Below are 144,179 nucleotides of genomic sequence, written 5' to 3' on the forward strand. Positions count from 1 at the left end.
CTAAAAGGCAACAAAGCAGGGTTAAAATATGTGCAGATGAATAGACTATCTTATTACGACAATCTATTATTATTAATTAATTACATATTTTTAGATATCTCTAACCTAGCTCCAGAGCAACAGAATGTTGTTCAGGTTATAGCATCGGTAGTGAAAACTTAATAGGTCATCAAGAAAATAGTCCAATATATGGGTGGGGGTGTGCACAAGATAGCAGGAATCTAGGAAATACCAGGGTGTTGTTGGAAGAGTCAGGTCTTCAGTTTTTTTCCTAAATTGAAGGAGACTTGGTGCAGACTGGATTGCTACAGGAATGAGTACCACGGGGCTTGAGGGGAGCAAAGGAAGGACAGTTTACTAGTTTTCTCTTTGCAAGCCAGTCCAGTTTCCAATCAGGTAGATGGTCTTGCTGCAAGATGACCGTTTGCCACCTGATGTTGTTAGTTTGGACATCAGGTAGGCTGACATACCAGCTCTGGTACCAGTGGTGGTTGCCTTATAAGTGAGGAAAATGGATTTGAACCAGATCCTCCCTGGGATGGGGAGCCAGTGTAATTTTTACAATTTGCAAGTAAGGTGGTCAATGTATGTGTAGCCATTGATGGAGTTATCTGAACCGTGGTGGGCCATGGTATCGGGACCCGGTGAGGAGCTGCTAATCTTTGAGTTACCCCCATTAATATGCAAGATCACTAGGGCCTGCACCACTGCTAGGAAGTCCTTGGAAAGAAGGATGGGTTTGGTCTTGCGGAGAAGACAATCTAAACACCAAGGGCCCTATTCTTGAAAACCTAGGCATTGCAATGAGATGCACACCCCCTCAAAAATCCAGCTCACATTTGCACATCCCATTGTGATGTGGCAAGTCATAAATAAATGCACATGGAATCATAAATATGCACAAATGAAATACACCTGTTGTGATGAAAAAGTGTGAACAATGTCTACAGATCATACAGAGCCCTCAAACTGCTACAAAACAGGATATATTCCAATCATAAAGGTACAGCAGCAGATATCCCTCTTTACTTTACCTAAAGAACGTCTTCTACACTTATGTCTTCTACATTCACTTAATCAGAAATTTACTTCTGCATGCATGTACTTCTTCTGACCATTACTTTGCCTTCATCTTCACATTGTCAATGGGGCAATGGATATGGTAAGGTTAGCTGTAAATTAAGAAGTTGGTGTCAAAGGGGGTAGGAGTAAGAATGTGTGTGAGAAAATAAATAGGGTCACAGGGGTACATCCCCTGAAATGATGAAGTGAAAGACAGAAGAAGTAAAGGTATGAAGAGGTAAATGGGACAACGTGAATGTATGGGGAAGTGAATGCAGAAGAGGTAAAGACATACATCCCAAAAAGTACAGTTCAGAGATATACCCATTCACCTTTTGTGGTAGTGTGGGCTGAAGGAAGGCTTTACTCTATAGAGGAGTAAGAATGTGACTCAGTAGCACCCCAAACAGCAATGTACAAAGGGAATGTCAAATCAAGGCTTCTACGCTTCTACACACACACACATAATAAAACCCTTGAAATTCAAGGAACAAACTATAGTTGCCAGGAGGTTAAGGTGAGCAATACATTGTAACAAAACCTTTGAAATTCAAGAAACACACTTTAGTTGCAGGGAAGTTAAGGTGAAAAACCCAACGCAAGAAAACCCCTGAAATTAAGCTAAAGCCACCTTAACTTTGTACCCCCTGTTGCGCAGCCTATGACCACAATGTTGAAATCACAGGTCACATCACTAATTACATATGGTATGAGAACACTGATGACATAACACATCACACCACTAATGACAACAGTGGTGACAAAACAAATTACATTGAAGAAACACATCGTGGGATCAATCCCCATTTGTAATAAGTATCTAAAGGTATCTGAACCATTGAATTTACAACTTTTTGAATCATGAAATACACACCAAATTGGGATATTTTCTCCTCAAGCAAGGAGAAGCAGAACCAGAATATCTGACACATATGGACTGAGATATCACAAGCAGTAACTACTGATTTGAACACAGATGTACATTTCTGTTAAGTGAACAGGACTGGAACAATACAATTAGATCTGAAGACAGTGCAAGGATAATAAGAGAACTATCACGTAGCTCAAGTTTTAATGGGATAAGCTTGCAGCTCAAGCTCTTAACAGGGAAACCAATGTACAGATGAAGTTGCTTTGAGGACGACCGAAGGTCGAAACACGTGTCGGCTGTGATCGATACCACAATTAAAAATACTCTCATAGACATTATATTGAGGAAATGCATCTCTTTTTCTTGGGACACAGTCATGTGTATGAATGTCAAGTGTCATAGGGTAATTTGTCAGCATTAGCCCTTTTTACTTTAATTATTAAATTTGTGTTACCTTTGGTGATAAAATAAATGTGCGCATCTGTATCTAATTGTGTATATATAATGATAATGATGTGTTATTTATATAGCGCCTTAATTCAAAGCGCTTTACAGAGCACATATTTACATACAATATCACCCAACCGAAATTGGTACTCATTTATCGACCTCGGAAGGATAAAAGACTGAGTTGGCCTTGCCGGGATTAAAACCTGCGACCTGCAGATCACACTCAGATCGCAGCAGCGAGCGCTCAACCCGCTGAGCTATATTACCGGCCATATGGTTTGGTGATCCTAGATAGTTTCATGTAGATATTTTTAGTTATTGTTTGGGCCTCATTAACAAGCCTGACGGTAATCGAGCCTGAAATTCCAGCAGGTTAACGCCGGACTCGTATTACCATTCCGCCTCTGTGATTCCCGGAATTACCAGGGCATTACGACCCCGGTGACCTGGGAATTCTGGAGGCGGAATTCAGTAAATCCCCATTCCCATTGATTCCCATAGGACTCAATGGGAATGGGGAAGTGGAAACACCGGCACCATCTCGTGATGGCGCCGGTGTTTCCACGTCCGCCTGCAGGCGGGTGGTGTTAAACCCGCCAGGTCAGACCTGGCGGGAATGACACCTCTGCCTGCAGGACTCGAGATCACCCGGTATGGAAACAATGGTGGCGGCGGGTTTAACGCCACCGTTATTTCCATACCGGGTGACTCCTAATGAGGCCCTTTGTCTTTTTTTCTTTGATGCTCGGTTCAGTAGTTCTTGTTTGCTTTGATGATGTATTATTGATTTTTAAGTATTATAATTGAAATGTTGATTTATTTTTCTAGATTTGCCTCTTCAGATTTACACATTTTAAAACTCTACCAGACCATTAGCCATGTCCTTCGGATTGAATGTTTTGAGAACTCACAATGTTTTTAGGCAATGCACAGTGAGAATACATTATTTGCCATGGAGAACACACTTTTGTTAAGCAGCGTGCTCCAAGCAGTATACCCCTTTCCGGCATCATTCATTGTCTTTTTAAGAGGATTTTTTCAGAGTTTTTTTAGGAGCTTCCTGGTCTTCCATCTCTGTGTGACCTTTTTCTATTATTTAAATCATGGTGTTTTGTGTCTTGCATGTTCTTCATGTGTGTGCTTTCCTTGCTAAGAATTAAGAACAAACCTTTCAGAAAGGCAGTTAAATTCTTGCTGATTTGCGTGTGTATTCATTGATATAATATTTATGCATTTCTGTTGGTGTTTTGTTTCCACATTAGGTTAACACTGTAGAATATTTCATTCAAAAGGGTGTTTGCTGGCATGGGCATTTGATGAATTTATGAAACTATTTCTTTACTTGTGTCATATGTGTAACAGGTCTTCAATTGATAATGGTTTGTTGGTTAAATTATTCTATTGGCACATATGATTGTACTCTAATGGAGTGGGGGCTTACAATATGTGAGATTGCAATTTGTGTTTTTAATTTAAGTGCAATAAATTGCAAGTTGTTATTATCGGATTCTATTAAATATGTTGTCAGCATCACTGTTTATGAAGTCTTGCATGTCCAAGATTGGACGGCACTCATACATTTAACATGAACATAGGGCTGTTTCATATTGTATGTATGTTGATTGGATAGGTCAGGTTTAACATCTTTTTCTTCTTTTGCTTTGTAAATGTTATCAGCGTATGTGTACATGAAATGTGATGTTCTTTTAGGTGATGTTCATGAAGATTGGAAAGCACAATGCACTTTATTTGGTTGTGCATATTTGCACTGGAACTGTGTTGTTCATCATGATTATGTACTATGATGCAGCAGGCACGTTACTTAGGCAATATTGAAGTTTAGCTCCATCAGGCTTATGAGGTTTTCATATTGGAATGCATTTAGCATGTTACCGTTTTAGTTTGTGCTTTAATTTTGATAATGGTAATCAGTATAACTTTGTACTGGTTTGCACTATGCACCTTATTCAATTTACAGGATCTTTCATATTTATGTATGGATGTATGCAGCTATCTTGATTTTGCACAGTTATGCACATTGCACTTTGTCATAAGGCAATTGAGAATTCCAGACTTTTTCTGTGATCATTTGTTTTCTTTCACATCGTTAGGTTTGACCATGCAATGTTGCAGTGTGATTGTAATATATTTACATCCATAGCCAGTATTATGAATACGTGTACATATAATTAGGTGGCAAAAGAGCACTTTGTATTTCACCTGAAGAACTTAAAGCTGCACATTTTGCTCATTTACTTTTTGAGAGATCACACTTATTTGCTACATTTCTGCAGGCATTTGCCAACTATTAGCAATTGTGCGTCTCACCTTACCCCAACATTGTTCTCTTACACATACTCAATATAACTGCCTATGGTCTTTTATAACTTAACTATGTGTGCAACATATGCATTTCATTGCAATTGAAAACCAGCACAGAAATGGCCGACATACGGAGGACCTAACATATCAAATTTGCTCCTGGAAATTTGACTGCTATTGAAAGCAACAAAGTATTATGGCTCAGGGTAGGAAACCATAGAGTGGTTGCCATGATTTAAAGAATGACCCTTGTTTTGTGCTATTGTATGTGAGCTAGCAGCCGGACTGTGAAACACGTTGTACTGCGTTTTTACCCTTTTTCACTTGTGACCTTAATACAAACTCGTTTATATAGGAAAAACACAATTAGTGCAAAGCACATCGCAAATGCACTCCTCCACCACACTATTGCAAAGTAACAAAAGGAAATCCTTTTGGCAGCATACAATCCTTTATTGTGGATACCTCAGCAGGGACATACAAAGCCAATTACGCATTTTTCAACAGCTATTTGCTTGATCACATCAAATCAAATGAACAATGTGGAACAAGTCTTTATGCATACAAATTAACTCTATGGTCACACTGGCTAGAAGTTGCATAAGCCTTTCTCTATGTTGTTTACAGTGGCGATTGCCACTCGGAGCATGCAAAAGGTGTCGAAAATATTGGTATGTCCAGGAAAATTATTTGGTTACTGGCCTGAACCTGGGAAAATCCCTAGGTACCTGACTCGGCTCAGATCTGTTCATTACATTGTCAAAGAAACATGCATGTAGACAAACCTAAAGTGCTTAGTGCTTTGTCTGTCACGTGAACCATGTTATGGGCCTGAACCCGGAATTACTCAGGCACCTGAATTGGCTCAGATCTGTTTAATACATTATACATTATCATTGAAGAATTTGTGTAGACAAACCTAAACTGCTCAGTGCTTTTCCTGTCACATGAAACATGAACAAATGAATAAAAACTGGATTTGTCATTGGTGAACATAACACAGATCTATGGAAATCCATAAAAAAACAACTCAAAGGTCAATTCAAATTTAATTACACTTCATCAAAAGAAGGAAAAAACTATTGTGCTCACTTAAGCATAGCTCATTAAGTGCAATTCATATTCCCTGAATGAGACCTAAAAGTGCATAGTGCATTAAAGGGACAAGTGCATCTGGGAGGCCAGACAATAAAAAGTGCAAAAATGCAGAATAAACAAAGCACACATGAATGAAAAAGAATTAATCATTAACAAATCCCAGATTTAGTAATCTGGTCGGCAAATTACAAAATGTGCAACATTTCACAATCTTCATAATCAGTGCCTTCTCATATTCCTTAAAAATGTGGTACATATATTTGTATGACCTGTTGGCCTCCAACATCAGTGTTACTACACACTGTGTTTGCAACATTAAGCAGACATGCTGCTCTCTCACATAGCCAAGACTCTCACCAATTGATGCTGGTGAGTCAACATTGAACAAATAACAAAGAACAGTGAATATAACAAATTTAACAATTGACCTCAAACCTTTGACAGTGAACTGGAAAAATTTGAGACCCAGGAGGAGGACCTACGGACAAGAGTCCTCAATCAACTACACACTATTAAAAAAAGATCTTGCAAAAAGGTGTACAAATCTTCATCTATATTATGAACAGATGGAAATTGTATTTCAAAGTTAAGTATGGTCTTAGTTTCTAACTGAGACAAAGTCAATTCTTGATTCCACAATATGGTTGCAATGCCAAAGAATTTGAAGCCAGTCAAGTCTTGTTGGTGTTTCTCTTTAAAATGTTTTGCCATGGGGTATGATGGATCATTGTTTTTGATGGCTCATACATGCTGTAATATGCGTGATTTCAATTTGCAGACCTTGCTTCCCACATGCCACTTTGACGTGCACACATTAGTACATAGACAACAAAATCGGTTATACATGAAATGCTGTTCCTAATTTGGACTGACCGTTTTAATATCAGATGTTCAAAAGAGGTGCTGTTGTGTGCAAACTTGCATACCTTACAGTTGGTGCATTTGAGAAAGCCATTGACTTTGCCAGTGAGCCATTGCCCCTTATGTTATATGGGCTCCTTCGTCATGAAACTTTTCACTAAGAGCTCTTTGACTGAGAAAGGTACTAGGCTTAATGGCCAGAGTAGGACCCACATTCTTATGTAGCTGCAGCACATGCCAATGGCGGATGATAATGGTCCCGATGTTCTTTGATGCTGTATCATAAGTGATAATAAGTCTAGAATCCTCCAGATCTAATTTCTTTCTAGATGGAGATTCAACATTGGTCAAAACGTTCTCTCTAGGCATGTCTCGGACTTTGGCAAAAGCACGCTCAATCACCTGTTTGGGGTAACCCTGATTTCTGAAGCCCTGTGCAGTGACTCTACTTTGCTCATCAGAATAAGACAAAGTGGAACAATTCCTTCTCAATCTGAGGAATTCCCTGTAGGGTATGCTCCATATTAGGCTCTTCCTGGTGATTGCTGGTGGCATACAAAGGAGTGTTGGAACCAGTGGGTTTCCTGTACAAATTGGTTTCAATTTTCCCCAATTTCTGTTCCACAAGCACATGAAAGAATATTACTTCTTGATGACTGGGATCCAGTAAATCTTAGATTCAGCATATTTTGATTCAGGACCTTCACTAAAAACAAACCATTCTTTTTCTGTACCATTTAAAATTATGAATACATTGTCTATGAACCTGAGCCACAACACTATCTTGTCAGTGAATTGCACATTACCCTCACACCACACAGTGAACTTCTCAAACCATCCCATTGTCAGATTGGCATAAGATTGCACAAATGTTGAACCCATGGCAGTTCCCTGTACTTGTCTATAGAACTGGCCATCAAATAAAAAAACATTGTTTGTAAGGCATAATTCAATCATACCTAAAATCATCTCTGTATGCTTGAGATAATTGATTGACCTTGTGTTTAAATACTACTGGCATGCTTTGAAGCCTATACTATACTGTATCAATGTATTGAGTGAGACAATATCCATGGTGGCAAACAAATATTCACTCTCCCATGGAATTTCAATAATTCTCCCCAGAATATCTTTGGAATCTCTCAAAAATGAGGGAATTGTGGAGACAAATGGCAGTAACACCTCATCAATAAATTTGGACATATTTTCATATAAAGAACCCACTAAGGTGACAATTGGTCTCCCTGGTGATCTGTTAGCATTATTATGGATTTCCGAAGAAAATGAACAGTGGGTATGACCGAACGTTTCGTGAATAGGAACTTAAATGAATCTTCATCTAGGAGTCCTGCTGTTTTCCATTGAGTCAGGAAAGTCTCTAAATTGGTCTCCATTCCCGCCAGTGGATTCTCTCTCAAAACCTCATATTTAAATTAAACAGGAAAAACTATACTAAACCCGACCCCTGTGGAAAGAATAGAGAAACTGAAACAGAAAGAAAATGCATCACTCTGGGCAAGAATACAGAAGTGAAGGGTGATTCAAAAAACACAAGGTTCTTTAAAAAGTATGTCTTTAGGTGAAAAAGGTGCACTAGTTACCTAAACAGTCTTTTAGCCCTAAAATGGACCATGGCGGCAGTTATGGGTCAGTAAGTTCTTGGCAGTTCACCGGCATCGAAGCGGCCTTAAATCAGTGGTGTGAGCGGATTGAGCTCAGTTCGAGTACGGTGGATCATTTTGGCCCAAGAAGCAAATGGGTCTGATGCAGTTCCTCAGAGGGATTCGAAGGGGATTTTTGGTGATGCAGGTTCGAGTGCCTATCTGAATCTGCTAAAGGTCAAGCGATTTGCTTATTTGGTAACTGCTGGCCAATGTCAATGTGTGACCATCCAGAGGTTCAAGATGAATGTTGGCAATGGTTGGAGGCAGTGAGCCTGTTGCTCCAGTGTGCAGCTTGGCGAGGTGGCAGTTTGAGATTGAACTGGGCCGAGTCTTTCAGTAAAGGCTGGGTTGAGTCAAGGTGTGACACTCCAGAGGTTTGAGCCAGTCAGATAACAGGCTCAGCAAGGACATAGTCCGCTGTCGAGCTGGTTTAAGATAGCAAGCACAGCAATTCAAATGTTCAATAAAGTGCCAAAGGCATTACCAACAGGTCTTGGAGTTCGAGATGAGGTGAACCTGGTTTGAAGGCAATTCCCCCAGTTCAATGCGATAAAAATCAGGGATATGTGCTGTCTTGGATCTAAGGATGCTGTAAGTCCCACTCTGGGGTTTCAGGTTCAGTCCTTGTTCTTGTGCTCCGAGCAAGGGAGGGTGGCCCACACAGTCAGGAGATTTTCCCATAATGATGAGATACTTGGCAGCAGTGGGGCTGGCAGAGATGCAGGTCTTCTTCCAGCAGCAAGAGTCACTTCAAAGTGTGAGTAGGAAACAGAGCTCACCTCAGCCCTTTGACATTCAGCCTTCACTTCACTGGTGGAGGGCTCTGGAAAGTCACCTCTCCCAGCCAAGATCCAATGGATTCTTTTCAGGTGTGTATTCCAAAGTGAATCTAAGAAGGAATGGGAGACCCATCATCTAAAGGCAAGAGTCTACAGTTGATTGGACCTAAGCACCCCTGCTTTCAGGGTCCAATCCATGCCTTTGGAACAAGTGGATTCTGCCTTCTAACATCATAGCCAAAGTGCATTGTGCTGCAGGAAGTGTAGGGGACATGATGGAAATATAGAGGCAGCCAGAGGGAAACAAAATGGTGGAGACTTCATCCAGCTGTAAAGATCTTCCTCTGTCTGCACTAACCCTGTCCCTGTCTCTTACCAATAGAATGAAAGACTGTTTGGTATGCAACACCCCGGTGTGAGGCTTTTCCTTTTATGAATGTTTATACCATTTGGTTCCTGTTCCCAGGACAGCTTCCTGTGGATTGTCTGTCTCTCTGGATGGTGGTAGCTGCCCTCACAAAGGAACAAAGAGGCAACCCCTAAGGTTAATCCTATCACAGCCAAGCTGGGCTCACAGGGCTGACACATGTGTGATATCAAACTGTTGTGGCTTGGATAATTATGAGAGATGCTGGCTACCATACCTTGAAGGTATGGTTTATATTTACAGTTTACTGTGCCAGCAGGAAAACATACTCAACATTGTGTGATTTTTGAGACAGCGAAGCATGCCTTAAATGCAGCCCCTGCACTTATGGTCGGACTAGCCAATACGGCAATAGGGCAATGCCTGAATTTCAAGCCACACATCTTAGCGTGGGCCAGTTCTTTTTTATCAAAGTGGGCCAGTTTCTTGAGTTGGTTGACTGTGCCGCTAGTAGTTTTGATAGTGTTACTCAACAAAGTTTTTTTTTTTTAATTCTCAAAGTGTGTCAGATATTACCAAAACATTCTCATGGTTACTACTGAAGTAGTCAGTCCCAAAAGGAACTAATTGCCACTTGCAACTTTGGGTCACTTTTTCCATTGGTGACTGAGCTGATTTCATGCTCCGGTTAAACCCTGTCTGCACTGCAGAGACTTGGCTGTCACTGTACCTGTCAAATGGGCACCTGTGTCCTCTGAACCTGCTCTGTGGCACAGTTAGAGTAGGTGCTGCAGATTAGGCTACTGATGCAGCAGGGCACAGGTGCACACTATGTTTTTGTCATGGAGCTTATGAAAGGGAATCTGATTTGTGGATTACCTTTTCAGAGATGGAATTACCCATATAATTGTATTAATTTAATAAAATGTAAAGGAAACAGGCCTTCTACACCCTCGCCAGATAGATATCCATCACACATGTGACGTCACATCAGACCAACAGAATTGGAAGTGGAGGTTTGGACTCACCAAGACAGACACAGGTAAGTGCACACCTGTTCACACATTGCAATTTTAACAGCAACATGCATGCATCACATCAATGACGCCACATAGAATTTCAAGGTTGAGAGACATGACAACACTTATGGAGAAAAGGCAAAGGACGCGCTTTGACATCAGGGTGATGAAAGCAGTGTCAGTGTGTTATTGCTGATACCAAGAAGGGAATGCCTCAGTGACATGTCTAGATGAAATTGATGCTTGCATTCCAACTCTTGCAATTATATGTATATGCCTATGTACAAAGTAATATGTACTGGACTAGTCACTACCACAGAGGTCTCTCAGTGTCAAGGTATGTCCACTGCTTTCCAATCTGTGTTGCCAACACTACTATCCAAATAGGGTTCTAAAGAGAAAAGGAGAAGCTAAGGGACTTTATCTGTAACCTTTACAGTCCCCTGCCTCCTTGCACTTACACAGAGCAATGCTGCCCTGATTGCACTTCCCCCTCCCTCTCCCTGGCACTTCCCCCTCTCCCCTCCCCTGCACCTTGTGTTGTCACACTTGCACGATCTTAACGACACAAGGCCTAGTAAGATTGTTTGTTTTGTCCTCCCTCTGTCTTTCCTCCCTTGTCTTGTCACGCCTAGAAACACTTGTGTACAGGTGTGTTATAAATGACATATCATATTATATCATAAGGGTAAAGTAGAATAGCAAATGCGCATCATTTACAGGCAGAATTTCAATTCATAGACATCCAGGTGTTGGACAGAAGAGAAGATGGGAGAATGCATGTCTGTTGTTGACGGCATGTAGACTTAACTGTACAGAAAGAATCTATAGGCTCTGTGTTTAGTAGCAGAACATATCAACCCAATAAGCAGGTCATTTTGTTGTTCTTGTTGTGTGACACATGATTGGTTTACTCGTCACTTAAACTGCATACCACCATCTCATGTGTGGCTCCAACAGTTTCAGAACCATATCCACCTGTGCACCTGGATGATGACTTATATGAGGACAAGCACATCTGAAGGGCAATGAAGATGAGGCAGGTGCTGCTGATGAGATGATATTTGCAGTTGACATTGACAAAGTTGGCTTTTTTCCACAAGAACATCATTGATTTGGCATGCCTAATTACAGGACAGATTCTAACAACTACCATTGTGATAACAGACATTCCTTCCTGTACAGATGGTACACCTCAGAGGAGACCTTCCCTGGCATAGCAACACCAACTAGAGCTGACCTAGGAGGAAGAGATACAGTTACACCAGGTAGACATAAGGTGGACCCTGATCAAAACTTGGGTTACACTGGGAGAGGAACTACTTGATGTCTAGCAGGAAACTACAGTTCACACAGAGAGTAATGGTATGTTAGATGCAGTAGTAGAAGTGTACCAAAAAAAGTAGTGGAACTGTGCCTCGGCGGGGGCAGAGTAGGCAGGAATTGAGCAATACACAAAAAAAAATGTCAAGCGTTGCAGCCATGCTTGTTGACAGCAAATTAACTTGAAACAGATTTCAGTTTAGCTGTAACTACTATCTGATGGTAAAGTGGTGAAGTGTGCTTTAACTTCACAATGAACAGTTCCAGAATGGAGAAAATGGTTGCAAAAGCAGTGAAAAATAGAAAGTAGTAGGACGCTGCTCCCGACCGTTCCCACTCACTTCAACCACTGGTTAGACATCACAGTATCTTATAGATGGTACACCATACAAAAGCCATGGTGATTTGCAACCATATTGCAGCTGCCCATGACCCTTATGCAGCAGTCTTGGATGCACCATCAAGTCATTGCAGGGTTTCGTCGGATGTGGAACCTCAAGACGGCAATTAATGTGCACTACATGTACCAATGTAACAACCCTATGTCCTTGGCACATAACAGTCAAAGGATGAGAGAACTAGGAACTGCCCATTATATGGTTAGCCAAGATTCAGTGTTTTGCAGACTTATTGCAATGTTTATCATTGATGTACAGTTCAGTGTTCATTGTTAAGTGTTTTGCTATGGATGCGTTTGTAGGTTGGTTTTGTCTGTGGTTGCAGAATTGCATTGTATTTTATTATTGCCAGGATCAATTTCTGGGGCACCAGTGGTCCAGGGATGAATATCGGTTTCTAAACCATCAATCAGCCCCACACCGTTAGTACACCAGAAGGGACCTGAACAGATTGGAAACACAGCAAATTATAAACCTCCTTTTCCAATTTTTGTAAGGTGGACAGAATGGAAGGCTTATCTCTGGAAAGGTCGTGGATCATTGGTTAGTTGCAACACAGCAAAAATACAGTTATTACCTAATGATAAAAAGGACGGTCCAGTCAAGGTTGTATAAAAATATCTACTTTATTATTATCACAACAGACAGTTCTAGCACACTACACAGTACAACCCAACCTGTAAAGGAATGCAGAGGACAGACAGTTTCAAGAAGAAAAGGGGATGCACTCTGGATACTGATAGGAGGGTAATCGGGAAAGTATTTAATATAAATTGTTCAACGATACTTGGTTTCAGCACAAAGGGAGCAATGGGTTGTAAAATGTCACTACAGGACCAGGGGGACAGAACCACAATGTACCTTTTGCTTGTAGAAGTTCTTTGTGCTCGACAGGGTCAAGTCAGATTCAGGGTTCTTTGCAGCTTCTGCGACAGAGTACAAAACAGGAGACAGTTACGGGTATCAGGCAGCAGGCAGCAGGCAGTTCAGAAAGCAAGACTGGATGGACGGCTCAGGGTCAGGAACCATTGTCTCAGTTCTCTGTAGAGAAGGAGCCAAGTACCCCCAACTCAAGCACCGCTCCCATGTTGACTATATGTTGGGAACCAGAGTGTGAAATATGTGCAGTGCCAGTGAAGATACCAATACCAAAGGAGTAACCGGGAAGCAAGGTTCCCATTGAGAAAACCATACCTGCATACATGACAATATGATAGCCATTTGAATGAAATCCCGGAAGAAGTGGGAAAAGTGAGTAAAAGGGAAGATTGGTGACGTCACATGAAGCAGGGCTGACACACCCAGAAGAGATGAAGAGGCAAGAGAACATAAACATTCTATAGGTGTTAAGAAAGTGTCGAAGATAAGCAACATTTTGAAATAGAGATGAAGATGTTTACGCTACAGAAACAATGAAGATATCAAGTCCTTCTATACATGTACAGATGCAAGAAACTCAAGCAGACAAAGTATTCTTAAGGCTATGAATGAACTATTGACAATTCTAATACGCATTTTAGCAGAGCTGGACTGAGAGAAATAAAGGCTTTTCCAGTGTGTCACAGTTGAAAAGCAATTGAATTTCAGAGGTGAATCAAAGAAAGGCGAGGCTGGACCAGCACCAAAAAGCCAAGGCCGCTCTGGGCCTGAATGATCAGACAGTGGTTACAAGTGTGTGAAAGAACACATTCCCGTTCAGAAGACGGCATGAAAACAATGAAGACGTCACAGGTTCATTAAATAAGAGCATTTTAAATGCAGCAGAACTCTAAAACATGGTTTGCAGTCATGTTGATGATTGAAAATAGATAATCATGACATGCTACGCCAGCTTCAGGAGACAGAGTATGCTATATTCCTTCTTATTCTCAGGTACGAAAAACAAACTCAAGGACAATCTTCAAAGGGCTAATTGACTGGCAGACAGCAGAGTGATGATGAATAGTAGGCTAATTGGTGGGAAGCTATGGTCAAGACCAACCCAAAAGCACATGGATGCCGACCTGCGTGCTGCTGGTGTATGTGGAAAAATACTGACGGATACAAGGGTGCCAACCAATTATAGAGGGCCACGTAGTAAAGGGCCCTGTAGCTTGTGTAACCTAATGGGACATCACGTATTTGTAGACGTTTGCAGTGACCTGCACTAGAGGGGGCTTAGTTTCCCCACTTGATGTTAGAGACCCAATCACTTTCCCAACCAGTATGGAACGTATAAGATGTTCTTCTAATCCTATCCCTTTCTCAAATAGGTTTTTGTAGTTTACTACGTAGGATGACGTTAGTAGTGACAGGTTTTTACTATTTAAACTGCTTTTTTATGAAACTTCCTGGGCGAGAAGATAAAGGGAATTGTCAATGTTCATTGTAACTCCCTGTTTTAGACAATTGAAAATAAAACTGATGTGATTTTCCAACTTCCTGAGTTAGTTTGATTATTGATGTTTGAGTATCTTCTGCATCCCCATCCATCTCAATGTATTGCTACCTCGTCTTAAAGGGCTGGGTCGGTAACCCCAGTTCAGCTAGTTGGTGTGTCTGAAGCAATGGCTGAGGAATCTTGCACGGCATGAGCGATTGTGGTGTAACAACAGTCAGCAGTGCAGTCGGTTGCAACTCGAGGGGCTCGACTGGCTCGAAAATATCCTTTAAGGCGGACATTGGTTGATGCTTGTTGATGCACTCCTCCTAGCTTCTTCACTGGTCTTGTGTCGTCCTTTAAAGCGGATGCCGCCAAAAATGAGGAGAGTGTTGCAGGCAACAGCCGTGTCCTTGGTTTAGTTCAGAGACTCTCTGGCACTTTCCACCTAGGAAACTTGCTTGCAGAGCCTAGCAGGAAACACTGTGTGCTGGCTGGGTACTCATTCTGGAGCTGCTGGGGGGGTTCTCTCGAATCAGTATCTCCCTCTGTTCCCTGTGAAATATTTAGGGGAGGGATCTTGCTTCCCTCTTTGGAAATCCTGGCCTTCCTTCACTGGCAGAAGCTTTAAGGCATATTGTATCTTCAGCCAGGGTCCAAATGAGATATTCTTGTTACTCCTTGCAACGTCTTCAGATGATCTCCCCAAAAGAGGGGCTCAGTCCTCTTTTAAATCCAAATGGGCCACAGTGATTGGTGCAGGCTAAGGGTACCTTAATGAACCAATCCTGGGTCCCCACCAACAATCTCCTGTATGCATGTCATAACCAGAATGCTTTGCAACAGAAAAGGTAGAGGGGAGTAAACATGTAATGGTAAATCCCACCCATCTTTCTGTCTGTTGTGGATCAAAGGCTCCCTCAAGCTAATTGAGCTCTCTGTGGTTCCTGATTAAAGCAGCTGGTCCCCTTTGAAGCTGCAGCGAGAACAGACTTTCTTTCTCTATCAATACACATACTCGTACCTTCTGAATGGGGTCCGTCTGTGGGGTTGCCTACTGTAAACACATAGTCCCAGACATCACAGGTCACTGCCCTTGATACCAAGAGGCGGGAGCTTGCTTCAGGTTTGCACACTACATATCAAAGGTTTTTGGGGTGTTTCTGTCTTTTGTTTAGCCTCTGCTGGCAGGCCCCATGTGGGCCTGTTTAAAGTATGCTCTATTAGTATGTTAATTATGTTAATTGTTGACACCATCTGCAGTGCTTACACAAAAGGACAGAGAGGATCCATGGAGCCTTTGATAGCTAATTAGGATGGCCATGAAGGAGGAAGGTGTTGACATGCCTGCTTTCTGATATTCATTGTGTACTTCACCCGTCAGATCCCAACTAAATATGACAGGGAGGACTGTGCCTGTAGGATGGTTCCAGTGAGAGTACACAGGTCTATGTCTATGTCGTGCGGTAAGCATAGGGAAATGTGTGTAGATTAGCCCACACATTTTTCCAGAGGCTGATCTACCATCTTTCAATTTCATATAAAATTTCAAATAAGCCCAGGTGAGCCCGCACCCACCGTGAGTATGGTCGAAGTCCTAAAATGTCCCCCCAACTTCAACATGGGAACCACCACCCTACTGAGGTAGCATGCATCGAAGCATCGGGTGCGGAGTCCCTCAAGGCTCATGCTCCTCTCTCAGAAGAATTCAGCATAGCCTTCACCAACTATGCCGACGACAGACACATTTTCATTCCCCTAACAGGTAACTATGACCAAGACCTCAAAACCCACCAAGACATATACACCCACATCCAGGTCTAAACATGGAAAAAACTGAAATACTACTGGTATGCCCCACATAATCCCTAAAAAGACTTGACAACACCTATAGCTCCTTCACCATCGAAGACACAGTCATCACAACCTCGGTGAAAACCCTAGGCGTCTATCGAGACTCCACCTTGTCTATGGATAGACAAGTCAGTGCCATCTCATCTGCAGCAGCTCTCACCTCTAAAATAATAAACGCAGTGAAACCCTACCTGTCACAAAAGAACCACCTCAACATTGCCAGGGCTTCAGTAGGTGCAAAACTAGACTACTGCAATATCCTACTCCTTGGCACGTCTACACACAACATCAATCGACTACAAATAGCACAAAACAATGCCCCCAGATTGGCACTCAGCATTACCAGGAGAGAGCACATCACCCAGGCAAGAAGGGACGCCCACTGGCTCCCAGTCAAAGAGCGTATAACATTTAAAGCTCTCACAATCACACACAGATGCCTCCCCCAAACCGCACCAGCGTACCTAGTAGAAAGAATACACCAAGCGCCAACCCACAGTCCTAAACGTCACAAATACCCGCGCCAACTCTCGGTCCCAGTATTTAACAGAGTCAAAGCTGGCGGAACCAGCTTTGAAGTCCTTGCACCTAAAGCATGGAACTCCCTACCGCCTAGTCAAAGAAGCGAACAATTCCTCTCTACTTTCAGAAAAACCTTGAAAACAAAGTTGTTCAACTAAATTCTATATTACTCTGCATTGCTTTCAATATTGTTTCACTGTAACCACGGAACACCTTCTCCACAATGTTATATAATCCTGCCTGTTACCATTGCTTTTAATATGTACCAAGCTTAATATTCTTTAACAGCGCCACGATGCCTCAGGGACGCTGGGTGCTTGATAAATCCAAATAAATAAATAAATAAATAAATAAATCATCAAGGCGCATGTACCGGCTGAGGCCATCTGATTTCGATACTGGGAGCCTGGCTTGTGCTGGATGTCCATATCTAATCCCTGTAGGGATATTGCCCAATGCAAAAGCGCAGGGTTTTCCCCTTGCATGTTCATTAACCATTGAAGAGGACAGTGGTCTGTCTGAATCGTAAAGTGTGACCATAAGATGTAGGGTTTCAGCTTCTTTATGGCCCGCATAACCACATAAACCTCTTTTTCAACAACAGCCCAGTTCCTATTCCTTTATGTCAATCGCCTGCTGATGTAGGTGACAGGTTGCTCTACCCCTTGAGATTTCAGCTGCGCTAACACTGCTCCAATCCCAAAATCACAGGTATCTGTTTGGATACTGAATTCCTGCCATAGTCTGACACTTTTAGAACCGGGGCCCTGCAAAATCCATCCTTTAAATCCTGAGTGGAGGTTTTACAGGCGGGGGTCCAAGTTACCTTGTTTAGCATTTTCTTGGAAGTTATATATATTCAAGGGCATGGCAATTGTCCCATACCCCTTGATGAATTACTGCTAGTACCCGGCAAGATATAGAAGGGCTTTCACCCACATCTGTGTCGTGGGGATGTCCCAATCCTTAACAGCCTGTACCTTTGCTTTGAGAGTTTGTTTCTCACCTCCACCAACCAGGTGGCCTAGGTAAGTCATGGTGCCCTCCGCTATCTGGCACTTCATGGCCTTGATAGTCAGACCTGCATTCTGCAGCACTTGAAGCACTTCTTTCAGGTGGGATAAGTGACCCTCCCATGTGTGGCTGAAAACAGCAATGTCGTCTAAATAGGTGACACTGAAGTTTTCCAGCCCAGAGAAAACCTGTTTGACCATCTGTTGAAAATTGGCTGGGGCATTCTTCAATCCAGAGGACATCACAGTGAACTAATAATGTCCTTCTGGGTTTGAGAATACTGACCTCTCTCTCGCTCCATCTGTCAAGGTGACCTGCCAGTACCCTGCTGTGAGGTCAAAGGTACTTATGTACTTAGCAGCGTAGAGCTTGTCAATGAGCTGATTTGCCCGAGGAATGAGGTGAGCATCTGTCTTCATGACAAAATTGAGTCATGTGTAGTTCACACAATAGAAAACTTCAGTCTTCCCACCACTGGTCTTTTTAGGGACCAGTACCACTGGGCTAGCCCAGGGGCTGTGTTATGGCTCTATCAATCCTAGGAACAACATCTTGGAAACGTCCTCCTTGTTGGAGTGCCTGACCATATCGGACATCCGTTGAATCCTATTCTTCACCGGCTTACTGTCTCCAGTGTCCACATCATGGGTGCACCAATATGCGTGAAATGGAATCAGCTAAATAAGACTGGCAAACTGTCCCAGTAACCAGCGACAGTCCATCAGTTGCTGTTCTGAAAGGTCAGTTGCAAGGTTGACACCTTCAACTGACCCGTCTTTGGCTTCAGTGTGTAGGAGGTCTGGGAGGGGATCGGTCTCCTCCTCAGTCTCTCCGTCAATCACTAATGCTGTGACCAAGTCCTCCCAGGTATAATGGGATTTTAGCCAGTTGACATGAAAGTCCCTGCACATCTGTTAGGTCCTTTCACGTCAATGAGATAATTCACCTCACTGACTTTTTCCAGCACAGGGTTGGCCTGCAGAATTGACTGTCACTGTGGCCTTCTGGTTGTGTCAGTGCTTCATCAGCTCCTGACTGGCCTTTAGGTTTCACATTGACTGTTCCATGTACTTTGCCATTTTAGACCAAAGGCCAAGTACATAGTCCACCACACCTTGTGTAGGGGATGAGGGGTTTCCCTCCCAGTCCTCTTTCACTAGGCTGAGGGGACTTTGTGCAGGGTGTCCAAACAGAAGCTCAAAGGGGCTAAACTCTACTACGCTCTATGGCACCTCCCTGTAGGCAAACAGAAGGCATGGCAGGAGAATAACCCATTTCCTCCTCTGGTGCTCTTCCAAGCCACCTATCATTCCTTTCAGGGCCTTGTTAAACCGCTCAACAAGCCCATTTGTTTTGTGGATGTAGAGAAATGGTAGGTGACTCCAAACTCTTCTCACATAGCCCTCGTATATGCTGATATGAAGTTTGATCCCCTGCCAGAAACAAATTCCTTGGGGAAACCAATAATCCAATATGGGAGAATATCCCAATAAGATCCTTCGCAACCAAATGGGCTTTGATGTTCCTCAGAGAGAACACCCCAGGGTACCTTGTGGCCTGGTCTACCACCACCAAGATGTGTCTGATTCCTGAGCTGGATTGAGGATCCACAGGACCCACAATGTTCATGTCTATTCTCTCAAAAAACTGCCCAAACACTAGTAGTGGAATTACGGTTGTCTTTGAGGCACCACCTGACTTGCCAGGAGCTTGGAAAGTCGGGCAGGACTGGACACATTCCTTAACATTTACGCCGAACTGTGGACAACAAAAGTTGCTCAGACAACCAGTCCAATGTCTCAGTCACTCCCAGGTGAACCGCTAAATGATTTTGATGTGCCAAATCCAAAAGGAACTTTCTGTGACACTGGGAAATCACCAACCTTCTGGTGTGCTCACCCTCATAGTCTTTTGGCTCACTGTATGGGAGTCCATCCCCCAGTACATTTTGAACATTCCAGGGGCCTCAGCCTTAGCCTGCTCCTCCACCTGCTTGCGCCATATTGGGTTACTCTTTCTGGCCTGTGAAGAAGTCAGTCTGATCTGGACCCCCAGCTGGAGCAAACGTATCCAGCTTGGGCACACCCTTCAGATCTGAGCCCACCTGGTCCTCCACCTCAGGGTCCTGCGATGCACCAGGCAATTCTGAAGTCACTGAGGCCCCTGTTACCAAAGTAGGTTCCTCAGTGGCTACTGTCCCTTCTTCCACAGGAGTAGGCGCCTTCCCCTTTCTGAGATGCATTGTGTACTCCATCTGTCAGATCCCAGCTAAATATGACAGGGAGGACTGTGACTGTAGGCTGTGTCTACTCAGAGTACACAGGTCTATGTGTATGTCGTGCGGTGAGCATAGGAAAATGTGTGAGGATTAGCACCACACATTTTCCAAAGGTTGATCTACCATCATTCAACTTCATATATAATTTCAAAAAAGCCCAGTTGAGCGCACAACCACCGTGTGGATGGTGGAATTCCTCACACATTCACTAGAATTTTTAAATTTGTCTAAATAACTGCCTGGAAATGTTGCCTGATACTTACACTAAGGTCATCAGATAAAATAGTATGCACCACAGTGGAATGAGTTTTTGTTGCTAATATCCGTTTTCTGTTTTCTGGGGTTTTTATCTGCCTATTGCAGCTATACTTTAGTTCTGCTCTTTATCAGACATGGATGTGGTTATATGTTTTGCTTCCTCTGATAATGTTTTAGCTTGTTTTTGACCAAGAGCTGGCACAGAGTCTGAGGTGCTGGGAGAGATGGAGGACCTCGGGAGGATGGTTGATGGTCGCAGTGTCAGCAATTTGATTTTATCAGATCTTTTGGCAGCATTTGAACCGGTCCTCCTAGGTCATCACAGATCAAGCTCTGAAATGGAATACCTCAAATCTTGCAGGATGAGCCCAGAAGAGTGTACTCTCATCATTTGAGTCCAGCTCCCGGCACTCACATGCAATGTACCACAGAGTCTGAATTCACTTGAAGAAGAGGGCAGTGTGGTAAGGGGAGTGTACTGTCAGGGGCTGGCTGGGTTAGTGTCAAAGGTGAGAGGGCTGGTGTGTGGTGTCTGAACTTGAGGGAGCTGGCTGGGGGAAGTGTTGGAGGTGAGAGCAGTGTGGGTAGGGGATTGTACTGTCAGGGGGCTGCCTGGGGATAGTGTCAGAGGAGAGAGCAGGGTGATAAGGGGATTGTACTGCCAGGGGGCTACCTGGGGTGAGTGCTGGGGATGAGGGCAGTGTGGGGAGGGGAGTGTACTGTCAGGGGGCTGCCTGGGGGTAGTGTTGGAGATGAGGGCAGTGTAGGGAGGGGAGTGTACTGTGAGGGGACTGCCTGGGGTAGTGTCGGAGATGAGGGTAGTGTGGGGAGGCAAGTGTATTGTTAGGGGGCTGGCTGGGGTAGTGTGGGAGGTGAGGGGGGCAGGTGGATGGTGTCTGGATTTGAGGGGGCTCCCTGGGGCGAGTACCAGAGGTAAGGGCAGTGTGGGGAAGGGAGTATACTTTCAGGGGGATGCCTGGGGTAGTGTCAGAGGTGAGGGCAGTGTGGGCAGGGGTTTCTACTGTCAGGGGACTGCCTGGGGGAGTGTCAGCAGTGAGGGCAGTGTGTGAAGGAGGTGTACTGTCACGGGCTGGCTGTGGTAGTGTCTGAGGTGAGGGGTTCTGGTGGGTGGTGTCTGGACTTGAGGGGGCTGCCTGGGGGGAGTGTCAGATGTGAGGGCTGTGTGGGGAGTGGAGTGTACTTTCAGGCATGGGGTTAGTGTCGGAGATGAGAGCAGTGTGTGAATGGGAGTGTACTGTCAGCGGGCTGCCTGGGGGTAGTGTTGGAGATGAGGGCAGTGTGGGGAGGGGATGTACTGTCAGAGGGCTGGCTGGGGTAGTGTATGAGTTGAGGGGGGCTGGTGAGTGGTCACCGGACTTGAGGGGGCTGGCTGGGGTAGTGTCAGAGATGAGGGGGGCTGGTGGGTGGTGTTTGGACTGGAGGGGCTGTCTGGGGGGAGTGTCGGAGATGATGGCAGTGTGGGGAGGAGAGTGCACTGTCAGGGAGCTGCCTGGGGCAAGTGTTGGAGATGAGGCCGGTGTGGGGTGGGGAGTGTACTGTCAGGGGCTGCCTGGGGGTAGTGTTGGAGATGAGCACAGTGTGGGGAGGAACGTGTAATGTCAGGGGGCTAGCTGGCATAGTGTCGGAGGTGAGGTGGCTGGTGAGTGGTGTTTGGACTTAAGGGAGCTGCCTGGGGGGAGTGTTGGAGGTGAGGGCAGTGTGGGGAGGGGAGTGTTCTGTCAGGTAGCTGCCTGGGGGTAGTGTCGGAGGAGAGAGCAGTCTGCTAAGGGGTGTGTACTGTAAGGGGGCTGCCTGGGGGAGTGTCGGAGATGAGGGCATTGTGGGGAGGGGAGTGCACTGTCAGGGGCTGCCTGGGGGTAGTGTTGGAGATGAGGGCAGTGTAGGCAGGGGATTGCACTGTCAGGGGGCTTCCTGGGGTGAGTGTCAGGGATGAGGACAGTGTGGAGAGGGGAGTGTACTGTCAGAGGGCTGCCTGAGGTTACTGTCAGAGATGAGGGCAGTGTGGGGAGGGGAGAGTACTGCCAGGGGGCTGACTGGGGTAGTGGCAGAGGTGAAGGGGGCTGGTGAGTGGTATCTGGACTTGGGGAGCTGGCTGGGGTAGTGTCAGAGGTGAGGGACACTGGTGGATGGTGTCTGGACCGAAGTGGGCTGCCTGGGGGGAGTGTCCAAGGTAAGGGTAGTGTCATCGAGGGGGGAGTGTACTTTCAGGGGGATGCCTGAGGTTACTGTCAGAGATGAGGGCAGTGTGGGGAGGGGTGTGTACTGTCAGGGGGCTGACTAGGATAGTGGCAGAGGTGAGGGCAGTGTGGGGAGGGGCATGCACTGTCAGGGGCCTGCCTATCAGGAGTGTCAGCGGTGAGGGCAGTGTGTGAAGGGGAGTGTACTGTCAGGGGGCTGCCTGGGGGAGTGTCGGAGGTGAGGGCAGTGTGGGCAGGGGAGTGTACTGTCACAGGGCTGCCTCAGTGGAGTGTTGGAGAGGAGGGCAGTGTGGGGAGGGGAATGCACTGTCAATGGCCGGCTTGGGGGTAGTGTTGGAGATGAGGGCAGTGCGGGGTGGGGAGTGTACTGTTAGGCACTGATTGGAGTATTGTCTGAGGGGCGGGGGTCTGGTGGGCGGTGTCTGGACTTGAGGGGGCTGCCTGGGGGAGTGTCAGAGTTGAGAGCTGTGTGGGGAGGGGAGTGTACTTTCAGGGGGCTGCCTGGGGGTAGTGTCGGAGGTGAGGCCAGTGTGGGGAGGGGTGTGTATTGTCAGGTGTCTGCCTGGGGGGAGTGTCTGCAGTGAGGGCAGTGTGGAGAGGGGAGTGTAGTGTAAGGGGTCTGCCTGGGGTAGTGTTGGAGTTGAGGGCAGTGTGGAGAGGGGAGAGTACCCTCAGGGGCCTGGCTGGGGAAGTGTTGGAGGTGAGGGGGGCTGGTGGGTGATTTCTGGACATGAGGCGGCTGCCTGGGGGGAGTGTCAGTGATGAGGGCAGTGTGGAGAGGTAAGTAAACTGTCAGGGGGCTGCCTGGGGGTAGTGTTGGAGATGAGGGCAGTGTGGGGAGGGGATGTACAGTCAGGGGGTTGGCTGGGGTAGTGTCGGAGGTGAGGGGGGCTGGTGGGTGATGTCTGGACTTGAGAGGGCTGGCTGGGGTAGTGTCAGAGATGAGGGGGGCTGGAGGGTGTTGTCTGGACTTGAGGGGCTGCCTGGGTTGAGTGTCTGAAATTATGGCAGTGTGGGGATGGGAGAGTACTGTCAGGGAGCTACCTGGGGGTAGTGTCAGTGATGAGGGCAGTGTGGAGAGGTAAGTAAACTGTCAGGGTGCTGCCTGGGGGTAGTGTTGGAGATGAAGGCAGTGTGGGGAGGGGATGTACAGTCAGGGGGTTGGCTGGGGTAGTGTCTGAGGAGAGGGGGGCTGGTGGGTGGTGTCTGGACTTGAGAGGGCTGGCTGGGGTAGTGTCAGAGATGAGGGGGGCTGGTGGGTGGTGTCTGGACTTGAGGGGCTGTCTGGGGGGAGTGTCGGAGATGATGGCAGTGTGGGGAGGAGAGTGCACTGTCAGGGAGCTGCCTGGGGCAAGTGTTGGAGATGAGGGCGGTGTGGGGTTGGGGAGTGTACTGTCAGGGGCTGCATGGGGGGTAGTGTCAGAGATGATTGCAGTGTGGGGAGGGGAATGTACTGTCAGTGGGCTGGCTTGGGTAGTGTCAGAGGTGAGGGGCGCTGGTGCATGTTGTCTGAACTTGAGGGGGCTGGCTGGGGTAGTGTTGGAGGTGAGGGCAGTGTGGGGGAGGGGAGTGTACTGTCTGGGGGCTGCCTGGGGTTAGTGTCGCAGAAGAGGGCAGTGTGGTAAGGGGAGTGTACTGTCAGGGACTGTCTGGGGTAGTGTCAGAGGTTAGAGGGCTGGTGGGTGGTGTCAGGACTTGAGGGAGCTGCCTGGAGAGAGTGTTGGAGGTGAGGGTAGTGTGGGGAGGGGATTATACTGTCAGGGAGAGACATGGGGGAGTGTCGGAGATGAGCGCAGTTTGGGTAGGGGAGTGCACTTTCAGGGGGCTGCCTAGGGGTAGTGATGGAAATGAGGGCAGTGAGGGGAGTGTACTATCATGGGGCTACCTGGGTGTAGTGTCAGAGATGTGGGCAGTGTTTGGGAGGAGAATGTACTGTCAGGTTGATGCCTGGGGTAGTGTTAAATTAGGGCAGTGTGGGAAGGTGATTATACAGCCAGGGAGCTGGCTGGGTAGTGTCAGGGCTGAGGGGGATTGGTGGGTGGTGTCTGGACTTGAGTGGGTTGGCTGGGGTAGTGTTGGAGATGAGAGAGGCTAGTGGGTGGTGTCTGGACTTGAGTGGCTGCCTGGGGGGAGTGTCCGAGATGATGGCAGTGTGGGGAGGGGAGCGTACTGTCGGTGGGCTGCCTGGGAGTAGTGTCGGAGATGAGGGTGGTGTGGGGTGGGGAGTGTACTGTCAGGGGCTGCCCGGGGATAGTTTTGGAGATGAGGGCAATGTGTGGAGGGGAGTGTACTGTCAGGTGGCTGCCTGGAGCTAGTGTCAGAGAAGAGGGCAGTTTGGTAAGGGATTGTACACTCAGGGGGCTGCCTGGGGGGAGTGTCGAAAATGAGGGCAGTGTGGGGAGGGGAGTGTACTGTCATGGGGCTGCCTGGGGGTAGTGTCGGAGATGAGGGCTGTGTGGAGAGGGGAGTGTATTGTCAGGGGGCTGGCTTGGGTAGTATCAGAGGTGAGGGGGGCTGGTGGGTGCTTTCTCGACTTGATGGTGTTGGCTGGGGAAGTGTTGGAGGTGAGGGGGCTAGAGGGTGGTGTCTGGAGTTGCGTGGCCTCCCTAGGGGGAGTGTCAGAGGTGAGCACAGTGTGTAGAGGAGAGTGTACTGTCAGGTGGCTGCCTGTGGGTAGTGTCGGAAATGAGGGCAGTGTGGGGAGGGAAGAGTACTGTCAGGGGCCTGGCTGGGCTGGTGTCGGAGGTGAGGGGGGCTGTTGGGTGTTGGTTGGACTTGAGGGGGTTGGCTGGGATAGTGTCAGTGGTGAGGGGATTGTGGGTGGCGTCTGGACTTGAGGAGGCTGCCTGGGGCAAGTTTCGGATGAGAGGGCATTGTGGGGAGGTGAGTGTACTGTCAGTGGACTTGGGTAGTGTCAGAGGTGAGGGAGCTGGTGGGTGGTGTCTGGACTTGAGAGGTCTGCCTTGGGTGAGTGTCGGAGGTTAGGGGGTTGATTGGTGGTGTCTGTACTTGAGGGGGTTGATATGCAGTAGGGGTATATGCCGGCAGATTGGGTGTCTAGGGTGTCAGGTGATTGACACGCAGTTTTGCAAGGGTGTCGCCTTGATTTACAAGGGAGACTGTGCATTTTCGTGGGGGGACAGCCTAGACTTACGAGGAAGCTCTCGCATTTTCACAGGGGGTTCTGCATTGACTTACGTGGAAGGCTGCATGTTTTCGCAGGAGTGCTGCCTCGACTTACGTGGAAGGCTGCTCGTTTTCACAGCGGTACAGCCTCGACTTACAAGGGAGCTCTCGCGTTTTTGCAGGGGTGCTGCTTTGACTTGTGAGGATCGCTGTGCGCTTTCGCAGGGGTGCAACCTCGACTTACGAGATAGCTCTCATGTTTTTGCAGGGGTGCTGCATGGTGAATCAGGGGTGGAAACAGAGGTTTGTGCTTAGGTTGGGATATGGATTGGTTTTTGGTTTGTGAGGGGGCATGGTAGGGCGTTCCTCGCGCAGCTCATTTGGAATTGCGGGTCAGCTAGAAATGTGCATTTGGATCCATAAATACGCGGTGGGCACAGATATATTTATGTGCGCAGGCTCATGCAGGATTAATGCACTCTTTTCCATGAATCAGGCCCTTAGAGAACTTGACATTGACATGTACAATCTCTTGGGACAGAGAATTATCATTAGAGATGGGCTTCCGTTTCATCGTGGACATTGGGAAAAATACTAAGGCGAGAATAATGAGTAATGTCAAACGGTACATTTAATTTTCGTTATAATCAATGGAAGGACGCAAACTAGTGGAATGGAGTATGTAAGGTCAGGAAACATCACAATCAATTCATATCAAGTTTTTAATAACATAACATCATAAAACAATACCACATGTTTGAACTGGATATCTCAGCCTCTTTGATGAGTAACAATTACCCTAGAGATGGATGGGGATGGATATTTAATTCATACATCAATAATTAAAATGACTCAGGTAGTTTGGCAAAAGGAAGGCTGCTTTAATGTCAATTATCTAAAACAGGGAGTACAACGAACATCAGCACTCGTTCAAACCTCTTACTCAACGATTCTTACAAAAAACTGAGGTTATAGTCAGAAAACTCGTCATCAGTGACGTTTTGACCTGCGTCACTACCAACGTCATTCTCTGTGGCAAACTACAAAAACCTATTGTAGAAAGTGATGGGATCTAAATGAATATCTAAGTATACGTTCCATATCAGTATGGGACAGTTAATGAAAGTGATAGGGTACTTAACATCAGGTGGGACAACTAAGCCCTCCCCTCAAAATGGCCACTATGACCGTCACTAAATACACAAAGTCCCATTGGCTGCACAAACTATAGGACCGTTAATTACACGGTCCTCTACAATTGGTTGGCTTCTAACCCACGTCAGAAACCTTTCCACCTATGTCTAGCAGCATGCAGGCTGAACATCCAGGTGCTGGTGAGCTTGTCTTAACACTAGCTTCCCACTAATTAGCATATCAGTCCATCATCACCTCAATGGTCTAGTGTCAATAAGGGCTTTGAAGCTCGGCCTTGAGTTTGTAATGTGCTCTGAGAAATGTAAGGAGTGTGGGCACAGTCTGCCCTCGTGCCTAGGTGTGACCACCTCGATCATCCAACTTCATTCTTCCACGTGACTGGAGACCATGGAATCGAGATTTTTGGTGTATTTAATACTATGTTTTAATACATCTCTGACGTCTTCCTTGTTATGTTGATGCCTTCTGAATAGGAGTTTCTGTTCTTTCACACAATTTGTATCCAATGTCAGTTCACTCCAGTTTGATAAGATTTTGGCTTCTTTGGTTTATCCAACACTTCTGCTGAGATTGATTTCGTAATTCAATTCTGCTTTTTTAACTGAGACACACAGAAATGAGGCCTTTGTATTACTGTCCAGCACTGTTATAATGCGTAGTGGAAATATCCATCCTTTACTTGTTCATATGCATATATATATATTGGCGCTTGCGGCAATCTATTCACTATAAAGCTAGCCTCATGATTACTTCATCTGCTTGTGTTTCTCTTGCATCTGTACATGTGTAAACTAGCTTGATAACTTCATTTATTTCTGTGGCATAAGCTTCTTCACCTTGATCCCAAGATGTCACCTATCCTTGATACTTTCTTGATGCCTTATAGAATATCTGCATTCTCTGGTCTCTGCATCTCTTCTGTAGACGTCAACTTGATTCTGTGTGACGTCACCATTCATACTTGCGGTTTATCTGCTCTGCTTCTTCAGGAATCTCATTTAAATGGCCATCACATTTTCTTGTATGCAGGTTAAGTTTTCTCAATGGGTAACTTACCTCCCAGATTCTCTTAGGTATTGGTACTTTCACTGGTACTACACAGAGTCCATACTCTGCGTCTGTTTAACTGCTCTGCGTATGTTTCATACTCTGGTTTCCAACAGACTCGTAATATGGGCGGGACGGGTGAGGTAGGGGTACTTGGCTCCTCCTCTACACTACCCCCTCTGGGTGATTCATCGAACACTCTATCATCATCCTTCACATCCAGTCATCCTCTTCTGAAAAAGAGCTTCTTAGGGACCCATATCTTTATGACTCCCTACAGGCATCCAGCTGATTTAACATGCTCAACATTGTTGGATGTCATAAGACTAAATTGTCTACTTGGACTGCAGTAAATCCATCTTCCCGCATACTTTTTATGGTTCTTTGGATACAGGTGCATGAATACTGGCCTTCACAAAGTCTCTGATTTCTTCATCTGTTAGATCTCTAGCCTTCGACCCTGATGCAACATCGATCATGATCTTCATTCCAATGGCTTTCTTTGATGTCTTCTTACACTGTGAGATTATTATCTTGATCACACAAAATCCAAGCAATATCATCACAACCAGTGCTCCAAGAAACTTGAACATGTCTTCCATCCATTGTGGAACCCAAGAGAAGAGCAATCCAAAACAGCTATCATCAGCAATGTCTTCCACTTCGTCTATCATCTGGCCATGGAGTTTTGTCAGCATGTCTATGGCCTCTGTTAAGGTTCCATTCTCAACATCATGAGAAGGTATAAATGTGCAACGTGATTCTCCAATTTTTGCACAAACACCTCCATCCATTGCTGTAACCACTTGTTGTTTGCTCCAACCTGGATTCTCGGCATGAAAATCAATGTGAACACTGAAGAAGTCTGGCTGAACAGTCTGTGCTCATATGGGATAGAGTCAAAAGCTTCTATTGATTTGGCTGAGAAATAGTTCTCTCTCTTTTCATTTTCTTTTTCAGCTCTACAGGTCTCTTCTTCCTCAGGTGAGCATCTGCTTTTGGAGAACTATCGAGATTCAGATCACTCTTTGGAATCACCAATGCTGGAACATGGACATTCACCAATGTGCATATTCTTTCCCAGTCTTAGGTAGCTTCATGTATGCCTTGGATCCACAAGCCCAATAATGATCCATATTTACTGCTGTTCCAATTTTCATTCCTGGTGCTTCAAATATTCAACCACATTTCTGGTATCTCCCATTTTTCTTGTGCCATTGTTTCTGAAACAGAGTTTTGCACTTTCCAAAGTCACTATCTGCAAGGGCCTCCTTTGTCTTCGACCCATGTCAGTAGTCTAGCAAGTTTCAACCATAGAGGTTTACACAACATTGGATGGTAGTGACCCATTATTACCCAGTGTCTTCAGATCACCGCCCCTTATTCCCAGCCATCTGTTAATAGGGCAGTTCCCCAAATCTGCACCTGGCCTCTGTTCTTCCATTTATGAATGTCTTCTTCAGACTTCCCTGGAACTTGCAGGTTTTTATTTACTTCCCATCTTATTCCAGCTCCCTTTACTCAAGGCTTCTTGTATCTGATCACATGATTTTTCGTATGGGCTCTGTTTCTTGTCTTTGTGTCTTGGATATAGTCATTTTCAACTGGATCTGACCATTCAATTCCCCACTTGAGGTAGGCTGTTCGACCCATGAACTAGCCTCTTGTACTACAGAATGCTAGATGCAATATGCAATGTACAGTCAGGACATCTATTTCAATAGCTATGAAGATTTTCTACTTCCCCAAGCTGTATGGCTGGAGTGCACATACAAAACATTCTTCCTTTGAAGTTCTTCTTCCTTTGAAGATCTTCTTCCAACTTCCTTCATATGTTGATACCATAGGTTATTTCCCAAGTGAGCTGTGCTGTCCAGGTAATCATTTCATTCATAATTATCTTCCTGGGTGCTTCTTTTAGGCCTCATTCTTTTCATGTGAGCTTCTATGATCATATCATGAAGTGTACCAGCATAGCCTCTTCCAGCTGGCCCAATTATAGGACTACCTATCAGTGCTCCCTGTGTAGGAAAAGTTTTAGCAGGTTTAATTTGTTCAGCACATCCTTTAGGCATAAAAATGTCTCGCAAAATCTCCATGTGTGACTGTCTTTTAGGGATCATCTTTGGGTCATTTATCACAGGAACAGGTGTATTTACATGCATTATTTGCATGGGCTCACCATCTAACAACCTTTTTTCCTGTCTATCTTGCCAAGCCTGCCTTTTATGTCCTAACAGAGTTTATAAGACACTTTTTATATGTGAATGATTGTTAATGGCATCCATCTCAAAATCAGGCAATTTGTCATCTTTCTTTGGGACAGGAATGACTACATTCCTACTACTGTTCAACCGTCTCCGTGAAAACCTAGGTATCACTGATCAGGCTCTGGCCTGGTTGACTTTTTCCTCTCAGATCGACTGTCCCTCGTCCAACTTGGGTCCTTTCATCTATCTTCCTCTCTACCTGTGGTGTTCCCAGGGGTCTAACCTCTCGCCCTGGCTTTTCAACTAATACCTGGCAACTTTCGCCCACTGCATTGCCACTTTCTGCTCAAATTTCCATTGCTACGCTGATGACACTCAACTCATTTTCAGGCTGCACTCTGCAACCTTATCTCCCTCTCACATCTCTGATCGTCTAACTGCCATTCAATGATCTTTGTCTGAATGCCAGCAAGACGGAGATCCTCCTCATCGGCACACCTTCACCATCCTTTCTCCTCACTACATGGCTGACCTCCGTTGGCCCTCCTCCTACCCCCACCTGCGAGGCTAAGAACCTCAGGGTCACCTTTGACTCCACCCTTTCCTTCTCCGTCCACATCTCTGAGGTCTCTAAAAAGCCAAATTTCCGACTGCACCTCCTCAGGAGTACTCTGCCTTTACTCTCCTTCCCCCAGAAGATCATGGTATCACAAGCTCTTGTTCTCTCTAGGTTGGACTATTGTAACAGCCACTTTCTAAATCTACCTTCCTCTACTTTTTGCCCTATGCAAATAATCCAGAACAGGACTGCAAGGCTTGTCCTTGGCCTCAAGCCCTGGAATCGTATCTTTCTAGCTCTGAAATCTCTCAATTGGTTCCCAGTGGATGCAAGGATTAAATTCAAAAGCCTCTGAATTGTCCAAAAGGCTTTCTGGAGCATGGGTCCAAAATACCTTCAGCTATCCCTCAGGAAATACCTTCCCACTTGAGCTATTCGCTCCTCTACCTCCAACTCCCCCAGGGTCAGTTGTTTTTCAAAGAAACAAGCTGGGGGTAGATCTCTGTCTTCAGCTGGGGCCTCCCTCTGGAACAGCCTCCCTGCCACTCTAAAGCTTGAGGAGAACCATCCCCGGTTCCAGAAGCACATCAAGACCTTTTTTCTTCTGCCTTCACTCCCCCTCTCCCCTGCTGATCTGTTCTCTCTTGGCACTGTGCACCTGACCACACTCTGTCCTCTGGGCCCAGGTACCTGCTCACCCCGCCACCCTCCCGCCAAGGCCTCTGGGCCACCCTTTGCACTGGGGTCTGGATCTGTACCCATACAGTCCCCCCCCTTTTTCTTCCTGCACTTTTCAGACCTACCCTGTCTGCTGCCTTAAACCTAGCACTTGCAAATTGCTGGCTGCACTACCACTGTTTGTTGCCTTTATTAATTATTTATTGTTATTTATCTGTTTCTCCTCTGCTTTGCACTTTCCACTTCTCCCCCCTTCCATGCACTTTTCCCCTCCCCCTCTCCCATGCACTTGCACGTTCTCAATGTCACTGGGCCTAGTGAGATTGCTGTTTTGTTCTCCCCCGTTCCCCTCCCTTGCCTTGTTGCGCTCTGAAACACTTGTGTACGAGTGCAATAGAAATAAAATATCAACATCAATAGGGTCTGGGCTGCCTAGTAGTTGCCACTTTAAATTTCCCTTCTGCTCAGGAACATGCACAGGAGTCTTAGCTCCATTTGCACCAATGTAGTAAGATGGGCATACTGTCAGTGAAAGCAGTATGATTATGAACACAACGCCAGCATAAATAACACAGAGATATGTTACCTTACAACATCTACTTCGTGGAAATCGTGGACGTTACTCTGTATTCATCATTATTATGTTACTGCTGACACTACCCATCTTTATTGCATAAGGAAGGAACAACTCTAACTTTAATGCTGCAACATAATGTACTGCTTCTGGAATCTGCTCTCTCGACTTTAGCAATTTGTCCTTTATCAGCTATCCACTTACTGGATGACAAGAACAAACTCTCTCTGTATCCTTGGAACCAGTCTTTCATCAGACGAAATGTGGATGCCTCTACAGTATGAAGAAAAATGATTTTAGTAAATCTAGACAAGTTCAATGACATACAGCAGTTCCCAGTTGATTCCTGAAATCTGCTTCAGCCCGACGACATGATGAATTTCTTTCAGCATGAAACAAGAGTCTTTCTTTTTCAGCAACCTCTCAATCTGTCCTTCGAAGGAATGTTTTACACTAACCTCAGAGTTCGCTCGGAATATATGCTCACTTGGATTATAATACCTTCCAAGACTGCACTCAAGTGTGCAGTGTTTATAGGATCCCTTAGAAAGGTGAGCACATCTATGCGTCTTCCAACAAGATGTGGGTACTCTTCAATTAGATGAAAGAACACCACACTAACTAATCTATGAGCGTCATCAGTTGATAGGGGCATGTGTGCTCTCCCCACTGTAGTCGGGTAACTGCAAATGGTGTTCAGAAATAACTATAAGCAACCTTCTAATAACTGGGCCATTGTTAGGATCTTGCAAGAAATTAGGAATGCGATTAGTTCTCCCCACCAGCGAAGGCAATCCACACAATACAAACTCAAAATAAGCAAGAATCATCCGAGAAAGGTCATCATTGGGTAACACCTTAGGTAAATCCAAACAGGAACTCAGTGTGAAATGAATCAGGGTACTGCACCCTTTTCCAATTGTTGCAACCATGATCAGAATCTGGCATAATTCTTTTCTTATCAAGGCTTAAGCATGCCTCAGCCCAAAGTTTTTAACAATCTTCTCTGTGGCTTAAGAACAAAGATTTTTTCCTCAACCCTGTAATGACTGCACAGAGTATTCGAAACAAGCCACAGTCCAATTAACTCTTTCACTTTAGTCGACAGCTTTGGCGTCATTCTTCCTCGTCATAGACCTTGTCTGCACGTGCTGTGGTTCTTCCCCGATGCTTGCACTTGCTCCCAGTAGTGGTGCGGGCAGAGGGGTTTCTCCAGCAAAGATTTTGACGTGACCAAGGAAAGTCCGTGCACGCCTGCCCTGCACTTTGACAGCAGACAGTGTGACGTCTTCCATAATGACGGTCCATTGCAGCAGGGTTCATCCCACTTCTTCCTTGTGTGGTTGCGGATTAGGACCGCATCTCCGGGGAATAGTTGGAGAATACAAAGCTCTTTAGAGCTTGTTGAAGCATCTCCTTCTGTGTTCTGTACTGCCCTACATACTTGTCGCTGTAGCTGACCTGGAATGACAGAGATACTTCAAATCGTACAATTCAAATAGTCATGCAATTGCATTCCTTGCAAATCTGCAGTTGGCTGAACATCACTTCTAGCTCTGGATAAAGGCAATAGGAGTGTCCTCATTTGTCTTCATGTCGTGGGGGGTGAGATGTGTCAGAACCCCGTTGGTTCCTTAATGCATATAATGCCAGTGGTAGGCAATGCAACCACCCTTTCTTCAAGGTAAGCTTCAATTCGGCTAATCTTTCTTTAAGCAAACTGTTGAGCCTCTCAAATATCCTATTTCCTTGTGGATTATAAGCCAAAGACAATGTGTGCTTTATACCAAGCAACAAGCTGATCTGGTCAAATGGTTGATTCACAAAAGGTGGGCCATTATCTGACCTCACTACTTCACATACTCCCCATCTAGGAAATTCTTCCCGCACTAAGAATTTTGCTGCACAGGTGGAATCTGGGTGTGTACAGGGACCTGCTTCAAATCACCTTGAAAATGGAAACACCACTGCAATCAGGTATCTATATCTATTACATACTTCTATCATGTCGACATAGTCAATATGCAAATGCTGAAAAGGTCTCGGAATAACTCTCATTAACTGTGCGCAGTGTATGCCCAGCCGTGAATTTTTGGCACAGAAGACAATTCACTACATAAAATGCAACATGCTCTAATAGATTTGGTACAAACCAATCCTCAGCAATAGTTGTAGTGAGATTCTCCCTAGTACAGTGCGCTGGGTGGTGTAGCTGTTCCAGCACCACCCTTAATAAGGCTACAGGCATCACCATTTTACCAGTGCTGTCTTGTCGAAACAATGCTTCAGAGGGGTTTAAATTAAAGAACACCCTCTTCTCATCCACAAATTCTTTTCCTATTGAGATGCATCCCCCTGGGCCTCTACCAACCACATTTTTGACAGGTTATTAAAACATTCAGATACAGTCATCATAAAAACCATTTTTTCATTCATATTGGGAGTCTCAACATTCATCATCTCTTTATCTGTAATTGCCACGCGCTTGGCCTCAACATCTGCTGCTTGATTTCCACATGAGATAAAATCTGCCCCTTTAGTATGGGCTGTGTATTTAATGACTGCAATGCCTACTGGTAGTTGTAGTGCCTTAATAAGCATGTCGAGTAAGGCGGCGTGTTGCACTGGAGTGCCATCCGCTCCGAGGGAGCCCCTCCTTTTACAACGTGCTAACCCTGCATGCACCGTTGATGTCACATAGGCAGAGTCACTGTACACTGTTACATCCTGGTCTGCGTGATTCTTGAGCACGAGTATCAATGCCAATAATTCTGCAGCCTGTGCTGAATAATGAGATGGCAATCGAGTACTTATAAGCACCCGAAATTCCTCCTTTATACTTCTGTCTATGATTTTGACCGATCCTTGAAGAACCGTCAATGAAAACAATCGCTCCTCCTGCTAATACGTTCTCTTTTATTCTAGGGATTTCATCATAGAACTCTTCATAGTTTACACAATCGTGTACAGGGTCTCCTTCTGTCATTGGCTCAGCTACAAACATGGCAGGAATCACTATTTTACTTCAGACTATTTTAATCGCTGGATTCGATATGACTACCTCATAGGCAGAAGCCCTTTGAGATGTCAATGTGCCCTTTGGTTTCTCCAAAATAGCAAATAATGCGTGCTCTAGAGCATCTAGAGCAATGTCATAGAGCATCCCATCACTATGCTTGCAGCCTTCTCTATGGCGAACGCGGCAGCAGCTGAAGACTGTTCACAAGGAAAGTGACCTCTCATTACTGGGTCTAGGAATCCACTGTAATATGCAAGGGGCTTGTACCCCAACGTTTTTCTCTGCATGAGTACTGCTGTCATTACAGTGACATCTTTATGCGAGAACAAAAATAATTCCTCAGTTATAGTTAGGAATCCCTAAAACTGGAGCTGTGCAAATTGCTTTTTTCAATTCGTCAAACCCTCCGTCCATTTCCTCAGTCCACACAATTTTTTCCTGCGTTGCCTGTGCTTTCTTTAGAGCCTGAAATAAAGGCCTTATATATGAGCTCTAGTTGAAGACCCATGCTCTGACATAGTTACACAAACCAATAAATCTCTGCATGTGTTTTATCGTGTGGGGCTTTGCAGTTTTCAAAATAGCCTCAGCTCTTTCAGGGCTAACATTCTTTCCTTCATGTGAAATCAATTGGCCTATGTACAGCACTTTTTGTTGACAATATTCTAACTTTTCTTTGTCAACTTTATAGCCTTTATCAGCAAGTATAATCATCAGCTGAACAGAATCACATCTGTACTCTTCCTCTGAGGTGCTGCAAACTAAACTGTCATCTATGTGTTGCAGCACAACGCTTTCTGAATCAAAATTTCTTTAATCCATCTGAAGGACTCTATTGAAAATAGATGGAGGCTCACAATACCCTTGTGGTAAATGAGTACTTTTCAGACTTGTTTGTCTAAAGGTAAATGACGCCAGATCCTGCGAGTCTTTGTGGAATGGGATTGAGAAAAACACGTTTTTTAAGTCAATCACCATGAAATATCATGCTTCAGCAGGTATATTACATAGGATTGTAGCTGGGTTAGGAACTAGATGGAACTCGGCCTCTAAAATTGAGTTTATCGGGTGAAGATCTTGAATTAAACGCCACAACCCCCCCTAGATTTTTTGATACGGTACACTGCAGTATTACACAGTGACTCTGATATCACTAAAATGCCCTGATCCATCATGGTGGAAATGGTCTTAAAAATACCTTTGTCTGCCTTTCGAGACATGGGATACTGTCGTGCTCGAGGTAAAATTGCTCCTGGTTTCAATTTAATCTTCACTTCTCCAACCCCCTTCTGTAGGCCTACATCACAGAGGCAGGTGGTCCATAATGAAGCTGGCACTTTCACCATGTCTTTCTCGTTATTGTCTAAGGGGGCCTTTGCCTCTGGTTCTAGATTAATTGGCGTCTTTTGTAGATTTTCTGTTGCTGTTTTTTCCTCCATCGTCTGCAAAGCCTTGTCCTCTCCATAACCGTCTTTATCTGATTTTTGTATCGCTTATGTGCTTTGATCATTGTGACCCATTTGGAGGTAGCTTTTTAGGCCCTTATCCTCTTGGAGTATTGTTTTCTGTAAAACAGCCAAATTTAGTTGGCTCTATGACTCCATTTTTAGAGATGTTTCCAATAGAATTTGATCAGAGATTTCTGAGCTAGTTGATACTTTACTGGGTGACAGTTTTTCATGACTTTTAGGAGAACCGTTTTTTTTATTGAAATAAAAACGGTGTCTCCTGAAGTTGTCTCCAAAAACCAAACTAGGAGGAATCCATTCTGGTTCTCCCAGGACGCACAAGGTAGCATTTTATTAGTTTGCTAATAAATTAATTTAGCACAAGTATACAATTTAGAGGAGCCAACTGACGCAGTAACGGAACAGAGCTCTCTGACCAGGCACTGCGCCTGTAGAGAGGGGAATTGTAGAGACTCCCATTTGGTTCCAATAAGGGACAGAAACATCCAGGAAATGAGTTTGAAAATGAACGTGATGCATCCAGCAGTGACACGGAAGAAAAGGCAGGTGGATCTCCACTCGGATTAACCACTTCTTACAGAGTCCTTACCGATTTGGTGACCCCAGCGGAACTTCCGAAAGTAATCAGGCCAACCACTCCTACAACAGATTCAAGTGCACCCCCGAAGAGGAAGAGTGCTTTAGAAAATAACTCTAGCTATGACATGATAACAATTATTACCCGGGGTAAAAAACTCAATATGAATTCATGTCGCCTTTTGACGACAGGGGCAATTACTTGCAAAAGCATCCACGATGGTCCACAGAGAAGTCTACTTGTGCCCAGGGTCCGGCAGGGGGATAACCAAATAGACAAAGTTCAAGTAACATGTGGGTCCAAAAGCAAACTAATAAAATGCCACCTTGTGTGTCCGGGCAGAACCACAAGTGGATTCCTCCTAGTTTGGCTTTTGGAGATAACTTCAGGGGACACACCGTTTTTATTTCAACAATAAATGGTTGCAACCTAAAATTCATGAAATCTTGGATCAAATTCTATTGGAAACATCTCTAAAAATGGAGTCAGAGAGCCAACTAAATTTGGCTGTTTTACAGAAAATAATACTCCAAGAGGATAAGGGCCTAAAAAGCTACCTCCAAATGGATAAGAACGATCAAAGCACACAAACGATACAAAAATCAGATGAAGTCGGCGATGGCGAGGACAAGCCTTCGCAGACGATGGAGGAAAAAACAGCAACAGAAAATCTACAAAAGACGCCAATTAATCTAGAACCAAAGGCAAAGGCCCCCATAGACAATAACGAGAAAGACGTTCATACAGTGGCTACACTAACGGCGATATTAACTCCATTTAATAAACTCTATGAGACCATGGATGGAACCTAAAAGGATCATACTAATCTTTTAGCTATGGTACATAGTAAGATGGTCTTCATAGAAGGCTTTGTTACTGCGATCGAAAGAAATCTGGAGAATAGTTCAGCGGGAGTGACACAACTCCTACATGACATCCTCGACCCACTGATCAAAGAAAAAGTGTTACAAAGGCATTCTCGTGTCTCTATGGGAATAGGAGTTTGTTTATTAGACAGGGCCAGTCTATTGGACCCCTTCGAGATAAGAACAAAAATTTGCAGTCTAGTGAAAGAGCATGTTTGGATCCGGCCAAAAAGAATCAACAAACAAGTACAGAAGGTTTACCCTCATAGTTGGAGGACTCCACAAGTAGGCAGGAGCCTCCCAGTGTAACACCAGTATTAATGGAATTGTCAGGCCTATCAGGGGGCGCAGGAAATGGCCAGGATACCCTGGAAACTGTATCAGAAATTCATGATTCGAACGATAAGTTGGACCTTGGCTTGAAAAAAACTGGTGTCCCGTGAATTGAAGAAGCCCGGGCATCCTCATCACTGCCAGAAGACATCTGAAATGAAGCAGAGGCAATTAGAACGTTTGATGTCGAAGCTTCAAATTGAAAGATATGTAAAATCTTTACAAAAAAAGAAATCGACAAGGCCCAGGTAAACAAGAGAACAGGAAGCGCAATTGATCTGGTAGAGGCTCCTAAACAAAATAAGAAGCTCTGTAAAAAGAGAACAACAATGAATCCTAAAAATTTGCCATGAATAAAAACTGCCAATTCAAACAGCACCCGATCTTTTATTAAACATATTTAGGTGCCAGCAGTGAGAATCGGCTGCCCTACGAAATCAAAAATTGAAAAATTGTTAGTAAATAAAGAACTTCACAATAAAGTCCCAACTACCACATTGGCCGAGGTGCCAAGGGAACCTACAAGTGTAATAGACCTGATGGACCTATTGACATACAGTATTTCGCAGGAGGAAAGTTCCTCACTGGATGAGAGTATCATGATCAATGCCTCAACAACAGAAGACTCTGGGGATGAAACATCGGAGAAAGATGAGGATATCCCTAAAATACATTTGAGAGCACCAGATAAAAATAAAGAGATTACTAGATCTAGAAATAAACTGCAAGCTACAAACCCAAATCTCTCACATATTAAGGTTGGGGGCAGGGAAAAGGTGATGAGGATTCCCCCTGTCGCAAATCTTACAAGAAAATCCAGAGAAAATCGAGCAAGACGATCACCCTCAATAGACGGGGGAAGGAATGCAGAAGAGAAGAATGTTGCTGAAGCTGTTCCAAAGATAAATTTGAATCTATTACTTCCAACTAAAACCAAATCAACATATGAGCAAGAAAATAACATGTTGGTAAATGACAGCTTAAAACTCTCCTTGGAACGCACGCTATCTAATGACAATGGTTTGGTGCTCAATAGGGCAAACGTGATTAGATTGTTGCATCACGTCCTGACACTCTGTTTGGTCTCATCACAAGAGTTCTCAATTAAAGAGTTCTCTGACAATCAACAAACGGATAAGGTGACAATTCACCTACTATCTAAGCTAGCAAAACATCGCCTATTGGAAGAGGCTCATCACTTGCAAGCCTTGGTATTCGATATACAAGAAGAGAAATTAAGAATAGTCCAGAAAAAAGGCAACTCATCAAAGGAGGGGCAGTGTCACAATCTAGTCGAGAGTCAAGTGTATACTAAAGTTCAACAAGTATTGACAAAAGATGGAAAAAGTAGTAAGAACAATACTCAAAAAAGCCTCAAACTGAAAACACAGAACTGGCATTCATAAGCTGGAGTACCAGAGGCTCGTTACACTTATTCTCTGACATTGAAAGGCAGCTTGAGGAAGCTGATATTATTTTCCTCCAAGAGGTCTGGCTCCACGAGGCCCCATTGATAGAGGGCTATTGGGTTACGCTAAACCCGGCTATCAAAAACCAGGCGGGTAGACCCAAAAGTGGTCTATTTACTGCAGTGAAGAATAGTTTAGGATGGTCCTTGCTGTATACCAGTTCACCTACACCATTTATCTATTTGGCAGCAATGAAAACCTCAAACCAGTAAAGTGGGAACACTTATTGTGGTAAACATTCATTGGAATCCGGTTGACAAGAGACATAGCAATATGGTAGACGATATAGCATCGCTAATAGATTAAGAGCAGCTAAAGTGGAATGACCCTTTAATAATATGAGGGGGCGATTTGAATTTCACTTGTATGGATAAGAACAACAAGCCTATTCTCGAAGAAGGACAATTTACAAATAACACAGAAAAGAAAGGAATTACCTGGAGGAAAATGCTTCAGGCAAGAGACTGCTTAATTTTTTACGGAATCTTGAAAGGAGATATCCCGGCTAAGCCTACATGGAGGGGTGCATCCAGTGAACATCTGTTGGATTACATTTGTGTTTCTTCAAATATGTCTTCCTTATTAAAAACATTGGAGGTATGTGTCACTCGCAGTAGAGACCATAACCAATTAAAATGAACGTGCCACGTACTTGATTCGGTAATACTACAGAAGAATGTGCAGAAGATCCAAATAAATCCAGGGAGAAACAGATTAGTAATCCGTACTAACAAATTGCCGGAATTGACTCAACAATTATCTAAGGCAATTAATAACTTGCAGGATACAGAAGGACAGGTTAGAGTTAACTACCTTCCACTGTTCCAAGTATTTGGCATCAATCAACAAAGAAACTATGTAAAACCACAGATTTGCCACAGACACACCTACGATAAAGTGATAATAACAAAGAAAAAACAGCTCAAGAAGAACATCAAACCATGGAAACGTGTTAACAAGGGAGAGGCCTCTAAAGAAATATACAAATTAAAGCAAAAAAGCAAAAAATATCACAATTGGCTGTGGCTACATAAAAAAACTATGCTAAATCAAGATGCCCAAGCAATGTTAGCCAATATTCAAACAAAGAACACTGCAGCCATATGGGCAACAATTAAACAAATTGACGCTCCACAAGATGCATTACTGGTGACTTAAATCTCGTCAACTGAATAGGAAGCTAATTTTTCTAAAATTCAAACTCAAGATGAGGAGACACCCTTAGAAATAAATCACAATTCATCAGCAACATCGGAGACTGATAACAAGGATGTAAAACTGGACATAGACATATAATCAATTGAAGTGATCATAAAAGGCCTGAAGAATTCAAGAGCGGCAGGCCCTGATGGCTTGTCAAACATTGAATTGAAAATAAATCCCAAACTTTGGGCAACGCCTCTGCATCATTTGTACGAAGGTATTCTGAGATTGTCAAAAGTCCCACTATCTTGGATATCGGCGGTGGTTGCCCCCATTTTTAAAAAGGGTTTAAGATTGAACCCGGACAAATACCGGCTGATCGCCTTATTAGACGTGCTGGGCAAAGTCTTTGGCTCAATACTGTTAAAAGCCCTGTCGAAGTGGCAAATTGTTTTGGGCCACTAAGACCCATGGCAAGCTGGGTTTGTCAGGGGCATTGGCCCTTCGCTTAAAGTCTTCCTGATAAATCTGCTAAAAGCAAAAGCAATGCAAAATAAGGATAATCGAATATATATGACCTTTATCGACCCCTCAAAGGACTTTGATTCTATCAAGAGAAATCTCCTGTGGACAAAGCTCGATCAATGGCAATGCCCAAAACAAATCTTGAATGACATCGGAGACCTCCACCATGAAACATATATCAAGGTCAGATTGGATAGGTTGGGGGCCCTTACTGAAGCAGTTCCAATAAGGGTAGGCCTTAAACAAGGATGGCCACTTGCGCCCAAACTGACATTTCCTTTTGCGACATATGCTCATTCCCCCCAAAAATCTCCAATAACGCAATTGGAAAACTCCTCTACGCTGACAACATAGTCATAATTGATCAGACTCCGATAGGATTTCAGCGTCAGCTTGATTCTCTTCAAAAGTTCTTGGAGGACAGCAAACTATCAATAAATCCAGGGAAATCAAGGATCATGGTCTTCGGCACAGGGGATAAAGCAAGAGGGAAAAAGAAACACCACTGGTCCCTAAAAGAGCAACAAATAAATACAGTTAAAGAATTCAACTACTTAGTTGTCTGCATCAATAAAAGCAGATGCAAGGCACCGGGAATGGAGATATTGCGCAAAAAAAAAAAAAACCTGGCGGCCAAGTCAGAATTCTAGTAAAAATATACTGTCGCTATTCGCTTGTCCTTTTGGTACAATTCTACTGATCGAAAGTCATGACAATATTGACGTACAGCACAAAGACATCCTTTATGTTGCAGAGGATATATGCTACAACTAGAAAGCCTCTTCTAGAAAACGACCCTGTGTCTGCCAAAGAACACCCCCATTGCTATCATCAAAAGAGAGTTAGCACTTAGATCTCTTAAAGCTACAATTCAAAGGAAATCAATATCCTTCTATCGAAAATGCATAGATGAAACACCAAAGCGTGGTTTCTCTACCCTGAAACTGGCACTACAGGATCCCAGAGAGAAGCAATTGAAAGAATGGAATATTATCTGTCAGAGGATCCTTATAAACATTAATGAAACAAAGGAATCTCTACTCCGGGATCCAAACAATAGCTCTACAGGGACGATTGGATAGATACGCAGGAATCAATATATGCCTACAAACATTACGAAGAATACTGGTTGTGGCTACGGAAACTAAATGTTTTATCGCGATGTGTAAAGATCTTTCCGAATCCATTTTTAAGACTGCAGTATTTACGCTTGCACCTTAACCTCTTTCCATCAAATCTGTGGTTACACGAGAGGAAAGGCGTTATCATTATCCCTACATGTAGAATATGCCGACAGGAAAACGTGGTTGAGTCTATCCAACACCTGCTTCTGAGTTGCCCTGAGTTAACAGCAGAAAGAGGACTGGAAATGGATGACATTTTGAAGCAATATGGCAGAAGATCAATGGAAGACTGGTGGTGGATGATAATAGAGGGTGAAAAAACGCACCTCATTTGAGTCGTGTCATGACTTTTGCTCTTAATCCAGGCTAGGCTAGACAAAGTCATACAAGGCGACAATATCGCCATTTAAGCACAGAAGATTCTATCTGAATGCGAGGGTGTACCCTGGTTTTGATGACGACTTGATGCCTCTGAATCTGTTTCTTTTTTTCTGTTTGGTTTTACTATTAAGGACTATTGATTCATTTAGTAATTGTATATAAGGTGGTGAAAATAATGAATTTGCTTATTCTGGTGAAATATTTAAACCATATAATGCCAAATAAATTAATTAAAAAATAATATAATGCATTCCTGGTGTTGAACAAACTATGCCTTCATCGGTAAATGATATTGGGCCTCATTACAACCTGCCAGTCCGGGACCGTGCAAAATCCGTGACGGCGGTAAAAACGTTTCTGTGTCCGCAAGGTTGCGGAAAAACTGTCCGATTACACGCTGTCGGTCGCGCGCACCACACGGACTCGGAAACGTTGTTACCGCCGTCACGGAAAACACCACGGAAATGGAAATAACGAAGCCACAAGTGGCGCAAAACCCGTTTCCGCCTCCGCCGCCACGGACACGGAACCGGAAATACCATGATCGCCAAAACAGGAAACAGAGAGGCGGCCATCATATAAAAGCACAATCCATTGCCATCCAGAGCCAGCACAAGCACAATCCTAACTCTGAGAAGCCAAAAGGGACCACCAGCATGTCTGCCAGGATTCCTGCTCAGAGGCAGCGCAAACAGCGCTTCAGCGAGGCGGAGCTAACCGTCTTGGTGGAGCACATTGTGGACAATGCTGAGATGCTGTTCAGCGCCGACCAACGGCGTGCCACACAGCAGCGGAGGAAGGAGGTGTGGGCCGAAGCTGCACGCAAGTGCACCGCCGTGGGCGTGGCAGTGAGGAGCGTGAAGGACTGCCACAAGCGTTGGGACGACCTGAGGCTGAGGGTACGCAACCTCATTTCCACGCACCGCCAACGCAGCAGTGGGACAGGCGGAGGACCCCCTTCCCCACTGAGGCTGCAAGCATGGGAGGAGCGTTGCAGCAGCGTCCTCCACCTAGAGGGAATCCATGGGATCGGGCAGGCTGAGGCAGGAGTGAGCCCACCTGCAGATGCCGGTAAGTGCCCAAACATGAATGCCACATGTAAATATGCAGTTGTGAGTACTGGGCCAAAGGACCCATTAACAACCCCCCCCCCCAGGCAGTGCATGTGTGGGCCAAAGGACCCATTAACAACCCCCCACCAGGCAGTGCGTGTGTGGGCCAAAGGACCCATTAACAACCCCCCCCAGGCAGTGCATGTGTGGGCCAAAGGACCCATCATGATCCGTATGGCAACCAATATCACTGAATGCAGACACCAGCAATCAGATGCATGTGACAAACACTATTCAATGTACAATCTTAATGACGCATGTGATGCACCCATCTGCCACCACAACAACACTAATTGCATGCCCTTTGTGTCCCCACAGCAGTTTCAAGTGACAGTGATACTGCACAACAGGCCAGCCAATCTGCATCGGCAAGTACACTAGCCACCGCCACCACACAGGAGGATGCTGCCGGCAGTTCTGCACCTCTGGCCACATTACCAGCCACTACAGATGTGCGGCACACCACCACCACCGACATCCCCATCGTCTCCACACTGGCTGAGTCTAGACAGGTGCCACGGGAACCTATCATGGACACCCAACAGAACACCGAAGGCAGCAGCACTGCAGAGGCGGCGGCCTGCAGTGATAACAGTGCCCCGCAAGAGCACTCGGAAACGGGGCCACAGGGGGAGATGCCCACATTGGAAGACCTGGGCTCCTTCCATGAGCTGGGGTTCAGCCCCACTTCACGGGGGAGTCCCATGAGGTCACCCACCCCATCCATGGCCGAACTGAATGCCCGCATGCAGCGGATGGAGGACCAGCAGGCTACCCTCACCCAGCTGGTGGAGAGGCAGCTAGAGGAATCCAGGCTGCAGAGGGAGAGCTACAGCGCCTCAGTGCGTCGCCTGTCGAGGTCCATTGGACGCTTTGCGAGCACCATAGTGACCCTTGCACGCCATGTGCGGGAGGGCAACGACCACACCTCCAGGCTTGTAGAGGCCATGTTGGTTGGCCAACAGGCAAGTCTGGCACGGATGCCCTCAATCCCAGATTCTGGCCCATCAAACACTACCACCCCATCCAGCTCCACTACTGCCAGTCCAAGGAGGCGCTCGAGTAGGCTAACAGGTCCTTGGGGCAAGGTTGCACAGGCACAGAAGCGCACACGGAAGTGATGGCATGTGTGTGGGGCAGTGCAGGACACATGTGGACTACAAGGGTGTGAGAGGGGTGGGCACGTTTGGGTGGTGGGGTAGGTAGTTTTGGGGGTTTGGACAATGGGCTCTGGGTGGGGGTGGGCACGTTTGGGTGGTGGGTGGCCCCGGGTGTACAGCTTCCCTGACCAATGCACCTTCTTCCCTGTTGTTATCACATCAATACATCACCATTTCAAATCAAGACATACATGTGTGGACATTGATCATTTATTTTGCAGTGCAACTATTAATTCATTGTCGTCACCATGTTTGTGCATTTCTGTGAATGTGCTGTGACTCAAAAGTAAATGCGAATCAGGGCATCCCGTGCTCTCTGGCCATCATGTGGACCCCCAGGGGGAGGCGGTGCCATCCCATCACCATCTCCATCCCCATCCCCATCCCCATCCCCATCTCCATCCCCATCCCCATCTTCCTCATCTGCGTCTGGTGGCATTGGGATGTTCCTGTGCAGGCATATATTGTGCAGCATGGCACATACGAGCGTGATTTTGCCTGTCTTCACTGGGCTGTACAGCAGTGATCCGCCAGATCTGCTCAGACAGCGGAAACGGGCCTTCAGCAGTCCAAATGTCCTCTCAATCATTCCACGTGTGCGGATATGTGCCCTATTGTATGCCTCTTCATGCCTGTTCCTTGGTCTCCGTACAGGTGTCATCATCCATGGCGTGAGTGCATATCCCGCATCACCTACATGGGATGTAGATGGGGGAACATGTCAGTGTTTGTGGCATCATGTCCTCATCTGCTGCTGTGCATTCGTGTATCATCATTCATTCATGCATATGTACCATGCAGTGTATGGAGGTATGTCTTGGGCATCACGAGGTATGTCGCTGACTGCATATGGGCCTACACATTAACTTGCATGTTTACTGTGCCCTGCGGGTGACATTTGATTGTGTGCATGTCACGGTGCAGTGCTGTCCACACATGGCAGAGTGACTCCACTGTACGGAAGTAGTAAATACACGTCGTCTCATTTACACGCCTCTCATGCTTTTTGGGGCAGTGTTTCAATTGAGGGTGGGTGTCTGCAGTGGCACAGGGTTCATGGGACAGTGACGGGATTGGCTGTGGCAGCGTGTGCACGGGCACATTGTGGTGCCCTGTCATGTCTTCCTTCATGATGTTTGGCATCCGCTGTGTATTTGGTAGATGGAAGGGGTGTGATGCATGTGCGGTCACAGCGGCACACTCACAATGCTCATTGGCCTGGACACACACACACCACTCCGACAGGGTTGTAGCATCGTCAGCTGTACTCACCCAATAGCCATGTGCTTTGTCCGGCATAGCGTTCCATGTACCGTGGCAACGTGGAATTCCGCAGTACCATTGAGTCATGTGATGAGCCTGGGAAACGTGCGCAGCAGTGTGTAATCAGTTGCATGGCATCACAAACCATCTGGACATTCAAAGAGTGATACTGTTTCCTATTGCGGAACACCGCCTCAATTGCATGTGGTACTGTCAGCTCGACGTGGGTGCAGTCACCTGCGCCTATGCAATTTGGCATGCCTGCTATGGCATGGAAGGCCAACTTGGTGGCAATGACCTCGGGGAGGGTGCGGGGTAGGGCTATGTGTTCCGACACATGGCGCAACAGGGCATCCAGTACCTGTACCAGGATTTTTGAGAAACACGGTTGTGATATGCCGTGCAGCTCACCAACCGTGTGTTGATAGGTGCCAGTGCCAAGGAAATGCAGAACTGAGACAACCTTCAAGAGGGGGGGGTGGCGGTGGGGGTGTCAATTAGGCTGCTGATGTTGTCCACAATCATGGCGGTGATGTGCAGGATTGTTGCGCGGTCCAGCCGGTATAGGGTGTGGATCTGTCCTGGGGTGAGGTTCCAGGGTGAGGCCCTGATGCGTGGTATTGGTGGCTGGCGGCGGGGTCGGGCTGGCTGGGCAATGGGGTTTGCCATAGCTGCAGGGTTGGCTGGTTGCCGCCTGCGCCTCCTCCGCCTACGCCTCCTCCTCTGCGCCATTACTGCCACCATGTGCAGTGCTGCCTGTTGGTTGAGTAGGCCCAGTCCCAGTGCTACTAGACCTGCTGCCTGCATGGTTCTGTGTTGTGTTGGGCTGGGTGTGGCCCTTTTGTAGGCTCCCAGTGGACTGCTAGGTCCAGCTGGGCTGATTTGGTGCACCTGTCCTCTGATTCAGTTCAGCAGGCAGTGTATAACGCCATGTTCGCGGTGGCGGCGGTTCCGCCACCGTGATCACGGTATTTACGCCATTTTTTTCCCGGTATTTCCGTGTCCGCGCTAGTTGTGATGCTCACGGTGTTTCGTGTTGACGGTAACGGAGGGGTTTCCGTGCAGACGGACTTAACGGGAACCCTATTTCCGCGGTGGCGGTTTAGGGTGGTGCTATTACCGGGGCCGCGGGTCATGATTGCGCGGACATGGAAACGGTGCCGGTATGGTTTTACCGGCAGTGTTAATTCCGGACCGGAGTACTTGTAATGAGGCCCATTGTCATGTTTAACTTTGTCATCAAATCTCGACCCAAAATGTTGACAGGTTTCTGCCTGGAATATAGCGAAGGCACCTTCATGTCACATTCTCCTATTGAGACTGGTAATTCATCAGTAAAATGAACTCTGCTTGTAGCTCCTGAAAAACCCTCAGTATTCATGGCATTGCCTGACATTAAAAACTTTCCCTCTCGTATACATGAGCGCGTTGCACCCCTGTCTACCAAAAACAAAAAACGATTGCCTCCTATATTGATGTCTACACTGGGTTCCTCTTGAGGATTCGGCCTCACAGATAGTATTGAACACATCAGGTCTCCCAGTGAGCTGTCCTATTGTGGGTACAGTCTCATTCCATTACTCGTAAAAGGATTCCCTCCATCGACAGTGACACCCCCTACTCTAGGAGTCATTAGCTGTCCTGTGCTCGTGTTCTGCTGAATCTGCATAGGTGACTGCTGCGACTGCCCTTGTGGTGGATTAACTGGTACCTGCTGCATTTGCAAGCCTTGCTGCACTCTCGGCACTGGCCATTTTGCACTAACCCTTGAGTTCTACACATGCAAGCAAAGTGCCCTGTCATTCCACAAGTTCAACATATAGGCAGAGGTATCCCAGCCTGCCCATTTTGCATATTCTGAAAACCAACCTTCGTTATTCTGAAAGCGTTCCTGATTATTCTGCCAATTCCCTTGATTACCTTGCCAACCTCAACCTTGAAATCCTCTTCCCCCTGGAGCAAATCCACAATCATTTTGATCAAACTGCCTTTGATTATTCCCCTGCAGCATGTTCACCGTTTGCTGTGAATGCGATCCTTCTACACTAGTCAACATTGCCCCTTCAGTGGCGTATTTGGACAATTTTCTTCTGCACTAGTTTTGCCTCTTTACCTTTCCTAACATCATCTTTTTTGCAATTCTTTTTCTGCAGGAGTCTGCAGTAATGCGCAATGGTAAGCTGAATTTCTGACCAAGGTTTTGCTTCCATACCCGCTAACATTTTAAGCTGCTTTTGTGCTGGCTCTGGCAGTCATTGGCATAATATATGATAGGATACTGGTGTAGATTTTCCCCAAGCTTTGCACATCTCTAAGGCTCACGCCTCCTGAAAATGTTGAATGTAAACGAGCGGATCAACTCCGTCCTTCATCTTTTTTGGCATTATAGCTCCCATATCGGACGTGTCTGGATACAGTAATCTAAGTGCTTCCCATACTGCCGTTCTACAGTTATTGAACCGTGCTCCGTCATGAGCAGTGTTAACTGTAGTTACACAAGCATATCCTGCCCTTGTCCACACGTCAGCAGCTCTCTCACCAAGTATGGCGATTAGGAGACCCTTAATATCCCCTATAGTCAATGTATTTCCTCCCGTCATTTTTATTAACTCATGCATCCATTTGCCAGTGCCAGAAGTTAAACTCGGGAGGTTACACCTTAAATTATCCTTATCCATCTGGGGCCATGATATATACTGTGGTCTGGCCCCTCCTTTTTCCAATAATGTAAACTGCAAAGCGCCAAACTCATTCTCATCATTTGTCTGTCCACCACAGGGATGATATTCGCCTTCTTCCTGGTAGCGATTGTAACCTGCTTACATAAGGCGGTGACTCCCCCTCTCACCAGGGAGTTGCCCTTTAGGTCTGTCTGACTGCATCAATGGTTCTGAAGCACTATGTATAGGTGCGTTTAAATCTGATCATCCTCCTTATCCATAGGAAAGCAACCCTCAGCACATGCGTCATCTCTCTCTTCCCCATGGAAGGTTTCGCTATCTTCGTCTGACATTTCTTGTGCCCCACTCCTGCAACTTCTCTATTCTTCATCTTTATTCAGAGTCAGTCTAGCTAAAGACAGCTCTTTATGCTTTGTACTACATGAGTCTTCCTCCGTGTCGTACAACTGAGTGCTCACGAGGCAGTCATTTTTTCCCTTCCCATTTAGTTCTTTCTGAGCTCTCATTTTATATATACTTTATCGATTGCTTCCCCAATGCTCCTGGAGTCAAACTGGTCTTCTAGATTTGCTCTAGCCGTGCCTAGTAATGACTCGTGTTCATGAAAAAATTCCTCTATATCCTCTCATGCTACTTCTGGATTAGGATTCCTTACTTCCTTTTCCAGGCAATCAAAATTGCGTGCTCTTTGCCTTCTTTTGCATTCCATTTCATTGTCAAATTCTCTTTGCTTTATTGCTTCCTCTCTCACTCTGTCTTCCTCTTTTTCTCTCGTTTGCTCTTTTTATCTCCTCATCCCTTCGTCTCTGTATTCTATTCTCTCTTAACTTTTGCTCTTCCTCTTCTATTCTTTTTCTTTCTATTCTTTCCTGCTCATTAATTGTTCTTTGTCTATTGTCCCGTTTCCTTTGCTCATCTGCTCTCTCTTGTTTTTTTCACTTGCTCGTCTTGATATAACTGCTCTCTTCTCTGTCTATCTTTCCTTTTCACCCCTTTGTCTTTCAACCGTTCCTCCCTTTCTTTGGGCCTCATTACACGGTAGGCGGTAAGGGTTTACCGGTACCGGTAAGGGCACTGGTACCTGGAAACCCTTACCGCCTTACTACGAGGTCCCTTTGTGGGACCCGACCTTAACTTTACCGTGTAAAGTTGGGACCCGCAAAGGGACCTTGGTGCTAATTACAGTACCGCAATTTGCGGTACGGTAATTAGCTCCTTCCCCATTCCCATTGAGCCCTATGGGGCAAAACTGGGAATGGGGAAGGTCCATGGAGAAAGGGGAATTATCACCCGGCCAACCTTGGAATGGGGTGGTAATTCCCCTTTTCTCCATGGTGGTACCGGTATGGTACCGGCAGCAACCATGGTGCTAATAGCACCATGGTTTACCGCCTACCGTGTAATGAGGCCCTTTGTCTTTTTTATCTTGCTCGTCTTGATCTTCCATATGTACTTATGTCTTCGAGGCTTTTACCATCGAATTTAAGCAAAATCTGACCACCCATCCATTTGTTCTGTAAGAGTGCTATCTCATCAGTTTTATCTCTTTCTCCTTTCCATCTCTTTATTTCTCTTCCTATGTCTAGAGATGTGCTTGCTCGATCGCTTCTTTCCTTATCGCGTCTCTCCTTGTCTCTCGGGACTTTAGAGATTATATCTTTCTCAGTATTTTTCTCTGGGCCCTCATCACTACTTTCTGTAGGTGACTCATAAACCGGGTTGCTATACCCTGCCACTGCTTTAAGCTCCCTCAATCGGTATAACCGATCGTCTTTCTTATTCTGGTCTTTTATTTCAGATGGGACGGGTGGAGCAGAGGGCTATTCACCCCCCTCTTTGCATATATTAAGTATCCAATTTGTAGGAGGCTGCTCATCTTGCTCCTCCTGGTACATGTTCCAAAGCTTTAAGCTTGCAAGTTGTTTGTCTAGCTTCTTCCCAGTATATGCTGCATGCAAATATGTCATCATGTGCTGGAGGACTGCCTTCGATAGTGACCCTCCTTGTGGCCATGGCATAAACATTTTATCTGCAGTTCCTTTAACCCATTCTGCACTAAAATGTCTTAGTTTAGGTGCATGTTTCGGCAACTGTTTGCAAAGGTGCACAAGTGGAGTAACATCCTCTATTCTCGATTTGTCACTTTTAACCTGTTAATCACTTGTTTGCTTTTATCACAGAATTAAAAATATGTGTCAAGAAAACAACACAATATGAGCAAGCCCCAACCGTCACAAGCTCCAATCCCTTTGGTCACGGGTTTTACTTTTATCTTGCTAAAAAACAACCACCAAGTGCAATTAAAAACAATCAATTTCTTTTTCAACTTTGCACTTCTCTATTTATCATCAATCTTATTTAGTTATGATGTCATCATCAATCAATACATAAATACATAAAACGAACAGACAGACATACTGAACCGGTCACATATATTTGTCTCTACAGTCCTCCTCTGGGATCTGTCTTAGCCGCTAAAAAATGCTCATCACCGAACTTAAACCAATGCCACTCATTACAAGTCAGCCGGTCTGGATTTAACAGTGCCGGTAAACCCGTATCGGCACTGTCCACCGAACCGGCTCATTCTGACCCGCGATGTCGGAAACACCATCACTGCAAAGCGGTCCCCGCTGTGTCAACGCACCCGGTAGCTCCAGGGACAGAAACAGCAGTACGACTCGCCGACGCAGCCCCAATCCCTGCCAATGCGCACATTACGAGTAGAACGGACACGGAAACACTGACATGACCATGGCGTAAACATCATGTACACTGTGCCGGTACCACCGGTACCACCGGCACCACGGACATGGCGTTAAACAGTGGCAGGTGAGCTGAAACAGGCCCCAGGTGTGCATAATGAGGCCAGCTGCACATGATAGGCCACTGGGAGCCTACAAAAGGGTCGCACCCACACCCAAACCAACTTCCAACACAACCATGCTGTCAGCTGCCCTAGCAGCATTTGGGATAGGGAACCTGCAAGCAGCAGTGCAGATTGAGGCAGCAGTGAGGCAGAGGAGGAGGAGGCGTAGGGGCAGGAGGCAAATCAGGAACCTGGTGGCCATCCAAAACATCAATGTGCAACAGGTACCATCCCACAAACAGCCAGCAATACCCCGCAGCAGGGCCTCACCCTGGAACATGACCCCAGGACAAATCCACACATTATACCGGCTTGACAGGGCTTTAATCATATCTATTGTCACGCTCATTGAAGAGGACATCAGCAGCCACATCAGCATCCAGACTGCAATTCCCCTTTGCTGAAGGTAGTCTCCATACTGCATTTCCTCGCCACCTGATCCTATCAGCACACAGTAGGGGAGCTGCACGGGCTGTCACAACCCTGTCACAACCCTGTTTTTCCAGGATACTGGTCCAGGTACTGGTGCGCTGCTGCACCATGCGTCAGAGTACATTTCCCTACCAGTACCCCTGCCCAGATCATTGCCACCAAAGTAGCCTTCCATGTCACTGTGTATTAAAAATAAAAGGCCAATCCCAAAATATTTTGTTAAGGGGGAGCAATTATCAAAACGGGATGGGTAACAGGTGGAAAGACAATGTGCCGGTGGCACATCAATGACCCTCTCCATGTATGTATGAATACATGAAATACATGAAATATGCTTACCGCCAGGAGGGTTGTATATATTAATAAGGAGTATAACACCCCTGGGACAGATACCCACAACAATTGCACTCAGAGCAAAAGTTATTTTCCCATATGGATTATATTCATAGATGGATACATGTGTCTTTATCCCAACGCAAAGGCCTCTAGACGGTGTGCCAACACCATGGTGAGTTGCATGTCTGTGTACAATTTTAAATCCATCAATAAGGCAATTGGCGATTAACCACATTTCCTGGAATGCAAATATTTTGCAAGAGGATATAATAGCTTGTTCCTCAAGACCAAGGAAGGATTGATGCCCTCTAGTATTCCAGGAAATCATCTCATACTTTCTAGCTATTTCAGGGCATCAATCCCCTCTGACTCATACAATCTCATAATAGCATTGCTCCGGTAACCGCGCTATGGTTACTTTGCGGTCATGCTCAACCCGTGATTGCAACAAACAAGATAATTCGGACTTGTAGCAGGCAGTTCTTCAAGCCTCATGCAAGTCAGATATATCCAACCTAGAAGCTTTATCAGATAGGAATTTCTTACATGTGACAATATCAAAACCCATGTTTAATGAAGGAGATGCAAAAGAAAATCAATTGTACAATGATGGGTGAAACAAACTGTATCACAGTCCAATTATCTTTGCTAACGAGATCAGGTAGCTTCTGTTAGCAGAAGATATAGTGCTTAATTTCCTAATCAGATGTAAACGCCTTACTGAGTTTCAGAAAAGGACTATCAATCACAGGAAAAAGTTCAATAATTGTGATATGTCAGCCCAAATTAGTATCTCAACCAAATTTTCAGTTGGCAATTGCAGTGTTCGATTCTGGGGGCCTCGATGCCTATATAACTTGCCAATGCAGTTGCGATGAGACCACAGTTTTAATTGTGCCATAATTTCCATCACAAAAGGAATAACTGCAGACATGTTTACCAAGCCCAAGTCAAAAGCCCAGGCTAGTGGTCCTGAAAGGCATGTATAGTGGCCTTGCCCGAAGATCATGGCCGCCTAGTGGTCGGTCGAACAAGAAACATATTTGGGCAACATGTACAGTGGACACAGCCGAAGGCCTGTAAAAAGCCTATGGTAAAGGAAAACCCTTTAAATTCAATGAAATTTTTTTAGTTAAGGTGCAGTTAAATTGTGCAGATTTCATGCAATATAACGCTTGACATTTAGCAGATGTGGGAAGTCATGACCAGTTTAACTCGCCCTGTTTCTGTTGCAAAGCCCATGATCACATACATATTATTAGAGAAGGGGTTCACAATGACATACAGAATGGCATTATGGGGGACATAGCATTATTACTTCCCACATACACAGAATGTTAAGGGTGTTGTTGCTTCAAATCTGCTCAACTTAACTGCACCTCAACTGAACTTTTTCCAGTGAATATACATTTATGTGTATACGTAAATGTATATATATTTATACACCCATACACAAACACACACACAGATTACACTTCAATTATGTAACCCATGCATTCATTGTTGTATTTTTTATAACTTCAAACAGCACATCTCTGATCTCTGTAATATGGAAAGAAACAAGAACCGAATACCACACTTAGTAGCAGGAGGTTCGAACCCAGCTGCCAAAGCTGTCTTCTTTTTAAATGTCCAGTGTTAAAAATGCCACACTACTTTAGTTACAATGCATGCACATGCAAACATGAATTTAGAAATACAGACCAGTACCTACGTACGTGCCAAGGACAATCTTGTGGATGGTATTCCATGTCAACACTATTGGATAATATACATTACATCATGTTTGGTATAATAAACCAGTGCACAATTTGTGTTTAGTGCCACAATTTGGAAAAAGTTGTGATGTTCATTTGTATTTAGGCGTAGCCACGACAGGGTAACAAGCAATTGCGAAATCAGTGTCTCAATGAAAAGCAGGATACTTACGGCAGCAACAGGTGCTATGTTTGCCCGAAGAGATGGCACAATAACAATGAGAAATGTCACAAAGTACATTTAATTTTCGGTATAATCAATGGAAGGACCCAAACTAGTAGAAAGAAGTGTGTAAGGTCAGAAAACATTGCACTCATTTCATATCAATTTTTATTAACATAACATCATAAAACAATACCACATGTTTATTTTATTATCTTTTTTTTATTTTATTTGTAGTGGCTGAAATAAATCAACCTTTCAAAAATAAGAAAAACAGCAAGTTATGAACAACATTTGATAAACAACATATCACAAAAAAGTTATTTTCATATTATAAATGAAATAGCATGTTAAAATATATATAACAAATAATCAGTTCATTCGAAAACAGAAAATCTAGGGAAAAGTAAAAAATGCAATGAATGGTTTAACCATACAAGAAATGTATAACACTCAATTTTTTTCTTTCTTTACATTTGTATCATACAATATGGTGGTAAGCAGCCAACTTTCTTAGGAGGAAATCGCAATCAGTCGCCATCACGAAAAGAATGGCAAAAGTCGCAGGTTGCAATCCAGTCAGTTCGCTAAATCCTAAGTTTAGCTTTATCGGGATTGGATAGCAATAGTGCAATGGTAATGTCAGTTTGTGCCAATATGCTGTAGACTTGATGCAGCCAATTATTCACAAATGCATGATTAGTTGTAAGCATATAACATGATAATGTTTTCAATAGCACGTTTTGGTGTGTAAATATTAAACATTTCTTGAACAAAGAAAACAAACGCCAGTTGTAATTGGCCTGGAGTGACAATAACCCTAACTCATACCTTATCCACGCCATTGGTGTGCATTGTGGAAGATGTAAGACGGAACGCCAAAATTTGGCTTCCCACTGGATAAATTTAAAGGAAGACTTGCTCGGCATGGTTTCTAGCCCATATAACAGTATTGGTACAGTTTTCTTAGTCCAGAAATGCCACACTGGCAATATTGAGAACTTTCCATATTTATACATGATAATGCGAGCTTGTGATATGGCTGAGGTTAACTTAAACCCCAACCTTTCCGACTGGCCCTGCGCCCTTGGTTTCCCTTCAAAGTCCATTCCCAAATAACAATAATTCAGTACCACCATAATCGAGGTACGATTGATCGTCCATACAAACTTCAAAGGGCCCTGACGCTTGGGCGAGTACTAGACAATTTGTGTTTTGTTTAAATTAATAGTTAATTTATTTAGTTGTGTGTAGTTATAGAATGCATCAAGTAGCCACTGTAGACCGACCTGGGTTCTAGAATTTAGGACAAGATCATCAGCGTACATAAGATATTGGATCTGCTGATTGTTTAGTTTAGACGAATCTGAAATGACATTTGATAGTGGAACTCTTACATCATGTAGAAAAAAATTAAAAATAGCAGAGGCCAATGAGCACCCTTGCTTCAAGCCTCTAAAAGTCGAGATCTTCTTTGAGAGCAGTCCTTCGAGGCTAATATGAAATCGGATAGATGTATTATGATGTAAAGAATGTATAATATCATATAGAGCAGGGGGACATCGATCTCGTAATTTGCTCATTAATAAAGGACGACTGACTGAGTGAAGTGCCGCATTCAGATCCATGAACGCAAAGAAAACTTGCTGCTTATATTCATGGCATTGCGCTTTGATGGCGTTTAAGGTCAGTAGGTTGATGGTGCCCATACCTGCCATGAAGCCAGTCTGGTTGGAATCACACAAGTCACAAATCCCTGTCCAGGTGTTAAATACTTTATTATTTCATCAAAACCAAAATGCTATTAAAACCTTAAACAATGTATCCAAAACTTTGATAAAAAGTACAAGTCCATAAAAAGTGCAAAAAAGTGCTACAAGTGATAGAGGACAGCCTAATTAAGGGTCCTGTAGTTTGTGCAGCCAATGGGACGTTGTGTATTTAGTGACGTTCATAGTGGCCATTTTGAGGGCAGGGCTTAGTTGCCCCACCTGATGTTAAGTACCCTATCACTTTCATTCACTGTCCCATACTGATATGGAACATATACTTAGATATTCACTTAGAGCCTATCACTTCCTTCAATAGGTTTTTGTAGTTTGCCACAGAGGATGACGTTGGTAATGATGCAGGTCAAACCGTCACTGATGACGAATTTTCTGAATAAAACCTCTGTTTTTTGTAAGAATCGTTGAGTAAGAGGATAGAGCGAGAGCTGATGTTCGTTGTACTCTGTGTTTTGGATAATTGGCATTAAAACAGCCTTCCTTTTGCCAAACTACCTGAGTCGTTTTGATTATTGATGTATGAATAAAATCTGCATCCCCATCCATCTCCAGGGTAATTGCTCCTCATCAAAGGGCTGGGATATTCAGTTCACTTGGTAGCAGAGAGATGATGGTTTATTAAAAAATCCATCGACATAAGTAAACTTTAGAGTCCCGGAAATATCGCACAACATTTTGCCATTCGGCTGACAGGACATGAAGGTCCCTGTAGATAGTGGTTAGTGTAATTACCAAGACCTTGCAAGGTGGGTGTGACGGGTCCCCTGGTTTCATACAAGATCCTCTCCCACGTCTACGAGAAGCTGATCGATGACAGTTTGAAGAGGCGGTAAAAGAGGCGTACGATTCCAAGAATCAGAAGACGAACATGCAAATGGTGAGTACAAACTGAGGGGAGTGGTAAATTGATTCATGCGTAGTAAATGAAGAGAAGTGATATTGGAAAAAGAGAGTAATGGAGGGAGGTGGGATAAACATAACATGGGAATAAGGGTGTTAAAATGTTGAATAGATATTCACTTGAGTGTGGCCAAGCAATAAGAAATATCGTGAGAGAGGCAACGATAAAGAGGATACGCCCCATAACTAAGTTTTAAAGAACCTTCGAAGAAATCTTAATCTAGAGTCCCGTAGCGAATGATGTAGAAAATGCATCTGATTTAAGACAGACCTAAAGAGATTGACCCTCATTACAAGTTCGACAGTCCGGAATCCGTTTTTCCGTGAAGCCGGTGACACTGTATCTAGATCCGCAAGCATGAGGAAGTAAGGTGTGATTATGGTTTGTCGGGTCCGCGCACTAGACCATTGCGTAAACGCCATAATGCAAACACCCACAGAGACAGATGAATCGGGTACAATGGTAGCGGTGCATCCGTTTCTGCCACATCCGTACCGGATACGGAAATACTGGCTCAGGAAACACAGTGATTGCAAAAACCAGAAAGAGAGCGGCAACCATTACTTAAACCTCAATCCACTGCAATCCTCAGTCACAACAAGGCCTACAGCACCTGTGACTGCTGACAAACAACCACTGAGATGTCCTCAAGGATTCCAGCCAGCTGCCAGTGCAAACCCCGCCTCAGCGCGGTGGAACTGACAGTGCTCATTGAGCACATTGTGGACAATGCATCACTGCTGTTCAGTGCAGATCAAAGGCATAGCATACAGCAAAAGCTCAAGGATATCTAGGCATCAGCTGCACAGAAATGCACAGCATTTGGAGTCACAGTGTGCACGATGGACTGCCACAAGCGCTGGGACGATCTGTGGCTGCGTGTTCATAACCTGATGGCAACGCACAGGCAGCACAGCACTGGCACAGGAGGGGGACCATCTTCCCCACTGAAGCTCCAGACCTGGGAGGAGAGGTGCAGCAGCATCATGCACCTAAAGGCTTAAGGGGATTGAAGTAGCTGGTCAAGCAGAGGTCAGAGTTGGCACACCTGGCGAGGCTGGTAAGTGCATAGAGTGCAAAGCCATGAGTGTGAATGATGGAAACCCCCCCCCCAGCCAGGGCCAAGAGGCACACAACACATCCACCATAGACCCCCACCCCACCCAGGGCCCAGAGCCACATGACAAATCCACCATTGCCCCCCCCAGCGAGGGCCTAGAAGCGCAAAACACATCCACCATTGACCCCGCCCCCCCACCCCAGCCAGGGCCTAGAGGCACGCAGTATGTCCACCATTGACCCCCCAGTCAGGACCTAGAGGCACACAACACATGCACCATTGACCCCCACCCCAGCCAGGACCTAGAAGCACACTACACATGTACCATTGACCCCCCACCCCAGCCAGGGCAGAGAGGGACACAACACATGCACCATTGACCCCACCACACCCAACACCCCCTTGTGACTACACCAGCAGGACAGGCAGATGGTGTGCAACTGTGTGCAATCTGTGATCTGCACACCTGAGTGCATCACCCATCAATCTGTGTACATGCTAGTGGACCAAGTATGAGGAGTGTGTTGCATGTGGCTGCCCCATTCACATCCTGTGACATGACTAACAGCATGCCCTACATTCGCCCACAGGCACATCAACCAACAGTGACTCGGCACAACATCCAATGGCAAGGGGGACTGCAGGCCGTCATGCAAGGCATTCCCAGGACGCCACTGCCAGCACTTCCGGCACACAAGCATCCACCATGGTGATGGTGCCTCACGACATGGACACCACTAGCTCTGCTGTGCCTGCAATCCAGCATGTGCCAGCGCAAGACACACCTGCAGCCACTTCCAATCCACCCACCAGTGGCCGTCAACCAACCAGCGACAATGATGCAGCCAGCGTCGAACGTGTGCCTGGAGAACAGTGCGCTGACACATCTGAAAATGTGGATGACGGGGGCAACACCAGAACAGGTGGCCATATTCAGCCCCATAGGACTTCACAGTCCATTGTGCTCCCCCACACCTTCCATCGCGGAACTCTGTGCGCACCTACAGCACATCTTGGAGCACCAGGCAAGCCTGACACAGCTTGTGGAGCAACAGCTCCAGGAGTGAAGGCTGCAACGAAAGGAGGCCCGTCTACAATGGGAGAGCACTGCCACTTCTGTGCGCCACCTCTTATGTTCAATCAGGTGGTTTGCCACAACAAACATGGTGCCATCACGGCGGGTCAAGGAGAGCAACAATATCATGTCCAACATCGCTGATACAATGCTGGTTGCCCAGCACGCTTTCCTGGGCTGTGTGCCAGCAACAAAACCTGCTTTGCACTCCACCAGCAGCACACCCTCGAGTTCAGTGACAAGCAGCCCTCATAGGAGGTCAGCACGGCTGGCAGGAGGCTCTGGAACAGACAACCATGGGCACAAGCGCGCCCAAAAATAGGCTCTACATTGCAGAACTGTTGTCCCACTAGTTGTGATGGGGTCCGGTTGGCGGGTGGGTATGTTACGGAGATGGGGTGGTCCTTTATGGGATTAGTCAGTTTAGGCCTGGTTGATGGGTGGGTACGTTGGGGAGGTGGGGGTAGTCCTTAGTGGTGTTAGTCAGTTTGGGCCGGGTTGGTGAGTGGGTACGTTGGAGAGGTGGGGTGGCACGTGTGTTCTTCATTTCATTCCAATACCTGCCTCCCCTGTTAATTCTAAAATACACTGGTGTGAAAATACAAATGACGGGTGCACAATCTCATTTCGTGTGTATACAAACCATTTACTGTAGTGGTACCACATGAAGTGCAGAATGTGCTTAGGAAGAAGAAATTGAGTACGAGTGCAGCACGTGCATGTTGTCCATCAATGGCAACCGGCCTGGTGGTGCACCCATCCCAACATCATCATCATCCTCCTCCTCATCAGCTGCCTTGATGTCCAGGGGCCTTTGAATGTTCCTGCGTATGCACAAATTGTGCAGCATAGCACATGCAAGTACTATTTTCCCTGTCTTACCTGGGCTGTACTGCAATGCGTCAGCAGATCTGCTCAGGCAGCGGAACCTGGCCTTTAGCAGTCCAAAGGTCTGCTCTATCACGCCACATGTGCATATATGTACCCGGTTTTGGGCCTCCTCATGCCTGTTCCGTGGCCGTCATATGGGCGTCATCTGCCATGAGTGCATATCCTGCATCACCTGCATGGGAGTGAAGGCAAGGGCACATGTTACTGTTTGTGGTATTACTGTCTGTATCAGATGCAGTCCACTGATGCTCCTTCTGGTAATCCAATGTATGAATCTTGTTCCAAATGTACTTGTTTTCAGATGAGGTGAGCGACTCCGGCATCGTGATGTGTTGGCCAGATCTGCATCAGGCAGACACAGATCGCTGCAAAGATGTCACCACTGCACACAGCATGACATGTGCCCATAGTGTGCATGGGAGCAGCAAATTTACACTGGATGGGGGAGGGACTCACGACCTCAGGTTGATATTGCATATAGTGCCACACCATGTTTAGGGTGTACATGAAGATAGGCAGGGCATGTTTTTGTATGACATGGCATGGGGTGATTTTCAAGTTGCCGTGGCAAGTTTGGTGGATTATGGTGCTTGTCTATTTGGTGCTTGTCTATTCCCCCCAATTAACAGGGGTCATGCATTGGCAGTTGTGCTCGCTCAACTGCCTGGGACACTGTGGGCCTTGTCTATCCCCCCCAATACCCAGGGGTCATGCATTGGAAGTTGTGCTTGCTCAACTGCCTGGGACACTGTGGGCCTTGACTGCCCCCCCAATACACAGGGGTCAGGCATTGACAGTTGTGCTCGCTCAACTGCCTGGGGCACAGTGGGCCCTGACTATTCCCCCCAATACACAGTGGTCATGCATGGGCAGTTGTATTCACCCAACAGCCATGTGCTTTGTCCCGCATAACGTTCTATGTAGCGTGGCAATGTTGAATTCTGCAAGACCATCGAGTCGTGTGTGGACCCCAGGAAATGTGCACTTCAATACATGATCACTTGTTGGGCATCGGAGACCATCTGGACACTCACGGAGTGGAATTGCATGTCTGACAGTCAACTCCATGTGCGTGCAATCTAATGCGCCTATGCAATTGGGCATGCTGGCAGTGATATGGAAGGAAGAACAATGTGCCGGTGGCCGGCACTGAGAATTAATTACCCCTCACTACTCAGATCCTAGACAGAGGTTGAACTATTAAACAACAATGGCATATTTTATCCTCTGACGATTTTCATCTGGCTCAACCTAGGTTTGCCTTTAAACGTCAGAAAAATGTTAGGGATATCCTGGTCCATACTTATCCAAGAACACCCAGCACCATGACACAAACCACGCTTTGGAACCTTCCACCGGTTGTTGGCCATTTTAAATGTGGCCATTGTTCAGGCTGCCCTTTGACCACCAACTGCAAAACAGTAGAGCTTAATGGTAAATCATGGAATCTGCGCACCTTTTCCAACTGTGCATCTGATTGGCTTATCTATGGTATCAGATGCCCATATAATCTACTATACATAGGCAAAACTAGTCGAGCAGGATGATTAAGAATTTGTGAACATAGGTCCTGTTTGAAAAATAAAACTGAAAACAAACCGCTTGTGGCCCACTATTTATCTGCAAACCATAAATATACTGATTTGCACTGGTTTGTCATTCAAAAAGTTTCATTACCCCCTAGAATTAGAGAATTATCTCTCAGCATGACAGAACAAAGGTGGATTTATAATCTTATTACAGTAAGTCAGGGTTTGAATTCTTCCGTTGAGTGGAGCATCCTGGTGTCCTAATACAGCAATTAGTTTACAGCACCTTCGTTCTAACGGGACCCCGAGATTCCACCCCTCTTACGGGGCCCTTCACTTTAGAGACATCAATGTCCTTTTTCTTCTCTCTTCCCATTTGCACAGTTTTCTAACTATGCGTTTTACATACATGCATTAAGATATGTTATATAGATTTTATATAAACCCCCCCTTTTTGCTTTGCCGGGCCACACAGATTCATTTGTGCATTTTGCCAATTGTGCACTCTGTGTCCCCTCATTCCTCTCCACATTGCTTTCGCTTCATCCGTGTGGGATCGCTTTTCAAAGTGTGCGCTATCTCTTTAAGAACAAGGATGGTTCGCTTGTCCAGGTGATGTCAATACGTCACAACGTATTTAAGCGCAGATCCCGTATGGTCTCTCCCACAGTTGGAGTTAAACCAGGGATGCGAGCAGACGTTGCGCGAAGAACTATTACAGAACCAGTACGCTTTTTCAACTGCCTTTATTACTCATCACGCCCGCATTCGCACTGGGCTGTGTTGCTTCAGCCAGTCGTACAGTCTCCAGCCGCCTATTGTGGACACTATTCTTCTGCTAACATTTTGCGCTGACGAGGCCTGCCTATCTGTTGTTTCGTTTCTTTTGTTGTAGAGCCGCTTGACTGACATTGATGGATGGACATCTGCACATCTTAAAGCAACTATTGAAGTTGTTGGTGATTTTAATTCCTACTGTAACACAACAATATCCTCTTCTCCTTCTGATGTTTATTCTGGAAGGTCTAGTGGAGGTGATACCTTGGTACATAGGGAAGTCCAAAATGGACATCGAACTAACACTGCACAGAAGGAGAATGGGTTGAAATGGTGAGAGGTTTTGTTGGGATTTGGCCTAGATTTCATAAATACTTCCTTAATAATGAAGATAAAAACTAGGACACCTGGTCTAATGGTAAAAGTTCTTCTGAAATAGATTACATTTTTGCTGGCCCTCGATTATAGAAATTTATGGAACACTTCGCGTTGGCAGAACTCTGCTCAGTAATAAGGCTGTCCTGAAGTTGTATTTTGGCACCCTAATTTATAATCATCTTCCTAGCGAATGCAGTATTGTGCAAGCTAATTTCAGTGGGAATAGGCTCTTATGGACCTTATGGTGGAGATCCAGCGTTATACTGGAAGGCGTCTGTATCTCTGCTATATTGACCATGCGTGAGCATTTGATTGCATCGTCAGCAAGAGAATTTGGACCAAATTAAAACACTGGGATATTCCCCCTGTCCTTCTTCATTTTATTAAATTGATGTATAGTAATACGACTGCTGAAGTGCACCTTGATGCCAGTGGTACACTAACTAGATCTATTATTGCCAATTTGGGATTAACGCAAGGCTGTGTCTTAGCTGCTGTGCTCTACAATCTCTATGTGGCTGACATGGACTTTGCTTTTAAGAATGTTAACAATTATCTACAAATAATTGGTAAGGAACACATATTGTGGCTTGCTTACGCCAACGACACTGTGATACTTGATTATACTCCAATAGGTCTTCAGAGATCTTTATATGCCCTTCATGACTAAACCAACAGGCATAACCTACATGTTAAAATAAATACAACTAAAGTCATGCTTATTGGTGGGAAATCAGCAAAAGAATATGTTTGATTGGAAATTGGGTGTATGTACCTGGAAGTAGTTAAAACGTATCTTTTATCTGGGTGTCCCTACTGTTAATTCTCCATCCAACTCCTTCCATGAGATAGATGTAAGGAAGGCATGGTATCAATCAATAAGAAAGACACAAGTGACCACAGTTCAAGGGTGTTTATTGAACTTTAATTGGGTTTGAAAAACACCTATCAAATTCGAAATCTAAAGATGGGAGCAAGCTATGACCATCAAATAATAATAACGCAGTCCTAGTTGAGTCTGTCAAAATAAAACGGCTTATACTAATTAACCTATTGCAAATTCTTACTTCTAAATACAAATAGTGTGGGAAACAATTTTATGAAACAGGAAAGCGTTGAAGAAATGATAGGTCAGGATATTCAAGCCATTGACTTCCCTTCCCCACATTTTCAGTACAGCACACTCAAGCTTAGCACAGTTTCTGGCTTCTCCAGCACAAGGATGCAGTTCAAAACTTCAACATCAGGGCCTTCTGTGCCAAAGTCTTTTTTCCATTTAAAGTGTCTTATTTCAGAGGGCCTGATGCAGCACAACAAACATCAAAGTTCCTTTCTTCTTAGGATTTCACATGTACACATTCTCAGGGGATTTTCTCTTAACCCCCGGTCCCCCTCCGCCGGGCTCAGACCCACTTTAAAACAAAGCTTTCAATTGATCTCCCTCGGTCGGGCTTGCACCAACTTTGTCTACTCTGCCAAGTTTTCTTTACTTCAAAAATCGAAGAATTTTGACTGTGCATAGGATTTTGCTCAGCCCATCGCAGGACCCCTTTGATTCACAATTACTCGCTCTCTTCTCCATATAACCTCTTTCCCGCTTTCACTTTTGCCACTTCTCAACTGAATACCTTACAGAGATATTTGATTGAGTACCCGCACAGTGCTGGACCTCGCTGTCTAAGGTATTATATCTTGCTTTGAAAGTTCAATCACTCATCAGCAGTTAACTTTACTTGCGTCTTTTATCACATACTTTTAAAAAATGTTCGTTCCAGCGCTTGCCATGCAATGTTGCTGCTTGCAACCTTGGCTTCAACACAGACCAGTCTTCTATCGGTCTCCCCAAATAACCAACTGTGTTGATTTCACTGACGCTCCTTTGTTCTTGGAGCACCTTGATTATTGACGCAGGAGGGCCCGGGTATCTCTGACACACAACGCAGGATTCTGCAGCCTGGTTTCCTGGTCTTATGCTTTCTATTATTGAGGTTTCTGGAAAGTAATGGTTCCTTGTCAAAAAGGTCAAGGGAACTTCCCTCCTTGTGATCCCCTTCAATTGTGCCGTCTTTCTTCTCGCGTTCGGCTGCCGTCTCGAAACTGTTGTTTCCTCATGTGCTTTGCCTCGCTCAGAGTGTGCTCTCATGCTCTGCCTTTTATCTGTGTGGTGGAGCTTAATGGAAGTCAGCTGTGTGTGATGGCCAGTAATTGCCTGACCTCCCCTGACCATTGTATTGGGACACATCAGGTATACTGCTCGGGGGTTAGTCTGTTTTCTCTCATAGAGGGCTGTCCATGAGAAAGTGTTTGTGCTATAAAAGGCGGGTGAGGGTAGAGTTCATAAATATCCTACCTGGTAGGATGGGGTAAAGATGGTACAGGGAAGGGGATACCATTTCTCACCATCCAGTGTCCCTCTCCCACTCCCCGAAGACCCCTCACCCAGGTGATCCCACCGCACTGGTCCACCCCAGGAACTGGATCCAAAAGGGATAGCTGTGTCCTGGCCACCTGGATTACAGATCCCTGGGGACTAGTGGGTGAGACACCTTCTGGTTTCTCACATAGCCATCTGTGATAGAGTTATCTGCAAATAAAATATTATTAAGGACTTTATTGTGAGGAAATGTGGACATTCTACAGAGGGCTTCTAGTTGAGTGTGACTCCAGAAATTCTTTATGGCCTGAGTTTTTAAAGGAGACGAACTTGAGTGGAAACTATGGAGAGGAGTGTTGAAGATTTCACGCTCTGTCCCCATTGAAGCAATACGATGCAGTTTGGAAATTACCTTGTTGCTAACGCTGTGGAAAATAGAATGCTATAAACTTTATATTAAGATCATGTACCTTGGCGATATAAATGACAACTTAATGTCCCATATAGCAGCTGATTTTTGTTTGCATAGCGGTAATCTGTGCTTTTTTGGACTAGAAAAGATGTTTACCTCATTTCTTCTGAGTATTGGTTGGGTCATACCCATAATGGAAAGTTCAACGTTTTCACCCTGTCTTATGAAGTTAAAAGAAAAAGCTCTGGAATAGAAACTGATTAAGAATTTGGAGGAAATATGCAATAAGAAGAGAGATTAAAAACGTTCACGACCCTGAGCTTTATGCTTGGTAATCCTTGTAGTTATTTGTTTAGATTTTGTGATAAAGACCTTAGACGTTTTCTGGTTTTCCTCCATTTTAATGTATCACCCAATTGTGCAATCACTGGGTCCTGGGAAGGAATTGAATTTTGCTTTTGTATAAATTAAATTGATACACACACGCGCACGACTAGCAAGTGGGCTTCAAGTGGGCTGTTTGCTGTTGGGGAAGCCTATCGGTGAAACAACGCAGCCTGATCCTTACACTCTGCAAGAGGAAATTTGGGCCACGGCCCTTTTTTTACGTCACTCATAAAAAGTCTAGCGCGCGACTAGCAAGTGGGCTTCAAGTGGGCTGTTTGCTGTTGGGGAAATCTATCGGTGAAACAATGCAGCCTGATCCTTAGACGCCGCAAGATGAAATTTTGGTATTCAGAAGCAACCCACCATTTATTAAGGACTTTAGTGGACTTTTAATATAATTTAGAAGAATAACTTGATAATATGGAGTCCTAATATTCTGTTTATTTGATTTTTTTAGGCCAAGCCCCTTTTGTTACGACACTCATAAAAAGCCCAGCACACGCGACTAGCAAGTGGGCTTCAAGTGGGCTGTTCGCTGTTCGCTGCTTGGAGCGCAGTTGAGCAGCGATCAGGTGTCCTGGAGTAAATTGTGCATACTCATGATGTGTAATGCTCAGGCGATGTTAAGAATGGATTAGCAACTCAAAGATGGTATCCACTCCTAATAAACAGAAGCGGTACGCAAATGCTGTAAGTAATGTTGTATCTAGACGCGCTAGCATGGCAATGGCAACAGCAACGCCCATACCAGTCTCATCCGATACAGACGATGCCGTTTTGGAATGTGCTCAAATTGATTCCAGTGTGGGGGCTGAAGCGCTTATTGTGGAAAGCCTAATGCATTCACAATGCTTGTTTGAAGAAGGTGTAAAACATGCTGTTTCTAGTGAAGTTGAAAATGAATTAAATGCTAATGAATCCTTTGCTGATACTTCCCTGATTTTTAGTACAGGGGAGATTACTTTGTTAAATTCGACTCAACATCTCAATACCATTAATGAGGAACATGAAGGGTTTGAGGCTAACAGCAGTAGTCTAACACCCTGTAATGAAAAAGAACCGGCACAGGCAAGCATTCAAGGCATGAAGTTCATGGATTTAAAAAAGCATTCAAGACTACTGGATGAAATTGTATTGGCCTTAAGAGATCTGCCAGTGTAGTGCCGAACCTTAATGTTAGAATGGCACGATGGTGCCTATAAATCCATTAACTTAGATGAAAGGTATCAAACAGAGCAGAGATCCAAAAGTGAAGATTTCAAACGACAGGAACAGGTGACAGCGGAAACGTTAGTGGTAAACGAACCAATGATAGACACCTTAGAAAAAGATCTAGAGATTTCAACTGTCCCTATTGACATTGCGGATGTGTGTGGTAAGAGTGGACCTACCACGAACAAGAGTAAAACAATTGCAGACAATGGATTATTGAAAAAAAAAAAAAAGCAATAATAAAAAAGGGAAAACATTTGGTGCAAAGGTCGGGGGTCCCAATAAGTTGCCACGTAAATTCATGAGAGGTGTGGATTTGCGAGATGATATAGCAGACTTTCAGTCAGAAAGGGATAAAAGTGAGAAAGAGGATAATCGAACTGTACCTAAGAAATTCAAACAAAAAACAAATGTGATCTTACCACCTATGGATAATGTGTTGCCTCATGTCCAAAATGAATACACGGAAGGGTCTTCAAAGTTATCAGAGGTACTAAAACACAAAGATGTCTCTGATAGGATTGATAAAAACCTATGAATATTGGAAAGAGGACTAGCAGATATTTTTGATATCCTTAAAAATCCTGAACTAATCTCAAGGGAAAATAAGCCGATTTCGGCAGGACCCAGTATGAAGAATATAAACAATAAGATAAACGATCAATCGTTATTGTGTTTAGATTATTTATTCATAAATGGAGAGCACAATAAAGGGGAGAAAAATATACAGAATGTTGCTTTGCTAGACAATACTGAGTGTGATAACTCTAACAAAAAGGTAAACTGCTTAGAAAATAATCCACTCGCAGCAAGCAACACACAAGGTATAATTGAGAAAGAAAACTTTAAGAACATGACGGAAAAAGAATTGAATGAGGCTATAGATAAGATAATTACAAAGAAACTCTCCCAGGTTACAGGTGATGTTAACACAAGAAGAGTAGAGGCAGAGTCCACCGCAGAGATTAAACATCTTCAAAATGAACTGAACCCGATAGATTCAAAATACCCCATAGGGCAAAGCAATAGGGTCTGTGAACAGAGAGAAAACAGTGAGTATGCTAAATTTGCAAAATACAACTATATTGATAATTATAGAGATAATAATGAAAATCTCAAGGCACCGGTATTTCCTAATGAGCCAAGCTTACTAATGTATTATGTGTTTGATGAAGGGGGACCCAGAGCCTTGAACAGACCATGCATTCTGAACCTGTTTGGAGATATCCCTGAATTAAGCCTGATAGCCACTTCAGATATTCAACTAGTGGATTTTATGCATTAAATGAGATATGATTATGTGCGGCTGATTATCGACTCGCCTGTGGTCAGAGCCTTGATTCTGAGGAAAAGGCTTTGACGTCATGGCCTTTACATATAGTGAGTTAAAAAAAAAAACAATCTAAGATCAACGACTGGTGCACAAATTGAGGACAGTTATCCAGATGAAAGGTCTGTGCAAGGCGAAGGGTTTGCCGTGGTGAATGAAGCCAGGGCCTGTCTTAAAGACATGAAAGAATGGAGAACCCTGGCATCTTCCCTGAGAGAGTCAATTGAAATGTTAAAATCAACTCAGAGACCAATTTAGACAAGAATATGTCTTCCAACTCGTATCATGGAATACCAGGGGTCACAAGCAGCTACTAAAAGACGAGGGAGAATGCATTAAGATGAAAGAGTGCGATTTTATTAAGTTACAGGAAACATGGGCCCTAGGTAACTTGTATTTAGATGGCTACTCTACAAAGGGCTTACCAGCCAAAAAAGGACTCTTAGGAAGACCAAGTGGTGGGCTCATGATTGCATATAAAATAGATGTTAACATAGTATTTGAGCTTTGTTCTGTGGTGTTGGATTGTGCTATAATAGCTGGCTTTTATTTGTGTTCCAAAGAGTCCAGAATTTACATCCTAATAATTAATATATATTGGAACGTTTGTACAAAGCAAAATGAACAACTCAGTGAATTATTTGAAAATGTACATGTGGTGTTTGATAACTGGCTTGACATACACCCCTCTGGTTTCATCATTCTAGGAGGAGATTTGAATGCTGATTTCAATGTATCTAAACATGAATTGCTAATGCATAGCACAGGATTGTGCCATAGCCAGGATAATAAAATAGAGGAAGTCAATGGCTCCACTTTGCCAAAAGTTGGAATGTGATGTTAGTTTTCAATAATAAGAACATGTGGCATGCCCGGGGTAAGAGTTCTATACTCGATTACATCTTCACGAGTGATCATCATGAATCGAGATGCAATAAGTTAGTTGTGACCATGCAATGCTTTGTTTAGATCTCCCATGGTCGAAAACTCAAGTTAATGATATATATTTTCCTATTCAGATTACAACTAGTAATGACGGTAAGTGTGGAAGATGGTTTAAAAACAATCTGAAATTATTCGACGGCATGCTATCTTAAGATTTTACATACTCTCCGTATGAACTAAAATGTGCCAAATTTTTGGTACAATTGTATGCAAATTATATAGAAGATACTCTAGGACGAAGTAAAGTTCTAAATAATGCTACACAACGCAAATACAAACATTACAAACATACATTCAGTGAAGCAGTGAAAATGAAGAAAAAGGCTCTTAGGCATGCAATCAGATCCACACAAAAAGCGTCTGGGGCGTTATCTGAGGGAATAGCAAAGATCAGGGTATGTAAGCAAAATTATAAAAATTGGCACAAAAGCGTCAAGGCTCTTATGAGTCAAGATGACAGTGAATCAATGTTGAAAGCCATGCATACAGACAATCCACACAAATATTGGGTGATCATTTATAATGACAAAGGCGACCAACACCAATTGCAAATGAATCCTATTGATGCTATCATATGGCAGGCGCACTTCAGTCTGATTTACACAGAATCAACTGTGTATTGGAACAATGCTAAGGATTTAGAGGTTAACTGGCATTTGGATATAGCTGGATCAAACATTTTGAGACATATTAAAAAATCTAAAACCACCTCCACACCTGAGCCAAACATGCTGTCTGTTGCAAATTTGAAAAGTAATCCAGCCTTATGGGCAAAACTCATGACAGTTCTTTTCCAGGACATATGTAATAAATAAAAAATCCCTGAAGCGTGGAAAATGTCTCGTGTATTATTGATTTTCAAAATAGGGGATAGGTTGTGCCCACTCAATTATAGACCTATTACCCTTCTGAATGTCGAAACCAAAATATTTACGGCTATTGTCTTAGAAAAACTCAATATTTGGATAGATGAAAAGTCGGTCTTAGATGTGAGACAAATTGGGTTTAGATGAGGCATTGGCACCGAAGCGGGGGGTCTATTGATGCATCACATGCTGGATTCGATTAAAGAAAAAATGTGCAACCATCTATATGTAGAATCTATGGATTTGACGTCACCCTTTGACTTAGTTGATAGACCTACGTTGTGGAGAACACTAATGGCATTGGCTATCAACAATGGTCTATTAAATATTATCATTAGTCTACACTCTGAAACTGTTATGAGGGTTAGGCTAAATAATAAGGGACTTCTAACTGGTATTATAAACACCTCAAATGGACTGAAACAAGTCTGTAGTCTTGCAGCTACCTTATTTAATCTATATGTGGCTGAAGCCGGAAATAAATTCAATTTGAGTGGGCTAATTGGTTTAAAGTTACGATGGACCACCTATGTGTCAGAATCTGAGTCCTCGGATTTGTGACTCACCTGTTTGCTTCTTGTGGATTTCTTCTTGGAGTTTGCGGATTTCTTTTTCCTGGACGAGCATGCCTTATAAAGGTAAGCTCTAGAGTCTTCTGAATCCAGTCTGCTGGGCTTCGCTGAGCGCGCAAGTCGGTGACTCCCGGTTGTGACGGCGCCGGGGCTTGGGATACATTCAATGTTCCAGGAAGGGTCGGGGACGGAACCAGGATAGGGAAGACAGGGTAACTAGGTTCCGAATAGAGCACGTGAAAGGAATAGGAAGGGGGAGAACCAGGAAGGAAGGGTGGATAGTTACCAGGATTCGCGAAGAAAAGGGGGCTAGGTACTAGAACACAACTTGCCGGGCGAGGCGCAGGCAAGCAAAGCATTGAGATGCGCAGAGGCACAGGGGCGTGTCTGTTTTCAAGGGAGCATGTGATCCACACAGAGGACTAGACCGCGCCGGAGACATGGCGTCGGCCATGTTGAAGGTGAATTGAGTAGTGGTTATTGACTGCGGGACCAGGTGGACCAGAAGGGTCGATATCGCTGATTCATGACAGCATGCCTCCTCCTAAACTCCAGTCCATCCGGCTTGCCTGGATGAGCCAGATGAAAGCGTTGCAATAGGCATGGTGCATTCATATTGGAGACTGGTTCCCAAGTTTGTTCGCTTGGTGGATAGCCCTTCCATTCCACCAAATATTGGAGACAACCTCTTCTGTAATCACAGATCCAGGACACTTCAAACTCGATTTGTCTATTAACAAGAAGTGGAGGAGGTCGAGGACTTGGCTTGGTTGACTGGTGGAAGGGTTTCAGCAGTGATGTATGTAAAACAGGGTGGATATTTTTCCAAGTGGTGGGTAATTGGAGTCGAAAGGCGACTGGATTAATAATCTCTATCAATGTGAAGGGTCCGTAGAAACGAGGAGCCAACTTGTTGGGTCTCAGATGTCTGGGTCGATAACGCGATGAGAGCCAAACTTTATCTTTGACAGTGTAAGAAGGCCTGGGATGCCTTTTGGTATCTGCAGACCACTTTATGTCCATCCTGGCCTTTTCTAGATGTTCCTTAACTTGCTTGTGAATGGAGATTAGTTGAGCAATCCAAGCGTCTACTGAAGGAGTCAACGTGGGTGGTGGCAAGAGCGTGGGTAATACAGAAGGGTGGAACCCTTGGTTACACAAGAACTAACTGATCCTTGTCGTGGAATGATCTGAATTATTGTAGGCAAATTCAGCTGCAGGAATCAGGAGCAACCAGTCATCTTGTACCTTAGATGCGCAACAACGTAGATACTGTTCCAGGGTTTGGTTTACTCTATCAGTAATTCCATTTGTCTGTGGATGGTAACCTGATGACAATGCACGTTGAATACCCAATTGTCAACAAAGATGCTTCCAGAACCTGGAAATATATTGTGGTCCACGATCAGAGATGATTTTGGAGGGTAGTCCATGCAACCGGAATAATAGAGTGACAAAGATCCCTGCCATCTCGGGCGCTGAAGGTAGTTTGTTTAGAGGGGTAAAATGAGCCATGTGGGAAAAGAGGTCTATTGTGACCATTATGGTGGTAAATCCTCTGGAGGGAGGAACGTCCACAATAAAATCTGTGGCAATGATTTCCCAGGTTCGAGATGGCAATTCAGGTTGATGAAGCAAACCTACTGGCTTCCTGTTGTCGATCTTGTTCTGGTTGCAGACTGAAAAGGCTTGTATATAGGCGCGTACCTCAGAGCGCATCTGAGGCCACCAAAAGTTTCTTTGGATTGTCTGATAAGTGGCCGTGATGCCACGGTGCCCGGAATGAAACATGACATGACAGAGACTCATAATCTTGGATTGAACTTTCTGGGTAGGAACAACCAAGCACTTGTCCTTAAAGAGGTATCCATCCTTGATTGAGCGGGTCCAGGGATGGTCTGTAACATACTCCTTCCAAATGTCCGATGTTGCTGTCCCTTCACGTATCATTTCTAAGAGTGAGTTAGCCTGTGCTATGAACACCTTGTCGGGAAACATCTTGGGAAGGAGTGGTACCTCCTCTTTTATGTAATCCGATCTTTGGGAGAGAGAATCTGCTATTACATTGGATGGACAAGGAACGGGTTGAATGCTGAATTGATATTGGGCAAAAAAGTAGGCCCATCTTGCTTGGCGACTGTTTTGGCATTCCATGGCCTGTAAAGCCTGGAGATTCCGATGGTCGGTCCTTACCACGACCGATATCTTGCACCCAAAAGGAGGTGATGCCAATCTGTGAAGGCTTGTCTGATGGCGAGTACTTCTTTCTCCAGGACTGAGTAATGAGTTTCGCTAGGCTGTAATGTTTGTGACAAACATGCAATTGGGTGTTCCAATCCGTCTTCAGTTTCTTGCTTAAGAACTGCCCGATAGCATGTTCAGAAGCATCAGTTTCTACCAGGAAGGGTTTGGTAATGTCCGGTTGGGCTAGGATGGGTTCACTAATAAACAGATGTTTGAGTTTCTGAAAGGCAGTTTCTAGGCTGGCAGTCTATTGGAAGAGAGTATCTTTCTTTAGCAGACAGACGATGGGTTGAAGAATAGTTGAGAACAAAGGGATGCATTTCCTGTAGAAATTAGCAAGCCCTAGGAATGACTGCACCTGTTTCACGGTGGTTGGGGCCGGCCAAGAAAGGATTGCTTCCACTTTAGATGGATCCATGGCTACCGCTTGAGGACTTAGTACAAACTCCCAGTACTTGACTGTGGATACGTGGAAAATACACTTCTCGGGTAGATGGTGTTTGCGCAATCGTTGTAGGACCATAGAGATGTGTTTCTGATGCAAGGCCGGGTCTTGTGAATAAATCAAGATATCATCTAAGCAGACGATAACGAAAAGAAACAACATGTCAGAAAAAACCCGATCCATGAAGCGCTGGAATACGGCAGGAGCATTTGCTAAGCCGAATGGCATCACCAGATAATCATAGTGACCAAAGGGGGTCCGAAAGGCCGTCTTCCATTCGACTCCTTCTTTTATGCGAATCAGATGGTAAGCCCCTCTTAAATCCAGCTTAGTGAAGATCACGGCTCCACATAGGGCCTCCAGGATGTCCGAAATGAGTGGCAAGGGGTATCTGTCTTTCAAGGTACATTTATTCAAACCCTGGTAGTCCAGGCATGGACGGAGTTCCTTGGTATCCTTTTTAGGTACAAAAAAATAAAGATGCTCTGGCTGGGGATTCGGATGGACGAATGGTTCCGTTTGAGAAGTTGGTGTCTAGATACTCTCACAAGCAACTTTCTCGGGTTCTGATTGAATAAACATTCTTCCAAATTGAATAATTGCATTCTCTTCTGTGTCAATTGCACAATCTTCAGGACGATGAGGAGGGAGTAATTGAACATTGGCAGAAGAAAATACATCTGCAAATGATGGGGCACCTTGGGCGTGAGGTGTTGTGGTTGAGGAAGCTTCACTCCGGCGGACTGTTTGGGTTCCCCAGATAGACAATGAGAGAGACAGACCTCCGAACCCAAGAACAAGGATCCAGCTGCCCAGTTGATATACGGATTATGTTTCTGCAACCATGGCATGCCAAGCACTAAGGGTTAGTGAGCTGCTCTGATTATGTCAAAACGCAATATTTCTTGGTGATTGAGAATAGAGAGCATAAGCTCAGAAGTTTGTTGCATTATGGGACCTGAGGATAAGGGTTTCCTGTCGATTCCTTCCACTGCCTGGAAGACTTCCTTGGCTTCTCGGGGAATATGATGTCTCTGTGCCCATTCGTCATCCAAAAAGAGACCCATGACACTGCAATCCACCAGGGCTAGTATAGAATGTATTTCTTTGTTGTGTGTTGAAAGGTTCACTTGGAGTAGCACCAAGGTACTGCTTAAAGGACAGTCTTGTGAAGGTGAAATGTTGGAGCAAGATTCCTTTTCCTGAAACTGGGTTCCGTACAAGTTCGGGAGCTTGTGTTTCCCGAGCGTCATGGAGGGGCAATCGGGCAATTATGCACTAAATGTTTATCCGAAGCACAGTACATGCAAAGACCGCTATTGATCCTTCGTGTTCCTTCCTGTGTAGAGATGGGGCCTCTCAAGGACCCAAGCTACATGGGTTCAGGTTCAGATTGACCTTGGATTGAGGTTTCCTGTTCCCCGGGACTGTTATATTCAGGCAGAGGTTTGGGTGGCGCGTTCCGTGTCTTCTTCTTTTCTGCCTTTCTCTCTTGTATCCTGAAATCTATCTGCAAGGACAGATCCAAGAGGGCCTGATAGGAGGCGGGGCGGGCTACTCTGGATAATTCATCCTTGACTTCTTCGCTTAATCCGCGTCTGAACAAGGTAAGACAGGCTTGTGGGGTCCAGTTAGCATCCTTAGCCAACTGTTTGAAACAGGTAACATATGTCAACATATCTTGATTTCCCTGCCGGAATTCTAACAATCTTTCCTGGGCAGAATACACCTGTTCGGGGTGGTCGAACATGGCCATGAGGGCAGAAACAAATTCATCATAATTGTCAAGTATCGAATCCCTAGCGGAGACTAAAGGAGTAGCCCAGGCCAGTGCATTGCCGGATAGATGAGAGATCATGAACCCCACCTTGGCTCTGGGGGTAGAGAAGTGGTATGGTTTAAAGGTGAAATGAACCAAGCAAGAGTCCAGGAAGGAGCGCAAGGTTTTCGGATTCCTATCATACTTGTCCACAATGCCTCCTACCGATGCACTTTCCTGAGATGCTGAGTCCCTGGATAAAACAAACTGTTTTAAGGCAGCGTTTTTAGCCTTAAGATTCTGCACTTCAGTAGTGAGTTCCTGCATACCTCTCATTAGGTCTTGAACGGCTGCCTCCATGGCGGGAACAGTTGTAGCCTGTTGGCGTCTCAAACTGTCAGAATCCGAGTCCTCGGATTCGTGACTCACCTGTTTGCTTCTTGTGGATTTCTTCTTGGAGTTTGCAGGTTTCTTTTTCTGGCCGAGCTTGCCTTATAAAGGTAAGCTCTAGAGTCTTCTGAATCCAGTGTGCTGGGCATCAGTGACTGCACAGGACAGTGACTCCCCGTCACGGCGGCGCCAGGGCTCGGGACATATTCAATGTTCCAGGAAGGGGCGGGACGGAACCAGGATAGGGAAGACAGGGTAACTAGGTTCCGAATAGAGCACGTGAAATGAATATGAAGGGGGAACCAGGAAGGAAGGATGGATGGTTACCAGGATTTGCGAAAAAAAGGGGGCTAGGTACTAGAACACAACTTGCCGGGTGAGGCGCATTCAAGCAAAGCGTTGAGACGCGCGGAGGCACAGGGGCGTGTCTGTTTTCAAGGGAGCATGTGATCCACACAGAGGACTAGACCGCGCCAGAGACATGGCGTCAGCCATGTTGAAGGTGAACAGAGTAGTGGTTATTGACTGAGGGACCAGGCAGACCAAAAGGGTCGATATCGCCGATTCATAACACAATGCTGATGATTTTGTACTGATAGATGGCTCTAAAATAGGCCTACAGAGACTAATAAATGATTTTGGCAACTATATATTAGAAAGAAAACTAAAAATCAATCCAAGTAAAACAGTAATTTTCTATGCAGGATGTAAATGAAATATACATGGTTCTGTAGTGGTACCAAAATAAAGAGCCAAACAATATTAAGATTTCTGGGCTACTTGTTATATAAATCACATTCAAATGTGTCAGTAAGAAACACTTTGATACTCAAAGCAAAAAAGGCTTTGTACCAAATCAAAGCTATAGAAAGAAGATTTGGAAAATTCACTCTGGCACCTTGCATACAATTTTATAGGTTGAAAATCATCCCAATTCTATCTTACGGCATAGAATTTCTTCCAGAGTCCATGATGCACTTTCTGAATCAGCTGGAAGCCATAATGCAATATATTCTTTATACCAAGTTGTATACCCTTTGAGATGATCGGGTATGTGCAAGGTCTAACTTCAATTGCTTGCACTATGAAGATCAAAAAACTATCATTGTTGCGAAAATGTCTAATGGCAAAAAATGGCTCCCTGTACTATTACTTGTGTGTAGAAAAGAAGAGCAACTTTATGCTTTCCTGTAATGAGCACTGTGTTAAGACACTGTTAAACGTGGGATTGTCGTTACAAACTCTGTTAAGTAGGCCAACGAAAGTAAAAGAAACCGTAAAGGCTTTTGATTGGATAGAGAATAACATCATATTGCTGAACTCGAAAATATATGCACAAGTGGTATCTTTTTGGAAATGGTATCCAAAACCTGAGAACTATCTGCTAAAGTATCCTTCAAGGCTGTTTAGAAATCGGATGATGCGTTTTCGATTTAACGTTATGAACAGTAATGAAATTTTAGTAATTAGAGGACTCAATGAATGCTACAGGTGTTGTTGGCTGTAGATTTTGTAAGCAACCTGAGATCAAAGAATCACTGTCGCATTTGCTGATGGTGTGCCCTAACCTAAATTTACCAAGAATTGAATACTTCTCTAGGTATGTAATGGACACTTCATATGTTAATAGAGACGCATTATGGTATAATATGCTACATGGCAACTCAACATCTCTGAAATTGAAATTACTTTCATTTTTCATTACTATTTGCTCACTAGAACAAATTTCTAGGATGGTGTAATTATTTAGCTGGTTGCTACATATGTGCTTGTTGCTGCTAAAAGAATAAAGAAACAGATACTACCAAAAGGGTGTATAGATTAGAAGAAGAAAGGAGGTTGAGAGAATTCACCAGAGAATTCACCAGAATAAATTGTAATACTGTAATGATGAACTACTAGTTAGAATTGTAAAACAATTTGCATAATGAATGTATGGAAATAAGTTGTGATCATAGAAACTGATAGTTTGTCTATTTTCTTTTTTTTAGAAAAGATATGCTTGTTTGGTCAAAAATGTTAATGGACATAAATATGTGAACTACATTTGTAAATATGAATGGTTGTAAATATAGGTATTGTTCTGTAAATATTTGAAATGTTATAAGAAATATTTGTCAAATTGTAAAACGTTCATATAAACCAAACAATAAAAGAATAATAATAAAAAATTAAATTGAAACATCAAAACACATTGTAACTGTTTGCCCTATTTTATTACCTTATTATCATGTGTGGTATGGGAGTGTGCTTAGCAGTTTGTCAAGCGTGTCGCCTGATCAATTCTGGGCCACACTATGGGGCTGATTCATGGAATTTGTGTGCTGAAAAAAGGGGATTTGTGCGCCATTCATGCCCGCAAATCCCCATTTGTTGAACAGCAATTTGCCGGCAGAATGGCACACAAATCCCTGTTTTTCGGCGCACAAATTCCATGAATCAGCCCCTATATGCGGCTGAGTCTTTGGTTATGTCTTGTGCAGCATATCATATATGGAAAAGGGTCATTCATTGCACTTAGATCTAAGTCTGTATTCATTGCCATTACATTGAAATCTGTATAATCATTGACTATGTATCTGATGTGTGTATACTTATTTTAATTGTTGATCAGATTCTTATACTGTTTTAATATTCTTTAATAATATGGACTTCTTATTGAATATTGAATACTATTGTTTGTCTTAACTCTCTTTTTCATTGTTGTGCAAAATGTTATATTAACCAAATTCATGAAATAAAAAAACAAAAAGAAATAGCAATAGCAATCACATCAGGTTAGAGGTTGGGCAGCCAGTTATTGGTAGATAAGTTCTGTTTATCAGAGAAGACCACACGTGAATCCAAAGAGATTACATCCGCAAGACACGCTCAGAGAAAAAGGTGCATCACACAAAGGGATGAGTGATAGGGGGTAATGGGACAGGCTTAGGGAGGGAAAAAGCAATTGAGTGGAGTGGGGGGATCTGAAAAATAGAAAGGTACACATGTTGAGTGACTGTGAGTATGTGAAAGATTTTTTAATTCTGAGCAATTTTTCCTATTATAGCAGAACTGCCTCTCTACAGCACGGATATCTGTTAATGGAAATTATAATGCTGAAATCTTTGTGGGAATAAGGAGTTAGACATCCTTAGTGCCTACAAAACATTATGCCCCCTTTTAAATGAGGTAGCGAGCCGTTAGATGGCTGGGGATGCAGAATAACTCTTACACCAAATAATAAGACCGACTCAGGAAGTTTGACAAAGTATTCCGTTTTATTCTCGATTGTCTATAACAGGGACTACAACGGACATCACGGGACGTCTCACAGCATAATCTCGAAAAATCACATAAAAAACCATCTTCATATACCAAAAATTAATCATTTGTGACATCATACTTGTGGCAAACTAAGAAAACCTACTTGGGATTGTGGTTGGCTTACGGGGAACATCTAGGTATACTTTCTGTAGGGGATTGGATTGTGATTTGATCTCTATAGTCCATAGTCAGGTGGACAACTTATGCCCACCCCTAGTGCAAGTGATCTTCAACATGTGTTAAATGCACGTTACATCATTGGCGTTCAAACTATAGGGCTCTTCAATACATGACCCTCTATAATTGGTTGGCATCCTTCTGGAATATTCAACTCGCTAGCAGCATGCAAGCTGGTAGCCCAGGTGTCAGTGGGTGGACTTAACCATGCCTTCCCACCCAATTAGCCCATCATCCATCATCACTCATGCCTTCTGCCATTTCAATTGTCTTTGAACTCAGCCTTGCAACATATCGCTGCTCCTGAGAATAGAAGGGAGTGCAAGCACGTTCATATCTTCAAATCTCGGTGCTGCTTGCCAAGTTCTATTTCCATCTACCCCATGTGACAGGAGACTGTGTTTTAGCTCTTTTTTCATATTTAATAATATTAAATTAATTAAACTGGGCACTCATGGTGTCTTTCCTTTGCACCTTAACAGGGGCTTGTCTCGCTTATCACGTTCTCTGTATCTTCAAAGATAGATAACCAGTTCTCGGCTGCCCCAACCCTTGACACAGGGTCAGACAGCCTTCTCGATCCTTCCTTGATCTTCAGCTGTTTTCTCTGCTGCGTCACACTTCCAGCCCTTTTCTTCATGGGTCCTGGCTTGCTGAAGTGCGAGATCCAATATCCAGATTCTAAATAATGGTGGCACCGCCTGCAGGCTATTCAGAACATATAGCCAGCCTTTACGATTACTTAGTCTACTTGTATTACAACATCTGTAGAGTTATAAAATGGGTTGCATTTTCTGCAGTACTCTTCACATGTTCATTCTTCATTCCACACATAAAAGGTTACTCGATTCTTTACTTTGTCATCAGATTCTATACGGTCTATTCATCCTGTCCTTTGGTCACTCTTCTCGATAGTTCATCTTCACTTCGTGTGACATCACCAATCTTCGCTTTCACTCATCTTCACAGGTCTTCAGTGATCTCCCCTAGGAGACCGTCAGCTCTCAGAGGATACATCAGATAAGATTTTCTCAATGGATACCTTGTCCAAATGCTTTTTGCTATATAGGCATCATCACTTGGTTGCGCATGTCGCAATTTCCAGTTCCCAACATATAGGCAAAATGGGGGCGAGACCTCTTCACTGCCACCTCTGGTTGATTCATCGACCTCTCCTCCACCAGTCTTCACATCTAGACATCCTCTTTTGAAAAAGTGCTTCTTTGGAGTCCATAATTTCATTACTTCTTTTTGGGATTCGGCAGATTTTACATGATCATCAACACTCCACCTCATGTGGCTGCATTGTCCATTCGGATAACAGTAGATCCATCGTACAACATACTTCTTGTGGCTCCTTGGATACAGGAACTTCATTCCTTCAGGTGCTAGAATACTAGCGTCAATGTATTTCCTGATTTCTTCATCTGTCTGAGCCTTGGGTCCAAACTCTGATTCAACATTGATCATGATCTTCATACCTACTGCCGTCTTTGCTGTTTTTTTACACTGTGTGATTATTATCCTGATTACACAGAATCCAAACATGCTCATAACCAATAGTGCTCCAAGAAACTAGAAGATGTTCGCCATCCATTGTGGAGCCCATGAAAAGATTGATGCAAACCAGCTATCATCTGCAATATCTTCTATTTCATCTTCCATTTTATTGTGCAAGTTTGTTAGCAACATTATAGCCTCTGTCAAGCTCCCATTCTCGTCATCATGAGAAGGTATGAATGTGCAACATGATTCCCCGATTTTGGCACAAACACTTCCATCTATTGCTGCGATCATATCAAGGACATACCAATTCTTGAAAGTCATCAGCCTTATGGCGCTCAATTCTTCCTTGATAAGGTTGAATCCCTTTATAGTAGTTTTAATCGTCTTCACAAGCTCCCAGCGAGTGATTTGCAACCACTTTGCATTCACCATCGTCTGGATCCCTGGCATAAAGATAGTCATGAATATTACCGAAGTCTGACTGAATAACCGGTGTTCATATGGCATAGCATCAACAGCTTCTATTTGATTTAGCTAAAAAGTAATTATCCCTTCTTGTCCAGTTGAGAAATCCAAATCATCTCCCTTTTCTCATCTGAGCATCTGCTTTCAGAAACGATCCAATGTTCAGGTCACATTTTGGAATCACTAATGCTGGAACATGAATAAGTACTGTGGAGCATGTCCCACCCAAATCTTTGGCCAACTTCATATAGGCTCTGGATCCACATGCCCATTAGTGATCCATTAAGATAGCTGTCCCTTCTCCCATTTTGGATATATCAACTATTTTCTTGCAGCTTCTGCTATTTCCCACACAAGTTCTTCCTTCTCTTCGGAAGCACAATGTTGCATTCATCAATGGAAGCACCATCATGGGGCCTGATTCATCTTCAACCCACATTAGTAGTTTAGCATACTTGGCCATGACATAGAACACTCATTTTCTACTCTCTGTACTTCTCGTATATATTCATTCTTGAGCAAGTGAGCTGTGCATGACACCAGCCTTTCTTCCCATCCCTTTTTAGATTTCACTCTTCCATAGATTAACAGCTGAGATTGTTCCCAGCATCCAGGCACCCAAGCTATTTCCTCCTTCTCAGGACGGTTCAGTCTCTCCATTTCTTCAATGATTACCTCTTCCTGTCCTGCAGCAGGATACACAAGCATTTTGTCTTTCCATTTGAGTTCCTTTTCCATTTGTGTAGTCTTGATATAGGTCCTCATCACGAGAGTCTTGATATAGGGCCTCATCACGAGTTGGGCCGGCGTTAGTAGCCCTACCGCCATACCCCCCACCGCTAATAGCGCAGAATCACAGGCTTGGCGGAACGGGTATTGCCCATTCCCCACTGAGCCCATTCGGGAATTCCCCATTCCCCATAGGGCTCAATGGGGAATTGTCACGCTCTTACCGCCGGTGGATTTCCCGCCGGCGGTAATAGCGCAAAATTTCGGCAGATTTCCCCCCAGCTCAGAGCTGGGGAGAAATCCGTCGAAGCCCTGATTTGGCAGACCCTTGAATCCAGCGGTAATAGCGCTACCGCCGGATTTAAGGGTTACAGCCAAACTCGTGATGAGGCCCATAATCGTCCTGGAATGGAAACATCCATTTTGCTCCCCATCGCAGAGTCGCCCGATTTCCTTGAAACTGTCCCCTAGTCGTACATGCTGCAAGATAAACAAGTAATTTTCTGGAATTTCTCTAGGAATTAAAGTTTGTGTGCCTTTCATGGGATAAGGTATGAGAGCACAAACATAGCAACTCTCTTTGGATTACCTCCCTCCCACCCTTTTCATGTGCTGATACCACATATTATTACCCAAGTGTGCTGTACTGTCTAAATATGTGTTTATTTCAATGCTGTCTCCCTCTGCACTCCTCTTGTGTCTCCCTTGTACAAAGTAAGTATTTGCATAATAGTCTAGAAGCACATCAGACAGAGTTCTCTTTTCAGGGAGAACCATAGAAAAATTTGTCTCAGTAATAGGCAACTCTACACAAGCTACTAGAGTGGTGAGGATCAAAGGGACTTCTGCTTTGTCTGGATCAATAAAGTAAAGAGAATGGACCACAAGAACCAGGAGGACAAGGATAAATGCTGAGCATGCATATATTATAAACCATTACATCCGCGCACACCATTTACGACTTTCTGGACGTGGTTGAGTTCGCGATTTTTCCAAAACTGTAGTATTCTCAATATTTCTGCCTGTAAACCTCTTTTAGGAAGGAAAAAAACCTTTTTAATCAGGCAATTCTGGGAAAAAAATCGGGTAGCTGCAGGATTTCTTCAACTATCGCCACAAGTAGCATCCTTATCAAAGGGCCATTTTTAGGATCATGAAAAAAAGCAATATGTCAACACTAAACCCAACAAGAGCAGGATAAGCTCTAAGAATAAATATGAAAACAGCAAGCAAGAGCCTATGGGCATCGTCGTTTTTCAGAAACATATACTTGGCCATACAGTTGTGTTGTAAGGAATTAATCAGCGTATTGTTTATGCTGCCAATTTCCGATCAAGTGTTGCCGTATAAACATACTCATAACATACCAATAACTTGCTAAAGTTCATTTTCAAAGATTTCTGCAGCTTAAGAACTGTGTTTGTACTCCTGCTATAATATCTATAAAGAGTGTCTGGGGAGAGCCACAGTCAAAATTGCATTTATCTAATCAGCAACCTTATCATCCATCTTCCTCGTCATTGATCAGGTCTTCACATGCTGAAATTCTTCTTCTTCTGAATCTATCGTTAGGGGTACGACGGTCTCACCAGTATGGAGTTTGATTTTGTTAAGATGGATCCAAGTACATCTTCCTTGGACTTTTACTGGTGAGGGAGTAACATTCTTAATCAAGAACGGCCCATTACCCCTGGGCTCATGCCACTTTCTAGTGAAATTTCTAACTAGGGCAGAGTCACCAGCAAATAGTACCGATACTGGTAGTAGTCCTGAAGGTCCGGTTGCTGAATGGCTTTCATCTGTGTTCTGAGACTGACCCCCCTGCGCTTGAGTTGATCTCAAATGACAGAGATACTAGCAGTCATACATGTCAAGTAAGCACATAGCTCATTTCCTATAATTTCTGCAGTCTTCTGGGCATCACTTTTGCTCCTCGATAGAGGTGTAAAAGGCATTCTCATTTGCCTCTGTCACTAGCTCGTGGGGTTTGAGGTGGTGATCTGACCCAGGCTGATTCCTTAATGCATACAATTCTATGGGCAGGCAATATAGCCATCCCTTCTTCAGTGTGAATTTAAGCTTGGCGATCCTCTTTTTAAGAAGACCATTGAGTCTCTCAAATATCTGAATTCACTTGCAGGTGATAAACAGAAGAAAATGTGTGCTTAATATTCAATAATTCACTAATCTGTTTGACTACTTAACAGAATTTGGCCCATTATCAGATCTCAGCACCTCTCACATTCCCCATCTTGGAAAGATTTCTCGTACTAAAAACTTTGCTGCGCAAGTGGCATCAGGGTGTGTACACGGACCTGCTTCGATACACCTGAAGAAGGGACACTCCACCACTATCATACACCTATATCCATTACATACTTGCAGCATATCAACATAGTCAAAATGTAAATGCTGAAAAGGACCATTCAGTCAAAGAAACATTCCTCTAATCATTCGCAGTGTATGCCCAGTGGTAAACGTTTGACATACAATGCAGTTTATTATATAAAATGCAACATGTTCTAACAGATTCGGTATGAACCAGTACTCCGCAATTGTTGCAGCCAGACTTTCCCTAGTTACATGCGCAAGGCAGTGCGCTGTTCAAGCGCTACCTTTAATAATGCTACTGGCATCACTGGCTTTCCAGTGCTGTTCTGTCACCATAATGCTTCTGAGGTGGATGAAGAGCACCCCCTTTGTTTCAACTATTCTTGCTCTTCCCATGGTGCACTGCCTTGAACTTCCATCAGTGTATTCTCGATAAATGATTAAACCCTGCATTTACTGTCATAATCATGACTACTTTCTCCTTAACATCTGGAGTATCAAAACTTAAAATATCTGGAGAATAGGCAAACCTTTTGGCCTCTTCATATGTGGCTTCATTCCCACGAGTGATAAAGTCAGTTTGCTTAGTATCTACTGCACATTTAACTATCGCTATGGCTACTGGGAGTTGCAGTGCCTTAATAAGCCTGTACAGTAGTGATGCGTGTTGCACTGGATTGCCATCTGCTCGGAGGTAGTCCCTCCTTTTCCAAGGTGCTACCCCTGCATGTACGGTTGATGTCATGTAGGCAGAGTCACTATACACCATCACTTCCTGGTCTACATGATTTTCGAGAGCGACAATAAGCACAACCAATTCTGCTGCTTGCGCTGAAAAGTGAGACGGTAGTGTTGCACTTGCTACAACCTCAAAACTCGCCATTTGCTCTATGTCTCACTACAGGCATGCCAGAATACCTTTCACCACTCCTTTGATCGACTTTTAAAGAACAATCAATAAAGAGAATCTCCCCTCCAGACAGCGTGTTTTCCTTTACATGCGGTATGTCATCTTAACACTCTACATAATTCACACAGTCATGCACATGCTCACCCTATGCCACAGGCTCAGCTACAGATGTGGCAGGGTTCACTATTTTACACATGACTATTTTAATCTCAGGATTCAATATGATAACCTCATATGCAAAAGCCCTCTGAAAATAGCAAACAAAGCATGCTCTGCAAAAAGCATCATAGAACAACCCATTACAATACTGGTAGACTTCTCAATTGCGAACATGGCGGTTGCCAATGACTGTTCGCAATGAAAGTGTCCTTTTAACTATATCTAGAAACACACTGTAATATGCCAGAGGTTTATACCCGAATATAGTCCTCTGTGTAAGCACTGTTGTCATGATTGTCCCATTCATGTGTGAAAACAAGAACAACTCCTCAGCATAATTGGGAACCCCTAAAACGGGATCTGTACAAATTGCTTTCTTCAATTCTTTAAACCCTCCCTCCATTTCCTCAGTCCATTCTATTTTTACTTATTCACATGTGCTTTCTTTAGAGCCTGCAAAAGGGGTCTCATGTATGAACTATTATGAAACACCCAGGCTTTAACATAGTTGCATAGTCCCAAAAACTGCTGCATTTGCTTTACCGTGTGCGGTTCTGCTGTTTTCATGATCGCCTCAGCTTTTTAAGGTGTAACCCTCTTTCCCTCATTGGAGATCAACTGGCCTATGCACAACACATCATCTTGACAGTACTGTAACTTCTCCTTGTCTCCCTTGTATCCCTTGTCTGCTAGGATAGTCATTAACTAAATTGAGTCTTGTCTGCACTAATCTTCTGTCGTCCTACAAATCAAAATGTCATCTACGTAAAATTCCCCAAGCCCATCTGTAGGACCCTATTAAAGATCGACGGGAACTCACACTACCCATGAGGCAAATGAAAATGTTTCAGTTGGATTTGGTGGAACGAAAATGAAGTCAAGTCTTGTAAATCCTTATGCAACCAGATTGGGAAACATACATTTTTCAAGTCAATCACCATGAAATATTGCGCTTCTACTGGGATGCTACATAATATTGTCACAGGATTAGGAACTAAAGGAAACTCTGCCTCTACAATCTGGTTAATTGGTCTCTTGTCTTGTATGAATCTCCACTGCCCCCCTTTGATTTTTTGATAGGTTACACTGCGGTATTGCACAATGATTCTGACGGTAATAGGATACCTTGTTCCATCAGTGCTGAAAGAGTCTTAAAAATACCTTCATCCGCCCCTTGAGACATGGGGTACTGTTTTGTTAGAGGTAAAATTGCACCTGGATTCAGCTTTATCTTAACCTCCGCTACCCCCTTCAATCGGCATACGTCATAGGGACCTGTAGCTCATAAAGCGCTTGGTACTTTTTCGAAGTCTTCATCAAAAAATGCTCAATGCTGCCGCATTATCACAATTTGCGGTGGAATCTCTCTTTTCTCTATTCTGAATCAATATGTAATACTCATCCAAATATCACTTCATCATCCGCTGGATCATCCTTAAACAAGTCATTGTCAGAGAAGTCAATCAGTCTACTCTACACCCTTCCCCAATGGCAATCACTGTTCTCCATGGCCTGCCCTTGTCATCTCTTCCTCTGAGCATTGCCATTTCCCCTTGTACTATGGCTGCATCTAACTCTATGGGAATAGTCTGTCCCCCAACTTCGTCCATAGTTATTTGTGGCCTGAATAAAAATTCATCAGGTATCCTCAAAGTCCTTCCCAGTAAGCTGGGTAGTCATGTTAACAGAATGCTCACCCCATAAAGAACTTCTAGCTCCATTGGCACTCCCCGCAGAGCCATTTGCCTGTAAATGCCAATTTAAATATGCCCACATTCATATAATGTATCCCTAGAGTGGAGCACACTATGCCTTCATCAGTAAAAGAAATTGTCATGTTGAGCTTCATCATTAAATCTTATGCTAGAATGCTAATTGGTGTCTGTCGTGAATACAATAAAGGAACAGACATGTCACACTCTCCAGTAGAAACAGGTAATTCATCAGTAAAAGGAACTCGGCTCGTAGCTCCAGAGAATCCCTGAGCATTCATGGCAATTCCCAACATTGGGTATTTTCCCTCTTGCATACATGAGCGGGTTGCACCAGTGTCTACTAAAAAAGAAAAAGATTTGCCTCCTAGGGGCACATCAACCTTTGGTTCGTCTTGGGGTCTCGTGTTACTGATAGTACTGAACACATCAAGTCACCCTGTGAGCTGTCCTATTGTGGATACATACATCTCCCCATAACTGTGAAAGGACTTTCCCCCACCGCAGTGACACCCCCTATTCTAGGTGTCAATAATTGTCCCGGGTTTGCATTCTGCTGTATCTGCATGGGTGCATGTTGTGACTGCCCTTATGGTGGATTCAACTGTGCTTGTTGTGATTGCTGTGTATGTTGCATTTGCAGTGCTTGTGCCTGATACACTTTCTGAGCTTGGGCAAACCCGTCACTAGATTGTGAGCTATGTGCTGTAGGATAATCTGTCCCCCTCTTGAGAATTGCCCATTCTGTGCATACCCTTTGCTCCCACATACACGTGCAATGTGCCCTGTCATCCTACATGTCCAACATATAGGAGGAGTCCTTCTGACTAGTCCCCCTTGATTGAATCCTGCTTGTGCATTTTGGTTCTCATTCTGCACATTTTGAAACCCACCTTGATTATTCTGAAAACCACTGCTTCCTCTATAGCCCATTCCTCTGCCTCGTGGCACAAACCTATTCCCTCCTTGGTCCATCGGGCGCTGATTATTCGCCTGCGATGTATCCACTGCTTGCTGTATCCCCAGTCCATCTACACTTGTCAATACTGCCCCTTCTATGGTGTATTTTGATAATTTCTGTTGAACCAACTTAGCTTCCTCAATTTTTCTAGCATCTTCCCTCTTCCTATTTTTCTCCTGCAACAGCCAACAGTGATGCACTATAGTCAACTGTATTTCTGCCCATGGCTTCACTTCCATTCCCACTGGTTTCTTGAGATGCCTCTGTACCTGCTCGGGCAACCCTTGACATACAATGTGGTAAAATAACTGAACTATTTTTCCCCAAGGCTCGTGAGTTTTAAGAATCGAGCGCTCTTGAATGTCCTGAATGTAAGCAAGCGGATCTTCATCTTCTTTCATCTTACGTGGCATAATTGCACCCATGTCTGTATCAGGATATTGCACCATGAGAGCTCTTCAGACATCTGCTCTACAATTGTTAAATGGTGCTCCATCATAAAGGCATAATATGCCCATATCCCATATGTATGTATAATCAATGGAAAAAACTTTAGTTAATGATCAGTTAAGGTAAAAAACGTATCACAACTAAACCCTGGAAATTCAGCTAAAGCCACCTTAACTTCACACCCCCTGTTGCGCAGCCTATGACCACAATGATGACATCACAGATGACTTCACTGATAACATCACTGGCAACATTAGCTCTCCACTCACCAGCAGCCACAGTAGAACTCCTGCACGCAGATCCAGTTTTCTTCTGGTTTATTTATGGTCCTTCAAATCAAAGACCCTGTCCTTGGACAGCTGGTTCTGTCTCTGTGCTGGAGTCTATGCTTATCTACATGACAGTGCTGCGCCATCTTTCTGCCCCTGCTGTGGGACTCACTGTGTCCTCTATTGCCATTTAAATCAACTGCTCCCTTTAATATCGCCCTGGGTGTTGGGATACGACTCCTGCAGGCAGCGGGTCTCCTCTATCTCTCAATCCTTCATACTTCTAAGTCAGATATAATCGTTTACCAAACTACTACAAATGAAAGCTTTACAAGTAGTGATATTATGCATGTGTAGCTGTTGACTATTTTTCACAATGTACTCATTGTTATGAACTAATCTGAAATGCTAACATCACATATGTAGAAAGGGAGGTGTAAATATGTGCAAAAACCTAGAGTGAGCTTTTGTCTGATGCCAATAGCTGAATAATCATTGTTGTCATATATTATGTTATTAATGATGCACCAGTGATGTCATCAGTGAAGTCATCTGTGATGTCATCATTGTGCTCATTGGCTGCACAACAGGGGGCATGACATTAAGGTGGCTTTAGCTGAATTTCCAGGGTTTTGTTGTGATAAGGGTTTTACCTTAACTGATTTGTTATTCCATAGAGTTACAGCTATGGCCAGTGGCCAAGGCCTTTGTCCGGTCCCACTGTCCACTTTAGCACACTACCACATCACTAGCCAGGGCCTTCACCCATGCCCACTGTGCCCATTATCATTTTTAGAACACTGCCATACCACTCCCAGACCACCAGATATGGCCTACGGCCATGCTCGCTGTCCATTTTAGAACACTACCAGACCACTAGCCATGGCATTTGGCCATGGCAGTGGGCACATCCAGAGCCTGTGCCCACTGTATATTTAAATCTCTCCCAGACCACCAGCCATGTCATTCAGTCATGGCCAGTGGGCACAGCATTTGAGCATGCCCAATCTCCATTTTAGAACACTACTTGACCACTACCTATGGCCTTCAGCAGTGGCCAGTGGTCAATACTATATCCCCCATAGTGTCATTTTCTATGGCATTGTGAATCCCTTCTCTTTTAATAAATAATTCCTCTTCAACTTTGTAATGGGAATGTACCAAGTTAAGCCACTCCTAAGTTCCCCAATGTGTTGTATTTCAAGGGTTTTGTTGCCATAAGTTTCTTAACTTAATTGATCATTTACACATGTTTTTTCATTGAATTTCAAGTGTTTTGCTATTCCATGGATTGTTTCCCGACCACGGTCCATGGCCTTTTGCCATGGCCGGTGGGGGTAATATTCGCACATGCCTACTGTCCATTTTAAAACACTAAAACACTACCAGACCACTTGCCATCGCCTTGGGACGCTTTTAAAACTTGCAACCCATCGCTCAAAGACGTTCATCAATCACAGACTGAATTTGACCTCTTTTGACAGTGGTTTTGTTATGTATAAAAGATGGCAGGCTTTGAGAACTCACAATTATTTTAAGGCAATGCACTGTGAGATTAAATGATTTGCCAAAGATCATGCACTTTGGTTAAGCAGCGTGCTACAAGCCCCTGGTTTCATGGCCGATCTCTTAGTTATATATTGCACGACCCCAACAAAAAGAATTTAAGCAGCACGGAAAAGGGAAAAAAATCACTGGCTGCAAGAATAACATATGCCCAGATACGTTTGCCCCCATAGCAAAAATCAAAACCTGGCACCATTAAATATATATACGCACAGTAAGTGAACATATTTCTTAACGTGAAATATACAAATGTAGTTCAATTGACCTTCCCCTTAGAAGCAAGCACCCAAGACAAAATAGCATTGTACTGTTAAGAAAAGTAATGAACACCAGAAAAATAAGAGAACCTTGAGACTTGAGAGAGGAAATGTTCCAATAAATATACTGGCAAAGTATGAAAGGTGCTCACCTTTTAAACCTTGAAATTTGTAGTCCAATATTCCCTTCAAAACTCAATCCAAACATGAGACAAGTGATTGTGGACTTTTGGGTAAGCGTCTGCACTTGCTACATGACAACCTGGGTCAAATCCTGGCAGCCAAATACTTGAGCATGCTGGCCAACCTAAAAAAAAAGGGCTTGCGTGCACGCTGTGAATAAAAGTTACACTGTCCACCCGCTTGTGTCCTTTACTTGTGCTCTGAAAATCAGGGGACAATAACTGCACCAGTTTCCAGGATTGCAAGCTTTCTTGCCAACTCCTGGGCAAATACTCATGCCTTACTTGCCCTCTCATCATTCCCCCTCCTCAGCGTCATATCTGGCCTTCAATAATACTCTGCTTTATAAAGACAACTTGAAAAGTACAAGTACAATATTGTCACTCACATTTATTTATTTATTTATTTATTTATAATTGCTTGTTAGGCGCTTATACAGGAAATACGTTATGTTTCAAAGCATCCACAGGGCAGCATGGAAGGAACTTGGAATTGCAGTAGAATTAAATACAAAAACTAGCGAGGGCGAAGGGATGGATAAACCCACTATGTCTTGCGAGTATTCAGAACGTGCAAGTGCAGGAAGGAAGAGGGCAGTGGGGTAGGTGCTGTGATGTCTGTTATGCAGCCAGGAGCAGCGTTGGGTGGAAAGTACGAATCTCCAGTACGGACAGTGTGACGAGGCACGTGCAGAAGGAGGACAGATGCTGGTGAGATTGGGTGTGAATGGACAGAGGCCCAGAGTATGCATAAGGTTCCAATACACCAATGACAGCAACTGTGGGATTAGTAGAGGAAGAAAGAAAGGAATAGAGGAGGAAAATAAGAAAGTCTTGAGGTGTGTTCAGAACTGCAGAATGTCCTGCTCAAGACGCAGTGGGAAGGGGAGGCTGTTCCAGAGGAAGGATCCAGCTGAGGGAAGTGAGCATCTTCCTGCTCTCTGTTTAGCAAAATGCTTTCACACAGAGAGTTGGTGTCAGAGAAGCATAGAGGTCTAGAAGGAGAGTATTTGGTAAGAGAGAGTTGCAGATAGTCTGGTCCCTGGCCCCAGACAGCCTTGTGGATGATGCAGATGGATTTGAATTTGATCCATGCAGCATCTGGGAGCCGCTGGAGGCTTTTTAAGGCTGGAGAGATGCAGTACCTGGGCATAAGGCCAAGGATAAGTCTTGCTGCTCTATTCTGGATTAGCTGAAGGCGTCACAGAGTGGAAGAAGGTAGATTGAGGAGGAACCTGTTGCCATAGTCAAGCCTAGAGAGAACCAGGGCTAGAGAAACATTGAGCTTCCGGGGGAAAGTGAGAAATGGGAGAATTCCTTTGAGAAAGAAGAGTTGGAAGTGGGAATTCTTGGCAATGTCCTGCGTTTGAGTAAGGATAACGACGAGTCAAAGATGACTCAGAGGTTTCTAGCTTCAGAAGAAGGGGTGGGGGGAGCCCAATGTGGGAGGCCAGAGAGAAGGGAAGAAGGAGGGAGCAGGGGTCCCAATTGGAAGGATCTCAGTGTTGCTGGCATTGAAGCAGAGATCATTGGAAGAGCACCAATCCTAGATGGCAGACTGGCAGTCAGGGATGAAGGAAGGTGTGAGTGAGTCAGCAGGATGTCTGAAAAAGAGTTAAGTGTGGTCTGCATAACAATGGAAGTTGAGGGAGAAGGAGGAGATGAGGTGTGCCAGCTGAGCAAGTAAATATTAAAGAGCCGGGAGAATGTACAGATCCCTTGCGGGACACCACAGGTAGAGAAGGAAGCAGGAGAGGAGAAGGTGCCCAGGATGACATGGGAAGAGCAGTCAGTTAGGAAAGAGGTCAGCCATTCCAGTGTCCATTCTGCGATACCAAGGGTATCATGGAGCCTTTCTATGAGGATGGAATGGTTGACAGTGTCAAAGGCAGAAGAGAGATCAAGTAGAATGAGGACAGCTGGGGAGATGGAGTACAGGGATGCAAGCAGTTCTTCACAGTTGTTCAGAAGAGCAGTTTCCATGCCTCTGGATGCTCAGAATCCAGATTGATGATTATGGATACCACTGACAAGTTCAAATTAATAATTGTTGAGCTATGTTGGCTAAAAGTGTATAACTGTCACATTATTCCCCCCATCTTGACTGGGAAACAACAAATATCAGAATGCAATTCAGAAAAAGGCAAACGATTGGTTGCTAAGTGCAATACTTTCAAGGACAGAAATGTGCATATTTTAAAACAAAATAATGTGGATGCTGTGTATTTTCTTATTGTGTTATGAGATATTTAAAACTAAGAAAACACACAGCATCCAGAACTGCACACTGTCTCCGATCCATGCCAGTAACTGGGACCGACCTTGCTAAGCTTAAAAGGGAGCAAGTTTTTTCAGACCTGGTCCAAATCCATCCAACAGATTGGGCTGTATATATACCTAAATGGTAGGGGTAATCATTGCAGACCACTTAAAAAAAAGAAAGTTAGAAAAATGTATATGCTAAATTGTATAGACTGTCTACATCAACCAACCTACCCATAGTCCACATCTCAGGTTTGTAGCATGTTGAGAAGTATGCTGAACATTTCGAACAGGCACAGATTCATATCCACGTATGGCAGGGGTAAGCATTGCATACTGCTTATCTTTTATTTGCATTGTCTACACCATGGAACCTACCCACATGCCATGTTTCATATTTGTTGCATGTTGGGATGTATGCTGAACATTTAGAACAGACACGCACACACACACATATCCACAAATGTCAGGAGTAAGGCTTGCAGATCGCTTAAAAAAAAATGAAAACATTCTAAAAATGTATATTTCACACTTTTTTCATTCTCTGCACCATGGAACGTACCCACATGCCAAATTTCACTTTTTTAGCATTTTGGGAATTAGGCTGAACATTTCAAACAGAAACACACACATATCCACATATGGCAGGGGTAAGCAATGCAGATCGCCTAAAAAACAAAATTCAAAAAATGTACATGTTATCATTTTTTATATAGTTTACACTATGGACCCTACCCACATGGCAGATGCCAGGGTTTGTAGCATGTTGGGAAGTATGCTGAACAGACAGACATACACACACACACACACACAGACACACACAATTCCAAGCATTGCAGAACGCACACATTAGAAAATGTATATTTGATACCTGTTACATTGTCTACACCATGGAACCTACCGACACGCCAAATTACAGGTTTGTAGCATGTTGGGAAGTATGTTGAACATTTGGAACAGAAACACACACACACACAAACACACATACACATGTTCACATATGGCAGGGGTGAGCATTGCAGACCGCTTAAAAAAATTAACAAATAAGACAAATGTATATTTTATACTTTTTACATTGTCTGCACAATGGAACCTACCCACATGCCAACTTTCATGTTTGTAGCATGTTGGGAAGTATGCTGAAAATTTTGATCAGACACACACACATATCCACATTTGTCAGGGGTAAGGTTTGCAGAACTCTTAAAAAATGAAAACATTCTGAACATCTATATTTGATACTTTTTTCATTGTATACACCATGCAACCTACCGACATGCCAAATCTAAGGTTTGTAGCATATTGGGACGTATGCTGATCATTTCAAACATACACACACACATATCCACATATGGCAGGTGTAAGCATTACAGACCACCTAAAAAATAAAATTAGAAAAATGTACATGTTCTCATTTTTACATAGTCTACACTATGGAACCTACCCACGTGCCAGATTGCAGGGTTGTAACATGTTGGGAAGTAAGCTGAACATTTTGAACAGACAGACAGACACAAACACACATGTCCAAGTATTGCAGAGCGAAAACCTCAGAAAATGTATATTTTATACATGTTACCAGAGAACCTACCCACATGCCAAATTTCAGGTTTGTAGCATCTTGGGAAGTATGCAAAAAATGTTGTTCATACACACACACGCATGTTCACAGACGGCAGGCGTAAGCATTGCAGACCACTTGAAAAAAAGAAATACGACAAATGTGTGTTTTATACTTTTTACATTGTCTACACCAGAGGTGCACACCTGATTTTGGCAGAGGGCCGAATGTACCTTACATGCTGCCTATAGTGGGCCAAAAAGTAAATGTGGGTGGGGCTAGAGGCGGGTGAGGCAGGAGGCCTTTTCAACCACCAATTTCTATTAAACCCATGGAAAAAGAATACCTTTTTGGAGGTGTACCGATCTTTATTTGTATTTCAAACTTACATTTTGTAGTACACATTTTTCATTACACTTTTATCATTTCTTTCTTTGCAATGGTCATATTGGCACTAGAGTAAATATGCAAATCACACAGGATGAAAAGACTGCGTTCAAACATTTCACAAGTTATGTTGGTTTAGATTTGGAAGGCACAAGCTCTGCCATTTTGCACAACAACTGGCACAGCTGTAAGTGAGCAATAAACCATGAGTATTTGGGAGATGAACTGTGAACCAGACATGCTTGATCAGTGAGAAACATTGCAGTGTTTCTCAGCTGTCAGTTTTTGGATCTCGGGCCCCAGTGATGACGTTCCTACTCTCAGGATAGCATGGAGATGTTGGTCAGTGAGTCTTGTCATTAGACTGGATTTATGTAGTTTCATTTGCGAAAAAACCTGCTCACAAATGTAATTACTGCAAAACATTGATGCCATCTGTAATGCTTCCCGCAACAGATTGGGTAATTGAACAGTGTTCAGGGACTGATAAAAGGCTAATAGAGGCATCTCTCTGTGATTATTTTTGAGGACACTACAGCACTGAAGTTCAATCACTTCCAGTTGAAGATCAGGTGGCACATTGTCAACATCAGCAGAGAAAGGGTCTGCAAAATGTTTAAAAGAGACTCGAAAACATTTTGCAGTTCCCCCCTACAACTTTTCCCCCCATTGATGAAACCTCACCAAATTTGCTAACAAAATTCAGAGTGGGCCATATAGTTTTTTTGCAAAGTTTGGTAAAGATTTGTCCAGTGGGAACTTCCTAAGAGATGAGCAACTTAACCATAACTACATGGCCGCTACCGCAGGGCGTGTAATACATATATATATATTCAAGGAAAAAATATATATTTGCAGGGACGTAAAGGTGAGAACTTAACACAACAAAACCCCTGAAATTCAGCTAAAGCCACCTTAACTTTACACGCCTTGTTGCGCAGCCTTTGACCACAATTATGACATTACAGATCACATCACTGATGAGATCACTAATTACATTACAACAGTAACTGGCATTAAGCTTGGCTTTCATCCTTGGTCAGTGTGCATGGCCAAATACATTTTAACACATGAATGGGTACTAGTTATGGCCTTCAGTTATGGACAGTAGTCATAACATTCACCCATGTGCACAGAATATTTTAAAACACTGACAGGCTACCAACCATAGATTTTGGTCTTTACCGGTGGATACAGCTTTCAAGCATGCCCAGTGTATACTATAAACACTGGTCAGGCACTAGCACTGGACTTTAGCACAATACTGGCCACTGGCCACAATCTTTAGCTGTGCCCACTATATATTCTAACATATAAATGTGCCAATAGCCATGGCCTTATATCATTGACCTTGGGCAGTTTGTACATCTCTTGCCATGTCCACTGTTTTACAATAATAAAATGCAATAAGCGATGGCCTTCGGCCATGCCCACTGTGTGTTATACAACACTAACCAGACACTAGCCATGGTCTTCAACACATAACCGGACATTGGCCACGGCCTTTGGCTGTGCTGACGGTATATTCTATAACATATTAATAGGCACTAGCTATGGCCTTTAGCCATGGCTACTGAATACAGCTTTCAACATTGCCCACTATATATTCTAACATAAAAATGGGCCACTAGCCATGACCTTTGACCTTGAGCAGTTTGTACATCTTTTGGCCATGTCCACTGTATATTTTAAAATAATAAAATGCAATAAGTGATGGCCTTTGGCCATGCCCACTGTATAATATATACACTAACAAGCCATGGCCACTGACTACAGCTTTCAATGTTTCCCACTGTGTATTTAAAAACAGTGATGGATGCCTAGGCATGGCTTTTAACCATGCACATTGGTATTTATGAACACTAACCGACCACTAGCCATGGCCTTCAGTGCAGGCCAGTGTTCAGACGACCGTCGCCTCCGCCACTCCGGAACACATGTCTGCCAACCGGCTCAGAAACAGCTATCCAGCCCACTGGCACCTTACTGGGTAGGACCAGTTCATCTTTCTTGAAGCTCATGAAAAAACTCAATTGGCCTTGAAAAAGACTAAGGTTGAAACGCGCGTCGGCTGTGTAAAGTGTCAATATGTTAAAACTGGCACCTCTACGTCTAAGATTGTATTTCATTAGTACCGAATAACTAAAGAAATAAAACTAAGCACTTGTCTAACACTAAACAAACCTGACTCATCCATTACCTGACAAAGCTGCCATACTAACAAATACCGGACTATCCAATCCCACCAGCGCCTACAGGTCTACAGTTTGTCAAACCCCACAATTTGTCTTCACAATCAGGAACCCTGGACTTGGTTCCTTGACAAACCAGGACACAGGCTGCAGGTTTGACAAAGGAATTAAACTAACCAGAAGTGCGCAGGAGTGAGGGAGTTCCGCTTTCAAAAACTCCACCCATGCTCAAACTATAACTCTTTACTTAGCTGTATTTTCTTTTTACTGAAGTTCTTTATGTTATAGACTATGCTACCTGCTGAAATTCATGGTGTTACAGTTGTCTTTTGGTCTTCTGTGTGTGGATTTTCTTGTCTGTTCTTTTTTTTGAGTTTTTGGTGTTCGCTGATTGCCCCCCTGGCAAAATCAAGGGTGTGGTTGTGTTCATCGCTGATAACATTCTGAAACACATCCAGTGAAGAAGGGCAGGTAGGGCGAGCCATTAGTCTAGCAGAATAGGCGAAAAAATTAACAAGCAGCACAATTCTGAAGGACTTGAAGAACATTAAAACAATATGAAGGGAGACCCAAGTATGGGAATTGGAACAATTCAGAAGAAATTGGATACATCCCAAAGGAGTAGACATACAGACTAACAGCAAAATGAAAAGAGAGATCTGCCGAAAAGGCTGTACATAGTAATGATGGGAATAGCAACCATATCAATATGAGGAATCAAAAAAATGTGTTTGTTATCCAGTGCAATTCTTCTTCATTGCACAAAATAGTTTGAGTGGTTCAGTTACTAATATTTTTTTCTTCTTTGAACTTCGTACATTCTAGTTTCATTGTTCTTATTAACAATCTTGGGGATTATAGTACGTAAATAGCATCTAGTTTGCTTAGGTAATAACATATAGTGGATCATTTACTATCTCAAGACTGCTCTCATAAGACCTCTTTTGAATAAATTGACCATAGACCCAGAGGATCTAGTAAACTACCAGCCCATTACGAACTTCCTGCTTTTTGGCAAAATCTTGGAAAAATGTGTTGCTACAGAACTACTCACTAGAATCGAACAACTTAACCTCTTAAACGTCTATCAGTTGGGATTTCCAAGTGTAGCATCGAGACAGCCACCATTCAGATGGTATATGATTCCCTGTAGATCATGGATATGTCCAATTCATGCCTCCTCATTTAGAGTGGCACATTAGTTGAACTTCATTTGTTCTTAAATTAAGTGCTTTTATGGGGTGTGTGTATCCTTTAAAGTGGCACTTTTAACATCTATTGCTGTTCCAAAATAATGGGCCTCATTACAAGTTTGGAGACAAATACACAGAATTACCACCAAAATCATTTATGGTTACCAGCACTAGATCCTGTGGACTCTGCACAGCATTACAATTGGTGGCATCGTGGCGTTACGTCCCATTGTTGAAGTCTCTTTCCTCTCTAGCCGTTAAAACAGACTAAGCATGCATCCAATATTGCTTGGGACAGGAGTCTCATGATCACTATTCGATGTGATCCACTATCGTATGTAAGGGTGTGAAAATCATGCTCTCCTTAACTGATGAAGTGTTAAAGGTGTCATGTATTCCTTTAAATAAACATGGACATCTTCGATAACCCTGCAGAGAAATCATGCAGCTTTAAATGCGTTGGCTCAGAAAATAAATCTTATGAAAGACATTAAACGCAATTAATGTATTCCTAGCATCTTTTGTCACACATCCAGTTGCCTTCCCCCTGAAGATGAGAAGGACTTACGTTACAAGCTACCCACAGATAATCCAAAATACCCATGTGTAGGTGTCAACAATGCCTGCCAAATATAGTAAGCAAATCACTTGTTTATTATCCAGCATAATTATGTCACAGACAGGGCTTGGAATAAGGACAACTATGAATCCATTGTTTTTTAGTACACATGTGTATGCATTTAGTATTGAATTACAATAGGTATGGAACAGCTCTTGTATTTTGCGCATTTTGCCATTTCATCTTTGCACAGAATGCACAAACCACGTATCATGATAGGACATACTGCATATTAAAATGTTCAAAATGTTCCATTGGACCATATTCTGTATCTGAACACACAGAGGTTTAAACGATCACTATGATTTTGAGGTCGACGGTGAAACACCCATTTGTGTATCAGTCGCAAAAAGTGCAGCCCTTATGGTGAGGGTCATATCCCAAGAAAAGTGAAAATATTACTATACAATTCTTGAGATGTTAAGGACTACTCGAGTCATGTTGAAATATGTTGTTATTCTGTTTTGAAAATAAGTTTCGTTGGTGGTCTGAGATTGTAGGTTTGAGTAGATGAGTTTGTGATATGGGCTTAGACTGAGTTTGTAGGCATCTATAAAGGGCATCATTATGAGTTTGACGGTGCAGTACAAAAGTGGCAGCATTTACCATGCAGTATTACCGCTCATGGTACATCTGCCAAAAATCCTCAGGGAGATGTATGGCCTCCAGGTTGGGGGATTTAGACCACTCTACCAACAATGGTAAACCCATGGTAATGCCACAGATGCACCACCAATTTACTGGCAAACTCGTAATGAGGCCAAAATTGCAGAGGGTATTGTGGGACTTGGTTTTAGACCTTTTTAAATATATATATATTTGTCTTTATTAAGCATTTTAGAAATTTAACACAGTGCATAAACATACAAGCCATTCTTGACAACCCCTACCCGTCATTGTACATATGAACTTTTGTATTTTTCAACATTTAGATCCCCTAGGGTTGGGGTCATTCCTTGTATATCTGGATACCTCTTAAACCCATATCCCTCTGCCCACCCCTCCGGGACCAGGTGGGTTTCAACAGAGCTCAATCTCTGCGGGAGCAAATTGTGTCATTAAGGTGGGTTGTGGACCTCCTTTGATGTGGTTTCCCTGTACATGTTGAGTAAAGGCAGCCATTCAATTTCTGTGGTCGGAGTTAGGTTGTGGATTGTCCCCATGATGTTCTCCATTTCATAGATCTCATTGGCCTTCTGAGACCACATTCTTTCTTGGGGGAGCACCTTTGCATTCCATTTTATTGTGAGGAATACTCTTGCCGCTAGTACCAGGTAGTACGGCATGTGTGGGAGCCTCACCCATCTGTCCTCTAACTTTGACCAACCAGGGGTCAAGACTTTGCCTCACTCCTTCTACTTCCTTGATCCACCCCAGGACCTCCTTCCAGTATGCTTGCGTTTTCGGGCATGCCCACCACATATGCCAGAAGTCAGCTTGCTCGGCGCACCCTCTCCAACGAAGAGGGCTTGCCCTCTGAACATTTTAGAGAGATGCTTAGGGTCGTACTGCCATCTATGAAGCAATTTCAGCCTTTATAGCTTATATTGGCATGCAATGGAGGTTTTGTGGGCGTTTCTGCACAGTTTAGTCCACAAGTCTTTGTGGATTGGGCTGCCCAGGTCCTTTTCCCATCTTTTTTTTAGCAGTTCGCTGGCATAGGGTGCTTTGACCATGAGCGTTTGGTATAGCTGTGAAATAAGGCTCTTGGTTGACGAGGATTCACTGAGTACTTTTTCTAATGGTAAGAGGTCCCTTTGCAGTCGCTCTTTCCAGTCTGGGGACATCAGCATCCCCTTTAGCTGAAGGAACTGCAAGATCGGAATGGGTTTGAGGTTTAGGGCCTCATTACACGGTAGGCGGTAAGGGTTAACGGTCACCGGTAATGGTACCGGTGACAGTTAACCCTTACCGCCTTACTACGAGGTCCCTTAGCGGGTTTGTACTTTAACGGCTGCTTTTAGCAGGCATTAAAAAACAACCTGCTAAGGGACCTTGGTGCTAATTACGGCACCGCAAATTTTGCGGTACCGTAATAACACCTTCCCCATTCCCATTATGCCCTATGGGGCAAAAATGGGAATGGGGAAGGGCAATGGTGGAAGGGGGAATTACCGCCCCGCCAACCTTGGAATAGGGTGGTAATTCCCCTTTCCACCAAGGCGGTGCCGGTATTTTACCAGCATGGACCAAGGTGCTATTAGCACCTTGGTCCACCGCCTACCGTGTAATGAGGCCCTTAGTCTTTCATCTAGCTGTTGATGGAGAGGCATGTTTCACCTTTTATGAATTGACCCACCCTTTCTAATCCTGCCTTCAAACCATTGTTGGAAGCAAAGTTCGAGGATTCTGAGCCCAGATACGGCTCATTGGGGAGGGCCATGTTGTGTGTCCTTCCATTTCTCTTCTGTTCCACCACAGTTTCAGTAGAGTACCTAGTATCTTTTGGTTTATTGTTTTGTTTGGGAAAGCTGATTTTGGGGCCCATATCCATTCCCCTAGTATCACGGGTCTCAATATGTAGTTCTCCAGGTTCACCCACTGCTTTTCTTTGTCCCCCCTGAGATGTGTAATCAGGGCTCTGAGCTGGGCTGCTCGATAATAATTATTGCAGTCTGGAAGTCCCACACCCCCCTCTTTCTTGCTCCGGGTCAGGGTGCAAGCGATCCTCTGTTTTTTCCCCTGCCATAGAAACTTGTTAGGTTTGATTCTGAGTTCGGTGAAGTGAGCTTTGGGGATTTCTATTGGGAGCATTTGGTAATAGTAGAGTACCCTCGGTAGAATTGTCACCTTAATCACATTAAGACACTCCATCCAGGAGATTGTTAGATTTTCCCACCTATTCAGTTCTGTGTTTATCTCCAGCATGAGCAGGGGTAGGTTGGACTCGTAAAGGTCTTACATTTCTTTCATACATATTATATTAATTCCTAGATATTTCAATGTGTTTGGGGCTATTGGGATTCCAAGGCTGGCCAAATCCCCTTTATTCTCTTCCTGGGGACATCATAGGAAAAGATTATGGATTTTTCTATATTGATCTTTAGTCCTGCCCATTGCCCATATTCTTGTATCATCTGAAGGACTTTTGGTATGAACGTCTTTGGGTAGGAGATGTAGATTAACATGTCATCTGCAAACATTGCCCAGCTTGTATTCCTGATTCCCGACCTTTATCCCCTCTATATCTGGCACTCTCCTTATCTTATTTCCCAGAGGTTCTATGGATAATGCATATAGGAGGGTGGAGAGTGGGCAGCCCTGTCTGGTTCTCTTGTGAGGTCAAATTATCTGGATAGTTTCCCGTTAACTACCACTCAAGCTTTGGGTATCTGGTATATTGCTTGAACCCCCTTTAGAAACTGTTTCCCAAACACCCCGTTCTGCAATGTGGCCCAGAAAACTCCCACTGGACCCGGTCAAATTCCTTTTTCGGAGTCCAAACTGAGCAAGACGTGTTCTCCCTCTTTGTCCCTCGAATGTTCCATTATGTTCAGGGTTTTGCGCATTGCATCCGCCCCTTGCCTACCTTTTATGAAACCTATTTAGTTGGGGTGAATTAAGCGGGGCAGGATTCCCTCCATGCGAGTGGCTAGCGTTCTTGTGTATACCTTCGCATCGATGTTTAAGAGAGATATTGGCTGATACGATTTACAACTAGCAGGGTCCTTGCCGCCCTTTGGTATAACTACTATGTGTGCCTTGGTGAATGAGGGGGGTGTCCTTCCCCTTTCCAGTATAGAATTTAATAATTTAGTCAATAATTTAGTGTGGGGCTAGTGTGTTCACAAATATCTTGTAAAATACCACCGTGTAGCCGTCTTCCCCTGGGGCTCCTCCTGGGGGCAATCTTTTAATTTGTGCTTTTATCTCCTTTCTGGGGTGAATGGGTCCTCTATAGTGTCTCTTTCCTCTGGGGTGATGCAGGTTATCCCTGCGCCTTCAATATATTAGTACATCACTGGCCCTGGGCCAGATTGTTCACTTTGGTATAGTCTCTCATAGTATTGGGCGAAGTGGAGTTGGTCAACCCATCTCTGTGCTTTGTGTGCTATTAAAATTTTGGCTAGCATTCTGTCAGCTTTATCTCCCTTTTCATAAAATCTTTGCTATAGGAATTTCAGATTTTGTATGGTGTCCCCTATTCCCAACTTCTTCAATTCCTCCCTTTTTTGTTTTAGCGCACTCATCTCTATGTCGTGGTATGCCCCCTTGGAGTGTAATTTATTTTCTAAATATTTTGTTTCTTTACCCAGCTTTTCCTCTTGGATTCAGCGTTCTCGTTTCCTCTGTGCCCCCTCTCTCATTAAAGCCCCTCTCCATGTTGCTTTTCCCACCTCCCAGAGTGTGGTTTTGTCTACCTCCCTGTTAGCATTGTTCTGAAAGTATTCTTCTATCGCTTTAATTAGTTCTTAGGCAAATATCTTATCCCTCCATAGGTGCTCGTTGCATCTCCACCAAGACTCGCCCCTGTTTATGCCTTACTGCTCTAGGTCAAGGGTGACCATATAGTGGTCTGACCAGCCCACTGCACGGATTGCGCTATTGGCGAGTCTTGACCTGTGTTCCCTGTTTACTAGTATGTAGTCTATTCTGGTAATGGTTGCATTGACGTTTGAGAAAAATGTGTATCCCTTTGCTGTCGGATGGATGACCTCTATATGTCCAGAAGGGACGCCCTTTCTAGGTTCTTTTGGAATTTGCTTCCAACCCCCTGTGGCAGCCCTCTAGTTTCCATTTTTGTCCCCTGCCAATCTGCTTGTGGGTCTGCCCATGTATTGAAATCCCCCCCACTATGAGTAGCCCCTTGCTCCTAGTTAATATGGTGGTGATGGCTTCTTCGTTAAAGGCCTCTTGGCCTTGGTTGGGGGAGTAAACACCCGCTAAGGTGATTTCGATCCCCTCCCATTTTCCTTGGACCATTAGTAGTCTCCCTTCCTTCAGTAATGCACTCTGGGGTCTGTCAGTCAGAGCTTTATTTGTAATATCAAGCCCACTCCTTCTTTTCTCTGCATGGCTGATGCCCAGGAGGTCTGTGCGACCCCATTCCCTCTCAGGGGCCTCTCCTCCTCAGTTTTAAGTCTTTTCTCATGGATGAAGAGGACGTCTGCTCCCGCTCTATCAAACTCTTGTGCTAGTAAGGGTCATTTGGTGGGTGAGTTTAAACCTTTGACATTTAATGTTCCCACCCATAGTCGGCTGCTTCCCTTCCTTTCCCCTAGTTTTCCTTCCACTGTCGGGTCAATTCTTTTCGTTTACCCTTTTGTTTTCCAAGTCCCTTGGTTTTCAAGCCGTGTTTCTCTCTCATGTTTGTTTCCCTTTCTCTCGAACCCGTCTGTGTCCCTAATTCCCTTCCCTTCTTGAATGGCAACAAAACATTCCTTAAACATGTGTGTACATGTAATTCGGTACCTTATAAGGAGATGCCCTCCTTCAACTGAGGGCCACCAGGACAGGAATTCCCCTAAGCTGGGTGTCTGTTCTTCCATTCCTTTCTTTTGTTCTGATTGTGGTGCGTGGTTGCCCTCTTGTGAGGGCCGGATCTGTGTTGCTCCCTGGTTTATGGCGGCTTCATTGATGAAGGGGAATTTAACTTCACGTATTTCCTTCCGGCTTTGCTTCTTATACGTCTTTGCGGTTGCAAGCCTGTTTGAGTTGGTCTTGCGGAGTGCACGCTCTGCCGGCCTTTAAGGGTCCTTGTTTCCACATTTTCTGTCAGATGTTGCAGGGTTTTTTTTTGCTTCTGCTGCTTTGGTGGCTCTATACTCCTCACCTTGCACCTCAAATGATAGCGCAAAGGGGTATCCCCACAGATACCAAATCCAATTTTCTGAGTCATGTTGTCAGCGGTTTGCATTCTCTTTTGCGTCCTAATGTAAGGCCTCATAAGTCTTGGTATATTCTCACCCTGGAGTTTTGGTATTCGACTTACTGCATCTGTTTTGCTTTGAGGAGGATGTCTGTCTTTTCTTTGTAGCGGTGGAATTTCTCCACCATGGAGCGTGGGCCCCCATTGAATGCACTTCGTCCTCTGTGGGCTTTTTCAATGTGCACTACCTTTCCTCCTTCTGCCTGATAAAGGAGATTGACAATGTCCTGTACCTTTCTTTCAACCTGGGCTGGAGTCTCCTTGTCTGTTTGTTCAAGGCCCACTATTTGTAGGTTAGTTCTCTGCTCTCTGTTCTCTAAATCATCGACTTTCAATGTGAGTTCCTCTTCCCTTAATTCCATGTCAGTCTTCCTGGTGTTTATCTTCATCTTGACCAGGTCTGCATTAGTTTGATTGTGCTCCAGATTTTCCACCTTTCCTTCCAATTTCTCCACTTTCTCTCTAAGCTCCGCTATTGATGTTTGTATATCGTGATATAGCGCTTTTATTTCTGCCACCCCTACTATGTCCTCCTTTATGGATGCTTCTCCCATGTTGATATTTGAGTTGGTGATGCCCCCTGTGTGCTGAGTCTCTCCCCTTCTGTATTGCTGGAGAGCTTCCAGTCCTCTCGTGGGGGATCTTTGCATCCGTTGCCCTTGTCTCTTTATGCTTCTTTGGTGGGGCCTATTTTGCAGCTCTCCTGATGCTCTATGCTGGGTATTTTGCTGATTTTGTGGTTGTGTGGCGCTATGTGCATCCTTGCTTGCTCCGACGCCCTGCAGTCCTCGTCTCTTGGTTGAGGTGTGGCAGTTCTTATGTAGCCCAGAATTCTTCTGCCCCTGCGCTTAGCAGGGTCCTTTTGTTGCTGCTCTTCCTTCTGCTTTGGGGGGCTGTTTTGCAACTGGGCCTGTGTGGTAGGGTGAGGTACACCTTTCCAGCCTGTGGGTGTGTTGTCTAGGAGCCTCCTTAGGGCAATGCTCCCTTATCTAACATGGTACACCTCTCCTTTCCTCTTCTTCTCCCCTTTGCTCTTGCTCAAGCCATCAGATCCCCCTGTGTGCTTTTCTCTGATTATTTGTTGCCTTGGGGGTGCTGATAGGGCTATTAACGGTGTCCCCCTTCTCGCCTCACTTCTTATTGGGTCTGTGGGTGCCTTTATCTTACTGTGATTGGTGCAATCGGTTTGGCGCTCTTGATGTGGTTGGTGCCAGGGGGATCTGTTTCTGGGTAGCAAGGCAGTTTTTGGGGATGTGCCCCCCTATCCCTGCTTCATCAACCCTCCCCTTCATTGGGGTGAGGTCACTGCTGCCTGTGTGTTTCTTTTTGGGAGTTTTTCCCACTTCACTGCCCAGGTGGGAGGGCTCATCCACACTTTGTCCCTTCCCCTACTGGGGCTCACTGTGTGTCCCATTGTTTAGGGCTCTGGGGCAGACTCAGCTCACACTTGTGTGTGAGGCACAATGGAGCATGCTTCTGCCGTGCCTTATCCCGTCCAAATGGCCATGTCCTGCTGGTCTCTGCACCGGACAGTTGCTGTATGAGTTCCCTGGGTCATGCTACCTCACTCGCTCTAGGGGTAGGACACTACTATCTATGTGCCTCTTCTCTGGAGCTCTTGACTCTTTGTAGCCCAGATGGGGGGCCTCCCCGATCAGTTCCCCCCCTCTGGGCCCCTCTCTCTGTCCCGTTACTTGGGGCCCTGGTGCCGGCTCACCTCTCTCTCGTGTCCGTGACTCAGTGGTGCTTGTTACTGTGGGGCCTTTCACTCTCCGCCTGGTCACGTCTGGTTATACTCTGTGCTGGGTGCCTGCTGTGTGCCTCTTAGCACTGGTGGAGCTTCCCGCTCCTCACTTCAGTGGAGCCTGAAGCTACCTGGCACCAGACTGGTACTGGAGAGGTCTTGCCCCTCGGGGTCTCGCTTAATAAGGGGCTTTCAAATCTGCCTGGGCAGACTTGCCGCTGGGCAGCCCTCTACTTCTACTGTCTCAGCTGAGCCAGCTATTATACTCCCCCTGCGGTCGCTTATGGTTGGGGTTACTTCTTGCGGCCGAGGTGTGGTATTAGCCACCTTTTCTCTCCTTGCTGGTGTGGAGCTACAACCAGAGCTCTCTTTTAGGCCGGGCCATGAGGATCTCTATGCTATGTCTGGGGTTGAGGCCCCTCCACCACCGTCCTCTCGGTTCCCGCTTTCCAGGAGCAACTGCTGTCGGCCAGGCTGCTGGTCTGGGTCTTCTCATAAAGCTGTTTTCTGGGGTATGCCGCAGGCACCAGTGGATTGTGTTCACCCTGCTGCTTTTCCCCCAGATGGAGGAGCAACATGTTAGTCAGCCATTGCCTTCCGCACACCCTGGTGGTCTCTGGTTTTATACCTTTTAAAGAGCAAAACTATAAAAAAAAGTATAGATGTCATCAGGGATTTGTACATGTCTGGAATGGAATTGATAATGAGTTGTTTGCGGCTGTCGGAAGCGTCTGACTTCCTGTAGGACTTCCTGACTGTCAGTGCGGCTTGACGGAGCCGACGGTGCCTGAGATCTAGCGTGCCTTGGCGCCCGGTTCCTGGAAAACAACGCTGCGCAAAACACCGTGCAAAACAGCAGCCCGTGGGCTATATGCCCCTGGCTTACAACCAGTGTCCTGTGACCGTGGCCCTCAGCGGTAAGGTTCTTTTGCTTTTCTTTCCCTCCCTCTGTCTCCTCCCTGTAGGGTGCTGTACTTTCTTCTCCCTGCTGGCCCTTATCAACTTGTATATCTATTGCGCAGTGTGTTCACCAGCTGTCACGAGCTGGGTTACTTCACTGGATATGACTCATCAGTTTCTATCAGCCTCGTTTCTTGTGCCTGCAGTATTTTTGGCACAAGTTACAGTGTATCCCTTATGTAGAAGTGTTTGCCTTCCTTACAACTGAGTGATTAAAGACAAGTACCCTTGCCCCTATTAAGAAATTAAACTGGGAAACTTGAGGGAGTGATCTTCACGCCACCGGTCAAGAAGGGCAAACATTCCACCTATAACCTGCATAAGCGTGATAACAAATCAGCTCAGAATCTTAACTGTGGCAAAATGGGCAAACCAAAAACAAAAAAACAAATGCCACCCACTAAAGGAGCCATAACTACATTTTTCCCTACTAACAAACAAGTGGCGAACTCCACAACAAATATTGATGAACCTGAGCCAGCCACCTTAAATAACACTATACCTCAGGACATCACTAGCTACAGAGACATTGACAACAATTCTATTCTCAAATTTTGCCTATCAATGCAGAGATCAATGACTCCAGCCCTGACAATTTTTGCGGGGACAAACCCTCTAGAATCAAACACGGGAGCTCTTTTCTGCAAAAGCGAGCATACTAGTAGATTATCGGTATCTCCTAATTTAGCTGCACATCAGGACCCCTCCATCATCGGAAGCGGCATCAAGTCTAGAGAAGCTTCCTGCCCAACTCAGTATCCTTAGCAGAGCTGCAATCATCTATGGCCTCCTTACAATTCACTTTAAAAATACTTCTGAAAATGTGCGGCCGCATTTTGGAAAACACCTTAAACACTTCATCAAGGGGCCCTGTGAATGATATCAGCAGAATAGATGAAGTAATTAACTCCCTTTCTGCAGCTGGTGGCCCCACAGAGCCTGTACCGGATTCCAAACCTGCTTCTATAGAGGCCGGCAACTCCGAAGTGTTCTTTTCTCGCAAACAATGCAGACTTGCTAAAAGAGCGGCAATGAGCAAGAAGCCCTGCGAGGTGGCCTCTCCCTTGCTTGCAACAACTCTTAGTAAGAAGGCCAAAAAGAAAGCCACTAGGGCAAAAAAACATAAAGCTAATGGCCCTGGAAGACTAACCAGTTGGCTTATCCCGGATGAAGAGAATGTATCCCTTAGAGATGCGGATGAGCTACACGACTCGGGGCCCCTACAACCAAACATCGCTCTCGAGAAGATCTCCTCGACACCAAACAAAATCTCTATTAAAAATCCTAAAACTGCCCTATTGGGACAGGATAGAGCCGAGACTACAGCTGTAAATATTGACCAGCTTGAGTCGTGCGGTGGTATTATGTGAAGTAACTTCAAGTAATGGAGGAATTCTGCGGGGCAGCCCAGGAGTTGTTTCACCCATAATTTATCTCTTGGCACTAGGGTAACATGACTAATTTACTACTGCAAGGATTAAGAGGTGGATTCGATCCTGGCTATCCGTGCGCTGGTAATCACTGATTACATTTTTGGTTACAACAACTTGAATATGCTAAAAATAAGGTAAGTGCAAGCAGCAATCACTCTAATCCCGCCAACCAATCCACCCTGGTTGGTAAAAATAGAGAATACTAGTGTGGGATGGGATGGTAATGTGCTTTGCACCATCAAAGTAATAATAGAAAATACAAGAAAAGTATTTGTGGATTTAATTGAATAGTAAACAGCCGACATGAAGGTCGTCTTCAAGGCACGAACAATTGAGAGAACAATCCGTAGAATCTCATCGCTGGGATTTCCCCTTACATTGAGGAGTAGCTCGATTGAACAAGCCATATATATGATTCTGCCACTACGGCATTTATTGCATGGTGACTGTCATACTTCATGAAGATCTTGGTGTTTATGCTGTGTTAGCACACACAGCCATCCATCAGGATTCTAAGGATTGTTCCCACAATTGTTCGTGCCTTGAAGATGACCTGTGTGTCGAAACACGTGTCGGCTGTTTACGATTCAATTAAATCCACAAATACTTTTTCTTGTATTTACTATTATTATTTTGATGGTGCAAAGCGCATTACCATCCCACACTAGTATTGACTAATTTACTACTAGCAGGCTAACTCTGCCTATGTACCCCTGCTCCTTTCAGAAACATTGTGCCCAATAATTTGCAAAAACTTGGCCTCCGACCACACTTGATCCCTTACAATCTGTGACTAAATGCACTACTTATTGGAAGGATACTCTGAATTCAATGGCAGCATTCAACAGCAGACAATTCTGGTATGCTTAATATATTGCTTCTCACTACGCTGGGTAAGGCCATCCTAAATCTATTACTGTTACATTTTACATGCGTAGTTTAACATAGCTCCTATTTAAATGCAAAACATGCTAACCCTTCGCAGTTCCTGCATCCCATACCTACGCTAGCACTGATTGCGTGACTACCTGTACTACCCCATTGCTATTCAATATAGCACCATCTATGCTCCCTCCCAACACCTGGGCATAACTACCACTCACGATGGCTTTAGGGATGCCCCCCTCCCTTAACCTCCGCTATCACCAGCAGATTAGATCGCCAATTTGCTACCACTCCTACACCTCTCATACCATGCCCTACCTATCTTACAAATGCTAAACTAGGCTACCGTACCAACACACCCAACACCCTGAATTTTGACATACCTTTCCCCTTGCACATGAGAGTGGACAAACCTAATAACCTCTCCCCTGATTCACCAGGCAATCGATCACATGTGATCTCAGCAGTCCCGACCGCTACTACACTTAAATGCGCCCTCATCAAGGCTCGCTCCTTAGTCACCCACTCTCCTGACATTGCAGATGTGATCACATCAAACAAACTGGACTTCCTTGCAGTAACTGAAACATAGCTACACTCCGCTGCTGGACCTGCTCTATCCATTGCTGTCCCTGACAACTACTCTATCTTCAGAACTGACAGAGCAACCAGGACAGGGGGTGGAGTAGCAATCATCGCCAAAACCAAGTTAAATATCAGAGCAGTCAACAACATAGATATGCCATCTGCTAAACTACTATCATTCAAACTCCTACTTTCCAGCTCTAAAACCATTCTCTTCCACCTAATCTATAGGCCTCCAGGGGCTATCACCTCCTTCGAGGAAGACATCTCCCATCTACTTACAGCTAATACTAAACCAGGTTGCCAAATCACCATATTGGGAGATTTCAACATCGGCCTCCAAGACCTTAATGACACAAATGCCACTGCTGTCAATGACACTATCACACAGCTAGGCTTGACACAACACATTAACAAATCCACACATATTAAAGGCAGAACACTGGATTGGCTCGCTGAAGTCAACTGTAACATCTCAGTGACCGACATTACACCTTGGGCCTGGTTAGATCACCATTTTATTACCTTCACTATACCCATAGCTACACAAAAGAAGGAACACACTACCGAGGCACCTAAAACCTTAGCCAGAAATAAATGTAATATCACCATGGATAATCTGAGACCACTGATAAAACCTATCACCCCCATAAAGGGCAACTCTACCAACTCTAAGGCCACATCATTAGTCGATCTCTACAACAACACCTTGGAACAAGCCCTGAACAAAATATCTCCCTGTAAGCTAAGAAAGACTAAACCCACAGCCCATGTGAACAAATGGTTCTCGGCAGAATTAAAAGCACTACGCAATCTAAGGAGAACAGCTGAATCCAACTGGAGAAAAGCCCAGTCAATCACTACCAAACAAAAATTCTCCCTGACAGCATCCACTTATAAAGACACTATTATGAATGCCAAAAAAGAGATCTTTAATACTAGAATACACAATGCCAAATCGGGCACGAAAGAGCTCTTCTCCATTTTAGGAGAACTAGAATCCCCCGTGCCCCCAACTGATGATTGCATCATGGACAAAACCTGGTGCAACAACATTCAACAAGCTCTCTCAAATAAAATAGCCTTACTACAAGCTAAAATAGAAGCCAAAAAAGCCAGTCTCATGCACAAGGACTACCCCGGCAACCATCACATCCCTCAGCCCCCTGATTGCCCCCTTTTTCACTTCTTTCCCATCACCAAGGAGGAAGTAATATATATAATAGCAAGTCTAAAACCTTCTAACTGCCTAGGCGACCTATGTCCCGCCTCAGTCATTAAGGATGGGGCCAGTGACCTGGCCCCCTTCATCACATCCCTGATTAACACCTTGTTCAAAAATGCAACTGTCTCAAACAACTCAAAGAGGCTTGGGTCTTACCCCTGCTTAAAAAGCCCAACCTTGACCTCAACACACCAACCAATTATAGACCCATTACTACAGTCCCATTCCTCCTAAAAATACTAGACAGAGTAGCTTACCTCCAAATACAACAACATTTGGAGAACAATGACCTTCTACGACTGTGACAATCTGGCTTTAGACCTAGGCATGGGACGGAAACAGCCCTCCTAGATCTAAAAAGCCAAATGGATGAAGCCTAAGACAAGGGCAAGTTGGCCATCCTGCTCTTGTTGGATCTGTCTGCAGCCTTTGACTTAGTCGACCACAAAATTCTCACTGAACACCTCTACTCGGCTGCTGCATTCTCTCAGGATGCCACCAATTGGATTCGGTCCTTCTTATCGGACAGAACGACCAGGGTCTTCTTCCCGTGTGGTGGCGCCGCCGCTGACCCAGTCCCTATCCAATGCGGAGTTCCCCAAGGCTCTTGTATCTCCCCCACACTTTACAACATCTTCACCAAGCTCCTCTTCGACCGCCTTGACAACCTGGGTCACTTACAATAATTATGCGGATGACACCCAGGTCCTCATTGACCTCACGGGGAGTTGTGACGAGGATGCTGCTAAACTGAACGAGATCTATCTAGAGATCCAAGCATGGATGGCCACCCATAGCCTCTGCTTAAACGACAATAAGGCGGAACTGCTTATTGTCGGATCACAGAGTCGCCTCAACAAACTGGATCCAAGATACCAATCCTTCTCCACTGATGGCAACATCATGAAAGTGTCGAAAGAAGTCAAAACCTTTGGGGTGTACCTTGACTCTACACTTTCTCTTAAAAAGCAAATCAACGCCACTATCTCAGCCACAGCCTATACCAACAAACTCATAAATGCCTGCAAACCATTCCTATCCACCAACAGCCAACTTACACTGGCTAGAGCCCTCATACTGTCCAAGTTGGACTATTGCAACACCTTATTCGTTGGCTCTACTAATAACAACCTGAATAGACTACAAATAATCCAAAATAATGTTCTACTCTGCACTCTCAATCTTCCAAGTAAGGCACACATCTCCACACACAGAAAGGAATCCCACTTGCTCCTCATCCGTGATAGAATTAAATTGCGGACATTGGTCATTACTCACAAATGCCTATACCAGACTGCCCCAGGCTACCTCTCAGCCAAATTCACGAGACAGAATTCCACCAGACCTACCAGATCACCTTACATTCACCAACTCATTATACCAAAGTTTAACCTGAAAACAGCTGGGGGAATTAGCTTCCCTGTACAGGCAGCCAAACAGTGGAATGCACTGCCCACGGCTATAAGAGTCGGCACCTCATTCTGGTCATTTAGAGCCAAAGTCAAGGAACTGCTTAGTACCCAACAATAATCAGACTAAGACTCCTAGTCATCCCTAAATGGATCCAAGACACTATTTATGTATCTGAAACTAATCTATTATCCGCCTGATCAATCAAATGTATGTTATGCTTTCTGCAAACCTAATTGGAACCACCCTGCCATAATCTACTGTGCTTCTCCCAGGACCACTCTATAACCGGATCCTTCGAACCATACTGGAATGTATCATTTTCATTTACTTGTATGTGCAACAATCTGTAACCACTGCTGTACTTAAAGAATTAGGGCCCAGCTACCCGAGGGTTCGGCAGCGCTTTACAAATAAACTAACTAAACTAAACTAAACTAAACTAATCAGCCAGAATAGGAGCATTAAGCAGCATAACCTTTTCACCCACAATATTCCCACAGTGGTATCTTCAGCCCATAACTGTCCTCTTACAATTGGTACTACGCGCTGTCCAGTACATGCCTATGCCGACAACCTAATAATTCCCGCTCACACATTCAGTGAGCTAAAGGGTCAGCAAATGTACTGTGGGGATACGCAGAGTCAAATGGCCTGATTATAAATCTTTACAAAACACATTTTATGGTATTCTCAGGAAAAAAGTTTGCTCACCATAGATTAATAATATATGATCACGAAATAAAATATACCTCTGTCTACAAATATCTAGGCGCAGAATTTCACACAAGAGGAGACCTCTTGTATCCAATCATGTTCAAATAGAGCCGCCCAGCTAACAGCCCTGATCCATCAATTCACCATCAAGAATTGTGGCTATACCATCAAGGGAGTATGTCAATTACACATGCAGGTTTTCGTTCCCATGGTTGTCTATGGCTTGGAGGCACTGCTGCTTATTGATTTAAAATGGCTCCAAGTGCTGGAGGGTAAATTCTGGAGGAAGATACTGGGTCTCACCCAATGTATCCCAATGGCGATCATTAGACTCAAACTCAGTCTGGCGTCTTTAAAATCAACTGTGCTAAAAAGGAGAGCAGAGCATTACTGACAATTGAGTAATAATCCGGCGAACCCTTTATTGGTCTCCATTTACCAAGAAATCTTAAAGGAGCCCGCTGAATACCCTCTAAAGCAGAACATGCACCACTCTTATAATGAATGATATGTTGGTCCAGCATATGGAGGGGATCTGGGAAATCAACAAAAATAGCCTTGTCTAAGAGGGTAGATCTTTGGTACTGGCTGGAAAACTATGAGCACCTGGGTAATTTAAAAAAGTATCAATTTGTACATTACATGACATACACATTTAAGAACTCCCAGAATTACATGAACCTGTGCCCTTCCAGCAGACTTAGACGTTTAATTCTCCTTTTGAGTATAGACTAACTACCAGTACTGTCCAACAAAGGATGTTATAGCCAACTGCCCTCTAACGAAAGATACTGTTGGACGTGTAAAAACGTGGCGATCGCTGAGACAGCCTGCCATTTACTGGCTGCTTGTCCATCTTTATCAGCATTTTACTGCATGCATTATGGTAATCATGTCCATGACATTGCATTTGTTGAGGAATTAATGTTCTGGTATCACAGTGTGAACTCTTATAGCCTAAAAATATTCATGTCAATGTATAGAATTTGGCTTAGGATTGAAACCTGTTGAGCGTTTCTATTTAGGCTGACAGCCTCTGGTTATAGCTCACCTTGGCACCTTCATATCCTAACTGGTTCCTACTGTTAATTTTTATCTTCATATTTTATCTCCCTTTTTATGTTATTTTCTGATCCATTATTTAGCTTATTTACTTATTTCTTCTATTATGTTTATCAGTATGCTTGTCTCAAACTGTTAAGCAATTTTAAGAAGAGAATTAGGATTTTACTTCTTAGATATAGTCAACGATATGTTTTTTTAACATTCCAGTTTTACTTCCTTGAGAACTATGTAACTTTTAGAATTATGCAATGATTTATTAGCAAGTCTGTTAATATTTAATTTTTTTATTTTTATTTTTTGATGAATTCTTTTTTGATTTTTTATATGTGAAAAGTTTATATATAAACTGACCACATTATTAATAAATAAATAAATCGTAAAGGAATTGCTGAGGAGCAGTGTGAGAGAGATAGAAAATAGAAGGGATAATATTCTATCTCTGATAATGTGTTTCTTAAACTGGACTGGAAGCTGGAAATCTGGGAGTAATGTGTCTTACTTAATCAGAGCATCAATTAACATCACTTGATGATCCAAGAAGGTCAAGGGCAATGTCTGATTATTACTTGGGATTCGGTCCTTGGTTAGTGCTACATTTAAAGTATTACCTCATGCGAGTGTACAGCTTGCGATCATTATCTGATTTCCCATAGAGTCACAAGTTGTATTGAAATCTTTTGTCCGAGAGTTGTCTGTGGTGTCATAATGAATAGATCATTTGACAAGAAATTATAGGAGATTAGTACACATTGAGGGGGAGTGGCATCCTCCCAGCCAATGAGGAGGCTCAGAATGGGGTCTTTACCACACAGGGAAAGATCCTGCTCCAAGCCTCCTGAGAGTGGGAGGCCACCACCTTCCCTTGCCGGGAATCAGGTAAGTACCTTCACTGCACCGCTCTGCCACCTGCGTTCCCTTCCCCCTACCCACACCCCACTTTTCTTCCTACTCAATCCCCCTCCACTCCCTTCCTACTTATCTTGTGCTGCTTTTGGTAATGATGCATAGACAGAAATATGTTTCTGGAAAAATATGTTATGAGTAAAATAGAGCTGACCCATTCGCAGCATGTAAATGCATTTCACCTAACAGTAAGAAGCTGCCAATAAATGCAACTTGAGTTCATGGCTTTGTCCTTCTCTCTAAAGTTCTTAACAAATGTGCCTAGAATGATTGCACTTTTAAGGATAATGGACCTTTGACCTACCGCTCTTGTTATCATGCATTTTGATTGGCTGAACTGCCTTAGGGTTACAGTGTGCATTATCAAACAGAAAACAAGAACATGTGTCAACCTGTTTTTCTTTATATTCCCCTGCAATGGAGGGAACAAGGAGCATATCAGTCTTAGTCAATAATTTATTGGAGCACTCCGAAGCAGGAATACTGCATGAAGAACTGTAAAAGAAGAAAGATAATCACTCTGACATTGTCTTTGGTACCCTTCAAAGGGAAGAAAAGGGAGCAGAGGGAAGCTCGGTCTTCTAGCAATGGAGTGTCCGTAGGCAGGTCTTGGTAGGCGAATGAAGAGAAGGCCTATTTGAATGGCAGCTTGAGCGTCACTATGTTACCCAGTGCAGAAAATGCAGCTTTAATAGGGGGAAGCTGACAGCTCCAAGAAGCAAAGAAAGTTGGTCACCCTCTATTTTCCTCTGATCCCCTGGATTAGGGGGTAATATTTATTTATTTATTTTTGCATTTTTTTTAAAGTGCTCACACAGCCTGCAGGCATCGAGGTGCTCTTACAGAAATTCGTTTTGTTTTTTTGTTACGTAATTGTTTTTTTGTCGTAGTTGCATATTTATAACATGCTTAAATACCCAGAGGTTTCTAAGCACAGACCCGGGGATCGAACCTGTGTTGGTTCCTGTCGTTTTGCTTCCAAGGCGCACACGTTGCCGCTGAGCTATCCTCCCGGGAATATACAGCATATGAGCAAGGCTTCTACGCTAACCAATTGGATCCGCAAACAACAGCACAATGGTGGGTTAAACATTGACCTTACTCAAGCAGGGACTTTTTTTTGTCTGTGATACCAAGTTTCCAGCTCTATTTTGCAAAAAGCAATCTTCCATCGAGAGGAGAAATCAAATACCAAGCCCAGTGGCCCTAAGGAATCAAAATGATACATTCCTAGTAAAGCAATCCCCTTTTGCCAGAATCCCCTTCTGCCAGAACAAATTATCAGTATTATTATTAACGCTATTATTATTATTATTATTTGTATTATTATGATTATTATTAGTTTTATAATTATTGTTTTTATCGAGTACAGACCTACCTTCGAGAAGCAACAGAGTGCTTTACAAAGGTATACAAAAATACAGATACATATTGGAGCACCCTATAGAGGTATACAACAGTACAGATGCCTAACGGAGCACTTTATAGAGGTATACAACAGTACAGATGCATAACGGATCGCTTTTCAGAGGTAACAACAGTACAGATCCATAACGGAGCACTTTATAGAGGTATTCAACAGTACAGATGCATAACGGAGCACTTTATAGAGGTATTCAACAGTACAGATGCATAACGGAGCACTTTATAGAGGTATTCAACAGTACAGATGCATAACGGAGCACTTTTCAGAGGTAACAACAGAACAGACATGCAGTGGGGGTAGGATACAGAGCGACACAGAGGACAGGTACAGTTGTAGCTGATGATGGGGACAGGGGGCGGGCGGCGTCTAGCCAATCAGATGGCATGATGGCCTAGGTGCTGAAGAGGAGAGACTCCATGAAGAGGTGGGTCATGTCAGTATAACCTTCCTGTTCCCATGTTTCAGGATACCAGTTCCAGAAAGGGTGTAACTCCACTGGGGGAGGAGACAATCCATAAACTGAGATCAATTCCTGGGAAGTCAGAAGGGGAGAAAACGTTCTCTCACAGGGAGCAACAAGTGAAGCAATTGACAGAAGGTATTGGTCAAACTCTGATGGGCCGAAATGCCCCCGCTGGTGCTATTGCCGCTTGAGGCACTGCACAGAATGAATACTCTGCCAAGGTACACCACGAGGGGAAAGAGACTAAACATGAAAGCACACAGTGTGAAGACTACTGTGTCAGAAAATATATGTAAAATAATGCTGGTGAAAACGAACAGAAGCAATTCGTCATCTCTAAATGCAAACTAAATGTAAAACTTAAAGTACATTTTAAATAAGCCATACATTTGCCAATCCCCTTTGAGAGAATGGAACACATTAACAACATAGGCCCATTATTTTGAAACAGATAGCCTGTGTCCACGGAAAGGTATTTTTCACGGAGTCCCTAGAAAATGAACTCAGAATATATTTTTAAAAAAGCAAGATATATTTTACTGTGGGATATCAAATGAAGATATACCGTTGTCTCTGAATGATTCGAAAGACCACATTCAAATGGAGGCAGTGACCTAAATCCTTAGGAAAAGAGGTCACAACTTCACCATTTCAGGTTTTACAATGTATTTCTTAATTCCTGCAGGGCGGTAACCCAACCACTTGTTCTTCATCTTTGAGATCAATGTGATGTCCATTAATTTGCACACTTTATGTAAAATGGAAGTGAAGGATGAAAGATGTGTCACCCCTACACAGGTTTAGTGGCAGTTTAGGGGCAGTGTGATGTATTAACGCTCACTGATAGAGGGTCTCAACTGACCTAGATTACACATGAAGTGCAGAGCATATTGAATCACAGAAGGGGCAGACATTATTCTATTGCTTATAAACCCCTTTCTTTGAGTACAGCCCACTGTTGATGGTAAAGCAATTCCTGTTTTGGGGATCACAGATTTAGAAATAATAATAGGACTACACCAGCACATAAATACAGTGACCCTTGTGCCTCCCGTGGGCAGACCTGTTCTATGGGGATTGATTGTCTTCAAAGGCTTTCACCTTTGACAGCGTGCATGAGCCAAGCTCTCTGTATCCAAACCATACTGCCCTAACAGACTTGAATGGAGTGCCAATTACATTAGCATAAATGGCACTTGTCAAAGTACTGTGCAGCACCCAAAACAGGTGGACATTCACTTAAGAGATAATTAGACACGTCATATCAGAATCAAAGGAATCAGCATAGAATGGCAACAAGAACTGCTTCTTTTTGGCTGGAACATTCTAAAGTTTTAAGCATAGGGTTAATCCAATGAGGTTCATATTCCACAAGTTGATCATTCTGAGAATAGAATACGCATTTTTGCTGACATTCCTACAAATGCGGAGATATGTTCTATCCCCATTCAAGTTAATGGTGATATCATGCCCCCTCTAAATTATGCTTAACCGGGCATGATGTTAAGCGCTACATAAATACAATACCAATACAACAAATACAAAATGAGAAATGCATCAAGCATGAGAAATTCTTTCATCATATAAAAAGCCAATCAGACTGTACAGACTTCTTAAGAAATGTGAATCAAGTCTTCACACACACACGACTCCAAAAGCCAGATTACTAAAAGGTATGCATTGATTATTACTGTGGTGGCTAAGATGCTGCATCATAATTGGTGAGTGATCAGCAATGTCATTTGAGATTTCTGTAGGAGTAATAACAGCATTTAATTGTTTTAATGTTTTTTTTTTTTTTTTTTATAAATACAATTTTGGCATAAACAAGAGTTAACCAAATGTAGTTCAGCAATATTTTGAAAGCATGTTGGTCCAATCAGTTACTGTCCTGTGTGGGGGAAGTAAAGAAAAACAAAGTTGCAATCAGAGCTCTGGATGTCTCTCCCCGTGTTCTGCCCTTTCACTAACTATCACTGTTCCCTCCTTTCCTATCTCCTCCCCTCCTTTCTTGTTATTACTCCTCCCGCCCTTCTTGCTTGCCAGTGTCAATATTGCAGCCATATAGAAAGTACGTCGTACTATCACCCATACATATTCGCTGTGAATTAAACTTTCTTCCCCTCCTGCTTATCAAGTCTTTCTCAACTACTGCAACATAAGACTCAAGTATAGCCTTGTGTGCAAAGGCATTCTAAAAGTGTATTTGTAAGTGTGCACCAGCATTACAAAAATCATTTCCCTCTTCCAGCATTTTCACAAGCCTGGCATTCAGAAAACGGACTCATGGACCGTCCAAACTTTTGACAGCTCTCAAATGACTCATTGAGCCTGGTCTGGCACATAATAATTTCCCCTGCAAATATTGCAGCTTTGTGTGCTGCTGAGAGTTACTCACTGTGGGATTAGCCTACTCCCCTATTGCAGAAAAAAAATGCAGAGAAGACCCAGCGTGTTGGTCAGTGTTCTCTGGTTCCTTGTGGCATGCTGTGTACGTTGGGCCATTCCTCTGCATAATGTCACTTCATATGGCGTAGTACTTTTTTAAAATTTTTTATTTATTTATTGACTAACAGTTTTGCAAAAATTAGTCAAAGACACAGTGTCCGCTCCAATGTTTTGTGTGTTGTTTTCTATTAAATAAGAGGGAACACATTTCGTTTTCAGACTCATATCATATCCTCTTCTATTAGGCTAAGTGTTTCTCTTATGAATCTAATGGCTGCGAGCAATAGGCCAACTTGCTTTCCTCTAAACAGACATTGTTACTTACTCTTCGAGAAACCAACTAAAGTGTTTACTGCTGATAGATGTTAAAGCCTTGCATTCTTTGAACAGGTGGTAGAGGTTTTCCATCTGCCCAATCATTTTACAGAATCTGCAGTCTGGGTTGGTTAGCCCTGTAGGGGCACTGGCCGCTAGCACTTTGTTGGTTTTGTGCAGGTTCAGCCGAATTTTCGTAAACTCTGCCCTGTATAGTGGACCTTAGATATTCAGGTATGTTACCCCTGCATCTGGGTTCGATTTCTGAGTTTTGGACAAGTGTATGGCTGCTTATTTCATCAGCTGTTGAAATCCAATCCAGTATCCAAAGCTTCATCTTTACGGTCCTAGGCGTGCACAGGAGATCTCCAATGATAAACTAAGTTCAGTTATTTTAGTTGTGCATTCGACTCCCAGATTGCGAGTGCATTCTAAGGATTAGTAACATCGGCGGTGCGTTTGGGTCGATGCATATACAAAAAAAGTTCTGGTTCTTCCATTCTGACTCTGCTTTTCGGGAGCAGAGACCCAACTCTTGTCTGATTACTTGGATAGGTGCTGATCTAGGGATCCCCATCACCCTTTACCAGAAAATCCCTTTTGGAAACCGGAGTAAGGCTTTCGCTCCGTATGTTGAGGTTGGAACAACCTTATCTTTGTACATTTCCACAATGGGGAGGATGGAATAGAGCCAATGCCTGCCTTTTATTAGCAGTGCCTCATTGGCCAGAATCATCCCTTTCCCATTTAAGGGCAGTCCAGGTTTGCTTTTCCACCTTTCTGGGGGAGATCCCTAGATATTTGAAGGCTTTTACACTTTTAATTGCTTACTTCCACAATAACCATCAGTGTCCATTCTTCTTCGTTGGATTGCCTTTCTTCAGTATCAGGATCTTTGTTTTTTTACTGTTGACTTGTAAATTACTTTTCAGCTGCATATTCCCCCAGGGCCTCTAGCCTAGCTGTCTCTTTAGCCCTGTGGCAGTTTGGTCCAGGATGAGCAGATCTTCTGCTTATAGTAGGTGCAGGACCTTTACCCCCTCTATTGTTGGTGGAAAGCATCACATTTTTACCATTTATTTGTGCAGATCTGAGATGTATGAATTTAAGAGGGTTGGTGCCAGTGGCCATGCTTGCTTTACACCTCTCTGTGTTTGGATTCCTCCTGTTAACCGTCCCTTGGCATTTAGACGTATTTTAATACAGGTGTTGGAGTGGAGGGCTTTTAATTTGGCGACAAGGCCTTCTGGACATCCCCAAGTTGTTCATTTCCCCCATAGGCACTTGCTTTTGATACTTTGAAACGCCTTTTGAAAATCTACGAAGGCCAAATACAGCCTACCGTTAGACCTGTGGGTTTTATCTGCCCTAGCACATTGAGCACCTCCCTCACCCAAAAGTTTTACAAACTTTACAATATTTTCAGTTTCTTTACTTCTATCATACACTTACATGTTTGTTTTCTTATTCAAACCACCCCTTAACAGCCGCAGCATACTCTGGTTTTCTTCTCTTCCTTACATGCTACTTTTCCTATCAATGCCTTCAAAGCAGACTAAGGCCCTGCATTTTATAACATACCTAATAATAATATAATCCATCATCTCAGCCTGATGGGTACAGTGGCCCGGCTAAAGATGTTCTATTTCTCTTACTATAATATTTGGCGTCCATCCCTTACAACATTCCTAAAAGCTTTAAAGAACAGACGTCATAGTAAGAAGTGTTGTAAACCTGTGTTGGCCTTGTAAAGAGTGGCCTACGGACCCATGTTTATGAAATGTATTTCTTAGCGCCACAATTATGGTAGATGGCGCAATGGCTGATTGAATTGAGACGTGAATTGAGACTCCTGACTGGGGCTCTTCACCCACACACACCTAAAAGGCACTCCAACTGAATGGTAGAAGTTGATTCTCCATGACCTGGTTCATTCGGATTGCACAGTTTGGCCACGCTACCTTGCCAAACAAAGGTCCCTTCTCTGTACTTGCCTAATATACAACTGAGATTGCGAGAAGATAATGCCATGGAACAAAACCAAGATATTTGCAGTGAAGAGGAACCTGGTGGCATTGTTATATTATGGGGGTTGTATTGTAAGAAGGCTTATTAAAGCAATTTCAATATAATATGTCGATGAGCCAGCTCTTGACATATACAAGATTAACAGTTTGAGCAAGGGAACAATGATGGATACTATAAACAGGAAGGGGGGTAAATTGTTGAATATAAAGAATCTGGAAGGAAACGGGAGACCCCTAGCCACAATATAACATATACAGATTTATCACAACCCTTAAGAATTCAACAGAATTGGAATCGGATGTTGCTAAAGAGTTTACACATTCACAATGGGTTTGACTAGCTATACAGCCTTTGAAATTATAAGATAATAGTTTGCACAGGCAGAGTAAGTGCATAAAAAAATACATTTAACAGTTTAGGCCTGATTGCGATTCTGCAGTTTTAATGGTGCAATTAGGGGATGAAGAGAAGGGAGGAGAGACAGACGATCTTCAGGCGCGGTGCATGCAGATCGAGGAAGTGCACAGAGGGTCACAGGGAAGGGGGAGGATCAAGTGCACCCGGACGGTTTAGACAGGGGTAAGTGCAGAGAGACCCACTCTCTTGGGTTAATTTCTCAATGCATTGAGTGTGTGTGAGGTGTAGGGCCCTGATGCAAGTGTGAGAGAGAACTGGCTGGCGTGCCGGGGACCAGGGAGACTGTGAGGTACACCAGGTGGCCAGCCAGCATGCTGTAAGGAAGAGGAGGGGAGGGAAAGAACATAGAACTAGGTTAGCAGGGTAGGGAGAGTGAGAGGGAAGAGGAGAAGAGAAAGATCTTGAGGAGTTTCTGGAATTTAAGGAGATCTGGCTCAAGACGGAAGGTGGCAGAGAGGCTCTTCCAAAGGGAGGCACCTGCTGAGGATAAGGATCTCCCTCCAAATCTTTGCTTGGAGAAACAGCTCAATCGCAGAAGGTTGGAGGTAGATGAGCCGAGGGCTCATGAGGGATAGGTAGGTCCCATGCCCCAGAAGGGCAAAGGGTCTTGAATTTGATCCTTGCAGCCACAGGAACCCAGTGAAGGGATTTCAGCAACGGGCAGATGCAGTCCTTGGGCTTGAGACTAAGGATAAGTCTTGCGGTTCTGTTCTGGATGAGTTGCAGAGGGTGCATGGCAGAAGAAGGGAGGTTGTGGAAGAGGATGTTGAAATATTCCCACCTGGAAAAAATCAGGGCTCTGGAGACAGTGAGCCTCTGGAGGAAAGTGAGAAAAGGTACAGTATCTCTGAGGAGGTGCAGCTGATAGTTAGACTTTTTAGAGATGTCTGAAATGCGAGAGGAGAAGTAGAGAGTGGAGTTAAAGATGACCCAAGGCTTCTTGCCTCGCAGGTGGGTGCGGTTGTAGGGCCAAGGGTGGACGGACAAAGTGAACGTGGGCAAGCGGGAGCAGCGGTCCCAATGCGAACTATCTCAGTCTTAGTGGTGTTGAGGTAGAGGTTGTTTGCAGCAAACCATGACTGAATAGCGGACAGACAGTCAGATATGAGCGAGGAGAAGGAGAACTGGAAGCACCAATTGTTAAATTCCAAGTCTAAATAGAATTTAAAAACATGGGTCAAGCTAGCATTCCATATAAGTCTCTTCGTTGCCACATTTACCATTACTGGGGTGACTTAGCTGGCGCAACTATTGACAACATTATCTACATCCCACTTGACAGATAAAGCCAAGTGATCTCTCTTTCGAACGTCAAGAACCTTAAATAGGACACTGTTTATGAAGGCACATTCACTCACAAACATATCATCTAAAAATGATTTTGTTACACCACTACACCATGCAAAATGCAGTGATATATCTCCTCGGGTGTTACCATTAAGTTTAAATAGTCCCTAATTATTCATTAACACAAGCCATTCAGTACCTTTGCTGTATTAAGTCTTCAGTATGGTGCATTTATGGCTCGAGAGAAGCCCCTTAATTATCATTGCAAAGTTAACCTGCGATGATAATAGTATTTGAGTCATGGTTTTATAGCCAATTAAATGATATCTTTGAAATTTGATTAAATAACAATTGCAGGATATTCTGAAGGGGATCCAATAAAAGTTGCTCAGGGGGGAATCATTTTTATTAGGATATGGTGTTGGAACCCATACTATTTTGACCTCTTGTAAAACAGATTTTCATCCGACCAATTATAAACTGTAATGTCAACACCGTTCTTAACCCCAATCAACAGGCCTCCAAAAGGAGGACCCTTGCTTCGTTTATTTGCCAGATTCAACAAGGTGGTCAAATCATATAAAAGTGGGTAGATGCTCAGCCATGTCCCTGTAATAAAAAAGGTTTGTATTTGTTAAAACAATTGTTAAAACAAACTAATTTTTTTTTTAAATAAGTGCACATTCCCTCTCATATTCCACGACACAAAAACTAGATTCTGATACAGTGACACATACTGACATTGTGAGGTCGTCCATTTCACCTACTGAAATGAGGGGGGCTTGATAAAATACCCTTCTACTTTCCAGATAGGTGGAATCACAGCAAATCTCTAGTCGTGCATCTTGTATTTGGTTCCTCGGCATATTCCTACAAATAGGTCGATTACGTGCTGGCAGTACCAGTACAAATTGTTGATACATTTTTCATTACTCCAATCTTAGCAAGAATTGAATGCTAACAATAATGTTTCCAGCACTATTCTTGTGCGCACCCGAAAGCAGAATCCCAAGCATAATCTTAACAAAAATCTACTTTGTCAATGTCATTTGAGGATAATGATCTTATACAAAGAACTGTCTCAAACAGAGTGAGTACATTAGATCGATTCAAAATTACTTTTTTCATCTGATGCTAAGACTCTTTCAAGTAGAACTCAGTGTAAGGCTGGTTGTGGGTCCAGGGAAAGACGTTGTGGCAGTGATGTATGGAGTGATGAGGGCGAGTTCATCAAAGTAGTTGGTCTGCTATAAGAAGAATGTGTTAGTAATGGGATCTTTTTCTCCAGTATGCAGAAGGACGCATTATGAGCAGTTCCAGGCCATTTTGCAGAAGGTTGTAACTTCGAAGTAATTTACCACGAAGTATTTACTTTGAAAAACCACTTCAATTCCTTTTTTACTTGGGTGGTCTACCTTCACGGCCCCCCTTCCCCTACACTAGTATCCCTACCCCATGTCCCTGCCCACACCTTTTAAACCCTTAACCCACAACCCCCTATACAATTTTAAGTGTTTTCGAAGTAATTACTTCAAAGTAAACTACTTTGAAGTAATTACTGTCGGAAAAACCCATTATACCTAATGAGCACTGATATTAGTTATTAGATAGTTGTTAGATATTATGTTACTTTCTTTCACTTCCTTTCAAGCCATTTTAATATGTATTTGTGAAGCTGGTTCCTCGTTTGAATATGGTAACATATTCTGATCAACAGTTTCATTTCCTCAATTGGTTGGGATTCACTGTCGCCTGGAATTTAAGTTGTGCTGGCATGTTTGGGAGAATTACTTACAACAAATTCCTCTTTTACAGGTGTCTTTTCTTCCCTTTTCCTCGTGTTTAAAAACAAAAATGTAATACGTTTCCATTTTACCTCCACACGCAGATCATTGTTATTTGTCTCAATAAGTTTCCGTGACCTTGATAAGTTACAATAATAGTTCCTAGACCCACAATTGTTTGAATGCTTTATGCCTTTTTGATTCTTTGATTTATTTACCTGAGAATTCGTTTTTGGATGAGTCTGTATTTCCATCCTTTGATAAAAAAAATAAAAAAATGGCATCATTATCAGACACTGAGCTCTGCTGAGGTGAATTGGGGAAGCTGGACCCCTCCACAATATGTGGCATAGGGTTTTTACAGAGGATAATAATTCAATGACATCCTGTAGTGCAGACCAGGAATTATTTTATTGCAGCTTCTCGTTGTTGACAATTGTGTCTGGCAAGTTCTCCATTATTTCTCTTGCTAGTGGAATGATTTTAGTGGGTTATTAGCTTGCACATTATTTTGACCCCGATATTCATTCTAAAATCAAAAAGTAGCACTTGCTGCATATAGCAAGGCTTTGTGCTCTTTTTGGTTGTCCTTCATATTCTCATATAATTGGATTTACGAGTTATGGACAAAGTTTAAAGCTGCCAACGAAGTGGAACCCAATGCACTTTGTTGTGAGGAGTAACCAATACGTTATGGTGAAAAGAGTAGTATTATGAATGGCTGTGAGAAGATCCATCATTCTGGAGTAACCATTTATGGACCAATGTGTAACACCAACAAAGTGGGAGGTTTTGTTCCCAAAGTGTTTGACGGGCTGAGTCCTTTATGCAGTAAGTTGTTATCAAGACCGTTTGTGCCCGTTGAGTCATTCTCTAAAATACTCAGTTGATCTTCATCAGGAATCTCAGCAGTGACAGTGGCGTATCATCCAGTTTGACCAAGAGTCAATCTATAACTGCCTCCTTGCATGTCCTTGATCTCTAATATCACTGGTGTACGTGGGGCGAGACATTGTCAAACAAAATGTCTCTTTTGTTAAAAAATAAGTGATTTTAGGATCGTCTCTTAGGGTTGGGGGTCTTTTGTACTCAGACCAGCTCTCAGATGTAGGAGGAGGTCGCTAAGCCTTGGTCACTATTTGTGGTACCAGGTTCCCCTTAACCTCTTGAGTTGAGTTAGATATAGATGAAGAAGTACCTGTAGTGGCCATCTATACAGAATTGTGTTGATTCTGTATAGATTCCGCCCCCCTTTGCTGAGCAAGTCATGTATGATATGTATTTCAAGGTGTGGGAAGTGATTTGCAGCTTGTTAGCCAATTAGGTTTAATGGAACTAAAAGATAGGCTCAGTGAAGCAAAGCGATAATAACACTTGTGATTGCAATAGTTCTCCGATTTTCAACAATTTCAGCCAGTTTCAGGTAACCATTATGTAGTAATTATGAACTGGACTTGCCTGAAATCAACAGAAGGGTTGAGGCGTTGGCGTAAACACAGAGGGAGGAAACCCACCCAGCAACATAAAAAAGTGATTGCAGCTGGCTGCACTTTGCGGCACTCCCACCGCACATCCATGCAGCACTCCATGCTCGCAGGTGTGTTTATATTTTCCCTACTCTCGGTCTCAGTCCAAAGAAAACAAAGGAACAAACTGCAGCAAGCGGTCAGCCAAACTGTTGATACAGCTGACTGCACTTTGCCGCACTTTGCTGCACTTCCACAGGACTGCAGTGGGGTCCGTGAGTGGGACTGCAGTTTCTGCAGAGGGGCCTTCCCACAGAAAGCCTCAGCTACCACATCAAACTGTGTTTGGCTTGGCCTAGACTGCTACAAGAGAACACATTATGGGGACCAACTTGAGGAGGAGGAAAGAGCAAAAACAAAGGGCGCAGAGGCAAGGGGACATAGATAGCTGGCAGAACTGCAGTATCAACCGCCTCAGCTGTCCAACCTGTAACTGCTCCACTGTAACAACAAAGAGGAGATCTGTTCTGCGGCACAGAGCGTCACGGCCCAGCCCAGTACAACTCAGCACAGCCTCACGTCAACTCTGTCGTGGTTTCGGCAGCCTTTTTCCTTTTTCCCATTCACCCGCTCGCCCTGGACGCTTTCTTTGTCTCTGCTCGAGACTGCTCACCTGGATCAGTACTATGCCACAAGCGTGGCACACAAGCTTGACCTTTTCGATGCAGCATCTCTAGGTTAAATGATTGAACCAAACGTAGCACACTTCAAGCCACAGTGCTCATAGGAAATCTCAGCAGCCGCTTCTGACATAGCGTTTTTTCATATCAATATGTTAGTAGAATAGGAGTGCACCAGAGGGTGCATCTTGGAACAATATCCTTCTATCTTATAATTACAATGCATATTCAAAATGATCATTCGAAATGAGCATTGTAAAAGCCTTAAGAAGAGACAGTTTACAATTCTAGCACAATTAAGAAATGTCCTATTTTAATAGATTATTTTGCTGAAAATATGCATTCGTTTCTGCCGCAAAATATTTATTTGCAAGCGTCGGTTGAGACTAAAATCAAGGATTAGTTTCTTCAGTGTGCACCAAAGCAATATTTGATTTTGTGTTCTGACCACTGATTTGTTGATAGAACTATTGAATCTACAGATTCTTACAATATGCTCAAACATTAATATTTACCAAAAATAGAAGAACACATTCAATTGTAGACACTGGAGCTTGGTCCTCTGGTCCCTTGAGAAGTTGTCAGAGCGACAGCACCCACCTCAGAGCACATTTGTGTGCCCCCCAACTTCCCTCATATCCACAATGCACCTTATTGCTGCAGGACAGAAGTCATACAAATGTATGTCTCCAAATGCAAGGCTTGTCCCACAGGATGCCTCTGTTACAGCTGCCCTCATTCTACTTTCTTCTCAGATTTGTGAGAAACTTTCATATATCTCACCCTCTAGTTCCGGGGGATCTGTCTTCTAGGTGGCCAGGACACAGCCATCACTTTTTGATCCAGTTTCTGGGGGTGGACCAGCATGGGAGGATCACCTGGATGAGGGGTCCTCAGGGAGTGGAAGTGGGACATCGGAGGGTGTGATGTGAATCCCCTTCCCAATAACACCATTCCCCCACCCTAGCAGGTAGGATACCTAGGAACTCAACCCCCCCTTTACCCTACAGGAAAATAATTTTTCACGGACAGCTCACTGAAAGAAAACAGACTAACACTCGAGCTCTATACCTGACATGTCCCCACACAAGGGTCAGGCAGAGTCATTCAATTACTGATAATTACACACACCTTAATACTAAAACACTTCCCCACACGGATAAAAGGTGGAGCAAGAAAGCACACTGTGAGCAAGGCAAAATACAAGAGGAGCTGCAGTTCCGAGATTGGCAGTTTAATATAAGGAGAAAGACAGCAAGACCAGAAAGGAGGGAATTGCCCTTGGCCTTTTCAGAGGAAGAAAACCACTACTTTCACTAGTACTCGCGAATAAGAAACATAAGACTGGGAATCAAAGCTGAAGAAAGGTGCATTGTGTGTCAAAGGTACCCGGGGTTCTCCCACATCGATAGCCGAGGAGGGAGGACTGATTGCCACCACGGTACTGTCCTTGGCTCCTACAACAAAGCCGCTCCAGTAAAATCAGCACAGCAGGTGAGTCGGAGAGACTGATAGCAGACCGGTCTGTATTAAAACCAAGGTAGCAGGTGGCAACATTGTATGAAGAAATCTACAAAGAACTGAGTGTAAGGCGTATGTGATGAGCGACGCAAATATAATTGAATATCCAAGGAGTGACTGAACTCTTGAAAGCAAAGCAGATGCCATATACAGATTGGTCTGGTGCCAAGTGGGTGCTCATATGAAGGTCTGTGTTAGGTATCCAAATGAGAGTCTAAACTTGTGAACTGTGAAATTTAAGTGGTTCTGCAACGGGTCAAGCCAAACCCTGTGCACATTCGAAAGTCTTTGATAGCTAACACGAAATGTAATTGGTCTGAGCCCGGCTGAGAGAGACAAATTGTGGAAAAGGGATATGAACCCAGTTTAGGGGAATTTGGGGTGAACCATGAGTCACCCGAGAAAAGATATTCTATAAGCATATGTGCTAGAAAAGGGATCTGAGCCCAGCTCAGGGGGATACACGGTGAAGAGTCAATAATTGTAAAGGAACTTTTCATTGTTTTGGTACATCAGGCCTTCTCAATCAAGAGACTTTTAGGCTCTGATGTTGGTAATGGAAATGTGTCCTCGAACCGAAGAAGCCCAAGAGTGTGCTATGCTTGAGTGATCTGCCTTGTCCTATGCTGAAAACGTAGGGAAGCGAGGTCAATGGCCTGAACATTCTGACTTATCATTTTGTGAACACTACATTCTTTTTTTATGAACATTTCCCAACACTATTTGTAAATTAACGGTAAGGATTGGCAATATGTTTTTAGTATAGGCTCTTTTATTTTGAAAAGACTCCACTAGGACTGTATTATTATTATTTGATGGTTGTAGCTTGCTCCCATCTTTAGATTTAGGTTTAGATAGGCGTTTATCACACCCTTGATAACGTTCAATAAACACCCTTGAACTGTTGTTACTTGTGTCTGTCTTACTTTGATACCATGCATTCCTTAGTGATTGCATTGCTCTGAGCAATGGCTGGTGTGTGTACAGCAAATGTACACCTGACAATGTAACATGCTCACAGAGTGAAAGAATGACTAAGAGCAATAGAGGTATTGTAGAGGAACAGTTGGTCACGTCATCCCTAGCTCCCGTCCCTCACCTCTGTCATACTGCAACAGCAGGAGAAGAGCCCAATTTGGGACACCAGTTATCATCCCAATAGCACATAGAGTGTAAGAGGAACAATATGCACTCAGACAACCATATCAAATGTACCCTTGCACTGAAAGGGTGGAAGGAAGTCTGCACACACCATTGGATATCATAGAGCTGTAAGTAAAATCTGACAAAGGCGGAGTGACGTCATGAAGGAGACATACGAAGACACACTGAAATGATATGAAAATACTTAAAGGACAAAGTGTAACTGGAGTAACAAGAGAAAAATGTAATTTAATATGAAGAAATCATATATGCAAAGAAGATAAAGTAACCTGCTGACTAATAGGTGTGTAAATGCAGAAATGCAAGGTAGATGAGACATATAGAAGCTTGCTGCAGAGGAAAATATAATTTGGCTAAGGTGGCCATAGTGGAAAGATGGACGTTGGACTCGTGTTGAAACCAATCTAGCTACCTGAGAGACAGTCCAGGGCTGCAGAGTCAGGAAATGCTGGAAAAACAGCTTTGTGTGAGGAATAAAGAGGAGTCTATTGGCCTGGGATCAAGGATGCTACCTCAAGTAATAATTGCACGGCACAAGGGGAGTCGGAAGGATAAGCTATGTATGTAAGCCATATTTCTCTTGCATTAAGTAAAGGGAAAATATCTGCAAGAGCCAGGTATTGACCAGTTAAAGATGCGAAAAAGCTAACACAAGATGCAGTGAGCAAGTCTCTAGAGGTTGTAAGGAGTCACAACACCTAGCACAATTGAATCAAATAGCAGTAAATAGAAGATCGAAATAGACACATTTGTGTTCTCCTCACACGTGATTCAGAAGTTGAAAACAAAGGATATTCATGAAGCTCTAGACAAAGATAATGGTGTACATACACTCCCTTAAAAGTCCCAGAATAGAGAACAGGCTGCAAGGTCAACTACAAAGGAGAAGCCTTGGCATGGGGCCGGAACCAATGAGAGATGATGGAAAAATTGGGAAAGTCGGGAGTAGTTTGCGTTTCTCTCTTTATCTGGCATCCATTTTTCTTACGTGCTGCTAACAAGCCGAAAGTCCAAGGTTGGGAAAGCATGTCAACCAATCAGAATATCAATGTAGCAACATGCTATACAATGTTGCAAAGGCCAACCCACTGCTGTTGTTCTGCTGTAAACAGTATTATACTTATTTAGAGGTAGTTTGAGGGATGTCTAACAGATAAGAGGAAGCCAATGGCGTCGCTAACATTTATACATACTGTAGTTATATATGTTCCCTTAACCAATACCTCCCTTCAATAGGTTTTAAAGTCTGCCACGTAGGATGACGTTATAGCTGACGTACATTGAGGTATAAAACCTTTGTGTAATCAAATTTGACTGTGAATGTGTGGACTACAGCTTGTTGCTCGACAGATTGCCCTACTTTATTCTATGCTGATAACAAAGTAGTACTTTTTCATATTTTTTGAGTCTGTCTGGTTATTTGGGTCCGAGATCATTATTGGTAATTCCATCTAGCACATGAGATGCCTCAAGGTGCTAGAGCACAGTATACAGTGAAATTGAGTTATACAGTGAGACAGAGAGACAGAGACCAAGAAACGGAGAGAGAGAAAAAAAGAGACACAGAGAGAGAGAGATCACTAGGTCAGTGTGTTGCATTGTATGTACAGCAAATCCATCCATATGTATTGATTTCACTGGCACAAGAACCAGTCTACATTTGCTCCTTCTTCCTGCAGTGTGAAAAGTGAAAAGTGCATCTTTGTCCCAATTATACGACATGCAATATACTTTGACCAGGCGGTGCTTTAAGAGGCCTCAGTCAGACCAGTCTTATGTCAGAGTGGATGGGGCAGGCCTGGCAGGTCAAGATGTCCCAGCTATCCTGTAAGCCTATAGCAGACACTGCCAGGCTATCACATTGTTTACTGTGTTGTCTTCCTGTGACCACATTGTCGCTTCCAATGATAACATTAATACACCATGATGAGCATTGACCTGCAGCAGATAAAGGCTGTTGGAGGAGGACTGTTAATGCTGGGCAATGAAGCGTTTAGTAAATAAAGTATTTTATCCAAGAATCTTGGCTATAGCGGTTTGGTCTAACATGGCGACATCTTGTGATGATGAATTTATTTCAAAGAGGTTTCCTTAAATGCAAATAGTCACGTCTCACCGGATACTGGGTTTAGCCAAGAGAAAACCCGCTTAAGCATTAATATGAGGTATTAATAACCCGGAAGGAGACTGTGCCAAATGTTCCAAGAAAATATGTTTATTTACAAAAATGCCCTTAGATAATGACACGTGTTTCGGTCTCCCAGAGACCTTTCTCAAATCAGGGCTATTAATCTTAAAGTTCCTCTAGTGCCCCTGTCACATTTGGCATTAATCCTCCATAGATAAAAGGGTTAGATCCCTTAGTATAGCAATGCAGCGTCTAATCACGTGTTGCAAAGAATCTCGAGGGGGCGCCTGTAAATAAACACATTTTCTTGGAACATTTGGCGCAGTCTCCTTCCGGGTTATTAATACCTCCTACTAGTAAATAAAGTAGTCTTGTGTAGCGCCTTCTGCCATTTGGTACTGGCCTCACTGTAAATACGTTTGTAGGGGTTATGTGGCATAGCAGGAGAGCCAGATGTGAAACCTGTGGTGCTGATCGGTGCATGTCTGAAGTACCGGTATGTTTTGATGGGTTTAGTGGAGACCCCTGTGGATATGTTTTCCAGAAGGGAGAGCCCATGATCTGGGAAGCTAAAAACACTTGAGTAATATTATCTGATTTTGTAGGAGTGGAATAGGACACAAAAGGAGAGCTTCCCCACATCTCGATAGTGTTCACGGGGTATTGTCTAGGCATATATAGTAGCTGTCTGTGGGAGTTGTGCATGTGTAGTCTATGGTGGTAGGTAATTTTAGAACTCAAGACCCTCCTCTTCAAGGAATGGCTCCATCCTAACACCTAGGTCCACTTACCCTTCACTGCCCACTCAACCTGGGACTGTGCGATCTGCTCAACCCATGTTTTCTCTCCTGGTTGCTTCTAGATCCTTTATTGCCAAATTGCATGCCACCCCCTTCCCTCATTCTTAGCGCCTTGCTACCTTTTATTTCTGCTTCCCTCATTGTGTCCTTCTCCCCATGATATTCAAATCACCCTGATGTTTCCTGAAGCAAGGTCCGTGCTCAACAAATACCCTAGTATTATTAATAATAATAATCTTAAATGGAGTGTTTCGGATGACCGAGAAGACTGTTGGGAATATGAGTTGTGGGGAAAAGCAGTTCATGTTGTGCACCCTCCAGGGGCAGGTAAGCCTGTGCCTGACAATGAATTGAACATGATAATTTGCACGATGTTTGAAGCAGTAATCATTTCATTCCATTTAGGCTGAGTCAAAGTCTGAGCCTTGTAAGCCCGTTTTTCGATTGGTTTCTCAGCAGGGTGCATGTGGGTTTTTGGTAATTTCTAAACATTTAGAGACACTTGCAATGGTTGCAGTTAAGGCAAGTAGGTGAGTAGTTGGGTGTGTTCAGTTTCTTGTCTCATGACGGAGTTAGTTCAAAAGCATAACTTTAGCTGTTTAATGAAAGTTGAAGGTTCTTCTGCTGTAAGGAGGCGTTTGGGAAGGGAAGAAAGAAAGATGATCCTCAGACTATTTGAAGTTTGGTCCCATTAATCTAATGTAATTGCTAGATCGCAGTATTTTGATGGCATGCAATGTGGTAATTTGCTTGTGATGTATTCTGGACCCTTGCCATTTATGAAGAAATTAGCAATGTCTATGGTGATGAACAGGATCCTTTGTAATTGGGAAAAAGAGGGATGTGTGGAGTGCTTGAGTGATACGTCTGTTGAGCAGATATTTTCAGAATCCATGGTAAAGGCTGTAGCAATCACACCCCAGCTGGGGGGTGCACATGGCTAGCAATGGCCTGCTGTCTCGACCCTGGGCAGGCCTGAGCTGCCGGTGGTTTGCCGGTTTGTATGCCCCCCGGGCGTGATTTCTATTTGCACCCCTGGGTTTGTCTGGGGGGTGCTGATAGTATTTTTATTGTTCGGAGATTGACTCTGCATATTGCGCAACACCAATCTCCCAAGGGAAAAAAAAGAAATATTGTTTCCACCATAGGAAAAGGGACTACGTCTTTTTTCCATTTCTATGGTGGCTGCACACAGGAAGTATGTTGGGACCGGAACATACAGCTCTGGTCTGACAGGTAAGTGGGGAGTTAGCAAGGGGGTGGGGAAAAGGTATGTTTTGTTTTGTGTGCTGGGGAGGATGGGGAGGTGGGGAGGCAACAGGGAGAGACTCTCTGTTGCCTCCCCAAAATAAGAAAAAAGATGACGCCAACCCCGGAAGGGCATCAGGGTGCTGGAAACAGCAGGCAATACACTGTGAATTCATGACTACTGTTCCGGCACCTGATTGGCTGAGCGCCCTTCCCCCGATGCGAATGTTGGCATAATTAAGTCTTTATAGTAGTAGTGAGAGAACCTCCACTCTACTGTGCATGTCAGTTATGTATGGCATTGTGCTTCATACAATCACTTTAATTTGTGATTGCAATGTAAGGTCCGTGCCCATTGTGATTCGCAGATTACTTATAGTAGAGGTTGACACTGGCCAGGGGATTGTTGTGGGGTAGGGCGGTATTGCACAGCAGGTCCTGAGTTCTGTTGTAGATGCTTTGAGCTTGAGTCTGTTGGTGGTCATCCAATAGTCCTTGGATGTAAGTCATGCATTGAGGACAGGCGTGTTGTTAGCTCATTTGCGTGCTTACAATTTGCAAGTCGGCTGCATGATTACGCATTTGTGGCCCAGGTTGCGGATGCAATATAGTACTGAAGTCAGGTATTTGTTGAATAAAAGAAGCAAGAGACTGGCATCTTGGGGTACTTAGCATGTTTGGTTGTGAGGTAGCAATCAGCAAGGAGGCATGAGTGATGTTTCTGTTCTCTCGGTTAGAAAGGATAAGATTTAGCATAGGGTGATTAGCTTTACAAAACCGCCCCCTAGTCTTTTTAGTAGGATCCTGTGATTGTTGTTGTAGAATGCTCCAGAGATGTCAAGTACGATGAGTGCCCCGATTGCGTTAATGTCCACATTGTTCTTTTGAATGTCCCTAACAGAGCAATGTGTGTATTGAGTTCCTCTAGTTGGCCTGAGTCAATATTGTGATTCATGAAGGAAGTTGTTGACCTTGACCTTTAATCACACACTTTTCTAATATTTTAAAATGCCAAACTTAGCATCAATGCCTGACTTGAATTCCCACTTGAATTTCCATAAGAAGTGTTGAATACATGCTTTAATTGATTTGTTAAAGCTTCGCAATTATAAAAACCCAATGTTGGGAAGCAGTAATCACCATTTGCAATAGCCAGGGATGATGTTCGCCTGTTACACCTTGGACTCACATCACAGTAAAGAAAGCCTGAGATCACTGATGATATTAACGTGGGCGAAGACAGTCTGCATTTGGAAAAGGGTCACATGCCAATTCGGCTGAAAGTCACAATCTCTGACTGTCTCTCCCTGTGGCAGGCTCCCTGAGAGTCCCTGGGTACCTTTTTTACACCTACCAAAGAGCACTCTGTTGGGCACTCTACTTGTGTTTTACTTAGCGGGTGGTGAACTGGCAGAGCACGCACTGGGCAAGATCACCCAGGCACAGGGTTGTTGTTATAACAAACCATCAGAAAAAGAAATAAGGATTTAATAGTTTACAATGGGCAAACAAAAAGGAAACCTATGTTCAGATTGCAAAATCCCTCTGTGAAAGCAAAGAGCAGCCTTTATGGTGCAAATAGCACAGATTTCCTTTTGCTTAGGGTTTACACTTGCGGTACTGCGCTTCCTGAATTTATATCGCAAAAGTTGTCGCTTCGAGAATGGGTGATCTTGCACTGCTGGTTGTTATTTTTCATTTGCACCATGATTCCCTCTTCATCATGGCTGCACTAAATGTTGTTGCAAGTAGGCCTTCACTATTCAGTGTGAGGACAAATCCTCTAAAATAACTGACCTGTGTTGACATCCATAAACCAGGTCTGTTCATGGTGCAATGTCCTGCGCTCCAAACCAGACCCACTGGGAATATCAAATGCAGTGCCGTGCAAAGATGCCTAACGAAACGCCCAAACGCATTTTTTCCACCAAAGTGCATTTTTATCAATCATTCTCCTTAATCAGCACCGAAAAACAGGAAGCTGCACTTTAAGCAGGAACTTCACCTGCTTGACTTAGCAGGAGTGATTTTCTGAATAGTGTGTGGTTTATGTGTCTGAAAATTAGAACTTAACATAAAATAAAGGAGGGCCCGCCCGTGCACATTTGACTCCAGCAGGTTTTCCATCTATTGTGTGTGGAAGAACAGGAGTAACCTACAGAGAGCGGCTCCTTAGGTAATCCCTGCCATGTGTGAATGCTTGTAGCAATTACAACACATACATTAGACAGGCGACAATATCAGATTTTGTTCAGTTTCTATTTTTCATCACTACTGTCCCTGTTCTGAATATGCTCAGCATTGTGTTTCATACCTTCAATTATGACAGTGGATCAGATAGCAATGTTTAGCTTGGCTCTTGCATAGCAACTAATGGAAACGGCCTCCCAAGATCAGAGGGATTAAAATACCATCGCCAAGGGCCCGGTTTTAATTTGTAATTCAGTTTGGGAACTGGCTGACAGCAATTGTTTGATGAAAGTAATCATTTTTTCTCATCCCTTCCTTTTCCCAGGGATACTATGTCCCATGTATCTCTCTCTCTCTCTCTCACTCTCTCTCTCTCTCTCTCTCTCTCTTTCTTTCTCTCTCCCCGTTTCTCTCTCTCTCTCTCTCTCTCTCTCTCTCTTTCTCTCGCCCCGTTTCTCTCTCTCTCACTCTCTCCCCCTCTCTCCCTCTCTCCCTCTCTCTTTGTCTCTCTCTTTCTCTCTCTCTCTCTCTCTCTCTTGCTCTCTGTCCCACCATATCTATCTATCTATCTATCTATCTATCTATCTATCTATCTATAGTATCACATCTCTCTTAGACACAACACATGTTGCAGGATTGTTGGAAAATCATTCCTTTTATTTGACTTATGTTCATAGGTTGTGATCTGTAGGTCAGAAAGGGCTTTTCATTACTAGAGTATTTTCCAACTCACCATGAAATATAAAATCAGATACATTGGAATTCAACATTCAACTCGCATAACAAGCATACGTTTCAAACCGTGGGATCTTCAATCCTTAGCAAGTATGACTTCTTCCATTTGATGCATTCATTGAACCAGACACCCCAGAACCAGACACCCCAAAATCATTCTCCTTCTCAGACAGACATGTACAAGTCTGAGTGGGTTTCTCTTTCTTCTTATTGGTGTTTTTACACCAACATTGATCACACTACAAAGGAAATACTGAAATCTTCCAACTTATGTAGAAACAAAATTCCCCAAAAAGATAACACATTTCAAGTATGGAGCATATGGATGGTGCAGCAAGATAATAGAAATTCAATAAGAATGCAAATTGAGGGCACAAAAGAACATAAGAATGACACAACAAAGATGTAGAGAAGTTAAGAGAGGGAACTAGCAAAGAAAGAGAACTGACTCCAAAAGAGGGAAGCGAATGGGCTAATGATTAGAAAGTAGATTGAGATGAAAGAGAATGGGGAAAATCAGAGGGAGGGGAAAACCCGGTGCAAAAAGAAAGGTGGAATCGACAGTTCTAAAAAAGTAGTCACACTTGCATCACTTGCTGAAGCAACAAACACACTCCAGTTAGATACTGCAGTCCAGACAGAGCTCTCGCCACCCAGTATTGGCTAACGAACCAAAAAGAAAGAAACAAAACGTCATAGAGCCAACACTTATTTTCCCCAACGTCTTTCAAGAATGAGATGACATAACGTGAGTAAGAAAAACAAACACAATGCCTTCCCTGGCCTTGAATGTGCTAATGATCCCTGTGGGATAGGGACAACTGTGTGGCATACATTTTAGTGTTGGATAAACGAACTTAAGGCAGCTGGCAGTTATAGGAGAGACATCAAGGAAATAATTCTGTGTATTCCTATTGCAATAGCTCCTGAGCGCCATTGTGAGTCAATATGAGCCGTCTTGCCTGCAGAAGTGGTGCTCAGAGACAATAGAGAAGCCTCCAAACTCAAAAAGCCCTTTGTTCTTCCTTTGAGGAAGCAGGCATCACCAGCGACGAATGTGAGACGATTGGTGGTGGCAATTTAGGATGAGTCAGAAACGAATGATGCACTGCTTTAGAATGCTGCAAGGGTTCATTTGCTGAAGAAATGTGAGGGAGTTAGGTGTTTATCTTCCCAGGTTCCAGTGGGGCATCAATAACATGTCAGTGTAGGCTTATACATTAGCAGAATAAACTGGCCGATCTATCACGATGATGCTTGGTCATTGTTTATCTGATGAGGCTGCTTGGAGGGTGTTGCGTGCTGGTGTGGGGGGGGAACGGCCTGGGGCCCCTCACACGCGCTCTCATACATGCACCGGCATTCATGCAGGAACACACGCCAGAGACGTGTTGATGCTCCGGTCCCCCGGCGCGAACTGCCGTGGGCACCGCCTTTATTTTAAACGCGCATGCGCGAACCTCGCTGAGGCTCGCGCATGCGTACAACAGTGTACGCCGTACACAACATCCCTCCTTTTCCCCCCGAACAACAAATAATGGACAACTCGTGAACCAACGTGGTTCTATTCAAAACGTTCACTGTCAGGGTGTCACTGTTCATGGTGCCGGGTCCATGATAAAGTCTTGGAACCTCTGCGGGGGCCTTCGCCCTACTCGGCTCGGGTACCTGCGTGCCTTGCCATCGGGGATCTCGGGTGTCTCCGACCCCTCTGGCGGTCCGTCATTTTCCAGCGGCGCTTCGGTAGTTTGATCAGGGCCTTGACGTGGTGCTTCCTCACATGTCGTTGGCATTATGCGCTTGAAGAATGAGACATTTCTCATTACGGTGCCCCGGGCGTTGGCAGCGGTGATCATTCACCCTTTTACGTGCGTCACCCCCAGTGATTGTGTCTCGTATGTCATCGACAGCTTTCCTTCGGGTCTCCTATTGGGGACCAGCACAGTGTCTCCCACTGCGATCTCTCTTTCAGGTAGTCTTCGCCGTACTGTCTCATGCTCATTCTGATCCGCTCTCTCTGCTTCTACCTGGGTATTGTCGATCACTCCCGGGCGTCTCCCTTCGGCTTCAGGAATCAGTACTCTTGGTATTCGCTTGAAAAGCGCCTCAGCGGGGGCAATTCCAGTGGATCGATGCGGAGTGGTGCGGTACTCACGGAGAAACTCAAATAGGTTATGCCGTAGGTCTTCCCCTCCGTTTACCGATATGCGAAACACTTTATTCAGCGTCCACATGAAGCGCTCTACTTCACCATTTGCTCTCGGCCAGAGCGGCATGACCTTTTGATGCCTTATTCCCCTTCCTTCACAATATCGAGCAAATTGCTGTCCTCGGAAGGGTGCACCATTGTCCGAGCATATCTCAAAGGGGAAACCGTGTGTGGAGAATATTTTGTCCATCGCCAGGGTGGTGTGGTCACTAGCTGTGGATTCGACCAGTTCCACCTCCGGATATCGTGACCACTGGTCGGTAACCACTAGGAAGTATAGTCCTCTGCCTGTGGAACCGAAATCCGCGTGTACCGTCCCCCATGGTATATTGCTCCTTTCCATGGTCTGAATGGGCGGCCCTCTCTCCGCCGGGCTTGTGGCTTGGCAGGGGATGCAGGTCCTCACAAACTCTGCCACTCTATGTTCCAGATCGGGAAACCAGACTTTAAGCCTGAGGCGCGCTTTCATGTTGGCCATCCCCTGATGTCCTTTGTGGGCCAGTTGAAGGACTTTCATCACCAATGACCTGGGGATCACGATCTGGTGTCCTCTCAGCAACAGCCCGTCTGTTGTTACCGATAACTCGTTTCGAGCCTTCCAGAGTATTTGTAGATCTCTTTGTACCTCCACGTTCCTTCGAGCATTGTTCAAAAAGATCTCCCGCCACTCTCCCATGGCCACTGCTCTCTTCACTCTCAGAAATGCGTCATCAGAGTTGGATTCGTCGGCAATTTCCTGTCTTGACAGAGCAAGGGGCAGTGCGGATTCGATGACCAAGTGAATGACATCCACACAGTCTGCTACTTCCGCCAAGTCCCTGGAGCGTCCTGAGCCTAGGTGGCGGGAGAGATAGTCTGCTGGGTTATGTGTTCCTGGGCGATACAGTAACCTGACGCCGTACTCCATTAACGACAGCATCCATCTTTCTATTCGAGGGGGTGGCTTGGATGAGGTGCCTGACAAAATGGGTATTAGAGGCTTGTGGTCCGTTACGACTACAACGGGTTTACCCAGGATGTATATTCTGAAATGTTTGCACCCCCACAGAATGGCAAGGGCCTCTCGTTCAATCTGGGAGTATCTCCTTTCTGTGTCGGTGAGAGCCTTGCTGGCATATGCAATGGGTCGCATGGCCCCTTGTCCGTCCGCTTGCATGAGGACTGCCCCCAGCCCCACCGGGCTGGCATCAACCACAATTTCAGATTCACGGCCAGGGTTGAAATAGGCCATGGTTTCTTGTTCAGACAAGGCCTCCTTGATGACCGTGAAGGCCCTTTGCTCCCATTTCGTCCATGACCACGCTACCTCATTTCTTGTGAGCGCTCTTAGGGGTTCTGACAAAGAAGCCAAGTCTCTAATAAAAAGTCCACAATAATTAACCATCCCCAGGAAACTTCGTATTTCTGCCGGTGATGTTGGCGGGGAGGCTTCCTTGATGTCTTTCACCTTCTCAGGATCTGGGGAGATGCCACCGGCATGGAACATGAACCCAAAGAATTCCAATTTGTCCTTCAAGAACTCGCACTTTTCTTTGTGCAAAGTCAGCCCAACAATGCGTAACCTTTCAAAAGTGCTCTCCAATCGCTTGAGGTGTTCAGCTTCAGACCTGGCAAAGACTAAGATGTTATCCAACATATTGATGACCCCTTTTAGTCCGGACAGGGCTCCTCTGATGGCATTTTGGAAAACCTCTGCCGCAGATGAGATCCCAAAGCTTAATCTTTTATACTGGTATAACCCCTCATGAGTCATAAATGTCGTAATGTATCTCGACTCGGGGTGTAGCTCCAACTGGTGGTAACCTGATCTTAAATCCAGTTTCGAAAAAACTTTTGCTCCCTGGAGTTCCCCAACAATGTCATCTAGGGTGGGTGTGAGATGACGTTCTCTTTTGATCGTGACATTAGGTAACCTCATAGCTACACAGATACGTACTGCCCCGGGCTGTTTGGGCTTTGGGGCCACCACAATTGGAGAGACCCAGGGAGTGGGCCCTTCTACCCTTTAGATAATGTCACGATCCACCAGTAGCTGTAGCTCTTCCTCCACTTGTGCCCTCAAGTGAAAGGGAATGCGACGATGTTTGAGCGCAGTCGGTCTCACAGACCCATCAATGTGTAGCCATATGGGTTCGGCTTTCAGTTTTCCAATGCCCTTGAAGAGTGTCTCAAATCGTTGTAACAGACAGTCAAGATCAGTGTGGTACACTGCAAAAGTGAAATGTACAATGTTCAGCGCCTCTGACGCTGCACAGTTTAGAAGGGAGTGCGGGTTTACGCTGGTGACAAAGAACCTCGCTTTAATGGTATTTTGTCCATGGGTCACCGGGGCCACAAACACACCTTGGATGGGCAGGGGTGCATCTCCCCCAAATGCATATATTTGTGCTTTGGACGCTGACAGGTCTGGTGGGCCTGGGAGTGCATTGTAGTGCTTGGTTGCCAAGACACAGACCGATGCACCAGTGTCTATGAGGACAGGAGTGGGAATTTCACCAATGTTTACGGTATATGTGGGTTGTCGCCTTGTGCCAGGACCCTTCACAATGCTGGAAACGAAGAAAATGTCTTCCTCCTCCTCTTCCTCCTCAGCGATATTTAGATCTTGCATGCCCTGATCAATAGACAATATGCCTCTTACTCTGCGAGTACCACCTCTTCCAACTCTCTCCGGCCCTCTCGACGCTGCTACAGGTGCGGAGGCTCTACATACTCTCGCATAGTGCCCTGGCGTGCCACACGGGCCACAAATCCTCGACTTCGCCGGTCATTCGCTACCGTGCGGGAGGTCATACCCACAGTAAGAGTACGATGAAGTGGTACCTGACGTTGAAGGGCCATCTGCTCTCTTTGGAGTCCATCTCGCTCTCCCAGGGGCGGATTGTCCTACCGCGAATGCCTCATCTTCTTTCCTGGAATGTGTGGCAGCATCCATCCTTGCCCCTCTGGCCTCCGCCAGTTCATACGCTCTCCCCATGTCCAAAATCTGCTGGGGAGTCAGTACAGGCTCTCTCAGAACCTGTCTTCTCAGTTTGCCTGAGCTGCACCCTTGCAGTAGCTGGTTGCGAACCATTTCCTCCTCGTTCGCCCATCTGCAGGAGCTCGCTAGGTGTCTCAGGAGGGCACAAAACTTGTCCAACGACTCATCATCCAGTTGTTTTTCGGCACCCATGACAAATCTGTCGAAATCGACATTTGCCATGGGAAGAAAATGGTCCCGGAGTGCTTGCTTGACTGCATCATACGTTACTACAGGGATGTTGAGAGAGTCATATATCTTGTGGACCTCAGTCCCTGCCGAGTATATCATAATGGCAATCTTCGCCTCATCATCTCTTTCCCAAGAGGCTCTGAAAAACATTTCCAGTTTCTTGACCCACAAAAGCCACTTGGGGCTCAGTTTGGATGGGGGCCCTGTGGTATCAAATTCAGGCATGGGGGCTAGAGTGCTGTGCGTTCTGCATGGTATCGGGGCAACAGCACCCTCTTCATCTGTCTCCTCACCCATTACGGCAACCGGTACTCACAATTGCTGCCACCAAGTGATGAGGTGGTGTGGCTTCGACGTGTAATATGGCCAGAGAGTTCACAATTCCTCTTCTTTCTTCAATTAGTGCCACAGCCTTGCACCAGCTGGGCTGTGGAGAGTCCAAAAAATTGGCAGGAAAAATTGCAGCTGGCAGATGGCGCACAAGCACCCTCACGGGCTGCAACCACTGCAACTGCGTATGAGAATGAGAAAAAAAAAAAAAAAAGATGGCCGCCGGCCTTTCAAGCGGGTCCATAATCACAGAGCAACG

The sequence above is a fragment of the Ambystoma mexicanum genome, chromosome 5p, assembly GCF_040938575.1.
Source record: "Ambystoma mexicanum isolate Mex_15411 chromosome 5p, UKY_AmexF1_1, whole genome shotgun sequence".
Lineage (NCBI taxonomy): Eukaryota > Metazoa > Chordata > Amphibia > Caudata > Ambystomatidae > Ambystoma > Ambystoma mexicanum.